The sequence below is a fragment of the Canis lupus genome, chromosome 7 (assembly GCF_003254725.2).
Source record: "Canis lupus dingo isolate Sandy chromosome 7, ASM325472v2, whole genome shotgun sequence".
In the NCBI taxonomy this organism is placed as follows: Eukaryota; Metazoa; Chordata; class Mammalia; order Carnivora; family Canidae; genus Canis; species Canis lupus.
The window spans coordinates 57,664,301-57,794,325 of NC_064249.1; the positions used below are offsets into that span (position 1 = coordinate 57,664,301).

Consider the following 130,025-nt stretch of genomic DNA (forward strand, 5'->3'; position numbering starts at 1 on the left):
CAGTTTTAACTGGTTCATGTGGCTAGTGCTTCGGGACGACTAGACGGTGAGTTTTCTCTGATTCTCTTACTTCATCTTCCAGATTTTTCCTTTCCAGACACCTCCCACCATTGTGTCAGGTCTAAGCCCATACAAATCTCATCCCACAGTACTCATGGCAGCTCTCCTTTCCTGAGCACAACATGACTGAGATATACTGCTGCTCAAACATATGGAAAGTTAGCCTTCCAGGAACACCTTCCTGGCTCAGTCAGTTAAGCATCTGCCTTCTGCTCAGGTCATGATTCCAGGGTCCTGGGATCGAGCCCCACATCAGGCTCCCTGCTCAGGGGGAGTCTGCTTCTTCCTCTCCCTTTGCACCACCCCTGCACATGCTTGCTCACATGCTCTCTCTTTCAAATAAATACAATCTTAAAAAAAAGTAAGCCTTCAGTATTTTCTCTAACTCCTATTTTTACCCATGATAAGAAGGGGTGGGATACTATTTAAACTTGACAAAGTAAGGAAATTCTGTCCCTTATACTTTAAAGTCATCATTTCTGGTATAACTGAAAAGGTTTGGCATTCCTCCCCCCCTTCCTCATAGGTGCAGTCTTGGGGGTGTAAGGGAATGTCAGGGGAGATGCACCCATGCTGCTGGCAGGACAGCCCTCTCCTGGCATGCCACGCTCTGCTGTGGTGCGGCTGGGCTACCCCGGATGCCCTGTGTTGCTCTCTCTCGAGATGTGGTGACTTCCATGTGGTCCTTTGAGCCCCTATGCTGTGACCTGCTGCAGAATTCCAAGACCCCTGACATTTGCCTCCACTGACCAGGCGACCACTGTCTCTGGCCTCACCTCCCGACCCCACAGTCTCCACTGGCTCACCTGTCTTCCCAGCATCTCCACATCCCTCCACTGGGGCATTCCTGGTTTCCCAAATTCCACCCCAAGGCTCCAGGGGTGGGTTGGGGGGAAAGCAGGGTGCTATGTCAGATTCACTTTGGAGGCTTTTGCAAGATTAGGGGGATCCACAAGCAGGGAGGGAAAGGTTCCTAGAAGTCTCCCGGGTGGTTGAAGAGTAGATGTAGTGGGAATGGAGATGTGCCTTGGAAAGCAGGGAATGGAGGTAGAGGTTAGGGAGGTGGAACAGTCAGTTCCAGGAACTGCCAGGCTCTGGGGCATTCCTGGGGCGTGGGAACATCACAGGGCAGAAAGGGAGTGCAGAGGAGTATGCTTGGGGGAGGGGTCAAGGACAGCAGCCTGGAATCCCTATGGTTTGGGGAAGAGCAAAAGAAAAACAGAAGAATAAAGTAAATGTGGATTTTTTTTTTTTTTTTTGGTTGTTGTTAGCCAACCTCTTGAGTTTAAACCTGCATACCTCGGCTCGAAGGTCGATCCTTTCTTGAGCCTTGCTTTCCTCAGGTGCTACTGGGGATGGTGACAGCCCTTCTGCCAGATGATTGCGAAATATTCAGCGTACAGCAGGCACTTGGTGCATGGTGTTCCCTCATGAGGCACATTTGTCATTAGCTGTCAGTTGCTAGAAAGTAAAATAGTTAAAAACGCATCACTGTATTTCCTCAAGATGCCCTGCACTTCCTCTTGGATTTCTAGAATCTGTATATCTCCCATTTTTTTGGCCTTTTTGTTCTCTTACTGAAGCAATGGTGCACCCTATAATTTATGGATGACTCCAATATATTGACTCCAGGAAATCTATTATTTGCTTCCAAGGGGATGAGATACAAGCTTCGTGTTCTTTTTTCATCTCGTTTTGCCACTAGATGGCATGTTTATTCTCCTATTGCTCCCCCTCCCCCCTTGACACTTGAGTGACAAAAATAGAACACTTTGAAATGGAACAATTAGGGTAGTTTTGAACAGGCAATCATCAAACCACCAAGTTTCAAAAATAGAGAAGTCCTGAACTTCACACATCGCACTCTGCTGCCATTATTTCTTTATATATCTGCTTTGCCCCCTGAGACCGTAGGCTCCTTGCAAGGAATGTGTCATGATGATCTTTGTATGGCCAAGGGCCTAGTCTGTCTTGTGTCGGGCCCAGTAAATATCTATCATTCTAGTGAGTGATTTAAAAATTGAACCCAGAGAAGAGAAAGGTCCACAAGAATTCCTGACACATATCAAGTTAATGAAAGATTAAGAAAAAATCTGAAGAAAGATAGATGCCTCTGTCATGAAGAGTACAAGAGGAGGTTAGCTTGAAACCCATAGCTTGAGGTATTAGGGTGAGACTCAAGGAAGAATTTTCTGGCACAGAAGCTGTGAATGGGAGTGGATCACAAAGAACCATAGTGGCCTCCCTCCTTTCATTGGTCAGTAGATGCCCCTGAATGGGAGGCTTGAGCTAGCTTGATACAGCTCTCTCTGAGACTGTCTTTTTTTAGTTGTTTTTTCACCTATTGCAAATCATTGCTGTTTTCTCTACTAGTGAAAGCTAGCCTTGACAATACTTTTTGTAGTCTTCAGAGCATTTCACAGCTGATCTTCGTTATCATGGGTTGATGTGGATGAGAGCAGGAATTCAGAGACTGAGTGACCGGCCTCATCCTAAACTCCAGAATCTGGTCATCTGGTCTCTTTGAAAGACCTATATGAGTTTTAGAAACCAAACAATGAAAACTTGTTTTGCGCTAAAGGAAAACCCCAAACCAAAGCAACAGCAACTTTGCCTGGCCTTTAAAATCCCTGTAAGCCTGAGGGCAGTTGGCTGTACCTTGTAAAAACTCTAATCTTTTGACTAAAAAAGAATGCTAATCAGCCTGGCTTTGCCAACCTCCATTTGTTAGTGGTTGCTAAGTGATAGCTAAAGAAGATTAGTGATCATAGATCATAGGTGAATGGAAATTTCTGCCCTGTGCTTTTGTTTGAAGTGATGAAAAATAGTTTAGGGTATTTGAGGGGAAAAAAATCCTCTTTTGTGTCGTTGGCTCTTGAATTGTTTTTAAAGAGTCCCTCTCTCCCTCAACAAACTCAAAGACTGGAAGAGGCAATATATGATTTTCTGCCTTCCTGAGGCACCTCTCACTCTTGGCTTTTGTCCTGCTTGTTATCATTTCTCTAGCTAGGGCTACGTGTTTGATGGTGTAGAAGACATGAGGTAGATCGTCCAGCTGTGCCTATCACATCCTGCTCTCTCCCTTAGCTTCCTCCTTCATAAAATGGGAGAAAATAATATGATGTATCTCTAAGTTTGCTGTGATAATAGTATGAGAAATGCTTCGTTAGCATAGTGCCTGCCAACAGAAAGTCCCCAGTAAATAACTTGAACCACTATTATTGCCACTACTGTTGTCATATGTCAGTATCTCTGTGTGGCTCCAGAGTATTATTATTCTAAAGTGAAAAGCACACTTAGTTTCCTCTCTTAAAGACTGCCTGCAGTTACAAGTCTAGACCCAAGTGAGAACCACTGAAGAGTGAAGGGCAGTCATCTGAAAGCTTCCTTTGCTGGGTGTGCACATGAGTCTCATGCCTGTGAGTTCCACCTTTGCTTGCTCATCTGAAAAGTGGGTCCGTAAGCCTCCTGTACTGACAACACATGGTTAGAAAGGGCTGTGTAATGGCCAGAAGGTCTGTGCCAGGTTCCCTTGTATCCTTGCAATTTCTGAAAGTAATTTAGAAACAGCTCTGTCTTGTAACTGTAAAATGCCTTCTTAATCCACATGTAGCACTGCATGGGATAGCCTTTTATTTATTTATTTTAATTTTTAAAATTCTTGAACTTTTTTTTTTTTTACATAGAATTGATTTTTAATGAACTCTGTCAGTCACCTACTGTTTACAATTTTTACACGACAAACAGCACTATGATGAGCATCCTTATACATGCGTCTTGTCATGATTGTAAGATGATGTCTTGAGGTAAAATTTTAGAAGCTGAGCTGCAGAAGCTGATTATCTTTTGATGGGTTATTGGAATTATCATAGGATGCATCTGGTAGCAGATGTTCTTCATCTCCCATTACCAGGGCCATATGAGAGTCGGGGAAAGATCGGGAGAATTTGTTTGCCTCTATGCTCAGAAAGAAAACTTGTTTTAACTTCCTGATTTTTACTGATAGCCAAATATGATTGGAGAGAGAGACTCTATTTCTTTTTATCATTATCTATCTTCATTTTTATTTCATCCTTGCTTTTGACTCTGAACTGGATAGGTAGATCGTTAAGCCATCTTTCTAATTTTTAAGACTAGATCCTGTACTAGTAGCAACATTGTGGATTACACTGCTCCTCCTGAGAATGTTCCAGGTTAGGTGAGACTTTTATTTCTCCTCATTTGCAAGGAAAACTCCTGGATGGACAAGCTCATCCCTTGGGAAAGCAAGAATCTCCACCTATCTCTCTTTAACCACCAACTTAGCAGTTCTCAAAGAAATCTGAAGAATGCTTTGTTTGCGTGTCTTGTTCCTTTTGCATTCACCTCTAACTAAATGCCTCTTTCCAGTGTCTCCATTTCAATTCTCAGAGAAAGGAATGAACCAGACCAGGTATTCACCATCATTATGTTGTGGGCAGATCTTTGAATATGTCTATTTTTTAGGCCTCTAGGCAGCCTGTAGTAGGCTATTCTTGGGCCAAGCACCCCTCTCTCTAATCCGTTGTGTATGTGTGTGTTGTCCTAGTCCATTTGGGCTGCTATAACACAATACCATAGACTAGGTGACTTATAAACAACAGAAATGTATTTCTCAGGGTTCTGGAGGCTATTCTTGAACTTCTGTCCAAGACCAAAGAGCTGGCAGATTCAATGTCTGGTCAGGACTTGCTTCCTGCTTGACAAGGCACTGAGTCTTCACATGGTGTAGAGATGAAGAGCTCTCTAGGGTCTCTTTTGTAAGAGCACCAATCCCATTTTTGAGTGCTTCATCCTCATAACCTAATCACCTCCCAAAAGCTCCCACTTCCTAACATTATCATATTGAAAGCTACGTTTCAGCATGTAGATTTTGTGATGACACATTTAGTCTATAGCAGGTATGCATTGCTTGGAGTGGAAATACCCCACTGATGCTCTGGAATTTTGAGTGTGCTATATAGCATTTAATGGACCTGATGGATACTCTTACTCAAAGATTTCTCTTAGACTATCAAACAGTGCAAGATAAAGCATGGCAAGAACTGCCAAGCATCTGGTAAAAAGAAACTCCTGATAAAATCTAAGCATTTACCCTATGATGAAAGAATTACAATCCTAGTTATTTGCCCAAAGGGGAATGGAAACACATGGTCACAAAGACTTGAATAAGAATATTCATGTAGTTTTCTTCTTGGTAACACAGAATTATAAAACAGTCGAGGTGTTCATCAAAATAAAAGTGGATAAGCAACTATGACATAATTATTCTCTGGAACACTAATGCCAATGAAAAGAAATGCATTACTGATACAACACAGGTGAATCTCAAAAACATTACACTGAGTGAAAGAAGCCTTGTTCCAAAGGGCACATACTATATGACTCCATTTATATGAAGTTCTAGAAGAGGCAAAAACAAAATAGTACAAATATAATAAAAAATTTGTTGCTTCTGTGGGGTGGAAGTGGAGACTGAGCAAAAAAGGCATTAGTATTTTTGGGTGTGATAGTAATATCACCAACACATCTTGAAAGGGATTTGGGTTAGACAGGTATATGCACTTGTCAAAACTTAGCAAACATCCACTTAAAATTGGTGCATTTCATTGTATGCAATTTTTTCTCAGAGAAAAAAATGTAGACAAATCTTGAGCTCTAGTTAAAGATATGGACATGCCATATTTAGAGCAAAGTGTAATTATGGCTATTATGTAATTTGAAATTCATAAAAAATAAGATGAATTGATAGATGAATAGAGAAATGGATAGGTGGATAGATATGTGATAAAGCAAGAATAGTAAAGTGTTTAATGGTGGAATCTAGGTGATGGAATGTGGGTATTCATTAAAATTCGTTCAAATTTTTTGTGAGTGTGAAAAATTTCCTGATAGTATTTTGGGGAAAATGTGGGCCCCCTACATGTCATCTTCCAGATGACATGGTGTGAGATGTGCCTCTGATCCACCTGATTCCTGTTGATTTATCTTCACTTTTCATGAACAGCCCATCTCTCTAAGAAAGCCTCTTAGATATTCCCACCCCAACCTCATAGAGCTACTAATCTCTCCACGCAGTCTTAGAATTATCTCTCTGTCTTTGATGGCTTATTTATTACAAGTTGTCTTGGTTTTCAGAATAAGGAGTGTGTAACCACCACGTCCACTACTGCGTGGGCCCTTGGAGGGCAAGGGCTGAGCCTTACTCATCTTTGGATGAATTTAAAGCCACTAAACAGTGCTCAGCATATAGTGAGAATTCAACAAGTATTATTAAATTGAGTATCAACATTTATTCTTAAAATTATCCCACACCAGGCTGAGTATATTGTTTATAAATGCACTGGCCAGCATAGTAATTTCCTCCAAAGTGCAATCTTTCTTTCTTTCTTTCTTTCTTTCTTTCTTTCTTTCTTTCTTTCTTCTTTCTTTCTTTCTTTCTTTCTTCTTTCTTTCTTCTTCTTTCTTTTTTCTTTCTTCTTTCTTTCTTTCTTTCTTTCTTTCTTTCTTTCTTCTTTCTTTCTTTCTCTTTCTTTCTTTCTTTCTTTCTTCTTTCTTTCTTTCTTCTTTCTTTTCTTTCTTTCTTTCTTTCTTTCTTCTTCTTCTTCTTCTTCTTCTTCTTCTTCTTCTTCTTCTTCTTCTTCTTCTTCTTTTTATTTTTGATTGATTTATTTATTTTAGAAAGGTGAGGAGGGGCAGATGGAGAGGCAGAGAGAATCCCAAGTGGACTCCTTGCTGAGTGTGCAGCCAGCCCATGGGGGGCTGAATCTCATTACTCCTCAGATCCTGACCTAAGCCAAAACCAAGAGTCCAATGCTTCACCCGCACAGCCACCTAGACACCCCTAAAGTAGCCTTTCTAATAGAACCAAAGGCTCATGACTGACCTTCAGAGAGACGTTTGTATTTTACCACCAAAGGAACCATGTGAGTTCTATTGGGTTCTGTAAGTCTGGGCCTAGTTTCCCAGGCAATCCTGAAGCATATCACACTCTATCTGGGAAGAGCACTGTTAGGAAAGGCATGTATGGGCCTTTGTGAGTTTACAATGCTTATCAACTTATTAAATTGCTCAATTCTTTTTCTTCCAAGTTTTGACGCTGATAAATTTTGCTTCTTTTGCTGCGTGCAGAGTGCCATCTTGTGGCCAAGAAGCATAAACACTCATTTACTCCAAAAGTTAGTGAAGCAATGGCTTTTGGGTGTGCCTAGGCTTAGATGATTGTGTTTCTGTTATTCCATTTGTTTCCGTAGTCCAGAGGGCCTCCAGGTGGAGAAACATGTAAATTATTACTAGGCGAATGTACTCATAGTTTACGGTGAAGCCAACTCAACTTGGGCTTTACCTAGCAGAAATATATTTAGAAGAATTTGGGAAGTTTGTATTTTGTGCACTTCCTCACTTCCTTCATAGTTTTCCTCAAGGGTCATTTTCCCCTCCTCAACCTAGTGTTTTTCCTTTGAGAGAGAGCCATGTAAGACTGGGGCTACAGCACCAGTGGTTCTTGGAGGGGTAGGGAATGACAGATCTCCAGCAGGGTTCACCTTAAGAGGATTGTAAAACCAAACTTTCTGCTAGAAGGAGCAGTAGATGGGGTGAGACAGGATATGTGAGTTTCATCCTAATGTCAGCCTTGGGTGAAAGGGAAGAATAGTAAAACAAATAATACACGGAGTAAAATCTCTGACTGTTCAAGGAATCAGTGCACAGAAAGACACTCTGGAAGAAATATAAGAGTGTTTGAGCCACTGCAGTTCCATCTGTGTGCTAAAATCTACACACCAAAACCCCTCAAACCCTTCTGAGTCCACCAATTAAGACTTTACAATGAGAGCAAACTTGGGTCTGGGATGCAGCCAATTAAAAGCTTACAAATTAAATGAAGGATGGACTGATGGGACACACATCACTCATCACACACAGGCTCAGGAAATCCATTTTGAAAATTTCGTTGGCTTTTCAAAATTTACTGTTGTCCTGTTTGGGTGTATCATGAGGAGACAAAGACCAAAAGGGCCCATGCCTGCCTTCAGCGATCTCAGTTTCTAGTAGGCAGGGTGATACAAGTAAGGATGAAGCAATTAGAGAAACAGAGAAAATCATTTGTTTTTTCTTCTTTCATCAATATTTTGCTGTTTTCCAAAAAAGTACATGCAATTTGGCAAAATATTTTGATAAAATAGCACTTTAAAAAAATTGGAGCAAAATGAAAAAGGGGTTGAGCCCAGGCAGTACATCTTCCAAGAAAAATAAATAGCCTCATTGCTAATTTTCCTTAGCTATCTTACCATTAAGCAAAAAACAATTTGAAAAAATTTAAATATTGATCATTTCTGTTAGTTAGGGACAGGTAGGGGGTCATACTAGTGGTTTCTTACAAAGCAAGCCAATTCCACAAAATATATAAATATTTATGAGCAGACAGGCACAAAAAGTCAGTTAAGCAGATTTTGTAACTCAGGGCACTTCTAGTCTCTGCCCTAGTCCCTTCTGACCAGTGGTCGATGAAAGGTATGTTCTGAGTTAGATGGAATTGTGTTCAGATGACACCAGCATTGTTGGTTGATCAGATAGCAGCATTCTCCAGGAGGTGGAAGGACTCAGGATGAGACTCTAGACCACAAGTACTTCACAGAAGCTAGTAGCCACATTCTCGTGCCTCATTCATGGAAGTGCAAGGGGAGCTGTACCCAATGCCTCAACAATAGCCAGTTGCAAAACCACTAATTTCACCAAGGAAAAATCACTTCTATCCCTTCTGTTAATTAGCGAACCCTCTGATGGTTGATTTTTTAAGATTTTATTTATTTATTCATGAGAGACAGAGAGAGAGAGAGAGAGAGAGGCAGAGAAACAGGCAGAGGGAGAAGCAGGCTCCATGCAGGGAGCCCAACATGGGACTTGATCCTGGGTCTCCAAGGATCACGCCCTGGGCTAAAGGCAGCGCTAAACCGCTAAGCCACCGGGCTGCCCTGATGGTTGATTTTAGCAATATTTGAAGGACTAAGTAACCACCCCTGGAATTTCAATTTCCGATCAGGATTCTTCAAATCCCACTAGTGTTAAGTGAGAATAAATTAGAATTAATTGGTATAAATGTTTATCACATACCTGATCCTGAAGTATTTTGAAATGAATTACTTCATGGACATGGTAACAGAAGTCATAATGAAGAAGCAGATCAATATATTTTATTTTAAGGTCTTTGTATCAAAATTTTTAAAAAATTTTTTTAACGATTTATTTTGTTATTTATGATAGACATATATTTATAGAGAGAGGCAGAGACAAGGCAGAGGGAGAAGCAGGCTCCATGCAAGGAGCCCGACACGGGACTCGATCCCGGGACCTCAGGATCACGCCCTGGGCCAAAGGCAGGCGCAAAACCACTGAGCCACCCAGGGATCCCCAACATTTTTTTTTTTTTTAACTAGGAGGAAAGACAGAGAAAGAATAATTTGTACTGACTTAAATTTAGAATATAAAAGAAAACCAGGGAAGGCCACTGTGCTATGTATAGAAGCCTCAGAAGCAAGTAAGAAAAAAAAATCCTTAGAATGAGTTCCAAGGGAGAGGATCACTATGCTTCCTCTAGCTTACTGAAGAGTCATTGGTGGTACTTATACTACAAATATCTGAGGAAACTGAAAAGCAATGCAAAACACGTGGCCATTGCCACCAAGCTGGGAATGTTAGCTGCTGTCAACAATATTTAGGTCCATGGCTTAAAACAACCGGATTTGCTTTTGCTTTGATTACCTTTGAAGTATCTCTGAAGGCTCAGTAGAGACTCTGCAATCTCCTCATTCAGGCCTGCTTTCAACCCAGGTGTAAAACTTTATTACTGTGACAAGCAACTTTTATTAATAATTAACCAAATCGTGGGATGAAGAAATTTGTGCCTTTCATGGGAAAAAATAGTACAGCTTTTCAAGTTAAGCCTGTTTACCAGATCTTACCATCTGAGTTGCATTCCCTCAAAATACATATGTAACACAATACATCCTAAGCACCAATACCTCAGGATGTGACTATTTTTGTAGATAAGGTCTTTACTGAGGTAATTAAGTTAAAAAGAAGTCATCAGGATGGGCCCTAGATCAAGAAGAAGTTAGGACATACAAATGCTCAGAGGGAAGACCATGTGAAAACACAGGAAGAAGACTGCCATCTACAGGCCAAGGAGTGAGGCCTTGGAAGAAACAGACCCTGCTGACATTTTGATCCGGGACTCCTGGCCTCTAGCATTGTGAGAAAATAAATGTGGTTTAAATCCCTCGGTCTTTGGGGACTTCGTTATGGTAGTCCAAGCAGACTGATACAACAGGATTTTTACTATGTCATTGTGTGTCCCAGGGGGAAGCAGATGGAAGTGAGGAGAGTTTAATGGATTCTATGCAGGTGAGGAAAGCCTCAAGGGATAGTCCAGGGTCCTGAGTCTGACATAGTTGAGGAGGGAGCCATCACCACTAACAGGCCTTGAGGAACAAGGAGAAGGAGTGGGTCCTAGAATCCAGGAAAGGAGTTTCTGTACAGAGAGAGATGCCTGGCAGGTGTTGGCAGAGGAAAAGAAGGGAAGACATGCTCTGACCTTGTATTTTTCTTACTGGCATTTCCAGACATTGCTTCCCACTGACCACGATCAACTTGTAGCCAGAGGGCAAGGATACCCCTTGAAGCATCTAGAAAGGAGAGCTCCTGGGTCTCAGAACAAGGTGAAAATGAAGGATAGAGAGTGGGCATAAAGATGCAAATGGAAAATGTTCAGCCAGGGGCTAAATTTTGGATTTTATCTGAGGCACAACTTCCTCATCTCATTTTCTCTACTTGGTGCATGGGTTGGTGGAAGTTCTGTAATCTGTGTAATCTGTAATAAGAAGTCTATTTCCCATCACTCATGGACTTGATTTCAGAATATTCGTGCCAATAATGCACTATAGCCAATGGGGCAGGTGTATGGGGGAAAGTGTGGGAGACAGGAGACAATGAATGAAGGCCTCTTCATTAGCGTTGAATGTGAAGGTCAGAGATCTAGTGACAAAAAGATCCACAAAGTGAAATTTCAAGGTTTATGTACATTGTGAAGTAGTAGAAGAGTTGAAGGTAGCCTATGATAAATTAAAGATACACACTAAGGGTGCCTGGGTGACTCAGCAGTTGAGCATCTGCCTTCAGCTCAGGGCGTGATCCCAGTGTACTAGGATCGAGTCCCACATCGGGCTCCCCTCTAGGAGCCTGCTTCTCCCTCTTGCCTATGTCTCTTCCTCTCTCTCTGTGTCTCTCATTAGCAAATAAATAAAATCTTTTAAAAAAAGATACATACTCTAAGTTCTAGAGCTGTGCTGCCCCCCCAAAAAACCTTTCCACAGCTATAGAAATGGTCTAAATTTGTGCTATCCAATTGGTAACCAACCACTTGCCACAAGGAACAGAGCCCTAAGGTGTGGGTAAGGACAAATCTAAGTGAGAAAAATTAAATTTTTCTGGGTACAAAAGGGGACAGACTGTCCCTCCTCTCTCCTCTTTCTCAGAGCATTTACTTTAGAAAACTTATAATTACAAATTCTTTCTCTGCCCTTTTCACGCACTATAGAAATTTTTAAACTAAATGAGCTTTTTGTCAGCTTCACAAGCAGCAATGTCTTTCTCTCGGACTTTAGAGTCATCTCTTTGAACATCAAAGATGAGAACATCAAGGAAGATAACACCTCTACCTCCCCTTCTCCTTGGGTGTCTGCCTCCAGATTGTAACTAGCTCCCTATCATAGATACTACAAGTCTTATTATTTCTTTGGATAAAGGCAATCATCAACACAATGGCTACCTAATTGCCAGGTGAATTTAAGATGATTTGTGTATGACCAATGGTACTGGCAAGTCTTGCTTCAGGATGTTCTCATTATGTTGTGAGCATGCATGTAATGGGTTGTGTTTGCCTGGCTTTATAATAGTGAGATTTCTGTCTTTACAATTCTTTATGAGTTGCTTATAATGCACATGGCATCCTGGTATAGTGCTTATTCAGTAATAAAACTGCTTTCTTTCTCTTCTGCTCTCTTGGAAAGTTTTTTTGGGTTAGCAGATTTTTAAAATTGGATTTCCAAAAGAGCAACCAGTTAAAAGGTCAGTAAAGGAGCTACAGTGGAATCCTAGAACATTTAACACACAAAGGAAGGCAGGAAAGGAACAAAGATGAAAAAACAGATGGGACCAAGAGAAAACAAATACCAAGATGGCAGGTTTACACTCATCAATATAAATTGTGGCATGTAGACTAAAACCATTCATTCAAAGTCAGAAAGTGTTGAAATGGATAAGAGAGCAAGACCTATCTCAATATGTATAAGAAACACATTAGAACTATAAAGTTGAGAGTAAAAAGCACTAAGCATAATAAGCCAGTGTGGAAATATTTATGTCAGGCAGAGCAGATTTCAAGACAAAGAATATAATCACAGACAGAGATTCCATAATGATAAAAGGGTCAATTCTTTGAGGAGGCACAATAATGCTATATGTATTTGTACTCATTAACACAAGTATAACAAGTTTAAAGATAAGGTAGCAAAACTAGAAAACACTAAACAAGTAGGCAGAGCCATAATCAGATGGAGATTTGATTTGAAGATTTTATTTATTCATGAGAGACACTAGAGAGGCAGAGACCTAGGCAGAGGGAGAAGCAGGGTCCTTGTGGGGAGCCAGATGCGGGACTTGATTCCAGGACCCCGGGATCATGCCCTGAGCTGAAGGCAGACTCTCAACCACTGAGCCACCCAGGTGGCTCAGCCGGAGATTTTCATATCCCTCTCTCAGCAATTCATAGAAACAGTAGACCAAAAAAAAAAAAAAAAATCCATAATGATATAGAGGACTTGAACTCCACTATGATTGGGAAGCCAAGAAATTTGGGGAGGTTAAGGAAGTAATTATCTTAACACTGTCTTTTGAAATGCCTCATTTCTAGGTGTTAATTGATAAGCAACATCTTTACTGTATACATTTTGATGTGGCGGTGATTGGAACATGGTCTGTAGAGACCAACCAAAAATTGCTCCCATCTGCCACTTGGGGTGGGAACCCTGAAGTCACACAATACTACATGGTCTTTATGCTTTGGGACGTCTTGATGTGCCAGTGTTGTGAAATATTTACTAACGTGACATTATACTGTAGGCAGAAACTCTGATCTTTTCTCTCGTAAATGTAACAAGTAACTAAAACAGCTTTTTGACACTGATTGAGTGATTTCATCTCTCTGGGCTAGATGTGCAAGCTTTCTTTAGCTGAACCCAACAGCTTCCTCTAATGTGGGCAGAGAGCAAATTCCAGTCCTTTAGGAACAGGGTTGCTAGCTTGGCAAAGTATGGAGTGCCCAGCTAAATTTGAATTTCAGATAAACAACAGATAATTTTTTACTATGGAACATATTTACCCTAAAATATATCTGAAATTAAAATTTAACCAGGACTTTGGGAAAATGAGGCTCTTCCAAGGAGTCTGGCTGAGCCCGATATAAGCAGTTCTAATTTAAATGCCAAAGTCAAGCAAAAACGCCTGCTTTCAGAGAGCTCTCTCCTCTGATGCAAAACGATAGTCCTTGTAAAATATGACAGAGCAATAAAAAGATTATGGAAAGGGGTTGCTCTAAAGGTCATCTTTTTATTTAAATATTTTATGATGATGCATATACAAATATCATTTCCCAAGGAACAAATGTAAAACCTAATACAAATCATCATTTCAGGTACAAAAAAACATTTAAAAAACATGACTCTGCTACATACAAGAGACAGGTTAGGTTTTCTCCAACTGTCCAAGGAGGACAGTTAAAACCAAGTTTGGATTTTTGGAGTATACAGGTCCTATTCACATTTCACACAGTAGTGAAATTCCTGTTTCATACATAGCAAAATATAACTACTACGTATAAAAGAGAAAAGAAAAAGCAACAATTACTAAGTAGAGAGTAAAAAATTTAGATCACGGAAAGGAAGATTGACCTTCATCTTGGCTACACACTTACAATATTTAAAGATACTTGCCTTTTACTCATAGATAGTAAACGCAAAACATACCAATCTCTTGTATAACGTAACTCAAGTCAAAAACATGTCTAAAAAAAGAACTTTTCAAGATTCATTTCCCTAGCAAAATACCTTGAAAAAAAATCACAAAATTACAGTCTTTAAAATTTATGAAAATTATTTTGTTGTGGGAAATATTCACATAAGCTATATCCACATACTGATATGCACATATATTTCAAAACCTTATATGCACTATTTTTTTCAAGGAGTCATAAAAGTACAATATACTTAGAAGCCGAAATATCCAAGTAAGTTTTCAAAATGAAAGGCAAGGATGTTGTACAAATTCAGGTCAATTGTTCAACTGAATATTTAATATTCACAAAGTAAGTCATGACTGGACAGTCAGGGACTTTGGGACATAGAATAAAAATCATAATTTCAAAATCACAATTACTGATATTATACGATTTTCTAGTATTCTCTGCAATTGTAAATAAAAGAGGATGATTTCTAAAATTTGGTTTAATTCCACAAATATTTATTTGGCACTCATGTTATGTGCTGAGGATATATAGTGTTGAAACAGGCAAGTTCTTATCACAGTGGAGAATCCAGTCTAGTGGTTAATTAGCTGTACAAAATTAGAGGATGATGTATCCTGAGTTTTAAAAAATACTATATTATTATAAAAAGTAAAGTGATTTTATATTTGTGAATTTTTCCCTGGATTATTCAACTGAATTTGAAGTGTTCCATATCTTCACAACTTTGCAGAGACACAGGGAAGCAATAATGCTATTTTTAAAGTTATACAACACACAAGCTCAGAGAAATACAATGTGTATTCTTTACCATGTCAATGTTCCAAAACTCAATCAACCTAAGACAGATTCAAAAGGCCAGGCTTCTCATCTTAAAGAAAATGAACAAAACAGTTGTCTAGACTGCACGCTTATTTTTGGATAAATGAGGTGTCAGTAATCTGCCAGGCCCAGTATGGTCTAGAATATAGAACGGCAATGGGAAACACCACTGCAGGATGCAAAGGGCCCACTCAGCTTTATGGGTGACTCTACTGGAGAGCTAAGGCGCTGGATACTCTGTGTCCATTTGGTATAAACTCTTACAAGTTGGACTGATTCTCTACTTAACTTGCTTTGTGAATATTGTTTGGTCATAACTCACTAAAAGGCACTTAAGGCACAGCATCGTGACGCAGCCATCAGGGAGCACTGAGCATCTCTGCAGTGCAATCTAGGGCTGGCACAGGGCAACCTGTTGGGCATTAGTGATTGAGAGGAGTTTCAAGCCCAGGGTGTACATCTCTCATGTCTACAGGCTCATCAAAAGACAGGCTCGTTGAAAACACGAAAACCAGGCACTGCCAGCTAAACTCTGGGTCGGGCTGTGGTATGCTGTGGTTTAGGAGTAAGAATGCTGCACGATGCTGTGCTTGGAGACCCTGGTGGAGGATGCGGTTAGCGTAGAATTAGAATGACCGGTTAGCATAGAATTAGAATGACCAGACTCCTCTAAACTGCAATTTGGCAGGGGGCCACGGACTCCAGCTCCAGAAACCTCTGTCTTTCTGGCCATCACAGAGGTTTGGGCAGGAATCCAGTAACTGGAGGCAGGGGTTTGCACCCTTTCTGTCACTGTCATGTTCTGTCCTACAGCTACACCGGGCATGGCCAGGGTGGGCTGTGCACCTGATCTGGGGGCAAGAAAGCTCTCTCTCTCCCTCACCACAACATAACGTCCATCTGGCAGATGCTGCGTACCTTCCAGAGGACCAGGGAAGCCTCCGTTAGGCTGTATTATTGTCTCGGTAACCATGACATTGGTGTCGTTAGCATAGCGCTGCTCTACCAAGGGAGGGGCTGGAGCATACACACGCTCTGTCACAATTAGGGCCTGGGACTGGCCAGGGCCTAGGACCACAGTGCTCGGTGGCATAGTGGAGCCTGTACCATAGGAAGTTTCTGTCACTACAACGTTACCAGAAGCCAGTGGATCAGGGAGCAGCGTAGCTACCTTGTGACCCTGTCTAGAAGATACAGAGCTTTCAGTGACTATTTCCTGAGTTACTTTCTCTGCATTTGCTTCATCCAGAGGTTTTGGAACTTGAAAGCTACTACCAGAGAAGTAAGCATTCTCCGAATTAATATTAGTTTGCTCGCTGAATGAATGTGAAGCTGCTTTCATACTTGACTCTCCCGCATGTTTTTGTCTCTGCTCCATTTCCACATCCATATCTATTTTTTGACCCAAGCAAATTTCAGCTAGTGTCCTGAATTTAAACCCTAAATCATCTAGAAAGCCATCATCAAGTTCTCCTTCAATAAAACTGCAGCAGCCAATGGAACCATGGAGAGATGCAGTGTCTTCCTGAGAATAAACCAGAAGGCAATCTTTGCCTGTGTGAATGTCATCTTCATCAGTGTAAGAGGCAGCTTTCTAAGATAGAAAACAGAGGCACAGAATTAGTGACACAACTTCACTTAAGAGTAAGACTATATTTCTGGCCCAAATGTATAACCCGAGTCTCCTTATAAGAAAACATCAGAGATCTACAAATGGAAGGACATCCTACAACACGGCTGGCCTGGATTCTTAAAAAAATATTAGTATTGTAAGAGATAAGAAAGACAGGACTCAGGATTGGTTCTGGGATGGGAAAAACAATGGCTACAGAAGATATTACTGCAATAATTGGCAAAATTGAAATATGGAATATGGCACTGTTAAATCTGTTCACTGTATTATGTAAGAAAATATGCGTGTGTATACGCATGTGCACACGCATGTATGTGTGTGTGTGAAAGAAAGAGGGCCAGGGGGAGGGAGAGATTAGGAAACCAAATAGCAAATGTGGCAAAGGGTTAATAATTGGGTAATCTGGGTAAAGAATATACAGGTGTTCAAAATTTCTATTGTTCTTGGAAATTCTCTGGTAAGTTTGAAATGATTTCCGAATACAAAATTTCTCACATACACACAACCAAGTCTGACTCAAGCAGGATTAGAGTGGAGAGGGAGAACTATCAAGATGAAACTAATAGGGCACCCCAGGGTAGAGCCTGGCTGTAAGGCAGAAAGGGGATGAGGAGAAATGCTTTTCCTGATACTGATGGCATCATCATCTTCCCCTCACGCAAACTTGGTTGGGCAGATGGTCTCAAAGAAGCGAGGGGGTAGGAGACAGGAAGTGGAAAAGCACTCCAGTAATTTGCTACCATGTAGACAGGAGACAGAAATAAACTGACTTCCTTCTAGGAGCTCATCCCTTCACTGGTCTCAAGGGTCCTTCAGATGCCCAACACTCTGCCCATCCCAGGTGGGCCATGTGGGCCTTGTTCTCAAGAAAGTTAACCAGCCCTGTTTCTTTTTCTTTTCTTTTCTTTTTTTTTTTAAAGGTTTTATTTATTTATTCATGAGAGACACAGAGAGAGAGGCAGAGACATAGGCAGAGAGAGAAGCAGACTCCCTATGGAGCCTGATGTGGGACTTGATCCCAGGACCCCAGGATCATGACCTGAGCCAAAGGCAGACGCTCAACCATTGAGCCACCCAGGCGTCCCTCCAGTCGTCTTCTAATTCCTCATTCCAGGCATGAGCTTTCTGAATGCATCCCATCATCCTTCCTACAACCTTCCTCCTGATTTTTTATGAATCGCCTCAATAGTGAAGCCAAGGAGACAAAATTTAAACAGACATCACAGATTGTGATTTTTAGGTCACATATTCTCTCCACTCCTAGCAGGCTCATCCCTAGCAAGTCTGCTCCCACAGATGGACTGGACTTTCTGACCCACTGACATATGGCTTTGACATGTTACTTGTTCTGACCAATGAAATATGAGCACAGAAAAGGCAGCTGCTTTAGGAGTGTGTCATTGGCTGGTTCTGTGTGGCTCTGTTCCCCATTCTCCAGGGATGGCACCTGCCCAGTACCGTCTGCTTTCTCGGCATGTATCTTCGCATGAAGACAACATGGGGAAAAGCAGAGTTGTGTCAACTGACAGAAACAAGAATGTGAGAAGTCAGCTTCTGCAAGAAGTAGGATGGTGGGGTCATTCATTATCACCATGTAATTGGGCTGACCCATCAAATGGGCCACATCTGTCTTTCCTCACTGCCTATATACATTCTCTTAAAAAATGACAAAGTTCTATTTAGGTCCAAGGCAACGATTACCTTAATAATACTACATTCACATATAAATGTCCACCATCACCCCAGCATATATAAATGAATATAAATGAATCCTCACCTCAGTGAAATAACTTTTTAAGAATTCTTCGTTCACTGCCGCAGCAGCCGCTTGAGCTCCAGCCAAGTCTCTGGAAGACCCTGTGGCTTTTGTGATCCTTAGAGCTTCAGCACCTATGTTGGCTCCTGTTGTTCCTGTCACTTGGGTAACTCCACCAGAAATAAGGCTTCTGTGTTCTTCCCATCTTCCATCAATCTCAGACATCTCATGATGGTCTTTGATGAGGGCAGAGCTACTTTCTTTTGTGGTTTCCTTGGTAGTTACCACTCCCAGTCTGATGTCTGCTGCTACACTCTCTCCATGATCTGCTGTTAGGTGCAATGGTACCACCTGAAGGAAAATACAGTTAGAACTGAGAAGGATGGAGGGTCAGTACAGTTGGCAAAGCGATCTGAGCTAAGTGGACATGCGAAAGCAATGAGCTATTTCTGCAGAGGCAAATTAGGAGAAATATTTTGGGTTAAATAACTTGTATTTGAGTCTTCTGAAATCTCCATTCCACTTCTTGTTTTGTGAGCTGATCAGAACCGAAGGAGAAAACAAAAATTATTTAAATATGGTCTCAGCTCATTGTCATTACTGTATTGTCATCAACTTTCCTCTAGGGTTTAATGCCTCCTTCTATATTAAACCATTTTTCTTTTTTTCCTAGCTGGACACATGCTGCTCTAAATAAAGACTATCTATCCAGGCTTCCACTGTTCCTTGGAATAGCTACCTAAGTTCTGGTTAATGTGATTTCAAGCAGAAATGAGGTATGCAGCTTTTGGGAAGTGTTCTTTAAGAGCAGTTCTCCTATCTGCTTGTTGGAATGTGGGCACAGCAACTAGTGTCTGGAGCATTTAGACAGTATGGGAATGGAACTCATCCATGGAGGAACAACGAGAAAGGAGGGGAATCATCATGCTGGTCTTCAATGGCCCACATTCATATTTAGGCCTCTGTTATTCTGAGTTCTCTGACACTTGATGCTAAATAGTATCCTGTTGAACATAGTGCTTATTGTAGATAGTGATGAGAGACCAGGGGTGAAGTTGCAATAGAGAGATAATGGGATCTCCCCCTGTCTATTAAATAGGGAGGAGAGGAGGTTTTGCAGCATTTTACAACTCTCATGGAGGTGGTGGGTTTACCTCTCCTAACCCTATGTATTGAGGTTCGAAACAGAAATGGCGAAACACATCTTTCATTCCCTGTATCATTCTTAACATTTTTAACATTCTCTGTAACATAGAAATTATCACAGGACCTATCACAGCAGAACAAGACCACTTCAACTTGCCCTGGCAGCAAACACAAAATATATTGTCATTTGAACCCTCTGTTTAACAAAGATACGTAAGTGAAATCTATAATGATGACTTTACTCTCTCATGACTTAAAATGCTAAAAACTCTTTCTAAAGGCCCTTTAATGTCAGGAAAGAATTATAAATACCACTGACATCTGATTATCTGACCTTGTCTTCAGGTGGCGCCCCTTCGTTATTCCAAGGATGCAGCATCTCTATAGTGCCAGGAATGGGGGTGAAGCCCTTGGCGCCTTCTCCACAGTGGCACATCAGCAGTAAGAGTGGTACAACTGGACAGAAACAAAATTGAGTCCAGAGAAGGTAAGCCTCAACATATTTCTAAACTTATACTGCATAATTTTAGAATTTGCATTTTGCTTTTTAGAGTTTAATCTTCACTTATTTACAGCCCTATTTTTGCATTTTCTTTTCTTCACTCTGGTTCAACCTCACCAAACTTGTTTTGGTGAATTACACCAAAGCCTAAAGGCAGCATGAGGCAGTCTGCATTCATCACAAAAAGGCTGTATGTGGCTGCCGGATGGAACACGAAGGCTGGATTCGATAGCATACAAATCATCAAAACCAGTTTAAAGACTTAAATCTTTTGTGGTTCTTTTAAGTCACTTTTTTAATATGACAAAATTCACTATCCAAGAAAATACATATATATTTATATATATGCTAAAAAGATCAAAAGCTCCTAGGGGTAGATAAATTTTAATATGTTAAAATATTCTAGACCATTGGAACTTCTAAAATACTTCACCACTTCATCCTGGAGTAGAATTTGGCAAAGGCATGGCAAACTGAAGTTCAAATTAACATCTGAATTACCTGAGTATTATTTTCTAAAATGACTCTACATTAAAAGCCTTTATAATGGGGGATCCCTGGGTGGCTCAGCGGTTAAGCCTCTGCCTTTGGCTCAGGGCGTGATCCTGGAGTCCCAGGATGGAGTCCCACATTGGGCTCCCTGCAGGGAGCCTGCCGCCTCTCTCTCTGCCTGTGTCTCTGCCTCTCTCTCTCTCTCTCTCTCTGTCTTTCATGAATAAATAAATTAAATCTTAAAAAAAAAGCCTTTAAAATATATGTAATATTTCATCACAAATTTAATAAAATTTCAGAGCTCCCTCCTTAAATTTTATTCTACCTCAGGGAGGAGGGGAAAGCCAATGTTCATCTTCTTGATCAATGCAGTAAAGAATTCACCTGCAAGCTGCCCTTCTCAAATTAGTTTTTATTGCCATTTCTGTTTCACAGCTTCCAATGATCAGTTGACTACTTCCTACAGTCTCTTTTGTGTTAAATAGTTGACAGTTCAGTAAATATAGCCACTGTGGGTAGCTACACTGTGGGTAAAAAGCTGAAATTAGCCAGTGGCAACTCAACAATTTCAACAAATTTAACAAATGCTTATCTAGTGTCTACCATGCGCCAAGCACCATGCTGGGCCCCAGATAGTCTGAGATGAGAAGGTAAGGCGAGTAGTCTCTGGGTAAAAGATAGAGTCCCCGTTCCAGTCCATACCTACAGACTTGGTGAGCTGAAACTAGTCATTTCTCCATGTATGTCTGTATTTTTACCCATAAAACAGAGACAGTGGTATAAAAGTACACCATAAACTGTTGAGTGCTGTGCATTCAATTGTACATTTACTAGCACCTCCTTCATCACTGAAATCACTGAAGGTGCCTCAGAGGTGGTCCTCCACCCTTGTTCAGTGGCCAAGTGGAGTGGTATTCCATAGCTGCAGTACTTTGTTCTTTCATGAAAGGAAACCTGAGGTGTTTGGAGGTCATGCAGGGAAGGCAAGACTGGTTGTCACTCAGAGGGTCGAGCTGTTGTTGCCCAGGTAAAGGGCCAAGCAAAGCAGAGGGCAGGAGGAGGTTAAGCCCTGACAAGCTGAATGTGCAAAAGCAAGAATTGATGGGAACAAGATGAATCTGTAAAAACAACTTTGTATCCAGAATCCAAATTCATGCAACAAATCTTTTCTGAGAGCCTACTCTGTGCAAGACATATTCTAAGCACTGGCATGAAATAGGCAACATCCCTTCCTCACAGAGCTTATCACCAACAAGGTTGTCTAGTAACCTTGGTTACTTAATTCGGGAAATTATGTATTTCTCCAAGACAAAAATTCATTTTTCTAAAACAAAATTCTCAAGAGGGCTAGAATCATCTTTGGTGAATTTATCAATGATCACTTATTGTTTCCCTAATCACCCTCAAAGTGTTCTAGTGCGGTTAAAGAATCACTGTACAGAAATCAGTGACTACTAACTACCATAACCAAACACTGGTAGTGCATGGAAATTACTAGATGAGCTAAAGAGTGGCTTTTAAAATACTTACGTAGCAACAGCAGAAGGGCAAAAATTATTAGTGCAATTGCGGCGGGTCCCAGGCCAACATATGTGCCACGCAGAGGTTCTACACAACCACTGCCATCCAGACACTTACAAACTGTGAGCTGAAGCACCTGCTTTTCAGAGCAACTGAAGCCCTGACTATCTGAAATCAGAAACTGAATTTCACTTCGCCCAAGCTTTTGCTCTTTTTGTTGCAGTAGCACACTGGTACCTGCAAGGGTAGGGGGCAAAAGGAAATAAAAATAGGTGATTACCAAGGAAGAGGTGAAGAGAAACATTCTTTAATTGCTGATAGTAGTTAGCTCCAGTTAGAAGCTTTATTATTGCTTAACTTCTCTATTGAATTCACACCGTGTGCTTGCTAAACTTAGTCCAGACTACCCCCAAAAGGCAGGTTAACAGCAAAGGATCAGATTTGGACACATTTTCCTTTTATGATGATTAATTTTAACAAGTATGTGTGATGTCCACCAAATGCTAGGAAATGTTCTATGTATGGGGAATATAGTAACAAATACGTGGTAACTTAAGTGACATTTCCATTAAAAGACCTTTATTTTACCATTTCTTAAAAAACTCTGTTAAAGCCATCTTCAAAAAGACAATAATAGAAGGCTGTAGTTAACCCTCATGGTACCTGTCCCCAGTTTTGACAACTTTCAGTATTAGGCCAATCTCATTTCATTTTGTCCCTCCCATTTTGTTCCTGACATTATATCACAATACATTCAAAATTTTGAAAAATTTCAAATCTACAGAAAAACTGTAAGAATATTACAATAAGGGACGCCTGGGTGGCTCAGTGGTTGAGTGTCTGCCTTCAGCTCAGGGTGTGATTCTGGAGTTCTGGGATCAAGTCCTACACTGGGCTCCCTGAGAGAAGCCTGCTTCGCCCTCTGCCTGTCTCTGTCTCTCTCTCTCTGTGTCTCTCATGAATAAATAAATAAAATATTTTTTAAAAAAGAATATTACAATAAATATCAATATACCCTTTATGACTTGTTTACATTTTATTACAATACTTTCTATCCACACACTTTTTTCTGAGATATTTGAAAGTTGTGGATATTATGATACCCATCAGCATATATCTAAGACCAAGGGACATTAGCCCTCTCAAAAAAAATTTAGTATTGATATAACCCATAGTCAAACTTTTCAATTGTTGCAAAAATGCCCTTGATAGTTCTTTGTTTTTTTCTCTTGATCCTGAAGTCTATCAAGAATTATGCATTGCCTTTAGTTGTCACCCTAATCTCTATGGATGATCTAGATCAGTCCCACCTTTTTTTTTTTTTTTCAGCCTTCATGCCCTTGCCATTTTTGAAGGCCGCTTATTTTAAAGGATGCTCCGCAGTTTGAATTTGTCTGATGACTTCCTCATGATTGGATTCAGGTTATACATTTTGGCAAGAACATGACACAAAGCGTTGTATGAATGACCTTTTATCTTATTTTTTTTAAACGTGACTGACGATTATTTTCAAATTTTTCCTTTACTTTAATAAAAATAATGACCAGTTATACATGAGTAAAAATAACAATCAGTTATTTATCTAAGAGCTTAAAAATTATTCTTACATATTCATAGCATTTATATAAAAATAATAAACTTGCAAGATATGTAAACCTGGATGGATACAAAAATTAAAAGTGAGTGTTTGGGTTTTGTTTTGTTGTTTTATTTATTTTTGGAAGTAGGAAACAGCTTCTTTTCATCTTAAGGTCCAAATTTTATGAGTTTGATCTGCATGGGTAGAATCTACTTATTAAATCATCCTTAAAGCTTTGGAGAAGTGAGAAAAAAGCATCTAATCATTTAAAGGAGTATGAATTCACGAAAAAAAAAAATCCATGAAAACATAACCGGGAAGAAGAACTAATTAAATTCATGATTGGCTCAGAGAGGGCAAGTGGAGGAGAGAAAAGGCAAAAAGAGGACTTTTATATTATCTATTATAAAAAAAAAAAAAAAGAGGTCTCATTCAAATATGAGAACCAGTTAATATTCCTTTAATTCTAAGTGGCAGGTACAAAGATGTCTGCCATATTAGACACTGGGATTTTCTGTGCTTTAAAATTTTCCCAAATAAAAATAGATAGGAGCTATTTATTATCATGACAGTTGACTGATCACCTAATTATGTAACCAAGGAGAAGAGAGCACAGTTTATGGAATCCTCTCTCTTTAAAATGTCTAGATTAAAAAAAAAAAAAGTGTCTAGATATATAGAGTATAAATCTCAGTGACTTTCTCTAATAACACTCAACATGCATGTCCTTAAGAGTTTCACGTTCCTAAGACTACAAAAAATTCAGAGACCCATCAAATCCAAACATCTTGATCTTAAGCTAGAAAACTTATCTACATATCTGGAAAGATGCCTGAGCCAGACTAATTGGGGTCAAATCCTAGTCCCAACTTTTAGCTAGATGTGACCTTGAGAATGTTAAGAGACTCTCTGTACCTTTCTTTCTTCATCTGTAAAATGCTGGTGACAGTAGGGCTAAACTTCTAAGGGGGTAACCATGAGCAAAGTGCTTAGGACAGTGCCTGGCATCTCCCAAACATCATATATTTCTTAGATAGAAAGAAGAGTTGGAAATTCAGTAAGTTCAATGCAAAACACGTTTACACATCTTAGTCAAAGAAAGGCCAGCTCCAATCAAGTATTCAGCCTAGATGGGAATTCCTAGAGTTCTGTGAATACGGAATTAGACACTGAACAAGGAGACCAACCACTTTTCAAGTTTTGAGGCCTGTGACTTAATTATCCTAAGAGGAATTACCTGGATGTCTACCAGCCAGGGCTCATGCTAGCTAAAACTTGATTGAAAGTAGCCTCCATGAATCAGGTTGGTGACTGTCGTCCTCAGAGCGAGGCAACTTTAGTTAATTGAGAGAATAACTGTCTTCTGCCAGTGAGTACATAAACCCTTAAGAAGATTTAAAATTAGTTTCTTTAAAGCAAATTAAAGACATGGTTTTAATATTTTTGTATCATACAGAAATTGTGTTGTTACTGTGTTTTTATACATGCATCACTTTTAGGAAAATTAGCCCTATTAACATGACAGCTTTGTAACTCCGATTTAAAATGTGTGATTATGTTACTGATTTGGCCTTATAGCTATAGACTGGAATATCAATGATTTGTTCGGTAGTGGACCACTGAGGAGGATTTCAGGTTCAGTATATTTATGAGTCACATTTATTGGAATTTTAGAGTATAGGGATCATAAGAAGTGAGGTAATGCATTTGACCTGTTAATTCAGATCACTGAAATACATTGGCAAAAACCAAAATATACTAAATTTATAAATGTATTTTGAGATGTTGACAGTATTTGTTTGCTCTGTAGACTGGACCAAATGTGTTATTTAATGCTTCTTAAAATGGCTATAAAAATTTCTTAGATTTAAAAATAACAATAAACTTGTTAACCAAAAAAAGCTGGGTATTATATTTGAAACTTTTCTAAAATGAACACTAATTGTTTAAAACAAAAGAGTCTCCTGGATAGTCTGTGGTATTCAGAACCACCCTGAAGAACACCCAAAACCTACATTGACAAAGAGAGTACATCTAAAACATGGATATATGCACATGGCCACCTGGGATGGGTGGGGGCTAGAGAGACCTTTCTTCATACTGTGTCCATCACTTACCCACTTTATGACTTTGAACAGCTACTTAATTCTGGTTAAGCTAAGATTCCGCAGCTATAATCAGGACATAATGTTATAGATGAAAGGATTAAATGAGATAATGCCTACAAAGGGCCAGCAGTATGCCTCGTACAGACTAAGTGATCCACAGACATTATTTCAATGGAATTGTTATCATAGCTTAAAATTTTAGAAGCCATCTATTCTGATTGCTGTGCTTAGACAGGAAAGGTACACCTCAGCTAACAAGACAAAACAACTATTTCAAGAGCGATTTAGGGAATACTCAGCTATCTTTACAACATTGGGTTATTTTTCTTCTCTCTTTGGTTACTCCAAATGGGGTATTTACTATAGGCTGATGAAAGACACCATACCTGAGCTTCAGAACCCTATTTTAGAAACTTCCATACAAAATTGTATCAGAAATATAACTTATGGAAAAAAAAAAGCACAGCCATTGATTTTAGATTTCTCTCATGTTTAGTATTGAAAAATGTAGTCCAATGATTTTGCTTACTTTCTTGGTGCACTATTTGCCATTTTTCTGCCATTCCAGCTGGTTTGTCAATGATGGAGAAACTGAAAGGCCCACTGTTTTGGGGTCCATCCAGATCCTCTGCGGTCACATTCACATACTGCTCGTCATCGCAGATATTTTGCACAGGGTCGACCAGTGTGGGACAATTGTCATTGATGTCTTCCACTGTGATAACAACAGTGCCAGTGATGGTTTTTCTTGGATAACCTTAAAAATAAGAAAGAAAAAATATGTATGTATTGCCTCTATTGCTGACAACAGACATCATTTGAATTCTTTTTCCAGTTTGGAAAGGAGAAGGTCCTAACAAACTGTGGCACTTCCTATCCTAGATACGTTTTAATATTCAGATCAAGTCATGTTTTTTAATCTGCTAAATGAGTAGAAATGTGAAGGTTTGCCCATTGGAGAGACTTGGTTTTCCTACAAGAACAAAATGAAGGTCTTGGATGTTACAAAGTAATATTTAGATACATATATCAGCCAAGAAAAAATTATATTTAATAACTTACTTTCGGATATTGCCAAAATCTTTGCAGTGTATGTACCATTTTGGACATATCTGGATTCAAAATCAGGAATTTTTACAAGTCTAATTTCAGATGTAACAGAATCCACAGAGATCCAGTTGTCTATATCTTCCAATTTGGCATATCTGTTATAAAATAAACATAAAATTAATTTTCATTTATGGATAAGGTGATAATCTCTCATCATCTACAACTCTTTCAAGCTTAATTAATGGTTCATTATCTGTGTTCTTGTTTTAGGCATTAGTTTGAAATGTCTTTAATTTCTTGAAGCTGTCCTAAAAGTTCCCTCTCTTTACTCTTTCTTGCATATCACACTTTTTGGGAACCTTCTGTGTTTCTATAACATACCCAAGATATATGCCAGGGTGACCGTTTCTTGCCTACAAACCCAGAAAGTTTGCAAGTTGCTCTGTTGTCTAGTCTCCCATTTTAAATCTGGGGTAAACCATTGAAGAGGAATTTAATTACCTAACAACTGGTATATGGAAAATTTATTTGCCACTTTCTTACTTCTAATACTCTTTCAGGAAGTAAGACAGGTGTAGACAGAATAAGACAGTAAGTTTCTTTCTGAACTTTATCTTTCTTGTTTTTTTGCTTTCCCTAGCCAGAATTACTTTGAGGTGAAGCACCCCGCCTCTGCCTCACACTCAACTGGTGGAGAGAAGATGGTCTGGGAGGAAATTTCTCCCTGCCTCTCAGTTGCAGGTACAACTCTAGAAAATTTAATCTCCAGACCTTTGGGGGATTACAATGCTGGGAGGAAAGGAATGAAGTATGGAAATTTCATTATGATTTTTTGAAGACAGGCATTTCAAGTAATTTAAAGTAAGGAAATATTTTCACAACTATCTCTTACTTTACACGGGCTTGTTGTCCAGTGTCTTCGTCAAAAACTTGAAATTTTCCAATTATTTGGCTTTGGCTTGATTTATCCATGCTCTCGCTAACATGAACGGAGACAGTGCTACTTTTAAAATGAATACCTTCTTTCACATTTTTCACCTTTATTTTGAAGGGGATGGATGTAGGCTTATATTTATTCTTGACTGATTTGTGAAAAGCTGCTTTGTTAGTGACAACAATGCTGAAATCAAGATTTTTCACTTCTTCATAATCTACTTCCTAGGAAGACAAAAATCAACGGGAATTCTTTCAAAAGAGAAAACAACTAGAACATACATAGAACATACATACACACTCACATTTAGTTTTAATGTTAGATATAACAGTTTAACATATGGGGAAGAGAGTAGCACTCAGTATTCTAACTCCTATCGATACCAAGAAATTAAAAAGTCTGTCAATTTGGATATTCATAAATGTTAAGGATGATTTAGGGAGTATCCCCAATTTTATTTTTTTAAGTCCAAATTATTTAAAATATATTTTATATATACACACACACAAACATATATATTTAATAATCTGAAGTGATTTTTTTTAACTTTACTGGAAAAAGTTAATGGACATACAATATAATATTCCTTAAAATGTGTTCTATGGGTTTGTTCCAGTGAAAAGGGTCACATGCCTAGTGGTAGCACTGCCAGCTGTTTCCCTAGTATTGACTTATACTGCACATTAGCATACCAAAAAGCTGGCTTCCTGGCTTAACTTTCCTAAACCCAGGGTTTGCAAATGTATTTAAACAAAGAACCTACTTCCCACCCTTTTTTAGCATAATGTCTATTAATATCTGGTTTGCTATTAATTCCATAAAATAATAACCTTCCTCCAAATAATCTGTTCTTTGTGAAACTTATAAAGTACATTTGATATAGTCAGTTTATCACTGAATACATACTTTATCTTCCAAGTTGTCCTTTCTTTTTTAAATATTTTATTTATTTATTCATGAGAGACAGACAGAGAGAGAGAGAGAGAGAGATAGGCAGAGGGAGAAGCAAGCTCCCTTTGGGGAGCCTGATGCAGGACTCAATCCCAACCCTGGGATCATAACCTGAGATGAAGGCAGATGCTTAACCACTAAGCCACCCAGGCATCCCAGAAAAAATTCTTTATACAAATCAGTCAATTTATAACATTCTCAATCTGCTGTTGTCACTTTAATGCTAATTTTACTATTTTTTGCTATGCTCCCTTTGGTAGAAATAACTATATCCCTTTTTGTGCTACCATGGTACAGTGAGAATACTTTCAGTACTTCTATGCTATGGTTCATCACTAAGTAACTTTCTCCTGGTGTGTTACTGGCTTTTTGTTGTAAGCATCTATCAAGGTTGTAACTTCTATGAGTAAGAGGATCCCTTACTTCTATATAAGCAGGCAAATCTATTTGTCTCTGATGCCATTATCCACTTCTTGCATAATAATAAATTGTGTCTTCCCTTTAAACTTGAGGTGATCTTATTCTATATTCCTCTGCTTTACAAAGTGGTAGTCTAAGCGCATATAATAGTCTATTAATGCATGGTGCACATAATTATTATCATGAAAGTTCAGGTTAATATTTCTCTATTCTGTTATATATTTATATTATCATTATTCCTCTTCCTATGTTTAGACTTTACCTACTTTGTCATATTTAAGTTTTTGTAAAAGTTTAGAAACTTCTGGAATCAATTTTTGACTGTATATGACTTAATGGGATAGTATTTTGAAAGCTGTAGCTTTAAAAAAAAAGAAAGCTGTAGCTTTGCATTTTATTTCAAAATCTGATAAGGCAATTCTATCATAAGCCATTTATCTATCTATCTATCTATCTATCTATTTATTTATTTATTTATTTATTTATGATTTTATTTATTTATTCATGAGAGACACAGAGAGAGACAGAAAGAGAGAGGCAGAGACACAGGCAGAGGGAGAAGCAGGCTCCATGCAGGGAGCCCGACATAGGACTAGATCCTGGGTCTCCAGGATCAGGCCCTAGGCTGAAGGCAGCGCTAAATCGCTGAGCCACCAGGCTGCCCTATCATACACCATTTAAAAACACATTGATATTTTTCCTTCTTATAATGTTAGATAAAAATTCATCCTATATTTTTGTTTAAAAAATTCTGTGAGGGTAATACATTTCAAATGTATAAGACCCAGATACTTAATAAGATTATTTTCCTTCCATTGGTTCAATTAAGCACAAGAAGTTAGAACACTATGTTTTATTTATTTTTATTTTTTTTTAATTTTTATTATTATTTTTTTATTTATGATAGTCACACAGAGAGAGAGAGAGAGAGGCAGAGACACAGGCAGAGGGAGAAGCAGGCTCCATGCACCGGGAGCCCGACGTGGGACTCAATCCCGGGTCTCCAGGATTGTGTCCTGGGCCAAAGGCAGGCGCTAAACCACTGCGCCACCCAGGGATCCCAGAACACTATGTTTTAAATGTGATCCTCATACTACTTATATTACAGTCACAAGTGGATTTCTGTTATAAAGGCAAGTTCCTGAGCTCTACCCCATTGGATTTGAGGACAGGGCCCAGGAATCTGCATTTGGGACATGTAACTTTACAAAGCGACTCTTATTTAAGTATGAGGACAACTGGATTCAAGCTTTGTCGAGTTATTACAGCTTTTGTTTTTAGATGCTATTAGTGAGGTCTGGCTTTATGTTAAGTTGATCAAATAAGAGATAGTAAATTGGGGATACTTAGTAGATGCAAGAGGTCATGATGTAAGGATGTTTGTCAGGCACAGGATGCAAGAAAGACAGAAAGTATGCTGAACAATAATGTTGCTGGTATCATGTTATCAGATCAGGATTCGAGTCCCCTGATCTGAAGTTGGACTGTAGTGTGACCATTTACTAACTACAGAACTTGGGCAAATAGGGAAGTCTGCAATCTCAAATAGTTGTGTAGGTTGAGTATGTAAAGCACTTTTAAGCATTTGACGCTCCAAATACAATCACTTCTTCTTCACCAACTTTTCCCATGCCAATTTTGAACATTAAGTACTTACTTTAATAAGGGTGACGATTCCTTCATTAGTTTGAGTATCAGTTTCTATGTGGAAATAACCCATTTCATTTCCTGATACGAATGTAAAATTTGCTAACCAATTATCAGAGCCAATTTCATCTGCATCGAACACCTTTATGCGCATAACTTCTACATTGGCTTGGTTTTCTTCAACCACCCCTTCATTCTGTAAAACATGAAAACCAGATTTCTATTTTAATGTAGCACAAACAAGTGATATTATTTTTAGTTAGTACTAAAATGTGAGTAAATAGATATGTTTGTTATAAAAATAATAGTTACCATTTCATTTTTGACTACAGGTATATTGTCATTGACATCCAAAATACGAATCTGAACTTGAGCTTGTTTTACTGGTTTATCTGTTATTTGTCCATTGCCGTCCCTTGCTTCCACTGTCAAAGTATAGCTGCTGTGTTCCTGCAAGGCAATGAAAAATATCCGTCCTGGGGTGAAAATGAGCCACTCCCAAATCTTCTTTTTAGTTCTCTCGATCATCAAGAGAATGAACCACAGGGTATCTTATTCATAAGTAAGTTTTATGATCTGTTATTCATGTGAAGATGCTGTTTATTTGCTGTCTGAGCATTTCTAGAAGGCCAGGAAGGCCTAGAGAAGTTGTTGGTAGTCAAATTCTTAAATATGTCATTGGTAACATTATCAGGAAATGAGTCTCTCATTAAAATAGTCTGTGCACAAAGAAGTGCCCTTCAAAATGTAGTTTGCTCTATATGGAAGTGATGGGGAAGGAGGAGACTATAGGAATTGGTTCTTTCTTCATTTTCAGCTAGAAATTAAGCAAGAAAAACCTAGTCCCCAAGAAAACTTGGCCAGTGAAGACAAAATGTGGTTGATTTTGTCTAGACATTCTGAGAGAGACAATTCTTAAAGAATCTGTCCTAGAGAATGAGGTCTTACATGCTACTCCAAAGTGAGTCCTTATCTTCCACGTGGTCCCCTTATTATGGCTCCATTCGATATAGTTGGAGTTTAAGAAAAAATGGGGGTCAGCCAGTGCCAATGCATGGGGGTCCTATGTGGGACAGAACTGCTCAGTAATAGGTAACTGAGGCTCTGGAGCCAGTTGCTTGGCTTCCAATTCTGTCTTTGTAACTTATTAGCTGTGTTAGATATACACTTAATCCTTTTGACCCTTGTTTTACTTCTGTGTAAAATGGGGATAATAACTAGATCTGCCTCATATAGTTTTTAGTTGGATTAAATGGATTAATCTATGTAAAAGGCTTCCAGTAGCACTTGGCACATGGTAAATGCCAATAAGTGCCAGACATTGTTTATTATTGGCTAAACTTGCCATACTTCATTAGATAGCAGCTTATAAAAAATCAGGATAATTAAAAATAATACTTTTCCATTCTAATTTTATGTGAAAAGGTGGAGTAGAATATTAGGAATAATAATATTCTTTAATTTTACAGAGATCTTGTTAGCAATGTTGGGCACAATCTTCTCCCTTTCTGGGGAAAATGAAATCATTTTCCTAAGTAATACAAAATATAGTCACTGTACCTAGACCATGACTTATGTTTGATGACAATACAGTGTTAAGATCATCAACATTCTACTGGCATTCTACTGTTAAGACCTTCACATATGTAGCATTTAAAAAGTCTTCTATTTCCTGTTTTCATCCAAAATTTTCCCTTTGAGTTAGAAATTAAAAAGTGAATAGCCTTTTGAGAATAGCCTGCCCAGGAAACCTACTGAGATTTTCCTCCAGTTTGGGATTTACAACAATCTTTTATGAACATTTCTATTATCCTAAGTAGGACTCCTACCTCAGTCTTTGTTCTTCCCTATATATCTGTATTAGCAGTCGAGGAGACTCCTGAAGTTTCATTACAGGAGCACAAATCACAGGACATTGCTTTAGGACACTCTAGGAAACAGAATCCTGATTGGAGAGGCCCTAGAACAGTGCTGTCCTTATGTAATTTTAATTTTTCTAACAGTCAACTTCTGAAGTTAAAAAAAAAAGAGAGGTGATGCTACTAATTTTAAATGAATTTTATTTAACCCATGGTATCTAAAATATTACTGTGTCAACATGCAATCAACAGAATATTACTAAGGTGGTATGTTACATTTTTTATTCATGCTAAATCTCTTCAATCTGGGTGACTTTTTTAGATTTATAGCATGTCTCAATTTGGATGAATCACATTTCAAGTGTTCAATGGCTACATATGGCTAATGGCTGCCATATTGGACTGCACATCATTAGAAGAGGGCATTTTTAGGAGTTATCCTATACATGAGGAATATAAAAGAAAGCAAGAAAATTAGAAAAGAAATAAAGAGAAAGGAAAAGCTAAAAAGATAGAGTTTAAAAAATAAACAACATAAAACACTAATTTACCTCTCTGTCCAATGTGAAACTGGTTGTATAAATCTCGCCTGTGTCTTTATTTAGGTAGAACACTGGTGGATAAGTAGGCTCCTGAGACACAATTCTGTAGGAAATTTTAGAATTCAGGGTATTGGGCTCATCTGCATCTGTGGCACTGATTTTCATCACAAGGGTATCTGGCATTAGAAACAAATATGTCCAAGATGAAACTCAACTTTAAGCACGGTTATGTAAGTTATTATTCTCTCTATAATTTCAGCCTGTTCCCAAAAGGATTTATTTCAAAGGCTTATCAAAATCAGAGTTTATCAAGACCAAAAACTTTAATTGGATTAGAATGTAAGTGTGAATGGAGTGCAGAAATGGGAAAGATAAGAAGAGGGCAAGGCTGACATTAGTACAGATAAGTCTTAGGGTGAAGTCCTGAACGCTTCCTACAGGAAGGCTACAAATTTCATTTAGAATAGGTCTAATAATCAACACAAAGAAAGAAGAAGGAACAAATACATGCTTATTAAAATACAAACAATTCAGGAGAAGCAATAGCTGTATAATATAAAGCAATAGCTCTATAATATAAAGGTATATTATTATCAAAGAAAAATCTTTCCTGTAAGTCTTCACATAGACCACTGCATTGGACCATGTCATCAATAAGCCTGACTACAGAAATAACGTAAATCAAAGGTCAGCAAAGTACTGCCAGTAGGCCAAAGCCAGCCAGCCACCTATTTCTGATAATATTTTATGGGCACACAGCTACACAATCATTTGTTTATATGTTGTCTATGGTTGCTTTCTAGCAACAAGGCAGGATAGTTGCTATGGAGACCTAACCCATCACATTGATCTGCCATATTTGTTCTGTAGATAAAAAAAGATATCAGGTAAAGTCTTTTGAACTTATCACAGAAAAAGCAGTTCCAAACCTAGAGTGATAAGTTTATTACCATTTGTCCTGCAGGTAGTACTTAACGTCCATCAAGATACAGGATTTAGCGTTCAGTTACACAATGGGGTTTACATGACTAGGGGTACTCATTCATAAAATTAAACAACTCTGACCTGCTGCACTCAGTTCTTCAATAGACCCAGCAAAGACATCCTGTGTGAACACTGGCTCATTGTCATTGATATCAAGAACCTTAATGCGGAGTTCTAATGGTTTCTCGAGGTTGTTTCCTTTTTCATCCAAAGCATAACCAATTAGCTGAAATCATGACATAAATAATAGATTAAATGTAAGCTAAGGTAATTAAATTATCACAATATAAAAGCAAAACAATCATAACTATTACCAAAGAAGAACTGCAAACTAATTAACGTAAAACTGTTCTTACCAGAAAACTTGGTGTTTCTTCTCGATCAAGAATCTTGGTAACATTCAATTCTCCTGTGTCTTTATTAAAGACAAACACACCAAAAGGTGGCTCTGTGATCCCTTTTCCAGTGTATTTGTATGTAATCTTTAGTCCTCTTTCTTCTGCCACATCAGAATGTATCTAACATAAAAATAACAGAAGAATGCCCCACATTAAACTCTCTGTAACACATATTTTTAATGGGAGGGTAGGGAGGACACTCAAGAGAAGATGTGCTGATGTTAGCCAACCTGGATTCAAATCTTATCTCAGCCACTTACTGGCTTTACTAAGAGGTACTTAACCACTCTGTGCCTCAGTGTTCCTATCTGTAAAGTAGAGAACTACTACTGCCTACCTCTTAGGGTTGCTATGAAACAAAGATATCATTAGGGGTATATTTTAGGAGGACAGATTTTAAATTTAGCAACCTGAGGAGGGGCACCTGGCTGGCTTAGTCAGTTAAGCATCAGACTCTTGATTCCGGCTCAAGACATGATCTCAGAGTCATGAGATAAAGCCCAATGTCAGGCTCTGTGATGGGTGTGGAGTCTGCTTGAGATTCTTTTCTTCATCTTCCTTGATCTCTGTCCCTCCCCACCAAACCTCTCTCTAAAAAAATTTTTTTAAAGTTTATAGTTAGCATATGAGGTAAAAATTGGAGAGTCAAAACCACCTTTATAAATCCATTTGATCATTTGGAAAGTAAGACTAAGGCATACTTCTACAGAAGGATTAAAAAAGTCAAGCACCTTCCTTGGTTGGAATGCCTCAGGAAATTCATGCATCTAACCCATTTCTACTGTCTTTTGTAGTTGTCATCTTTTTCTATAAACAATTTCATTTTGTGTCTGTAATTCTTCATTAGTAAATGTGTTTTTGTGGCCCCCTATTGGTTCCTTAATTTTCTTCAACAGACCTCATAGAAGCCCTCAGGGAGCTGACACTCTACTAAGGGAGCCATACAAGTAAGCAATGTATGGCATGTCACACAGTGGAATGCACTATAACCATGCTGAAACAGGAGTAAAGGGATGGGGTGAGGCAGAAAAGGGAATTCTTTTGGGGGATGACACTTGGACAGAGGCTTGATGCCATGAGATATTGCAAGTATCTATGGAGAGGGGATTCTAGGCACAGGGAGCAGCAAGGGCAAAGGGTGAGGAGCTGGAAAGAGTTTGTGTTGACTTAGGGATGTACGAAATGGGAGATGGGGGGTGATAGGAGCTGATGTTAGGGAGGAGGTCTTGTATAAGAGCTCTTATAGGTCAGAGTAAAGAATATTCCTTCCACTGTAGCAGGACACCATTGAAATAATTTCACTAAAGGGATGAATATGCTTTGATTTGTCTTTTTAAAAGATCACTCTGGCTGCTCTCTGGAGAATGGACTGTGGCAGGGTGAGGGATGGCAAGAGCGAAGCAGGCAGACAAGGCAGGCCAGAGATCACGTTGACCTGGATGATACGGGAGAGAAGTGAGCAGATCTGGAATATATTCCGGAGGTAGAACTGATAGTGTCTGCTACATTTTTGAAAAACTGGATAGAATTATAGTGCCATTGACTGAAATGGGTAGAACTGATGGAGGACAGCTTTAGGGGAACAATCAAGGGCTCAGGTTGGCACATGCTAAGTCTGAGGTATATACTAGTAGGATTACCATTGAATTTATCAAAAAATATGACACTTTGAGGGTGAAAGGGAGTTATTAATTATTAGGCCAGGACAATGGGTATAAACCAAGGATATATGGTCATCTTCCCTATTAGATACCAGTTCTTTTCACTTTGAAAATTACTTTTTATATATAGGGTGGTAGGATATGCCATCCTCAAATATGTGACGTTGGGGTAGGATTATTTTGAGCTGAAGGCAATTGAAAAGCAGATTTAAGAAAAGTTCTCTGTGCTTCCCCTATGTGTCTAAAAGCAGGACATAAATTTGACTTCCTTCTCTATCAGGCAGGATAGAATTTAATTTAATTTAATAAAGACTTCCTTCTCTATAAGGCAGGATAGAATTTAATCATCAGAGATAACTTTAGACCCTTAGAGATTGCACCAGGCATCCACAAAACAAACTGTATTAACTAGCCTTTTTCTACCACTGGTTTCCCATATATTTGCCTTCCCACAACCTACCATCTCTCGAGATTCAAGGACCTTTTCCTCCATCTTGGCACTTCTCTAAAAGTTTATTATTGCTTTGCTAAGATGCTTTATAAGCCCCAATTCTACTCAAATCTTTGAGTTATTCATCTCTGTGTATTCCCATATGTTATAGGGGCAATACACACATTAATAAACTTGTTTGGTGTTCTCCTGTGGATCTTTTGTCAGTCCAATTTATAGGGCACCAGTCAGTGAACCTAGGGGAGGTATCAAGAAAAATAGTCTTTGGTCCCCTACGTATGATACCTCTTTTGAGTGTTAAAACCCTCTCTTAAACAAAGACTCAACTGATGCTAGATCCCTAACTCTTAGTTGAATTAAAGCCCCAAATTATATAATACACACAGAATACTGGGAAAGACTCACTAAGTACGTTATATTATTTTCCCTAAATTTAAAAATGAACATAAAAGTCTTCTCCTATTATATCTCAATAATATACATGTATTTCCTATTTCTCTGTAGAAGGTACCTTGGCAATTGGATTCCTTTTGGACAGATCCTCTCCTTCCCGAAGAGCCACAGGGGCGGTGATCCAGGCACGCTTTTGCCGCACTAAGTGTCTGTGTTTAGGAAGCAGAGTATTTCCATTTCTTGCGTTTAAGACCTACAACAATAAAATATTGTCAAAAAATTATTAAGTATCCTAAAACATTAGTATGGTAATCTGTAATTTATTAAAACTTTAAAAATAGTTATGCAAATCTTAAGGTATAAAGTTCATTTTTTTTAAAAGATTTTATTTATGTATTCATTCATGAGAGACACACAGAGAGAGGCAGAGAGATAGACAGAGGGAGGCAGGCTCTCATGGGGAGCCTGGTATGGGACTTGACCCCTGGACTGGGATCACACCCTGAGCCAAGGCAGACACTCAACCGGGGAGCCACTCAGGCATCCCAGATTTCATATTTTTAAACAGATGTCATTTTCAAAGAGGAAATACATACACTCTAACAAACTCCATAGGCATTCAAGAAATTGTCTCTAAACCAGCAGAACAGTATAGTTTTGTTTATCAGTAAGAAAAGACTTCCAAGAGTGAAGAGTTACAAAGGCTTATTAAAGTTTCCAGATGAAGACTCAGGATGGAGTCTACTATGCTAAGCCCTGCATCAATAAATTGGAACATAACTAAATTTCTGTTCTTGGCTCTCCCAGAAAAGGAAGGCCTAGGTCAAGCAGTCAGGCATTGCCTGCTCAGGACCTTATCTTATCTGCCCCGGTTCCAAAGTGACTCTGCTTTAACCAATCAGCAAATACTCAGGGTAATTTCCTATTCTTGCTTTGGTCTATTAAACCCTCTTGCTTTGATCAATTGTTAAAGATTCTATTTGAAAAAAAAAAAAGATTTTATTTGCTAGACTGGATGCTTCCCTATTCATTAATCATTGAATAAAGCCAACCAGATCTTTTCAAGACTTGTGATCAGTGGATTTGATTGTTCCTTTAGCAGGCTAGGGTAATAGAGTGACCATACAAATTGGCAAATTAAAAAATAATACAGCATGTAAAAAATTATTTTCTTACTGAAAATGAAGTTTCATTTTTCTGTAGTGATATGTAGGTTAAAAATGAATTATTAAATGTTTTAAAACTAAATCTTAGTAACTAACTTGTGGTATCAATTTAACTAAAACCTAGTGAAACTGTCAGTTAATGGATTTATTGTTTTTTTTTTAAGATTTTTATCTATTTATTTATCCATGATAGACACACAGAGAGAGAAGCAGAGACACAGGAGGAGGGAGAAGCAGGCTCCACGCCAGGAGCCCGACGTGGGACTCGATCCCAGGACCCCAGGATTGCGCCCCGGGCCAAAGGCAGGCGCCAAACCGCTGAGCCACCCAGGGATCCTGGATTTATTGTTTAAAGGATGAGGTAAAGGATTAAATTGTCCATCTTTTGTTTTTAGAACCTCAAGTAGAAAGATTTATTCTATATATTTTCAGTTGGGCTTTAATAAACATTTTATGCAAGGAAAACTTCAATACAGTTGACCTAGTATACCAAGATCAGAAATGATTATTGTGCTAGGTTTATCATCTTACTTATTTTGTTGCTCTATATAGCATGTATTTTTTTCATAATACTGGTTATCACTAGGTCACTGATTTTTTTTTTCTAATTGAAAAATATTTCTAGAACTTAAAAAATTAAATTACACAACAAAACAGCAAAATAACATTATAGTTTATAACGTAAAATATAAAACTTTATTCTACTTTTTGTCTTGTACTTCAGAGTCTTCACTGTTAACTGCTTAATAATCTTGTCTTATGTTCATACACATGTTTAAAGCTCTTTTTCCTATAAAAATAGAATTATCCTATACATCTTATTCTGCCCCTTGATTTTTCACTCACTACCTCATCAGGGACATTTTCATGTACCATAAATTGTTTTATCACTCTATCAATGAACATTTAGATTGTCACAAAATGCTGCATTGAACATCTCTGGATTTATGTTCTATGCACTTGGCTGAGTGGGAATGGCTAGGTCTAAGGGAATGTGCATTTTTAATCTGGGAAGGCATAGTCAAAATGCTGTCCATGAAATTAAGCCTCTGAGTCCAAAAGACAGAAATAATCCCCTTGATTCCTTACCTCCAAATGGAGTCCATTTCCAAAGTAAAAGCAGATCTGGAAAATAAAATTATTTATTTGTTGTTTAATATAATTTATCACTCAATTCAGTTTAAATACTTGTTAATAACTTGCCACCTAAAATAGTATAGACATTAAGAAAAAGTTAACCACCACCATTACTTGAATAAATAAATAAAATCTTTAAAAAAAAAAAAAAAGGGCAGCCCGGTGGCTCAGTGGTTTAGCGCTGCCTTCAGCCCAGGGCGTGATCCTGGAGACCTGGGATCGAGTCCCATGTCAGGCTCCCTGCGTGGAGCCTGCTTCTCCCTCTGCCTGAGTCTCTCTCTCTCTCTCTCTCTCTCTCTCTCTCTGTGTCTCTCATGAATAAATTTAAAAAATCTTAAAAAAAACAAAAACAAAAACACCACCATTACTATTATCCTCTTTTCTCAAAAATAAGCAAATTTAAATTTTCCCCTTTATCCCCCTGTCATGACCAGGGCCAGAGACAGGAATCTACATTCTCCTGGATTCACACTGTCTCCTCCAGGTAACTCAGAACACAAGCTAATATCTGAAAAACAAAAACTCTCCATCTCATGTTCTCAGGGACCCACATAACTTTCCTCAAGGCTTTGATGTGAAATGCACCCTTCATCCCTGACTCTGCTAACTCCCATCATTCCCAGGGCCACCCACACAACTACTGATATTTAGACATTACACATAAGTCCCACCAACTCTTTTCTTTGGTTCTTATCAAGGACTGTCACACTTTGGGCTTCATCATCACACAGAACTAAATACAGTTATGTTTACTCTAAAATCTGCATAATAGGGGCGCCTGGGTGGCTCAGTGGGTTAAGTGGCTGACTCTTGATTTTGGCTCAGGTCATGATTCCACAATTGTAAGATCCAGCCCCACCCCGGCTGAGCGTGGAGCCTGCTTAAGATTCTCTTTCTCCCTCTCTCTCTGCCCCTCCTCCACCTTGTGTGCTCTCTAAAATAAATAAATAAATAATCAAACAAACAAACAAACTGCACAATATAATCTTATCCTGGTCTTTGACTTTTGCTGCCCTTTCTTTACAGTGCATTAATTGCTTCGTTTCACTTTCCCTTGGCTTAATCTAGACCAGTTTTCTTCTTCTTTCTTTCTTTCTTTCTTTCTTTCTTTCTTTCTTTCTTTCTTTCTTTCTTTCTTTCTCTTCTTTCTTCTTTCTTTCTTTCTTTCTTTCTTTCTTTCTTTCTTTCCTTCTTCTTTTCTTTTTTTTTTTTTTAAAGATTTTATTTATTTATTTGAGAGAAAGACAGAGAGCAAGAGCAGAGGGAGGGGCAGAGGGAGAGGCAGAAACAGATGCTCTGCCTGCTGAGTGGGGACCCTATTGTGGGGCCTGACCCAGGACTCCGAGATCATGACTTCAGCCCAAGTCAGATGCTTAGCCAACTCAGCCACCCAAGCGCCCCTAAACCTCTTCTTTCTAACATGGTAGCCACATGTGGCTATTTACACTTAAATTTTTTTAAATTAATAATTCATTTGCTCACTATCCACATGAGGCATGTGGCTTGAGAACACTTCCAACATTGTAGACGACTCCCTATTAGACAAAGCTAGTAGATTATTGCCAGCCATTCTAAAGACAGTGGCTCCAGGACCCCTCATTCTCTTGACTTTCTAATATTCCTGCCTCACTTTTTCCCTGTCTGTAAGCCTATTACTCTCTTTGATTCTGACCCTGTACTGGCAACACTGCTACCCAGGGCCATAGAGGCTGAATGAACCTACCATATCTATTCATTCCCTAATAGCTGCTCCCTCCACAAGGGAGTGGCTCCTTTCCTAGGGTGACCACGTTGTTTATTTTTGCCCAGGAGAATCTGGATGACGCCTGCTGTACAGACACAGCATCCTGTTATAATCTGTTCATTTGCAAAAAAGTGTGCTCATTCAGACCATAAATTATAGAGTTGTCTTATCTTTGTATAGTAGCCCTATCACACCATTCCACACTTAGGAGACTATCCCAATCACACGGACCACACCTCTGAACCCACTACTCTTAGATTACCCCACTTTTTATCTGAGATTGTATCTTCGATCCTCCTCTCCTTCCCTGCCTTCTCCAAGACAGAGGTGTCCTGATTCCCTTCCAAAGTTAACCATCATCTGTACGCTTTATCTTCATCTTTCTATTTATTGTCCTACGTTTACTTTCTCAAGAACTTTGTTCCTTCCACTAGCCTTTTATCTTCACTCACCACTGGCTAATTAAACATGTTTATTTCCTTCCCATTGGCTAACTAAATACATTTAAGATCATCCTTACCTTAAAAACAAGCAAACCTTTCTCCTGTTTCTGCTAACATTTAATCTGTTACATATTTTTTATTTTACTATGATTCTAAACTGAAATTGTCTATATTTATTGCCTTCATTTTCCCACCTTCCATTTGTATATTAATTCATTATAATTCACCTTAAATTTAGATTTTCTCAGTTTGCCTTTTATCAACATCCCAAGTTCTAAGAAGCCCTTGTTGATAAATCATGGAAAATAAGGCTTTCTCTGAAATTTCTAAGTCTCTTTCACTTATTCATATCTCTTTGAAGACTTCTTGCAGGGTGTGTTCTACATGTGGATTCTTCACCTTACTCTTTCCTCTATCTTGTACATGTTCTTCTCTCTACACCTGCAAGGAGAAACTCAAGGATAGTGGGTGTGATGTTCAGTCTTTAGTCTGAGCCTCTCTGGGGCAGACAAACGACCATGGCTAATTATCTATTGTATGGACAGATACATTATTTCTTTCGCACTTCATCCTATTATTGGCTAAAAAAGCCAGAGATATCTTCAATCAAAGTTGTGCTCCCCAGATTCATGTATTTTCAAAGATGGCATGGTATAAAAAAAAAAAGTGAAAGCAACGATGAATGGATTATTTCTCTCTGAATGTCTCTCTAGTGGGAATTTTTGAAAGGAAAGAGTATTAACTAGATCCAACATTCCTCAGTGTCACACCATCAGGATAAATACTCATAATATATTAAGTATAATTAAGTAATATATTTCTTGCCTATTTCTTTACCTTGTACTGGCCATATTGAGGAATTGGCTAGATTGAATATTTACCACTTTTATTCTTCCCTAAAATTTTACTTGGCCTAGGAAAAAAGGTATAATAATTATACAATCTTAAAAATTTTATTTTATTTATTCATGAGAGACACAGAGACACAGGCAGAGGGAGAAGCAGGGTGCATGCAGGGAGCCCGATGTGGGACTCGATCCCAGGACCGTGGGATCATGCCCTGAGCCAAAGGCAGATGCTCAACCTCTGAGCCACCCAGGCATCCCTACATGATATTTTATTAAATGTTATCATCCTGACTAAACACCATGTTTCATTAGTACATAAATAAAAGGAGGCAATTTATAGCTCCCTGTTCAAATGCAAATTCCTCATAGGAGTATCTCCATTGATTTTTTTTCCTGGAATGTCCTTTCTAGATGTTATTTGTTAGAAACGCAGACAATCATATGGTTACAAACAGTGCTTCTTAAACTTAAATGTGCATTTTGCTCATTTGGATTTTGTTAAAATGAAGATTTCAATTCAGTAGCTGTGCAGTTTAGCCTTATACTCTGCTTTCCTAAACAGCTCTTGGGTGATGCTGACATGGCCGGTTCTTAAATAGCAAGGTTGTAGAATGTGATAGGAATATCAGTTGTTCATTTAGGGTTAAAGACAATGAAGTTCACCTTATTCATTACTGTTTCAGTACTTAACGTGGAAACTTTGTCATTCTTGATTACTAATATCTTGAAAGCAGAGAATCTTGTATTTCATGAATTTAACATTAAAAAATTTTAACTACAAATTTATTCAAAAGTAGAGTAGTACAATGAACACCTACAAAAGAAGACCTAGTTTCAATGATCTAGCACACATTTTCTTTAAAAATAGATTTTTTTAGGAGTACCTGGCTGGCTCAGTAGGTTAAGTGCCCAACTCCTGATCTTAGCTCAGGTCTTATCTCAGGGTTGTGAGCTCGAGCCCCACATTGGGCTCCACACTGGGTATGGTGCTTACTTAAAAAATAAACAAACAAACCCAAATCCCCTGACAACTGTAAAAAAATTTAAAAAAAGATTTTTTGAAATTTAGGAATAACTTTAGATTTATATAAATGTTGCAAAGATAGTGCAGAGTTCCATTACCTATTTCCCCCAGTGACATCTTAAATAACTATTGTACACTTGGCAAAATTAAGATAATGATATATTTATATAATACAGAGTTAGCTAAATTCAGACTTTATTCAGATTTTATCATTTTTTCCATTAATGTCCTTTTTCTGTTCCAGCATCTATCTAGGATATTCTCTGGTCTGATTGTTTTTCAGTCTGTCCTTGTTTATGATCCTGACAGTTTTAATATTGGTCAAGTATCCTGTAAAATGTTCTTCAGTTTGGTTTTATCTGTTGGTTTATTTCATGATTACACCAGGGTTATATGTTTTTGGAAAGAACGCCATGGAGCTCTGAAGTGCCCTTTTCATGATATGGAAAGGGCACTTTTCATATTATATCAGAGGTAAATGCCTTTTCATATATTAGAGGAAAATGATATTCATATGACATTATTGATTAAGGTATCCTTTGCAGGTTTCTCCACTGTAAAGTTACTACTTTTCCCTTTCCCTACTCTATTCTCCACAAGAGAGTCACTAAGTCTAGCTCTCCCTTGAGTTAGGGACTGGGGGAGGAGACAGATTAAACTTCATTTCCTATGACAGAAGCATGTATGCATATTACTTGGAATTCTTTGGCAAGAAAGCTTCATCTCTTCATCCCTCATGTCTTTATTTATTTAATCATTTACATCAGTATGGACTCATGCATATTTATTTTATTCTGTGGGTTATAAACCAATACTATTTTATTAATTTTGTTCCAATAGTTTCAGCTTTGAGCACTGGAAGATCTTTCAGGTTAGATTCTGTTCCTATGTTCCCATTTTTGTTTTTTGAGCTCCTCCTTACTGTCTAGCATAACGAGATGCTCCAGGGTCATCTTATACTTCTCCCATCCCAGCTTTATAATGAGCCATTTCTCCAAGAAGTCCTGATTTCTAATATTGGAGGATGGTATTAAGAAGCCAAGATCTGGATATAGATGTAGCACATACACTACAACATTGTTCCCAGTCTCCTCTGCCACTTTTTCAGGGTAAGCACAAAGATACAGCTTTTCTTAAATTTGTTATTACAAAAGAGACTCTGTTTTGATTATCTTTGAGAAGCAGTATCACCTGGTGGAAAGTGCATGACTTTGGAAATAGTCTTACCTAGATTAAAATCCTGATTCTGCTCAATAAACTGCTTTAATTTTTTCCTTATCTGTAACATAATATATCTGTGGCACACATATTCAATTGTATAGCTAATTGCCATTTCTCTCATTTTAGAGAACAGAACCCCATTTTGTTCAGATAGCGAGTAGACCCTGCCTAGCTGATGGAGCTGAGTAATGATTGATATATGCCAGCATCACAGTCTCATTCACTTTGATGGTTACTAGTTTAGGCATAAATGTGTGTATTAGTCAGCTAAGGTTGCCATATATAGATTGGGTGGCTTAAACAACAGAAATTTGTATCTTATAGTAATGCAGGCTGGGAACTCCAAGAGGGTTCCCTTTTGGCTTGCAGACAGCAGCCTCCCTTCTATGTCCTCACACAAGGAGAACAGCTTGTACTTGAGCCCTCTGGTGTCTTCTTATAAGGGCACTAGTCCCATCACCTTGGGAGTTAGGGCATCAACATGAGAATCTGGGTGGGGTGGAGAGGGGAGGCAAGCATTCAACCTATAACAATGTATAATAAAATTTTGGCCAATGAGATATCTATAAAGAGTCTGGAAGAAGACTTTATTCATCAATAGGAAGAAGTATATGAACATTCTCTCTTTTTGCCTGCTTCTGGAGATTGTTGAGCAATCTCATGACATTTGGAGTGGAGCCATCTGTGACCACATGGAGAGAGCTAATAAAATGACAGAGAAACCAAACTGAAACCATAACATCTTTGAGGTACAAAATTGTTCAAAACTGAAACTGCCCCATCTCTGGACCATTTTCTTTGAGATATTAAATATTCTTTTTGTTTAATCTACTTTCAGTTGGGTTTTGTTACTTGAATCGGAGAGCAACATGATATACCCAGGTTGCAGGGTTACAGTGCATATTAAAAGAAATAATACATAACTGTAATTATTGCAGTGACTGGCACATAGCAGGCACTCAACTAGAACTATAATGGTATTTCCTTAATTCTTTTTTTAAGATTTTATTTATTTATTCATGAGAGAGGCAGAGTATTTCTGTAATTTTATAACTTGCATTTTCCTCATCTAAAGATTTCTGAAATTTGGATTCATTTATGCCTTCAACTTCCTGAGCTCCTGCAATAGGCTAATAGAATTCTTATCCTCTTGGATTCTTACGTGTTGGAGAGAGAGACAAAAATAGGTTGTGATAGCTGAAAAGAAAATTAAAGCAGGGACAGGGTGGTGGAGAGTGGTTTAGGACTGTGAGGAAGCTCTCAGAAGAGGTTTTATCTTCATAGAGACTGGAATGGAATGGGAGAGCAAATCAGGCAGACTTTCCTGCAAAGGAAAGAAACAGCCAGGCATGAGGTGGAAATGGTATCAGAGATCAAGGTTGGTGCTGTAAGAGGAGAGTGAGTCAGTGGATATAATGTCAAGGCTTTTGGGGGTGCTGGTAATCTTGTTTCTTGATCTGGTTGCTAGTCACATGCTGTGTTCAGTTTATGAAAATTCAGCAATTAGTACACTTGTGATATGCACACTTTTCCACGTGTTACACTAAAAAGTTATAAAAATTGATGTACTTCTTAAAGCCAAGGGTATCATGGTCTAGCTCTACAAATATCTGTGCTATCTGCATTTTTATAACACCTACAGCAGCAGTGGCCCGTTCTTAGACACTTAAAGTATGATGGACCAAATATGTGCTCCACACTTGTACAAAAAACCCCAAGAGAACTGTACAAACATTTAACAAGTGTGGAACTATTTGTTTATTTGATTATAGAAATAGTTAAGATCTTAACTATTCCTTTCTACTTACTCCAAGAAAATAATCTGGATGTTTCCTTGGGACTCTGTATCTCACAGAGCACTTTCTTAATTTATATTTAATTTATATGGGGGAGATTTCATGTACAACTTCCTTCTCCACCCTTGGGCCCGTTGGGATATTTGGTAACGTTTAGAGACATTTTTGGTTTTGAAACCTGTGTGGAGGGCAGGGAGGTTGTCAAACTGGGGTGAGGTGCTACTGGCATTTAGTGGGTAGAGACCAGAGATGTAGCTAAACATTCTATATGCACAGGACAGCCTCCCACAACAAAGCATTATCTAGCTTCAAAGGACAAAGTGCTGAGGTTGAGAAATCCTGACTTAGATGTGTATCTTTGGTTGGAAGCTACCATAATAACTAGAGTCAAGAAAGTCATACGAATTTCAGAGGACCATGGATTTACGTAAACTTCCAAATTAGAGCATGTTGCAGACAATGTAAGTGGAATAACGGACTCTGAATTCTGTCTTCCATTCCCACTCCTTCCCACTTCCCTTCAAACATATCCAGCTCTGTAAGTATGAGTGACGTCCTGTGGGGATGTTGTAAAAGGGTTTCAAATACTGGAAGAATGTCTGGACAAGATGAGCTATTAGTTTCTCCCGACTGAAATCTATGGCTTTTTTTCCTCATAGGAACTTGGTGAGAGAAAAGTGTCATGTGCAATATGCCTTTAAGACTGACAAGGAAAAATAAACTTCTAGTCTCTCTACCCCAAAAGTAGTGTTTTTAGACGAAACAGAAAAATCCTTTAAAAGCTTTCCAATTTACTGAAGTTAAAAAGCAAGTTTTCATTTTTACCATTGAATCCTATGCATCTTGTCAAAACTGGCCTTCCTGGTAACTGGCAAGAAAATAATTTTTCTTTTGGCAGAGGCATTAGGGAAAGTCAAACATCACCGCAAAAATACTACCAATCAATGTACTGTTTGTTCTCAAGGTCAGCACTTTTAGCAAAGATTTCCTGTTCTGAAGTCACCTTGATGATTTAATAAGCAGAATCCAGGAGAACTTATGAGTCACTGGATGACAGCTCCTCCTGACTGATATGTTTTTGATCTGGAGTAGATAATCTTGAAGCTTTCTCCCACGTTTCTAAGTCCATGGTGAGGTGATCACTTAAACTTTAATAACTCAGACTTATAAATATCTTATTACAAATGAAATGTGGAGGGATATAAAGTAGTCTAAAAACTGTTTCAACTTTGAGGCATACTAATGGCTTATTATTTCCACTCAGCCAGAATTAACTTTACAGAGGTCAGTAGCGTGGTCAACAGACAATCTTTAGGACTCAAATATAGATGATCTAGCACGCACCCGCTGTTGTTCTTTAAACTCATGTCCACCCTGGGATAATCCCAGAAATACCTCTGTTATTTCCTTTTCTTACCCACCCTTCCAAAGAAGCAGAATGTTTTAAAATTCTTTGTTTCTCCATTTTACTGTGTGGAAGGCAAAATCAGAAACTGCCCTAAGGATCCTTGGTTTATTCCCAATCCATTCCTAAAGTGTTTTTAGTTTTGACTAAAATAATCCAGAGATAAAAATGAGGTAAGGGCCATGGATGCCACTTGTTTATTTCCATGGATCATATATCCTGACTTTTCTATTTGTATAAACTAGAGCTAGAGGTCTAGTTCATAGTAGCCAATGTAGCCGCAAGAAAGTCGTGGAAGAACCTCTGTAATGGCAGAAACGTATACATTCAGAAGAGTTCAAGTGATGCAGTGCAGTAAGAGTGGGCCAGTGATTTTGGTGAGCTTCTCTGAACAACCTGATGCTGGTTAGATTTAGGTTAGAATTTCACCTATCATATTCTTTCTCTTAATATTCTTTTTCTAAATTTTTTTTTTCTTAAGGGAGGAGAGGTAGTCTTTATAAAATTTCTTTTTTTATGGCTAAACATTATAACTTATTTTGAAAATCCCAGCTTGAAAATTTATGTAATATATATTTGATGATATTTTATCCATATTATGACCCGTACATAAGTACAATTCCTAAAGTGCTTTTGCCTCAAAAACTAACTTAAATATACAATTATATCTGTTTTCACATTTGGTACTTAAAAAAACCTCAATAGCCAAGAATAGCAGTATTTTGAACTTAACTTTTCAATGCTGAATTTGAATTTTAGATAGTAAAGCTACATACTTTTTTTTTTTTTTTTTAAAGCTACATACTTTAAGTCTGGAAGTAATAAATTCTATCATTTGTCATAACCTTTCACCTGGTTTTCCAATGTTTGGGCTAATCTTAATGTAATTAATAGGGTTTAGAGTGAGTCATATTGAAGCTACCTTTAAAGAGGAAGATATTTTCTTTGGCAACATTTAATGCCTCAAAAAATTTTAAGACATGGATTTGGCAATGCTATACTACCCTTGAGTTGTTAGATCACATTGTGAGTTCTTATTTCAAGCTGAGTTTTGTGTAATCATAGATAGCTATTTCTTCCTTAATTCAGACAAATAAAATCAAGGTCCAGAAAAATCAATGTTATTTTATTTAGTATAAATTTCTTTGGCCTTTAAATATATATATAAATAAAAGATCAAGACTCTAGCTGAGATTAGAGTTGGACGCTTCACTGACTGAGGCACCCATGTACCCTGGCCCTTAAAATATTTTTTAAAAAGTCAGAGTTGCTAACAAGTGATCAAATATAACCTTTTAAAATATTTAATCTTTTCTTTTCTTGATTATTTTCTAATAGGGATGTTAGCAGTGCTTCTCAAGCTCGAGTGGCATCAGAATCACCTTATTAAAACACAGACTGCTGGGCTCCACCAGTTTCCAGTCTGGGAGTCAGGGGGCATAAGAATTTGTATTCTAACAAGTTTCCTGGTTATGCTGATGCTGCAGGTCTGGGATCATACTTTTGAAAACTACTGTATAAAAGCAGAGCAGTAAAAGAAAAGGAAGAAGAGAGCTTGGATAATTCATAAACTAGATAATAAATCCTCAATTACAAAGATGTGTGAAACAACAAGTTCTAATTTAAGAAATTCAGTAACTGAATGATTTCTATCATAAGATTTGTCACTTTAGAAGTAATAACCAATATAATAGGATTACTTGAAACAGGGTTTTCCCCTACTTTACACCTTTTGTAATTTAAGTTTTACTGATGCTGAACATTTATTATTTTTGAAATATTTTACCATTTTATTGATATGTGTTTTCTACAACTGCTATGAGTGCTGCTTTTGGAATCAAGCAAAATATTAGTAAATAATAATGCATCTCACATAATTTGATATACAAAAATTACAGGTTGCTTCCACCTTTTCCTGCAATATAGTCCTGCAAATTATACTAAAAAAATGAAGAAAATCAGATTCCCACCCACTCTCCTCAGAAGTTTAAGAAAACCAAGAGCTTCAGGTTGTCCCTTTTCACCATTGGATGGCACTGGTCTGTCAGTAAGGCAACAGTTGACTCCAAGGTTCAAAGTGGAAAGTAGGCATTTTCAATTTGCCTCAAATAAGTGGAGGCAAAATTTTAGAAAGTGAAAATCAAGTGCTTTGGAAAGTTGTATGAATCTTTTTGGAGGATTATTATCTGTGAAATTAGGGAAATCTTAACTTGCATTTCCACTCTCTCTTTTCTTCCCTTTTTAAAAATAATTCTAAACTTGTAATGAAACTAAATCAATTATCTAGACATTCAGGCCAGACTAATGACTAACTGGACAGTAAATATTTATTTTAAACAAATGAAATTCAGGTTATTATTCCAGCTTTCCCAAACATAGGAAGAACTTTGACTCTTGGGTTTTTAAAGAATACTTCTGTGTCCCAGACAATTAGCTAGTATATAGACAAGGGTCATATAGATCCTACTCTGAAGCTTAGGTTAGTAGAAGAGATAAAGAGTATATAAATTACTATAACGTAAGGTAGAAAAATTTAATTGTGGGAATGACAGCTGCAAAAAAGGCTCTGGGGACCTGGGCAGCTCAGAAAAGACAGAAATCACTTTCTGCTAGGGAAATCAGGAGAGATTTAGGGCAGGAAGTGGCACTGGGCCTTCTCTGGCCTTGAGAGGGAGAAGAATCTCTGTGCAGATTGGAAACAGAAGGAAATGACCCATATCAAAGGCATCATGTGCCAGAACATGGACATTGAAGGCAATGAACAAGAAGTTTGGCAGTTTAGTACCTAGACTATATTATGGTGGCAAGGAGGAAAAAAGGACAAAAAGTTGTGCTAAAATTCTGACAGCTTCTGATCAGGGATGCTCTAACACTAGAGCTCCAGGAAAGTTTTCTGCAATATTGTGTAAGATGAAAGGCAGGTGATGGTTTGAACATTAAAGTAATAAGCCAGAGGAGATGGAATGAGGACCAGCACAGGGTAACGGCATGAGGATACATGGGTGAAGGAGGTCTATGAGGACACAACTAATCACTGGCAATGTCCTGTGTGGGGAGGACAGGAGAAGGGGTCAGAAGATACTGAAGTTCTAAGTCCGAATGGCTAGAGGTATGCAATTCTCAAAGCACAGCTTGTAGACATGTTAGGCTTGGATCCTGGGGAGAGATATTAGACAATAAAGAGTAGGGTGCTGTGGCTCAAAGGGAGGCAGGGGTTACACACACTCTGTCCTAAAGGCAGTACTCTCCCAGCCACAGCTGTCACCAACCACTTGTACTGCCTCTGCCTCCCACTCATATCCAGTATGTCTCCCGGTGATGTGTGTACAGCATAGGCCCCTACTGTGCTAGATCAGAAAAAGGAGATGAGAACTCTTGTAGATTCCTAGAGGTGAAAGAACTCCTAGTAGAGTACTATGGAAGCACAGGAAAGAGATATTTGAAAGGAGAGATGATTAACAGTATTAAAATATGATGATTGACCTGGATGTCTTGCCCATTTTCTCAGCTAGCACTTTTGGGGTGTAAGGAGAGTAGATCTCTGAGACAGTGGGTAAGAGCAATTTAATTTAATGTGATATTTTTAAGTTTTTAACTAATTTATTTTTCATTGAAGAATAATGGATATATAATATTGCATTAGTTTCAGGTGTACAACACAGTTATTTGATATTTATATATATTATGAAATGGTCATCACAAATCTAGACAGTAGGAGCTCTCATACAAGTTGTTACAGTATTATTGACTATATTCTCTATGTACAACATAGTCTTATATATTTTATAACTGGGAGATTGTATCTCTTAATCCCCTTTGCCTATTTCATCTAACCTCCCAGCCCCCTCTGGCAACCATCAGTCTTTGTCTATATCTAAGAGGTGCTTCTGTTTTGTGTTTTAGATTCCACATATAAAGGAGACTGTATGGTATTTGTCTTTATCTGTCTAACTTATTCGACTTAGCATTATATCCTCTAGGTCCACCCATGTTGTTGCAAATGGCAAGATTTCATTCTTTTTTGTGGCTGAGTAATATTTCATTACACACACACATACACACACACCACATCCATTTATTGATGGATATTTAGGTTGCCTTCATACCTTGGCTTGCAATAAACACAGGGGTGCCTATGTATTCTTGGATAAATACCTAGAAGAGGAATTGAAGGATTATATGGTAATTCTATTTTTAATTTTTTGAGGAAACTCCATACTGTTTTCCATAGTGGCTGCACCAATTTATGTTGTCTTGGAAGACTGTACGTTTCCAGGAATTTATCCATTTCCCCTAGGTTGTCAATTTGTTAGCATATGAATTGTTCATAGTAGTCTCATGATGATTTGTATTTCTGTGGTATTTTTTTTTTGTGGTATTGGTTTTTTTTTTTTAAAAAGATTTATTTATTTATTTATGATAGACAGAGAGAGAGAGAGAGAGAGAGAGAGAGAAGCAGAGACACAGGAGGAGGGAGAAGCAGGCTCCATGCTGGGAGCCCTGACGCGGGACTCGATCCCAGGACTCCAGGATCACGCCCTGGGCCAAAGGCAGGCGCTAAACCACTGAGCCACCCAGGGATCCCCTGTGGTATTGGTTTTAACTTCTCTTTCATTTCTGATTCTATTTGAGCCCTTTTTCTATTTTTCTTGATGAGTCTGGCTGAAACTTATAAGAATTTTATCTTTTTAAAGAATCAGCTCTTAGTTTCTTTTCTATTTTTTTTTTTAATCTCTATTTCATTTGTTTCTGCTCTGATCTTTATTTCCTTCCTTCTATTAACTTTGGGCCCTGTTCTTTATCTAGCTCCTTTTTCTTATTTTTTTTTTTAGATTTATTTATTTATTTGAGGAGGGGGCAGACGAAGAGAGAGAATCTCAAGCTGACTCCATGCCCAGCTCGGAGCCTGACGTGAGGCTCAATCTCTCGACCCTGAGATCATGAGCTGAGTGGAAATCAAGAGTCACATGCTTATCCAACTGAGCCACCCAGGTGCCCCTCTTTTTCTGCTTCCTTTAGGTATATGGTTAAATTGTCTATTTGAAATTTCTCTTGTTTCTTGAGATGGGTCTCTATTGTTATAAAACTCACTCTTAGAACTGCTTTTGTTGCATCTCATCTCATAGATTTTGGAACATTGTGTTTTCATTTTCTTTTGCTTTCCTCTTTGATTTCTTCATTGGCCCAATGGTTGTTTAGTAACATGTTTTAGTCTCTGTATTTGCATTTTTTCCCAGTTTTCTTGCAGTTGATTTCTAGTTCCATCCCACTGTGGTAAGAAAAAAATGCCTGATATGATTTCAACCTTAAATTTACTGAGAATTGTTTTGTGGCCTAACATGTGAGCTACCCTGGAGAATATACCATGTGCACTTGAGAAGAATGTGTATTCTACTGTTTCTGGATGGAATGATCTGTAAAAATCTATTAAGCCCATCTGATCTAATGTGTCATTCAAGGTCAATGTTTCCTTACTAATTTTGGGTCTAGATATCTATCCATTGATGTAACTGGGGTGTTAAAGTCCCCTACAATTATTGAATTACTGTCAGTTTCTCCCTTTGTGTCTGCTAATATTTGCGTTATATATTTAGGTTGGGTGCATAAATATTTACAAGTGGTATATCTTCTTGTTGAATCAACCTGTTTATCATTATGTAATGCTCTTGTCTCTTGTTATACCATTTGTTTTAAAGTACTTTTGTTGGTATAAGTACCCCAGCCTTCTTTCTTCTTCCATTTACATGGAATATGTTTTTCTATCTCTTCACTTTCAGTCTGTGTGTCTTTAGATCTGAAGTGAGTCACTTGTAGGCAGCATATAGGCAGATCTTGGTACTTTTTATCCATTTAGCCATTCCATGTCTTTGGATTGGAGCAGTTAGTCTATTTACATTTAAAGTAATTATTGATAGTATGTATTTATTTTATTGCCATTTTATTCATTGTTTTCTCATTGTTTTTGTAGTTCTTTGTTCCTTTCTACTTTTCTTGCTCTCTTGTGATTTGTGACTTTCTTTAGTGTTATTTGGAATCCTTTCACTTTTTTATTTTTTTAAGCATTTTTTAATAAATTTATTTTTTATTGGTGTTCAATTTGCCAACATATAGAATAACACCCAGTGCTCATCCCATCAAATGCCCCCTCAGTGCCCGCCACCCAGTAACCCCCACCCCCCGCCAACCTCCCCTAGTTCATTTCCCAGAGTTAGGAGTCTTCCATGTTCTGTCTCCCTTTCTGATATTTCCCACTCATTTTTTCTCCTTTCCCCTTTATTCCCTTTCACTATTTTTTATATTCCCCAAATGAATGAGGCCGTATAATGTTTGTCCTTCTCCGATTGACTTTTTTCACTCAACATAATTCCCTCCAGGTCCATCAACGTCAAGGCAAATGGTGGGTATTTGTCGTTTCCAATGGCTGAGTAATATTCCATTGTATACATAAACCACATCCTCTTTATCCATTCATCTTTTGATGGACACCGAGGCTCCTTCCAGTTTGGCTATTGTGGACATTGCTGCTATAAACATCGGGGTGCAGGTGTCCCGGCATTTCATTGCTTCTGTATCTTTGGGGTAAATCCCCAGCAGTGCAATTGCTGGGTCATAGGGCAGATCTATTTTTAACTCTTTGAGGAACCTCCATACAGTTTTTCAGAGTGGCTGCACCAGTTCACATTCCCACCAACAGTGCAAGAGGGTTCCCCTTTCTACACATCCTCTCCAACATTTGTGGTTTCCTGCCTTGTTAATTTTCCCCATTCTCACTGGTGTGAGGTGGTATCTCATTGTGGTTTTGATTTGTATTTCCCTGATGGCAAGTGATGAGGAGCATTTCCTCATGTGCTTGTTGGCCATGTCTATGTCTTCCTCTGTGAGATTTCTGTTCATGTCTTTTGCCCATTTCATGATTGGATTGTTTGTTTCTTTGCTGCTGATAAGTTTAATAAGTTCTTTATAGATCTTGGAAACTAGCCCTTTATCTGATACGTCATTTGCAAATATCTTCTCCCATTCTGTAGGTTGTCTTTTAGTTTTGTTGACTGTATCTTTTGCTGTGCAAAAGCTTCACTTTATTTTTTGTGCATCTATTACATTTTTGGTTTGTGGTTACTATGAAGTTCATATATAACAACCTATGCATATAGCCATTTATTTTAACTAGGTAGTCACTTAAGTTTGAATGCTTTCTAAAAGCATTACATTTTTGACCCTGCCCCTTATGTTTAATGTTTTTGATGTGATATTTATATGTCTTATTTTGTGCCTTCTTTAACTAATTATTATAGAAATGGTTGATTTTACTACTGTTGTTCTCTTCTACCTATCTTTTGCTGTCCCTTTTTGTGGAAGCTCAGTTGACCTAATTTCTAGGTCCCCTTCACAGGGAATTATTTCATATATAGTTATAGATTTGTTGTGCCTGTGGGAGGAGGTGAGATCAGCATCTTCCTACACTGCCATTTGAACCCTCCTCCTAATTCTATTTTATTTATTTTGGTTTGCATTGTAGGGAACTTGAAAGGATAATGGGATGGAGGTAGTCTAGAAGAGAGGGAATTTGAACTCTCTTCTCATCTCATCTCTACCCAAATCTACCCTCTCATTCTCTAACCAGCCAGGCAGCATCCACTTGACTGATGAAAATAATTCCCATGAAGGGGTGAGACCTAGAAGTGTTTGGCATAGAGTAGGTGTTCAATAATATTTGTCGAATGAATGAATGAATGCATCAAGGCTCAATCAACTAGAGAGATATTTGCATTTTCAAAAGAGAATAGAGATAAGTAAGATGAATCCCTAATTAGAACTTCTCACTATTTGTCTATTACCATTTCTCAATGTGGGTGCTATTGGCATTTCCAATAAGAAAAATATTCATGAGTGGCCAATTCTTCTTGAAGGTCCTGAAGAATGCTGGAGGTTTAGCAACCCTGGATTTGAGGTATTATATATCAGTATAATCCTAGGCCTTGTGACGACCAAAATACACCTTCCAAACCCCTCAACATTTTCTTGAGACCCATTGCTCCCAGACCAACGCTCCTGCCAGGCAGCACTCTCCCTCCACTTTACTCTCTGTACTTTTCTCCCTGTCTTTGATCACAACATCCCAAATTTTGGAAGATCTCCGTTTTTTAAAAAAAATGAGGAAAAACTATTCCTAATCGGTCACCTACTATCACTTCTTTCTTGACCCTTTCTTGACCAAATCCACCAAGATTCATCTTTTTATTTTCTTAATGATTTGAACACCTCCCTAAGAATGTTTACTTGTTAATTATTAGCCTTTTGTGGCTTCCCTTGGTATCAAGAAGCCTGCACTCATCTTTCTGAATGGGTTTTGTCTCACATTGTATGTTCCAGCTACAATGAACTCCTTTACTTTTTTTCCCAAAGAACCACATACCTTTGTCTTCAGGCCTTTGCATATACTCATCTCTACTTAGAACATTCTTCTCCCTCCTTCTCTTCATATCTTCTTTTCACTAATTTATAATTATCCTCAGATCTTGGCTGGGATGTTTAGTGCTGGAGCTCCTTCTGTAGGCTCTATAGTATTATCTGTTCTTTTGTCATTACTCTTCTTACTATAACCCGGTTGGAATTTAGCCATTTACTTGTTTACTAGACTATAAGCACCATGAGGGAAGAAAATATCTGTTTTTTTCATGGTTTCCCAATGTCCAGTATGTTGTTTAAAACTGATCAAGCATTTCTAAACAGTGGTCGTATATGGTTAGTGTCTACAGTTTCTTTTCTTGTGAGCATTATCATATTACCATTAGACTATGATACAAATTCTGATGTTCTAGTTTCTTTTACTCTAATCCCTAACCTTCACATATAATAAAAATTTCAATAATTTTTAATAATTTGAAATAAACAAAAATAGTACATTATCTATGGTATACATTTGATACTTTAAGATAACCTTAACTAAGAAAGCAATCTCTTATCATATATGGACTATATGTTTGAAAAGTATTATTTAGCTCTTAAAATTTGTGGCACTTTGAAAAACAGGGGAAAAAAAAAGCTGTGATTAAAATATACTCAAATTGATCTAAAGCTCATTTATTATTTCAATAAAGGTTTTTTGACTTTTCCTACATTTGGCAGTTTAAAAAATACCAATCCCTATTCAATGTGTAATTTTTTCCCTATAAATATTTGTATGCTTCCTTCATGAATAAACTGTTTTGTAAAATATAGACCAGTAATTCTCACTCTTATACCTGTCTGATAATTAGATTAACTGCAAAGTTTCTATCATACATATATCTGGGCCTCAACAGTGGGGATTTTAATTTAGCTCATCAGGAATGTCTAGTGACTGGGGAGAATTTAGCCCAAATGAATGTGCATACCTTTTTGTATGATACTTCCTTCTAAGTGTATTATTAAAGAAACTTCTGTTAACAGTTGATATTTCCCCATAACCTATTAATTTTTAGAAATAAAAACGAATGTGAAAGCATATATTTCTAAAATCCCTGGATATAACTGATTTTTCTTATAGGCTTCAATATTTATCACCTAATTTATACTTGAATTTACTCTAAATTCTATTATCCAGTTATATATTACAACTCAAGCATAACTCCAATGTTACTGATAATTTATAGACAGTTTAACCTATTTATTATGGGTTGAACTGTGTCTCTCAAAAAAAGGCATGATGAAGTCCTAACCCTCAATGTCTCAGAATGTTACCTTATTTAGAAACAGGGTCTTTGTGGATTTAACCAAGCTGAGGTCATCAGTGTGAGCCCTAATACATTACAACCCATATCTTTATAAAAAGGGGCAATTGGGACATAGACATGTGCAGAAGTAAGATGATAAGAAGAGATATAGGAAGAATGTCATGTGAAGTTGGAGGATAGCAGCGAGGCATCTAAAAGGCAAGGAATGCCAGAGATAGTTAGCAAACCACCAAACACTAGGAAGAGGCAAGAAAGAAAATCTACAGATTTCAGAGGGAACAGGGCCTTGCTGACATCTTGATTTCAGACTACTAACATGTAGAACTGTGAGACAATAAATTTCTGCTGTTTTAAGCTACCCAATTTTCAGTACTTTGTTTCAGCAGCCCCAGCAAATACAAATACACCAGTAGATATTAACTGTTCATAATATGATTTGTTATCACTGAATCCTTAAAATGTAGTTTGATTTTTTAAAGCAAGCTTAATTAGTCAAAGGCCAAATGGAGGCAACCATCAGAAAATCTGTAACTGGAGTGCCCTCTTTAGCAGTCTGGTGAAGTCTATGGATCCCTTCTCAGAATAATATTCTGAAATCTGTAAAATTAAAAAAAACTCTGGATTTTGAATGGAATTCCATTCCAACATTGAAATGGTTGTCAGAATTTAAGAAACACCAATTTGTGACGCAGTGATATAATGCACTTCATTATCGACCCATTAATAATAAAATCTAGAAGTCTATTAGTGATGGGAACAAATGATATTTTCAGATAACTGTAGTATGATGTGACAGTATTTGTGAAAAAGTCACAAGTATTGCTAAAGCTGACGCAGTATCTTTCTTACACTCATAATTTAAAGAAATGCTAAGTTTCAGATAGAGATGAATAAACACAGATATGTAATTTATTCCCAGCTATGTCTAAGGACCCTTTGAATTCTATCTGTGGAGTACTTGGTAGCTGGTGAATCCCAGGTAAAAACAAAAAACAAAAAACCTAAAACAACAACAACAACAACAACAAACTCTTGAAGAGCAAAGACTGTCAGGAAATTGTTTCTATTTCCATTTTGATAGAATTGGCCTAGAGGACTCTGTGATAGTTGTGTGGGTGCCACTCAGTATCTCCTTTCTTGTGTGTCTCCCTGAACTGCAGAGGAAAGCTAAAGATCACAGGTCATAGACTCCCTTGCAGCTAATGTTCTAAGCATGATTTAAGTTCAATCAATCAGCATTTATATGAGATCTGAAAGAAGGAAGTGAAGTAGAAGCTGTATGTATGCTGTTTTTGCTGGCAAGCCTAGTATGTAGGATGCAGTTGGGGTTTATTACTATTCTAGTGTCTATCACTCGATAGTGGAGGCCAAGAGGCAGGGTCCTGGCACATTTAGTTGGCCATGCATCCTAGTAAATGTGGCATGGTTCTGAACCTGGCAGCAAAAGTAGCATCCAGATCATGGCACTTTCTGCACTGTGGGATTGGCTGTATGGCTTGGAAGTCCTTACTGACAACAAAATGAAGTCTGTTTCCTCAATCTTTCTTATACTTATGCCCTTTCTTTTCTTATCAAATTAATTCCCTGAAATACATCCCTTTTGCTTTAATTCTGTTATCTGAACTCCGACCCATACAGAATACAATTTACATTCCCTTCTATAAAAGACCCATTTCCTCAAGAACTCTGACAGAGGAGGTGTTTTCCATTCTTTACCAAAAAGTATACTTTCAACTTCAAACATCCTGAGGGCAAAATGCTGAATTGCCCACTTTTCTTTGACCAAAAACAATTTTTTCAAATTTATATCACAAAAGCATAATAGAAAATACAAAGAATAGTCCAGAATTTGTTCCAATTCAGCTAGTTACAATCACGTCATAAAGAACTATTGCCTAATAGAGTAAAAATACAGGATTGCTAAAACAGAAAATATACATAAATTATTAGCTATTTCTCCATAAACATACATGACTTGGCCTAATTGTCATACCATTTGAGAATTAAAGCAATTCTTTTCCTATGTGAAAGGAATTTAGGGCAGCCTGGGTGGCTCAGTGGTTTAGCACCGCCTTCAGCCCAGGGCATGATCCTTGAGTCCCCAGATAGAGTCCCATGTCAGGCTCCCTGCATGGAGCCTGCTTCTCCCTCTGCCTGTGTCTCTGCCTCTCTCTCGCTCTCTCATGAATAAATTTAAAAAATCTTAAAAAAAAAAAAAAAGAAAGGAATTTAATATTTAACCCTCAAAGTAAGCTAGGTGCTATGTTAGCTTGGTATTCTACTTAGCCAGGAGGTATCACAATGAGGTAAAATTACTCTAATTCTGGAGGCCAAAATGAAAATCCTAAATTATCATAGAGAAGTTTTATTAACAAAATGAACTTGACTAGGCAGCCAGGGTGGCTCAGCAGTTTAGCGCCGCCTTGGGCCCAGGACCTGATCCTGGAGACCCGGGATCAAGTACAGAGTCGGGCTCCCTGCGTGGAGCCTGCTTCTCCCTCTGCCTGTGTCTCTGCCTCTCTCTGTGTCTCTCATGAATATATAAATGAAAACTTTAAAAAAAATGAACTTGACTGAAAATTACCTCAATGACTTCGGCAAAATGAAATGGATGAACACAGCAGGAAAATGAATTGGTGTGCCAAAGGTCTGGAGGTCTTACATAGTATGCTATTCCAAGTGAGATTTCACTGAAATCCCTAGATTGGGTTAGTCATGTTTTTTTTTTTTTTTTTTGCTTTGTTTTTCTGTGATATACACACAGACACAAAACAGGGAAAATGCATATTAGTATAATTAACTAATATTAATAATATGTAGACATATTACTATAAAAATAAATATATTGTATTTGTCCCTCCATTACAATTCTGGGAGAAAGAGAAGGTAATCTTTTGGAAGTTAGAACTTTATTTTTTTTTTAAGATTTTATTTATTTATTTGAGAGAGAGAATAAGAAAGAGCGAGGGAGCAGGGGAAGGGGCTGGGGGGCGAGGCAGACTCCCTGCTGAGCAGGAAGCCAGATGCGGGTGGGACTGCATCCCAGGAAGCTGGGATCAGGACCTGAGCCAAAGACAGACCCTCAACGCACTGGGGCCACTCAGGCACCTGGGAAGTTAGAACTTTATTTAATATAAAGCATGAACTTGTGTGTTTCTTTTTTTAAAAAAATCTTAACCATTACGTAAGAAAACGGGAGTATGACATTTTATCTAATCTCTCATGACACAAATATTTAAGTCTCTGTAAGGTGAACCCGCACTTACACTAGGACTGTCACTTTATCAAAACCCAGTTAACAAAACCCCATAAATCAGATACATTTCTTAATCGTGTATAATTCCTTTACTAAACAGAAGGCAAATATATCTAAAATCCAATTTGAGGGCAGCCCGGGTGGCTCAGCGGTTTAGCGCCTGCCTTCGGCCCAGGGCGTGACCCTGGAGTCCCAGGATCGAGTCCACGTCGGGCTCCCTGCATGGAGCCTGCTTCTCCCTCTGCCTGTGTCTCCGCCTCTCTCTCTCTCTCTCTCTCTCTGTCTCTCATGAATAAATAAATAAAATCTTAAAAAAAAAAACAAACCAATTTGAGCACAGAAACCAAGCATAAGAAGCGTAGCTCTAGTGGGCCAACATTATCTTCCAGAGGTTCAAGCCCTTTTCGTTAAGAACTTTTGAAAAGCCAGTTTGAGGCTCGGCACTTCGATTTTGTCACCTTTTAAAAAAAAAAAAAAAAAAAAAAAGAACCTTCACGCTATTACGTAGGCCTATCATCTTTAACACCCGGAAACAGCTTCAGAACACCAAACTTTGTGAGCCTGAAGTTAAAACGGTCTTCGGGTGCGTGATTTTCACAGTAACGTGGATTCAACAGAAATCAAACCCGCTTAAGTGCATTTTTTGCGAAGCCGTATTTGGAGCCCCTGCGTTCGTTGCCCTCCAGGAATAAAGAAAGGCGTTTCTCCGGCTTCCCCGGCTCGCGGCTCCCGGCTCCCGGCTCCCGGCGGGCGCACTACCTGCCCGAGCCCGCCTCCATGTTGCCCGTGGGAGGGAGAGGACCGCGGACAAAGCCGCGGCTCGGGCAGCGCCGCTCGGAGCTCGCCGGCCCCCGCCCCCGCCCCCGCCCCCGCCCGTCACAGCCCCGAGAGCGCCAGGGCCGCAGCGAGGCAGAGCGTCCGGCAGGTTCCCACACGCCCGCGGAGACCCAGCGGCTTCCCGAGGCCTCGGGCCCGAGCTCGCCGCAGCCTGCCCGCCTCCCTGCACGCCCGGGCGCAGACAAGGAGCGCGGGGCGCCGGCTCCGCTCGGGCGGAGGGAGGCGGGCAGGTCCGGGCGCGACTCCGGCGCCCGCCCGCGCCCTCCGCCCGCGCCCTCCCGCGCACCCCGCCCGCGCCCCGGCGCCCCCGCGGGCCGCACTCACCAGGACGAGCAGCGCGGCGCCCTCCGCGCTCCGCGCCATCGCGCCCGCGCCCTCACCCTCGCCCTCGCCTCGGGCCGCTCGCGCTGCTGGCGCCGCCCGCTCCCCCGCTGCCCGCCAGCGCGCCCGCAGCACCCGCCCCGAGGGCCGCTCGCCGCCGCCCCGCCCCGCCCCGCCCCGCCCGGGGCGCGGTGCCAGGTGCGGCCGCCGCGGGAGAAGCGGAACCGGGAGGCCGCCCGAGCCGCCGGCGCTGAGGTGGGGATTCCTCGGAGGAGGGGGAGGCGCAAGGTGCACGCCCGCCCCTCGTCGCACACGCACCTGGGACCGTGACGTGCCCGGGCCGGGGACTGTGGGTGGCAGGCCCCGCCCCCTCCTCTCAGGAGAGCGGCGGGCACCGGGAGGCTCGGCCCCGGCCTGAGGGCGGCCAGACCTGGCTCGCCGCCGCCGCCGCCGCCCCGGGTCCAGCGCTTGGTGAGCGCGCGCCGGCCCGGGCGTTCGTGACCCGCTGCGCCGGAGAGGGCGGTCGGGAGCTGAGGGTCTCCAGCGGCGTTGAGGTGACTGGCTCGCTCTGGGACGGCTTCTTGCCCCTCCCCGGCGCCCCTTCAGTGCTTCCAACAGGTTTGCAGTTTATCCGGTTAAGGGAGAAACAGAAAAGTCACCGATGATCCAAACGGACACTCCTTTGACTTCTTGTTGACTGGACACAGCCGGGAAAACATGCTATAGGGGCGCTGAGGCAAAGACACACTCTTCGATATGATTCACAAAATCTCTTACACGAAGCGCAACCGGAATCCCCGCACCGGTAGTTACTGGTGGTGAGACCTGGCCTTACCTCTCTTTGTCTTGTGTACAGAGATCCCACAGCTGTGAAATGGGTTAATAGCGCCCGACACGTAGGGCCTTTGTGAAGCTTAAACCAGAAAATCCACGTGAAGCCTTCTGTGGTGTTTAGCACCTCAGGTTCCATAAATGTAGTTGTTAGTAGTATAATTATTTGCTGCAAGTGTAAATGTGAATGAAGTTGAATTTGAAAAAACAGAGACGCGGGAATCAGCACCAGGTTAGGACACCTCTAAGCAAGATTAACAGTCGTTGGAGTAGTGGAAGAGCCTGGGAGACTATGAAGGGTTGGTTGGCATGCCGCCAGGAAGGGAAGTTTGGCCTTCAAGGTGAACAAAATAGCAGAGCTCCTTCTGTGGTCAAAAGTGCCCTTTTGTTCTTCTCCGGTTTATCCTGCCCTTCTCTCCCCAGCTCTGATCTTGCCAGTTTTCCGGATCCAGTACAGTTGGCCTCTCCTCTTTAGTCACTTTCTTCCCTGGCCTCCAAGGACCACTTCCTCTTTGAATGGAGAGAACCACATTCTCCTCTGTTTGATTTAGGGCTTAACTGCTGAGTGACTTTTCTCAAAGTACTATTTACGTGTTAGCAATTAAGTTAGCAGAGGACTTAGTATCTAGGAAGGGCATCTCTTTAGTTTTCCACTGTTTCCAGTGCCTAGAACAGTGTTGAGTACCAGGGAGACTCTTTTAAGCATTGGATGCATGATTAAATCAGGAGGGAAGTATGTCTTCTAGTTTCCATTCCTTTTTCTTGAGCTTAGACGTGGGTGGTAGCACCTTGGTGATAATTCTCATTCCCCATCACTATGGGAAAACTCCTAAATAAGCAAGACAGGCTTTACCAAAAGCCTTTACTTTCACAAATCAGCCCTGGAGACTATATATAAATCCTATCTAAAATTAGTGCTCTTGCACCTGAGTCTTATAGGCAAGTATTTATGTCTCATTATTAAAAGTTTGGTTTCTGTTTAGTGATGAAGATAATTGTAGTTTCCAGAGTGAGAAATAGGCAATGCAACGTTTATTTCTGTTGGATTGTTCGTCTCCCCCGGAGGCTGACAAAGTCAGTTTCAGTACTGTAGTATTCTATAAAACACGTATTCCAAGGCTTTGAGAGAAGGTGTCAGTGCATGCGCTATCCAGTGCCATTGTATGTCATCCTTGAAGTAGTTCTCCTTTAAAATTTCTGAAGCTTATGACTCAGTGAGTTGAGGGCAGTTGTTGAAAGTCAGATGAAACACAGCTCTAGCTCCTGACTTCTTTCTCCTGGCATGAGAGTAAATCTATTTTATAAATCTCTGTACATAGGAACAAATACCATTACCAACAAAGCACTTGATTGCTTTAAAAAAAAAGATTTTATGTATTTATTCATGAGAGACAGAGAGAGAGAGAGGCAGAGAGGTAGAGGGAGAAGCAGGCTCCTTGTGGGAAGCCCGATATGGATCCCAGGACCCTGGGATCATGACTTGAGCCAAAGGCAGATGCTCAACCAGTGAACTACCCAGGTGCCCCTGATTTCTGATTTCTAAATCATAATGTATGGCCTTTATAACAACAAAAAGTGGCCATTGTGGTCAAGAGGCTTACTTATAGAATGTCTATTGATAAAGCATATGTAGATAAAAAATATGAAATACCTTTCACAATGTGAAAAGGGCAATAAAAGGAGGAATCGCTTTTCTGGTTTAGCTCCACTCATTTACTCCTTCATGTACTCCTTCACAAACGTTTAGTTTGTCCCTACTCACCAAACATTTCATTTGCATTTTATTGGAAATACAAAGATAAATATTTCTTCATCCCAAGAAACAAAAATAGATACTTATGAAATAACTACAGAACTTACAATCTATTATAAACACAGTGGTAAAAACATATGCAGGGTATAATGCAAACCTAGGGAAGAGGGTCTTAATTCACAGTGAGGACATGATATTAGAGAAGGCTTTCAGGTGGGGACTATGGGGTGGTGTGGTGAGCTGATTCTTAAAGGATGAATAATTGTGAAGGAGACACTGAATCTGGCAGGACAGAGTAACTCAAAACATAGACACTGTTAGTGGAGAGTCAGGAGCTTCAGATTTCTGTGAAGAAAGCATTCTTTTAATCACATTAACACAAACAAGGGAGTCAGAAGGTAAAAGCTTTTTTTTTCCCCAGTGAGATGTTAGAGCAATATCCAATTAGAAAAGTCTAGCAAGTAGTTTGAAATGAGAAGGAAAACATAATTTCAGGTGGATTTAGGAGGTAGAAACAGTCACCTAATTTTCTTTCTTTCTCCATCCATTTCTTATTGTCCACCACCCTGTTAAATATTTATGCCTTTTGAGTTCTCTCCTTTCCTTCTTTTCTTCTTCCTTGGTACTGAGTATGATCTATAGGCATTCTCTTTGTGCAAACCTGTTACAGCTTTCTCTCCTAAGCTTCAAACATGGGAATACTACCGTTTGGATATTTCATGGGGATCTCAAAGTACCATAATCATTTTGGATAACAAACTAACATACTGACAGAAAAGATTTCTGCAGTCCCTCTACACCTCTCCAATTCAAGCTTGCAACTTCCTCATATGCCTCTCACACACCTTGTCAATTTGGCCACCCAAGCCAAGAACATGAGAGTCATTCTCAATTCTCCTTGTTCCATGCTCTCCACCTCCAGTTAGTTACCTTTCCCTTCATTCTCTGTGGTTCTTTTTGAAATGATTCATACAACCTTTGTAGCAGCAATCACATTGTGGCTAATGGTGATTTCATCCATGTCTGCTACTCTACCCATTTCTCTCTCTTGAGACTGTTAGTACTTAGAAAGCTGAGGCCATATCATATTCATAGTGGCCCAGCCCCTCGTAGCCAGCAAATATTTGGTGATTGATAAAGAATTGTTGAACATAGCCCACATACTAGAAGGAACTAATTAGAAGTAAAAAAACAAAAAAACAAAACCCACAGTATTAAAAGGGAACATGTTTGAAATGTACACTGTGAATGAATTAATGGTGGATCTAGTCAGAAAATGTTGGTCTGTTGGTTTGTGTATGTGTGTTTTCCCCAACCATACTGCAGCTCAAGAACAGAAGGACAGCAGTTGGTGATGCGGGTTAGGGTTGCAGGGTGGCCTGGCTGATAGTTAAGAGATATGTCAGTGTATATATGAAACTGAATGTGGCACGAGGGGATGAGCAGGAACCAAGCTGGTGGAGTCTAGGGGCCAGTTGAGAAGATAGTGTATTAGATTTACATTGAGTATGGAAGAATAAGAGAGGATCACTTTTCCTTTTAATCCTGGGGAAAGAACTATGGTCCTTTTCCACAGATGCCCAGGCATGAGTGACATCACAGATACTAGAGTCAGAATGTTGAGATTCTCATGGACTTTCCAGTTAGATGGATCAAGAGCCACCTTCAACTTGGGCATTGAAAAAGGAGAACTGGCTGACTTGGGGTAGAGGATGACTTTATTGTCTTTCTGAGCTAGAATTTACAGACCAATAATCAAAGCCTACCAGACTGCAAGCCTTGTGGTCTAGCACAGAGAAGCCAGCACATTCCTAATGAACAGTCACCACGTTCTGGGGCAGGAGCAATCAGCCCTGAGACCACAGGTGAGACACCAACACCCTGAAAGAGTGAGAGAGCCCCATGCAGTGAGTCACAGTGTCTAACTGAGCTATTGCCCACAGGCTCCTCCTTGTGAGTCAATATATGAGGACTGGCTATTTGGATGCAAACTCCCTGAACCAAATGGCTGAAGGAAATCCTTATCCTTGTTCACAGGGTGGAGGAGAATTAGTGGAGGGTGCTACAATTTCAAAATAGTATTTGGCTCAGCCAAAAAACCAAAATTGTTGACTCTTGGGTCTAAGTAGTAACTGATGACATCTTAAGAGATTTTTTTTTTTAAATAAATCACACTAGTTTTAAAATGTGATAGGACTATAATAATGCTGGATCCCAGTATGCACAAAGCAGCAGTTCAGGTGTCTAGGAAACCTCAGTAAGGCTCTGGGGTCCCGTCAGATGCTCCTTCTCCCCAGTTACGGACATCTGGAATCCTTTAGCTGAATGTTCTCTTGGCTGTTCCACGCATTGTACAGGGAAGGCGGCATGTTAATCTCTTTCAGTCATTTACACCATAGCAGATACCACAGATAGACCAGGCATGCTCCACCTTGGAGCCTTTGTGCTCTCCATCCCTTTTCCCTAGAAGGTTCTGTCCTGACATGTACAATGTTTTACCCCCTCACTTTTCACTTTTTGCACATCTCAAATATTACCTAATCGGTGAGGCCTTCTCCGAACACTCATTAACAAATCAAATTACTCCCACCCCTAGAGATCCCCATGCCCCTTCCCTGCTTCATTTTTCTTCCTGGCACATCACAATCTAAAAGACTGTGCATGTATGAATTATCTGTTGCCATTTACTAGAATGTAAGCTCCATGAGGATGGGGTGTTTTCTCTGTGAACTGCTGCATATTCAGCACCTAGAATGTTGCCTGAGCCTTTGTAGATCTTCAGTAAATATTAGTTGAATGTGTAAATGAATAAATAAGTGAATACATCTTTGAGGTTATTTTGGAGGCTAGAAGGTATGTACGAACATCCGCGTGTGAGTGTGCCTTTAAAGTGAGAGTAAAGGGAAAGAACAAGAGACAACTATATTCCTGGAAGGATGTGAGTAAATGTCCTCAAACTAAGGTGGGAAGGCTGGTTCACTGTGGACGAAATCCCTCTCCCTCACCATTTTATCAAGAATGGGTCTTGCCTAAGGCTGCCTGAACAGTGTAAAGTGAAGAAGTTCAGAGGCCAATGGAGAACATTTCTGCATTCTTTAAGACTCCCTTCCTTGCCCAAGGGACAAAGTGCAAAACCATAAACAATATGGAAAATCTCTTTCCTTCTGGAGGTGAAAAAAGCAAGCGTTCATTAACAGAAGCCTGACACTTGAGAACGTTGATTTTATCTACCCAACTATGTTTTCTTTTCTTTTCTTTATTTTTTTTATCTAAGTTTTTTGTTTTAAGATTTTATTTATTTATTCATGAGAGACAGAGAGAGAGAGAGAGAGATGAGGCAGAGACACAGGCAGAGGGAGAAGCAGGCTCCATGCAGGGAGCCCAACATGGGACTCGATCCTGGGTCTCCAGAATCACACCCTGGGCCGAAGGTGGCGCTAAATCACTGAGCCACTGGGGCTGCCCCTTTTCTTTATTTTTTAAATAGGCTCCACACCCAATGTGGGGCTTGAACTCAGAACCTTGAAATCAAGAGTTGCATACTCTGTTGACTGAGCTAGCCAGACACCCCCAAACTACAGTTTCTAGAAAAAAAAAAAATTTTTTTTTCCAGAATAAGTTTCTGGCTTTGGTTTTACCCCAGGATTTGTTTATGGGAATTCTTGGAAAGATAAGGGAAATAGCACTGGCTGGGGGAGATAGGGGGAAAACATTTGGTTGTTAGCAGCAGCTCTGGACTGGAATCCATCCCCAGCACGACAGGACTTGCAGGGCTTACCAGGCAGGCATGGGAGTGTTTACTGAGGGTGTCAGGCGAGAGCCATCACACTGACTCAATGTGACTAATGAGCCTATGGAGATACACAGAAAAAAAAACCCTCAGAAGACAGAAAAGAATATTGATTTCATTCATTTGCACGTAGACAAGGGATATTCATATGTGTAAAGAAAAAGTGAAAGAAGCAATTCAGTGGTTTTGGAGAGTGAACTTGGAAGTGCAACACTGATTGTTAAAGATCTTTGAAAATAATCTGGAATGATAATTATAAATACTTGAGTAGAGAGGAGCAGAATCTTAAAAATAGTTAACAATGTTCATTTTAAAGAAAAACCAGGATTTGAGGAAATGAAATCACTCATTCTAGTTACTTTTCAGAATTCATCTTGATGAGTGGTGGGGTTTTTTTTTTTTTTTCAGTACCATGCCAGTGGATGTAGTAATTTGTTAATAATCAAGCTCTGTAATTTGTGAATGATTTACTTGTTAAAATGATTAGAGCACATTTAAAGTTATTCAATAATGATGTTACTTACTTGCATTTTGACTTCCATCTCTGGTGAGAGTTGATTCCAGCTGGGAAGGCCAGCACAGCCTCAAGGTGATCTTGTGCACAGGATGATGTGAGCTTGCAAAAGTCATCTGTCACACATGTCATGGAGAAAAAAAAATATGGGGAACCACTGCTTTGGAGGACATGTTTACATGAGCTGTGCTGACTAAAAGTTATGATGGTGTTCCTGAAACCCCCGGTTAGATATTGTGAGTGGCAGATATGTCTGTGCAGTAACTTCATTTTTGTAACAAAAGTAATTGAAAATCTCTTGATATGATGAATAATAATTTAATTAACTCAGTTACATCTATATACATCAGGGAGTTGGAGATTTGAAGCAGTCTTTCAGATATAAGAAGAGAGATTCAAAATGTTTCTAGTGCCTGAGCACTTTAGGAAGATGTTTGTTTTTAAACCTGTTTTGTTTGAGTTGGACAAATTTTTTTTCTTTTTTTTTTTGCTTAACGTTTTTGTTTTGGCAGTGGACCTAATTTGAATTTCATCTCCCTCTCTAGTTCCCACTTAGAAATTTTATTAGACAGAAATATGTTCAAATGCTAAGCAAACCAGCTTAGCAAAACGTTGATACAAAAAAGGCAATGGGAAAAATTGCTCTTGATAATTTAGCTTTAAATATTGCAGTGATAGTTAGCTTCTCTAAGGACATTTGTGGTTAACGATTTTTTTTTAATTCATAATGGTCGTTATGAACATTACTATATGCCTTGAAAGTAGACCTCCTGTTTGGGCAATTGTCTGCTAATTTAGTATGACATTTTTTTTTCCAGGTGGACCGTTCTTAACTTTTACTGAAAACAATATCTGAATGATGTCATACCTTTGGGGAGAGTCACACCCATTTCATGTAGAATCAGCTACATGATTACCTTACAGAGGTAAGTCAGTTAACAAAGACTTCTTGTGACTAATTCTTCTATGGGTATGAAAGAGGAAGAGAGTGTATCATCATATTTCTTAATTTTAGGATTAGAGCATTCATCTGAAGTAATCAGGGCATTTGATGACAAGTCAACAAATTAAGCAGAGCAATATTACAGGGAAGACTTAGAGGTGAACAAAGTAAAACCCATGTGAAAGCTCATGTAAAGAATTGCTTTATGGTTCATAAAAGTGCCATTGTGAGTTTCCATTGTTTGGCACTGTGGGAGAATCAGTCTATACCTTGAAATTTTCAATTGTTGGAATCTTAAGTCTACAGAGTATGGTTTATTGTTCTTTATACCTTGGATTTCACTTCAAAAGTATGGATAATCCATCTGCAAAAAAACAGCAGAGGAAGATTGTGGCTTCTAGGTTTTCAGGAATAATAAGTTGGTGGGACTTCTATGGAATATTTTATTTACTTTTATTTCTTAGAGACTAGATACATTAGGTCAGTTGATCAGAATGTGAAACCTGAGTCCCAGGTGTGCTCTGTGGTCATATGGACAGACGTCAAATAGGTGATTTGAGGGACACTAGAAAGTGTCTGTGCTTAAAACACCTCACCTCCTGACCTATGACTTAATGATAATAGAATATCACTTTGTTTTCTAAGTGAACAGATATTCTAAGTATTAAAGATATATGCTTGAAGGAGAAATAATGAAGTGCTTCTGTGATTTATACTTTATTGTAAATTAACTTATAAAACAATTTAAAAACCTATCAACTAGTTATGGTCAGCTTTTTAAAGGAAGCAGGAGGTAGTGATTATCGAAACATTGGGCATATCATGTTCTAGAAATAAGGTAAAAAAAAAAAAACATGCCAAAGAAAAGACAAATTTCATTTCCTTCCATGTTATGTTGGGTCAACTAGCTTCTGCACATAAAACTCTTTTCCACTTGGCCAGTAACTTGGCAGCATATATTAGGTAGAGACTGAACATAAAGTGTGGTCTCCTTTGTGTGTGGAGTTATTGCTATTCTATTAGTGATACCTAACATATAAATATTACTGGAGGCTGGGTTAAGAGCACCATTCCTTTCATGCTAATTTTCAAGTAACATTTTTTCCCTCAAAGCCACCTGGCTGCCCTATTCTACTTGGTGGAAATGATGTAATTAGAACTCTTGGGGCAGCCCGGGTGGCTCAGCGGTTTAGTGCCGCCTTCCACCCCAGAGTGTGATCCTGGAGACCTGGGATTGAGTCCCATGTCAGGCTCCCTTCATGGAGCCTGCTTCTCCCTCTGCCTGTCTCTCTTTCTGTGTCTCTCATGAATAAATAAAATCTTAAAAAAAAAAAAAAAAGAACTCTTAGGGGGCGCCTGAGTGGCTCAGTTGGTTAAGTGTCCAACTCTTAATCTCATCTCGGGTTTTGAACTCAGGGTCCTGAGTTCAAGCTCCACATTGGGCTCCATGCTGGGTGTGGTGACTACTTAAAAAAAAAAAAAAAAGAACTCAAAGGGAAATAAGAGCTCTCCACTCTGCCCTTTTCCAAGGAAGCTCAACTGAAAAGTTATAATAATCTGGTGATCCTCATCATTTTGGCCATATAAGATAATAGTTTTTTTCAAATGTTTATTTATTTATTCATGAGAGACACACAGAGAGAGGCAGAGACATAGGCAGAGGGAGAAGCAGGCTCCTTGCTGGGAGGAACCTGATGCGGGACTCAATCCCAGGACCCAGGGATCATACCTTGAGCCAAAGGCAGACGCTCAACCACTGAGCCACCCAGGTGTCCCAAGATAATAATTTGATATGAATTGAATTCTTGTCTCTCTTTGCTTGTGTTCAGAGGAGTTTCCAGTGCAGAGTGGCCTAAACAGGCCAACCTTGTGAATGAGGCAAAAGATTAGTGAACAAGAAATATTACAGTGGCAGTTTGGAAGTTGCAGAAAGAGAATTAACCTGATCAATTCCTAACTCTACCTTTGATCAACAAGTTCCTTTTCAGCCAGTTTGACCATCTGTAAAACAAGGCTTTGGATCAGATAATACAAATGTTTGGAGTTTGCATGGTTTCAGAGTTTGTATGTCAGTACTCTTTGAGTGAGTTCATTTTGAAGATTTAAATTATAATAATAAAAACAATAAAAAATAACAATCTTCATGAGCACTTACTGTGTCCTAGGTGCATTCTCATAACTTCTTTACAGAAACCTTATTATGTAGGGACTGTTATTTCCAAAATAGCCCAGAGAGGTACAAAGAGGTTAAGTAACTTGCCCAAAGACACACAGCTAGTAAATGGTAAAGCTGGGTTTGAACTCAACTAGTTGTCTCCAAAGATTAAACTTTTAACTGTTAATTTAAACCACACAATTAAAAAAACAAACATTAAAAAATTCAAATTTATCTTTTCTTAATCATTAAAACATAATACAGTTATTTTGACTAATAGATGGAATGACATTTTATAATTTTCTCGTAGGCCTTTGAGTGTTAGCTTTAATTTTGTGCAAAGTTGAGCAGATTTTCTTTCCCCGACAGCTCAGTGTTTCCTATCAAAATATTCAGTAACATCTCCTGACTTGTTTTTTCAGTAGAGACATCCTTTCCTAGCAAGAATTGGCAGAAGCAGCCATAAGCATGCGTTGGCTTGTTCTGGAGGCTCTGGTGTGAAATAGGGTTGCACAGAGTAGAAGAGCTTCTATCATCTTGGCGACAAATGCCTTTGTTGTTGATTTGCCTCTTTGAAAGAATTTCCAAAGACCAGCACAAAAGAGGATGTTTCAGGATCCGAGAAAGTGTAAAGAGGAAGAGTGGCAAGTTAGAAAATCAACTTATCTTTCAACTGTAGCAGTCATAACTTGTGGAGAAAAATTCAGAGCAATTTATAACAGCTGAGAGGAAGAGGGAAGATTCAGAAAGAAATATTGTCAGAACTTATGAGACTATGTGTTTATTACATGTTAAATTTTTTGTTAAACAAGAAATCGTACATAATTAATGTGTATAACTTGATGTGTTTGGAGGTAAGTATACACCCATGAAACCATCACCACAGTCTATGCCACGAACCTATTCATCCCCTCCAAAAGTTTTCTCCCTCTTATTTATTATTATTATTATCATCATCATCATCATCATCAGTGCCAAGAACACTTAACATAAGATTTACCCTCTTAGCAAAATTTAAGTATATAATACAGTGTTGCTAACTATAGGTTCTGTGCTGTATAGTAGATCTCTAGGACTTATTCATCTTGTCTAAATGAAACTTTATGCCCTTTGACTAATACTTGCATTTCCTGTGACACAGTTTTCCACTAAAGTTGTGGATATTGGCCCTGAATGAGAATAATTAAGAGTTTGGTAAAACAAGGTCTTTTCATTATGCCTTACCTAAAGAAAATTAGGTGGAAAATCAAAGTGGTTCTTTTCTTTTTACTAGTAAATCTAGAGAGCAGACTCTGCATGTAGAAACTTTGTATCTGCAACACAAACCAGCCATGCCTGGTCCGTGGATCTGGTGATGGAAAGACACCGGTGCATGGAGCCTGCTTCTCCCTCTGCCTGTGTCTCTGCGCCTCTCTCTCTCTCTCTGTGACTATCATAAATAAATAAAAATTTTAAAAAAAAATTAAAAAAAAAAAAAAAGGAAAGACACTGCTTCAATCAGCTACACCAAGCTACTTGCTTATCTGAGGCGTGTGTGTATGGGTGTGTGTGTGTTTTACCTCCAGGTTAGGGCCACATAAATCTTACTGTCAACATAGTTCATTGGACATGGAAAGACATGACTCACATTTTGTGTTTAAATACTCATTTTTGGCTTAGTGACAATGCCTTTTTGCAGGAGTGGAAACCATGTCATTATCCCATTTATATAAATACAAGATTACCTGATTCTGTGCTACTTTATAATTAACAGAATTCTTTGCAATGCTCTCTTGATTATGAAAGAATATAAATACTTCCCTTGCCTTCTGAGGCAATGAGGACATACATATTCTTTCAATATCAGTGTTTCTCTTATATTAGAATTTGACGCTCTGTGTTTTCACACATCATTTACTGTTTGCTAATTTAATAACAAATTCAGGATGCAGAAAACATCAGACGTTGCAAGGCATAAATTTTAAAATATAATACTACTTCATGGAATAAAGGTGGAGAGGGAGATAGTGTTGAAGAGTAAAATAGTTGTAGCTGTTCAAATGTGTTTTTCACAAATCACAGAAACACTGAGGTTGAAGGACCCATTTAAAGTTATCATTTAAAAAAAGTGAAATAGAATAAAACACAAATCACGGTCTTAGATATGGAGAACAGATTGGTGATTGCCAAAGGTAGGGCACGGGATGTGTAGAAAATGGGTGAAAGGGGTCAAAAGGTAGAAACTTAGAGTTATAAATAAGTCATGGGGATATAATATACAGCAGGGTCACTATAGTTAATTTCTGAATTGCATATTTGCAAGTTGTGAAGAGGGTAGATCTTACAAGTTCTTATAACAAGAAAAAAATTTTTTGTAACTATGTATGGTGATGGATGTTACTTAGATGTACTGTGGTGGTCATTTCATAATATATATTAATACTGAATCAAAATCGGTACATGTAAAATTATTTTTATACCTAGCTATGTGTCACACATAACCTCTTCTAAATTGGGTGCTATCAAAGTAATTCTTGGGCAACCTGGGTGGCTCAGTGGTTTAGTGCTGCCTTCAGCCCAGGTGTGATCCTGGAGACCCGGGATTGAGTCCCACGTCAGGCTCCCTGCATGAAGCCTACTTCTCCTTCTGCCTGTGTCTCTGCCTCTCTCTCTCTCTGTCTCTCATGAATAAAGTCTTAAAAAAAAAAAAAAAAAAAGTAATTCTTAAGGAGTTTACCAAAAAAGAGTTTCTATGACTTTTGGATAGTTTGTTTTATTTTTTGTTTGTTTGTTTTTTTTTGTTTTTTGGGGTAGCTTGTTTTCCTTATTAAATGTGGAAGAGATGTCATTGTGTCCTGAAATATAACCCCACGTATACTTCAGTATAGCAGCAAACCATATATTTGCATTCTATCTATTCCCCTGTTTCTTCCTTTTTATCTCTCTCTGTCTCTCAGTCTTAGATATATATAGAAATATACAGATTGCTCTGTCCTGTATTCCCAAATAGATATATTTGCCCCCAGTGTACTGCTTCTTTAATCTTTAGAATTGTACCTAGATTTCTAGTCCGTTAAAAAATCATTTTGATTGTTTTCTTTGTATTCTTAACAATTTTTAATGCTCTACTCAAGTCTCAGAGCAGAAAGCAAGCAGCTTATTTTGACAGAGTAATAATTATGTATTATTATTACTGAATAACTATAGATAAACCTTTGCATTTATGTCACTTTATTGAGTGACCTTGAGGAAGTAATTTGCTTCTCTGGGTCTCTCTTTTCCTGACTATAATCAGGGTTACTGTAAGAATTAAATTAGAATATGTACCTCTTTGTCTTGGCCACCTGGTAGGGCTTATCAATGTCCTCTTTCTTCCTGCTCTGGTAACGGTATCCATTTGCACTTGTTCTTTTAGACCATCATTCTCTTGAGTTTTAACTATATCTGCATTGTGTTTAGATTTTTTCTGTTATGCATTTGTTAAAAAGAAAGTCTATGCATAAAAAAGAAATTAAGACACCAACCTAGAATGTCCCATGTTTTGTCAGAGCGCAGCAGAAGGGATCTCAGTATTTGCTATGGAAAATGTGTTGTTTCTGGCACCTGGAATTCAAACAATTATCGTCCTTTCTTAACAATTAGCCCCCTTACTTAAAAATGATTTCAGACTGTGTTGTTGAACAAATATTAAGCCATATAATCTCTGATTCAGAGTCACTCCTTGTAGACCCAGTAAAGGAGTGAGAAGATGCTGAATTGCCAATTACAAGAAGGAAGGGACCTTAACATTTACTTGTTTCTTAATTGTTAGTGGCATTGAAGCTTGTCAGTTGTGTTTTTTTCACAGTCTTACTTGATTTTTGAAAGTTAAGGTGAACTGATCTTGCTGTTTTTATTCTTCAAATTTTCTATAAATAGGAAGATCAGGGGATATTTTTGGAACTTACGTACATGGCCTTCATTTTCCTGGGGTTGATTTGGAACATCTGAGTCAAGCCATCCACTTTTCTTCACTCAATATCCATTCCCATCCAGCGTCTGCTCCTCATACACCAGATCCAAGTTGAACTGTGTGAATTAAAGAATGAGGAAGGTCAGCCAAGGCAAGATCTAAAGTTCCAAAGGGACTTACTTGTGACATCCCTTTAAAGGGAGACATAAAAATAACAAGCACTTACTGGGAAACAAACGTGGGCTGCTGAGTCTCTGATAGCTGTCACCAGAGCCATGGTACATTTTTCATCATGGTAGGTAGGTTTTCACCTGGCCTTCTCTTTAGCGTGTCAGAATTTCTGCCTGAAAGACCATTCCAAATTGCCAAACAAATACTAAATGAGTTAAAGCATCCAGTTAATAAAAGTCTGCCCTGACCTCACCCAGCACCTCATCTAGGACTATTTCCACCTGAAGAAGAGATCTTAAGTCCCCAGGTATTTCCTTCCTGCCTAGGAGGACGGAAAAAAGGTATGGGCTAGAAAAAAATGTGAAATACTGATAAAAATACATATGTAAGTCAGTTTCTTAACTTCTATTTCTTAGTAACTATTAATTACAAAGAGGAGTTCACCTTTTACGAAATGGCAAAGGAAGTACTCATAAGTGTGTTCCCAAACTATTTTATTATAACAGTGTTACACTGTTAAAGTTTTAGTATATACTGTTTAAAATTTATAATACATCAAGTAAAAAGACAGTTTTACACATTTTTTTCTTTTGCTTAAAACGATTTTTATTTCTGGTGGAAAAATACAGATATATTTTTGCTTTGAATTTACTTTTACATGGCAAATCAATCTGAGGTCCTCCTAGACAAGATTAATCTATTTTTATTTAAAAACACATTTAATTTCAATTTTGCTTTACAGAGCCTTTACTACTATGACATAGTTTCCTCTGCATTTGGCAATGTAGCAAAATTCCCATTTCATGATAAGTTGGGTTTTCAGAGGCAATGCTAAAATACTTGGAGGATCCTGAAAACACTTTTGAACTTGAAGTAAGGCCTATTATGATTATTAATTCTCATGCATAAAAGAGGCACAAATCAACCATGTGTGATCTAGACCCGAGAGCAAGTTTCCATTAACAGGTCCCAGTGGTAATAGCGAGGCAACTTCTTTGGGACCTGGCAGCTGCTTCGTAGGGTCTGGTTCCCCTCAACTCAAGATGGACACACTGCAGGTGTTGTTGAAACAGCAGGCTTGTCTTGAAAGAACAGATTGCCTGTACTTCTTGGTTATCCTGGCACATACCTTCCTTGTAGTCATGGCACCAGGGAGAGGGAAGAATGTTAGGTGTAGCGACATTTAGGAGATGTCTTTCCCCCAGGTATCCTTAGGACTGGATCCTTCTGTGTTAAAACACACTTTAGTACTCTGCATTCCATCTCAAAAAACAAATATTTTGAATATGGCAACAAAACAAAATAGAGTATTTTATATACAATTAGAGATAATGGAGCTGGACGATGATTGTGTAAAGACTCAGCTAAGACAAGAATGTTGATAAGAAGGTAGGGTATTCTCTTTATGGGCTAAAGGCTGAAGATCTTGAATGACCAGAAATGATTTGAAGAACTGCATTGCTAACATGGCAACATGTATGAAGTAATAAATTCCAAATCTTCATTGTTATGCCAGAGAATTAAGTTGCTGTAGCTGTTTGAAGGGAGTAAGGCTTAATAAAATAGAGGGTACTGATGATCCCTTTCCATATCCCTTTTTGACTTGAAATGATGTTTATAATACACATTCAAAAATTCCACTATATGTTAACCTAGTCAGAGGCCTCTTTTTTCTTATGAGCAAAACCATAAAGTCTGTAGACATTGTTAATGTCATAAACTTCATTATATATCATATGCAAGTTCCATCTACCCACTGACATTTAAAAAAATAGAGTCATTTTCAAGAACTATTAACACAGGATTTGTGCTGAGAAGTGTGTAGGAAGGAGATCAGTGTAAAATATTTTCTTTGGATAGATCCTTTCAAAGTAATGTAGAAAAACACAAAATATTTATTTATACCATACTAAACTTTCCTAAATTTTCTGTGATAGTTCTGTTTCAAAATAGTCTTATTTTGAGCATTGAGGAATATAGATACAGCAAGTTTGATGCATAAGCCAATAGCCCTTAGCTTGAGCAAAAGATGCATTTAGGGTCTCCCAACACCAAGAAGATGGCAAAAACTCAACTGCAGCTACTTCCTTTTTCCAAGCAGTTCAAAATGCTTTAGCAAAGACTTTATGACTCTTACATAATTGTTAGTGACATAACAAAAGGTGACAGACAAGAACTGAGGCTCTTGACTCCCAAGTGCTTAATCCACTAAAACACGCTGCATTTTATTTAAAGTGGCAAATACCTTCTTTGGCACTACAAAAATAGAAGTTTAAAAATTGTTAATTATCAGTTGAAAATTTCCCACTGAACATGATCTTAAAGTTTTTTTTTTTTAAAACATCAAGATTTACTACTACTTGAATGGTATTTGAGAAGTAAGAGTGACAACATGTCCAGTTTGGGGATATTTACTAGAAAATTTAATCAAGCTTAGTTTAGGAGAGTACCAAATAAGTGTCCAATTAGACCAATACTGTGAGCTTTGCTATGCTACTTTGAGCAATTTGGTCCAAATATTTATATTCGGTCAATATATTATTCTATTTCATTTTGGTCATATCAGACGGGAACAAGGATCTTCTGTACAGATCATATTACGTGACCCCCGTAGCTCCATCGGAGTTTGTAGGTTGCCAGAAACATTGGAAATGGGACAAATCACTCTTTCTGTCACTGTCACATTTTGCGTGAGTAGTGGCTCAAGGACTGTAGTGGTAGGTTGCACGAGAGAACCAGAGGCTGAGTAAGTCTCTGTTACCATATAGCTACCATGTTGCACAGGGTTGGGAATGGAAGTGGCTGATTGGAGAACAGAGCTGGAAGCAGACAAAGCGGAAGCTCCTTGACTGCCTAACAAAGTCTGGCCCCTAACAGATTCTGGCTGTTGGACTTCTAGGGAATAGCCACAGGATTCCATCCCAGAAAGGCTGGCTTTGGAAAGTGGCTGAGATTGTTTGGCTTCGTCATCGATCCCGAGGCTTATCTCTGCAAGTTTTTTGAATTTGGGGCCGAGTGAGTCCAAGAAACTGTCATCCAGCTCATCAGCAATAAAACTGCAACAACCCAAGGATCCCACGGGAGAACTGGGGGCACCCATTCCTTCATTATCATAGATCAGCAAGCAGTCATTTGCTTCCTGGACATCATCTTCCTCTGCACAGGCAAATGCTTTCTAAAGATAGAGAAAAATGGAAAAAAAATGAATTTTAAAAGAATCTTAATTGAAGAATATAATACTATTCATAGAATCCAAGGTTTGATCATGAATGCATAATTTTAGATAATCCATTGAAGTAACGACATACTCTGAATATCAACAGTCTTGTTACAGAAATTTCTGGTGTTTGAGGAACAATGTAGTTGACATTCCTTCAAAATTGAGTCTGGGGATCCCTGGGTGGCACAGCGGTTTGGCGCCTGCCTTTAGCCCAGGGCGCGATCCTGGAGACCCGGGATCAAATCCCACGTTGGGCTCCCAGTGCATGGAGCCTGCTTCTCCCTCTGCCTATGTCTCTGCCTCTCTCTCTCTGTGACTATCATAAATAAATAAAAATTGAAAAAAAATTAAAAAATAATTGAGTCTGTCCTAGGATTATGTTTTGATTCTAGGTTTAGAAGGCACTGACATGGATTTAGGTGTACAAAACTAATGTGTTCAAAACCTGGAGGTAATTCACTGGGCTTCTGTTAATGCATATCTTTGTGTTTGGGGATGGGGGATAGGCATCTTACTTGCACCATCTAAGCCAGCTCTCAGCCAGACTGGGCCTTTGCTTAGACTCCCCAACCTATGTAGGAGCCTGACCCAAAAGTAAGGCTCACATCACACCTCAGAATGTCCCAAGAGTCCTTGTCCCAAACAAGATCTCCCTGTCAGCCAGTGTCAGGCTCCATCTTCTCAGCAATAGGCTAGATCCTAGAACTTCCAGCTCTGTTACCAAAACTCTGTGTGAAATCTGTTCTAATGATGCACAAACCTGCCTCTTAAACTCTTACCTGTTCTTAAACCCTTGTTCTTTCAGTTCTATACTTCCTGATACTTCATCTGATCTTTGATCACATCCCTTTTTCTCACTTTTATTTTTGGGTCAATAATTCTTTGGTTCCTCAACTTTTTTGGGCATGGACTCCTTTGAAAATGTGGAGAATACTATAACCCTACCTCAGAAAAATACACACATGTATTCTGATGTGCTTTATGGTACAGGAAACACAAAATAAGTTGCTTTGTATTCCTCAAGAGGATGCTGCTGATCCTGACATGCAAAAGATTTTACTCTCCATTGTTATTTCAGTCAGAGGGAGGAGGTTCTACTTGCTATATTATCTCTCTTTGTGTCTATTTACTGTTTTTTCCTTTTGACTAGTAGCCTAATTTTGGCAGCCACCTTAGGTTATCTATATTATTTTGACAAAGAACCCTGTTTTCTTCTCACATTTTAACAAGCTATAAGTAAAACAACAACAAATTGCAAAACTGAAATACAGTCAAGTATGAAGATCTCTGATATAAGATAGAGTTTTCCACCAAATTACCTGAGAAAAATAGGAATCCAGGAAATTCATGCTTATTGCTCCTTCACCATAGTCTTTATTGGTTCCTCCTGTGGAATGCCTTGTTCTCATAGTTCCAGACTGTCCTGCAGAACCAATACCCAGTCCAGTGGCTGCTCCAAATCCTGCAGTTGCTCCAAATCCTGCAGCCGCTCCAGATCCTGTAGCTGCTCCAAGCTTGGTGGTCAGTTCCATTCCCGAGGCTCCTTCCACCACTGTCCCTCCAGCATATGTATTTGTACAAACTTCTAAAAAGGGGGAGAAAATTCTGTAGCATCTTATGCTGTATTTTTCTTTTCTTTTTCTTTTTCTTTCTTTTTTTTTTTTTTTTTTTTTTTTTTTTTTTTTTACTGCTTTTTGATACCCAAGGGTGGACACCAAGTAAAGCAAATAAGTGGGAGAAATTACAACTATATGACTAGAGGTGATAATATCCAATGGTCTATTTAATGTGATAGTAATAGAGTAGGTAAGGCTGTAACGAGGAAGTGAAGCTGTACAGAGGACCTTCACAGATGGAATAGCTCTGGAAGCATACTAATTAAAAAATATACACAGGAAATAGATTTTCAGTGACAACAGCCAGAAATAGAGAAGTAAAAACAGAGTATTCAGCACATGGAAAGCTTATAATGCAATGCTTATTTGTTTTCAGGAAAAAAGAAAATTAAGCTGTCGTATTGCTTCAATATGGAAACCAAAGAGGAAATGTATATAATATAATCATGCAAATTAGCAGATGCTAATTTAGTGTCTTGGTGTGTAAAGAAAATTTAAAGAGCTATGACTATTCTCCCTATTACCTTTACATTACACTTTTATGGAAAGTTATTTGTTTCCTAGAGAATTCTGATTATGGTTTTTGATATGTGATTATAATGGGAGAAGCAGATGAGGATTGGGGTAGCTGATAAAGCCAGACATTTTGAGGTGATCTTATGCAGATTTTATAGGCTAGACATTTAAAAACAATCTATTGCTAAGTATGGAGTTAAGAAAAATTTTAATATTCAGCATTAGGTCTCATTGTTCCTATAGTTTATGCCTTAATTGTGGCATTGAGATAGTATGAATAAAATAGTCATTTGGTAGACCAAAGAAATAAATAATTTCACCTAAATGAGAACAAACGATCTTGTCCCATTATGACTGAATATAAAATTGGTAATTTAACTCAAAACAGGGTATTGTTAGTTCTGGGAAAAAGAAGGGCAATAAGATCGAAGTTTAACTGCAAGTATTACCAATGTTAAGAATAGTCAATGTTGAATGGTAGATATATAGGGTTTGCTGTATCTTCCTTTACATTTTTCTACATGTGTGAAATCTTTTCTAATTAAAAAAATTAGTAATTGGCCGTTCAGTTTATTAAAGTTTGGAAAATGTATAACAAATCTTTGGACATTAAAAATGGTGACACTGGGGCTCTTGGGTGACTCAGTAGGTTAGGCATCTGCCTTTGGCTCAGGTCATGACCTTAGGGTCCTGGGATCAAGCCCCACATTGGGCTCCCTGCTCAGCCAGGAGCCTGCTTCTCTCTCTCCCTCTGCCTCTCCCCTGCTTGTATTCTCTTTCCCTCACTCTCTCAAATAAATAAATACAATCTTTAAAAAAAAATGATGATATCAGTAGACAATGAATTTCAATGAACTTATTCAAACCCAAGCTTGATCCTGAATGACTAATATACTAATAGTAAATCATTTCATTGAAACCCTGTTTCAGTGGTAACATCTCCCAGCATATGTTCATATTTGAAAATTATTAAGAAAATGATTTAGAGGGGATCCCTGGGTGGCTCGGCAGTTTAGTGCCTGCCTTTGGCCCAGGGCATGATCCTGGAGTCCCAGGATCAAGTCCCACATCAGGCTTCCTGCATGGAGCCTCTGCTACCTGTGTCTCTACCTCTCTCTCTGTCTCTCATGAATAAATAAATAAAATTAAAAAAAAGGAAATGATTTAGAACACATTATTTTTTCAATGTTTCTTATTTAACCCAGTATTGCCTTCAAAAATCAATTTGATGTTCACTTACCAGAATTTTCCATGAAATCGGCTCCACTGGTAGTTATAGGTGGCACACAAATATTTGTGATTTCCTGCAAACCATGTTCAAAAAAAATCAGTACATTTAAAAATGAACCAGATTTCATGACACAATGGGTGAAATGTGGCTCTTTGCAAAAGGTGACTTTAGAAGAAGTCCAAATTCTTGCAGGAGTAACCATTTTTGGGATTAGATATCTGAAGAGCTACAATTCTAAATGGCTCCATTCATTTCAGCACTGATTCCCAAAAGTCTTTAAAGGTCAAGGAGTGTCTTATTTTTTGTGCCCCACTATCCCTTTTCTTATCTGAATATAAATCTAATTTTGTTCTATGTGATTAAAATAAACGTTTTAGAAACTGGGTCCTTACCTTGTCTTCAGGTTGGGCTCCTTCGATTCCCCACTGATGAATTGTTCCTTCTGAACCATCAGGAACTGGGATAAATCCTCCTGTCACTCCCCCAATAGGACCCACCCCATAGTCACAGGTCAGCAGCAGAAGGGGGGCCACTAATAAAGTAAACAAAATATCAGAACATTTATATCATTTGGAAACAATGCGACATGACAATTGTCTGAAACATTAGAAAGAATATATGATATCAGTACTTGTGGAAAATTTAATAGAAAGCAAAACTAGTTTCTACAAAATAAAATGTAAACTAAGCATCCTAAAATTTCATATGATTATTAAACTGGAGGAGACAGATCTGATTGTTCTTGTAATAGGTATATTTTCCTTAAAATAGGCACTGTTTGGTGAATGGTAAAGGATTTTAGGTGCACAGGGTAATGTTTGTAATTTGGACTCTACTGATCTCTTAGTAAACTGCATTTAACCAGCAAACTCCCTCAGCAACTGGAGTGATGAGCTAATACCATTGGACTCTTAATTGTGATTTAAGAATCCCTAGCTTGGAGAGGCTTTTCTGTCAGGATAGCTTTCATTCTTTATTTGCATATCTGTCACATCTCAGCAGTAAAGATTAACATCATTCTCATGCTAATAGAGGAAAATACTAAACTCTGTCTTGAAAGCTAGGTAGTCAGTGACCCCACCTCCACCTCTGGTGGTTAAGGTCTATTGAATCCTTAAGTTTGAATTCTATCCACTTAAAGGTAGTTTAGTGAGGGGTGGTAGGGTTTGAATTCTGGCTCTCTTACCAGCTGGGTATGTTATATCATCTTTTCTTGCCTCTAGTAATTCATCCAGAGAATAGAAGAAAAAGTATCTACATCACAGATTGTTGTGAGGATTAAATGAGTTAGCAGTATAAGTAAAGGACAATAGTGAATGCTATGAGGATTTGCTAGTGTTGTCCAGATGGGCTACATCAGTTATTCAAATGAGGTCAGTCCTATATAATATTTTATATAAAATGGAAAATGTTAGGCCAAGTATATAAATAAGTTAGACATATTTGATGTATTTTCTTAAAATCTAATATAATGTTCACATAAATGATACTTCTACAGGCTTTTTTAATTTATTGCCATTTTCAATTCTATAACTTTGTTAAGTGTGTGGGAAGGATTGGATATTGTGAGCTGACAAATTAGTTTTTAAGGTGATGAATGTATACCTGTATGGTGAGTATTTTTAGGTGGGCATAAATAATCTTTTAGAGATCTTGCTTATCATTGTATCTGCATATATATTTGGTTTTTATATATGTATCCAGGAAAAGTTTTTCAAAGTGTTGAGTGCATTTCTACAGACTAAAAAATGTATGTTTTGTCCTACATAAAAATCAAAACATGGCATTTTTTTCAAATGGTAAGAACACAGGAAGTAAATATAATTGGGAATAGCACAATGTACTTTCTCTGATTGCCATCCTGAGCCACAATCCCAAATGTACAATGGCTTGCCTGAAGGATATATTTACACCCTAAAAGTCAGCATTTCAAAATTAAACTCACTAACACCATATGTATCTTTGCTTCATCTGATATTTTCTATTTCATTTAATGGTTTAAGCAACAACTGACTTCAGTGGTTCATCTGGATTTTTTTGTCCACTCTTCATATTCATTATCTCCAAATCTTCTCCAAGTAATGCCTCACACACACAACCTTTCCTTTCCAGTCTCATATCTAAATCTGGCTTCTGGCTCCATAGCTCAGTGGTTAGAGCACTGGTCTTGTAAATTGGCTTCTATCATCTCTTCTAAACTGGTAGAGTAACCTCCTGTTATTTCCTTCCTACACAGCGCTGCCAATGTTATTTTTTTAAAACACAAATATGAAATGCTAGGCTTTTATTCAGATACTTTCATCAACTCTTTTTTTCTCATAGCTTTAAGTACCATAACCTATGCACATAAGCCCTTTCACATTGGTACCAGTGGATTCTCCAGTTTCATCTGCTTTACTGTCCACAATTTCCCCATGCATTGGCCTACCAAGGTGTAATTCTTAAAACATGCAAAGCATTTTTTGGCTTTGATCCATGCTGTTACCCTTTGGGAACAATTTTCCCTCTTTTTTTTCTTTTTTAAAGATTTATTTATTTATTCATGAGAGACACAGAGAGAAACAGAGAGGCAGAGACACAGGCAGAGGGAGAGGCAGGCTCCACACAGGGAGCCTGATGTGGACTTGATCCCGGGTCTTATTATGCCCTGGGCTGAAGGCAGACGCTAAACCGCTGAGCCACCCAGGGATCCCAATTTTCCCTCTTTTTGTACTTGTTATATCCTACTCATTTTCCAACGCTCAAATAGACAATTCTCCTATTCCACAAAGCCTCTATAATACCCCTTTGTATTCATTTCTATTATAGCTACATCATAGTATAGTTTTTTTTTTTCCATAGAATTAGACATGCATAAATCCGTGAACTATATGAAAACCAGAATCAGGTACCCTTTTCAGCTGGCTGCTTGCATCAAGGCTCACATATATGTACTTGAAAAAACTTTGGTTTTGAAATTGGCTAATATGATATTGAAAAACTGAAAAAAAGTTGAAACAGTTTCAACTGTTAAATGGAACGATGCATGTTAACTGCAGAATAGTAAACACTTTTGGGGAACACAGAGGAAGAATATATGGCATGTATGGGAGGCCACTAGATGTATGGATAACAACTTCTTTCTTTTTTTATAAAAAGAGATCTGATGGGATCCCTGGGTGGCTCAGCGGTTTGACACCTGCCTTCAGCCTAGGGAGTGATTCTGGAGTCCTGGGATCGAGTCCCACATCGGGCTCCCTGCGTGGAGCCTGCTTCTCCCTCTGCCTGTGTCTCTGCCTCTCTGTCTCTCATGAATAAATAAATAAAATCTTAAAAAAAAAAAGAGAGAGATCTGAACAGATATGGCATATATTAAGATCTGTTAAATCTGAGTGATGGCTATTTGTGTGCTTTTCATGTAATTTTTCTGCACTTCTTTGTGGTTTAAACATTTCATAAATTGAAAAAATTTTAGTTGAAGGGGTTGGAGTGGACTTGATTACTTGATTATCATGAATAATTATTTTAATTCTAAAAACCTACAATTCTGTAATAAATTTGAGACATGAATGTGAATTTATCAAGGATTTTTCTTATTTATATAAGAATTTGCCATGAAGTCTTTTCAATAGAGATCTATTACATTAAAAATACTGTTTGATTCATGAAATTTTGATTTGAATGAAATTTTTTAGAAACCTATCCATTGACTGAATAAATTTTATCTTTATTTGTGGGACCCAGGAAATTTAACAAAAATCCCCTACCCCTGGACAAGCAGAGCAGGACTCACTCCATTTTGTGCTACACCTTCCACCTCCTGTATGACCCCCACATAACCTGCTTATTGCTTAAGGCGCTGCCCCACCCTAGTCAAGCCGCTGGGCACACCCTAATCGGAAATCGGCTCATAACAACGTAACCCTGCTTTGTGCCCGCCAAAACTGCGCGCCAATTCTGACCAAAGTAATAGGCCAGCTCAAATGGATACTATAGGGTAAGATGTAATTCAATTGGCCACCTGCGTGTGGACCGACATGACTGTGCAACTTTCTGTGTATCCCACTGACCACTGGTCCCTATAAAGCTGCTACGCCTCTTAGTCTCGGGGTCCAAGTCCCTGCTCCGCTGTGTCGGGTACACTTGGACCCAAGCTCAAGCTTGTATATAAACCCTCGTGTTTTTGCATCGGTGTCAGCTCCTCGGTGGTTTCTCGGATTCGCGATCTTGGGCACAACATTATTGAAAAATAAAACGTGTATAGTTTCCCTAAATGTGTTCAATAAATGTAAGCTTATTAAGTGAAAGCCTTTAAGAGGGTGTATATATATAGGTGGTAAGCTGTTTTCAGGAAGTGCTGGATTAAGAAATAACTTTTCAGAGTCTGTGATGTATTAATGCTCATTATCAAGCTCAAATATAATATCCTTTGTATTTTTCCCTAGATTTATATGGCAAGAATTCTTTTTCTATTTTGTGTCTGTGGAGAAGACATTTTAGAAAGTGCATTGTGCATAAAGGCATTATTTTGATTATGAACATTACTGGCAGTATGTAGAAAGTGTTCATGCTTTGATTTTTTCTTCTTGATTCTCTTATGCTGTTTTCTAAATGTCTGACATATATGACTTGCTTTGTTGTATTATGAATATAGATTGTTGGCAAGTGACATGTTAACTTTAAATATTTCTGGTTCTTTCTGAAAATGTTACCCCCATCTTTGCCTATAATGCAGCTGAGGAATGGTTCTGCATTTCAAAGATGGCATTGCCCATGTATCCTGAAGACCTCTGCAAAGGCTGATTCCCTATCAAAAACAGAATTTAGGTTTGGCATACTCACATAGCAACAGCAAAAGACCAAGGAGTAGCAGGCCAATGGCTGCAGACCCCAGCCTCCCTGATGGCCTCTTTCCATCTAGACGTTCATAGTCTTTGTTCCCATTAGAAGATCTACAGATGTCCCTGTTGTCACACTGGCAGACTTCCAGGGTCAGGCTCTCCGGTGTCTCACACTGTCTATCCTGACTGTCAGTAACTGTGAGGGAGATGGTGTACTCTCCAGGAGATAGCTGCTGCTGGGCATTTAGGAGTGCAGAAGTAGCTAAAGACAGACAATCACACAAATCAACAGCAGGACAAGGTGTCTTGCTCTTAAAACTAATTATTCTTGTTAACAGAACTGGGGTTGCCTTAAACATCATTATCACAAATAGGCTGAGAGTAAGGTGAGGTTTGAGCAGTTCTGAGAGTGATAAGGAGTTCAGTTGGGTAAATTAGCCTGTACTTCCTCCTTGTCCTTTTTTCTGCCCCAGATGGGCCTGTTATTTCCCATGAAGACTCAGTCCTACCTTAATTTTCCCCCTGAAAGATGATGGGAGGTAGGCAACATTTCAATATCAACCCCCCCTCTCCTGGGCTTAACCAATCTCCTGAATGTCTGTACCAACCCCCTGGACTTGCATGTGACCCTCTGGACGTATGCCTTCCCTCAGAGTCCATGTTTTTGTGCCTGACTTATCAAGACTGAGTTTCTGCTTTGGATTCCACTACCTCAGCTGTTCCTGATAGTTTTCATCCCACGTGCCCAAATGCCAGTTGTATGAGATTCTCTGAGGTGAGGGCCTGTTGCCCATCTGACTCATGAACATTGATCATTCTCCAATCTCCAGTCCTATGTTGTCCCTTTCTAAGTAGGCTCCAATAGCAGCTCTTGTAAGTTGCAGTGTTGTGTCAACTGAATCACTTGACCCTACCGTGCCCTTTGATATTATGCCTATCCAACCACTGTCACCTTGTCGATCCTCATCCAAGCAGGTATGTCTAGTGCTGGGTCTTGTCTCTCTCTGATGTTTCTTTTGGAGCCTTTTCACCGACCATGTGCTGGTAAACCCATTTGAAGCCCAAAGCTATATGAATACTTTGGAACTAGGGAATTACACTAAGATCAGTAAGGTCCTAGGAAAGAAGGCCATTGAGAACAAGATCCCTTTGGTGACTGTAGCAATGGCTGATACCTATGACTAAGAACCCGTGGAGCAATTCATAGAGGGAAGCAAGGTTGGTTCAGCAAAAGCTAGAGAAAAGTGAGAAGATTCTTATTATGTCCAATGGCTATTTCTAGGAGACTCTTAGAAAACATAGAAAATGCAAAATTAGCATGATAAAAAGTTAGAAGAAAAGGAAGGATGGATGAACTCTTTCCCACTCACTGGCTAATGGACTAATGGGAGTTTCAGTCTGCCATGCTGTCAAGATTCCTGACTAGTGACAGACTAAGTAGCACTTCCTATGAGCTTTGAACAGGCGATGCCTCCAGTGCTTCATGTCTGTTCACAGTCTGCTCATTTAGGAAAAGTTTTATATTTAGAAATTTAAACAGCTCTGCAATAAAACAGATACCCGGCTCTATTCTCTTTATGGTGTCCTATGGAAGTAGAAATAAGACATTAAAAATATAAAACAAAAAAAAATAAAAAAAATAAAAATATAAAACAATTAGATTGTACATGAAAAACAAAACATTAAAAAGCATTAACATATATCATTCCTCTTCTGAAGAGAGAAGAAATTTGCGAGACTAGGACTATATCTTCCCTGCAGAAATTTTTTTCAATTATTCTTGGAAAAGACTTGCTCCTAATTTAGCTCTTTTATCCCTCTTGAAATATAAAGAAGTGGCAACTTTCATTTATGGGAGCAAGTTTACTACTACTTACCATTGAGTGTTGTGATACTCCACACAACTGGCAGTTTTAGAGATTGTTCCTCCAGGGAAAATGTGTAGGGGCCAGTATATTTATTGTCTGGTACTCTAGCTGAGACAACCACAGAACGTAGTGAACTACAAATTGCTTTCTTTTCAAGGACAACTGTTGGACAATTTTCATTAAAACCAGGTACTTCAACATATATGGTGCCTGTAGCAGTTTTACCTGTGTTTTCTGTAAGAACAACATTTTAGAGTTAAAGAAATATTCAGAATAAGTTGTACCCCCAAAACCTTTTAAATGTCTCCTGCATGTAGCCAACTTAGTATGTCTTCTCATGAAGAATTATATTGGTTATTCTTACAAGTAAAAAGCCACATCTTATAAAAAGCAAATTTATCAACTTGGCTGGTGTCTCTAATTTATTAACATTGTCTCTTAATTTAATATGCTTGGAACCAAGACCTGTAAGGTGATGAATTCACTGATTACAAATGAAATCAACATAAAAACAATAGTTTTCTTAAGTGTATCCTACTGTGTGAACCCAGCACTGTGTGAAAGATTTTTACTTCTAAAGCTTGTGTTAAAGTATTTGGAATAAGCAAAGACTTATTTTTACTATACAAGATATAAAAGTTTATTGAAGAAAATTTTTTCAGTATTGGCAATCAAAAACAATAAAGTAAAAATTTCTCAGTGGTAAGACTATGAATAATTTCTGTTGTTTCCCTTAGGGTTTTCTGCTCTTTTCCTAGGTGATTTGATCTTTGGTGTTATTCTTCTGTTATATTTTCTTATGTTTGCATACTGCCTGAGCACAAATTATACTTGATGAAACACAGAACGCCCAATGAAACAATAAAACATTCCAGGGATCCCTGGGTGGCGCAGCGGTTTGGTGCCTGCCTTTGGCCCAGGGCGCGATCCTGGAGATCTGGGATCGAATCCCACGTCGGGCTCCCAGTGCATGGAGCCTGCTTCTCCCTCTGCCTATGTCCCTGCCTCTCTCTCTCTCTCTCTCTCTCTGTGACTATCATAAATAAATAAATTAATTAATTAAAAAAAAAAACATTCCAGAAGTTTTCATTGTTCAATGATCTGGTCACATGAGGTCTCTGTAAGATAACTCACTTTGTAAGTAACTCACAAAGGCACCTCACATTTGAGTTGAGCTTTCCTGACATGCCCTCTGTATCAATTTTTATCCCTCCATGTCTCAAACCCAGAAATTTCTTTGGATCTAAAAATTTCTGCCTCAACACAGCAGACCACAGGGACTGAACATAGAATTTGATGGTACTACAAACTCCACTGAGTAGTTGGAATACTCAGCCTTCTAGATTCAGGTGCCTCAGATTTGAGACCCAAGGCCCCTAAGATAAGTAACATTATTTAGTGGTAAAAGTAATATGTTAAATAATTGGAATCATCTATTCATAAAGAAATGCCAATTAGAGTGCGATTTCTTTAAAAAAAAGATTGCAGTATATATTTTTAAGATTTTTATTTATTTTTAAAGATTTTATTTATTCATGAGAGATAGAGAGAGAAAGAGAGAGAGGCAGAGACACAGGCAGAGAGAGAAGCAGGCTCTATGCAGGGAGCCCAATGTGGGACTCAATCCCAATCTCCAGGATCTGACCCTGGGCTGACAGGGGCGCTAAACTGCTGAGCCACCCGAGCTGCCCAAGATTTTTATTTTTTAAGTAAAGTCTACACCCAATGTGGGGTTCAAACTCATGGCCCCAAGATCAAAGAGTTGCATGTTCTACTGACCAAGCCAGCCAGGCGCCCCATTTTGAAATATTTTTCTTACCATCAATGGCCAGAACCTCAGCTGTGATTGTCTTGTTAACTATGAAAGTAGAATCCCGATCAATGTTTCTGACAAATTTGATTTGAGCAGTTTTTGGATCAATGAATAGTAAACCACCATCATTACGTCCCATGACATACCTGTTTTATGACAGAAAAATATAGTTTTCTTTCAAATATGAAATGTTGCCTATTTAATGAAAAGAACTCATTTTATATTTAATGTATTTATATGTAATTTAAGATACTGAAATACATTCTTCCAAACAGTGGCAGAAAATTAGTATATTAACACAAACAAGCAGTATTTCATAATCCTTAAGTATTAGCCTGGTTTTTCAATTTTCTACTCTGTGCAATAAAGTAATTGTGTTCTTGCTCTTACAGCAACTACTTTGCATGATGTTCTTATATTTGGGGCATATATGTTTTGTACATGCTGTTTCATTTGATTGCACCATGATCTTCTGGTGAACTACTCTTTTTAAAGACTCAATTGAAAGTTTCTGTGAAATATTTTCCTGATTTCTCTCCAAAGGCTAAGGTATTCTTTTCTTCATTTCCACTTTAACTTAGGCTTGTTATCTTTGCTCATAGCATGGTATGTTCCAATGATTTGGCTATATGTCTCTTCTTGAATTAGCCAGTTTCTTGAGTTGACCACTTTGTATCTCATTTTATTTTTGGCATATAATAGTTTAGGTATTTTTTTGTAGTAGCTTATAAATTAAAACTACATCAAGAAATATGTCAAAACAGTCTTACTTGACATATGAGGCAGCTTTGTTAGTGTCTTCATCAATGGCTTGATATGTTCCCAGGACATAATTGACCAGTTTTTTACTACTTATGCCTTTCCGCACAGTGAATGTCTTGGAAGCAGGATGGAATGCAATTCCTTCTTTCACATTGACTACTTGAATCGTGACTGGTGTTGACTTCACTTGATACTGAGAAATTACTGATTGGTGAAATTCAGCTTTGTTTTTGACAGCAATACTAAATTGTACACTTTGTAGTTGTTCATAATCTAGAGCCTAGAACAAAAAATAAAAATTAGAAGGAAAGAAGTATCACAGAGATACAATCCAGCAAACCCAGAAAAGGACAAGAGAACTCTATGTTCTATGTTATGAATTACTCTTTTTATTTCTATATAGCAAGATCGCTTCAGAAATCATTGTAATGTTGAAATGGAGAAATCATTAATATTCTTAACTGACAAAAAATATTCTTAACTCATAAGATCTCATAACCAATATTTGCAAAATAGGATACCTCTTTTTAGACTACTAAAACATCATTAAATTTCTTTCAGCTATGTGGTGCAATGGAAAGAATCCCAAATTTGCTGTGGTAGCATGGTTTGAGTCCTGGTTCTGCTGCCTAATAGCTGTGTGATTCATGGCACAATATTTAATTTCTCTGATTCTCAAATTTTCACTTCTGAAAAAAACCCCAAAACTTTATCTCATCAGATCGTGGTGAGGACTGCACAAATTTAGTCCCATAATACATTCCTACAAATGACACTTATAGCCATTCCCAGATTAGCTACTGAATTCATGTGTAATAGTATCTTTCCCAACTGGAAATTCCTAGGTGGCAAAGGCAAATTGTTGTAATAAATTTGGTTGACAAATATGTCTCTGCAAAGCAGTGGGGAGTGATCCACCAACTCTTTGTAGAACCATTTTCAGATGTTCTTACATGATAACTATTTGTTTGACCCTCTAATTGAGGAGGCCCAAATCAAGGCCTGAGAAATTCCAGGAGAACTCTTTTCTTTAACTAATATATTTTTTGAAAGTGATAAGGAAATGTTCATTTGGGTTATATTTATATCTTACTGAAAATAATTAAAGTAAGAGATCTGGATTTGAGTTTTAGGTTTGCAATGACTAGTTTTGTGGGCCCAAGCGTTCCTCAGTGGAGTGGAAGAGAAAGAGTAAGTGAATGAAGAAGTATAAACAAGTAATTATAATAGAAGCGGTAAGTGACAGAAGAAATTAGAGTCTACGTGCAAAAATGAGTCAATACTTGTACTGGGGACAGTTAGGACACCTGAGAGGTTTCAGGTGAGCTGAGTGTTGAAGGATGAAAAGTATGCAGGCAAAGGTGAAATATTTGCAAATGCCCAGAGTTGTAGAAGGTGACAGAGAGCTGGTTGCAGATGGTGAGTGAGGGCTTGTATATAATTCTGAGGAGTCTGGAGGTCATTTTCAAGCCCAGCAGCTGGTCATCAATCCTGGCTGCAGTTAGAGTTCTCTGCAGAACCTTTAAGACCTGCCACTGCCTGGGCTACCCCACAGTTCCTACATTTCCACTGGCAAGGAAAATTTGCCGGTGATACAAGTGAATAGTAAGAGTTGAGGGCTACTTCCACAGCTGATGGAGAACAAGGAAAAGTTTTAAAGAACAGAGTAATCCACATAGGTTTTAAGAAAAACATGGCAATAGATTGGTGGTAGTAGAAGAATGAAGCAGAGTAGAAGCAGAAGGTAAGGACATCTATCAGGAGAGATTACAGTCATCTGAGAATAAGGAGACAAGACTAGATAGATTGTAGGTCATAGGAAGGAAGACCAGGGCCAGACTTTAAGGACAATTTCTAGGGCAGAATTGGATGACTGGCTGTTGTGCCAGTGTTATGACTGAAGGGTAAGGCCCAAGTTGCTGGTTTGAACAACTAGATGACTCCAAGACAGGAGAGAGAGAAGACCCCATCTTCAGGGATTGCTGAAAGTTTATAACAAACCCTTGCAAGTGATGGTTATAGCCCTCTTTCTGAAAAGCAGAGTAATAGGAACTGTTTGCATAGCTTCCAGTACTCAGGGACTCCAGCAATTTCTTTGTTAAGGGGATATTATGGGCTTGTCACTCTATTCGACTCAAGGAAATAAAGAAAGAAGGTCCCCTATAGTCCAGTGCCTTGTGCCAAGGAATGTCTTTAAATAGTGGTTATTTTTTCTAGTCTATACAGTGTCCAGGCAGAAATATCCTTACGTTATTCCAGATTGGGTTCTGTGTGTGTGTGTGTGTGTGTGGGGGGGGGGGTGTCTGTTAATAGGCAGGCATGTTAAGTGGAAAGTTTACTCAATTTTTATTTTTTATCTTGCAGATTTAATTATACATTCCCATTTCCCCAAAAGTTGCCCTTTCCCCCACCTTATGACTGTAATAATCTACTTAAAGCAATTTGACAAATTCACAAACCACAATATCATGTATTCTTATGTTTTCCTAACTTCAGTTGTAGAGATTAATGAGATTAAGTCAAGAAATGTGTTTTGTGTTCTTGTGCTTAAAGCAACCACATCTATAAATATATGCATATTAGTGTATTTGTGTTTATTATAGAAAGTATGGTGGCTTGGAAGGAAATAAATCAACATGTTTTTAAAAAGCTGTCCTTAAGTAGTAGGGCTATGTGTGTGTCTTTAAAAAATTCTATCTACTTTTATGTGTTTTCTAAGTTTTCTATAAAGTAGTGGTATTACTATTAATATGTGAATAAAGTTTGTTTGTAGAAATGATAGTTTGGACTAATATGGAATATTTTTTACCACTGAAGGGAAACAGATGTTATTACCTTAACCACCTTCAGAATGCCTTCATTAGTTCTGGGATCAGTTTGTATTTCAAACCAATTCCCTTCATTTCCAGAAGTAAAGAAATACACTGCAAGCCAATTATCTGTGAATTCTTCATCCCAATCTATAACTTGAAATCGAAGCAACTCAGAAGTTAAAGTATTTTCCTTAATATGTGCTGAATACTAAAAATGAGAGAAGCAGAATTTAAGAGTTAGTGTCAGGTTTTACCTAAAAATGTTATATTTATTCTGAATAGCATTAATCATTAATTCTCAAATTATGTGTTGTCTCTTGCTGGTTACTAAATTCTTGTATTTTACATAAGCTTATTTTTTAAGAAAAGTGCAGAGAACTTAAATAGAAGCCAGTAAGCAAATACCGAATTAGAATGGCAAAACATGAAATAAAAAGATGCATTTAAATTATTCTTTAAGGAGGGCAAGGTATACCTGAGATTCTTTGAACATTGGGAAATTATCATTAACATCTTTCACTTTGATACTACATTCACATTGAGTTGATAGTCCTTCTCCATCTTTGTCTGCACCACTCACAACCAGACGATAGCTGCTAACTTGCTAAATTTGGAGAAAAATAAAGAAAAATAATTAATCTCCAGTGCCAAGAATACAAATAACTATCTGCTTGTTGTGTGTAAAGAGGTGGAAGTATTCGAGCTCATGGTTTTATTCTCTACAATAATCACATGAGTTGTTCATTGTCCATCATAGAGGAGGCATATGGGGCTCTGGATAGTTGTTTTTTATGGGGCCAGAACAGGTTTCTCTTTTGTGAGCTTCTTAGGGCAAGAAAGTACACTTGAAGCAAAATGGGCAGCTTATTTGAGAGAAGTTCACTTATGGAACTTTCCTATTGGTCTATTTGGAGAATCATTTGCATAGAAGTAATATAAAGTCTGACGGTATTGTGTGGTGATAAAGATGATGGTGGTGGTGATGGTAATTATGGTGGTAGGGCGATGGGAAAGAGAGAAAGAGGATTCTTTAGTGTTCTGGGAGCAGGGTCAAATTAAATCTAGTCAGAAGAAAAAGTGTAATATCAGAGAAGGCTTTATTCCAGAAAGAAATTTCTTCTGTCATCTGAAAAATTTATTTTTCCTCCACCATATAAGGAATCTGTCAATGTATGCCAACACGTGATGCCTCCTTTTACTCTCCAGTTTACCTCCCACTGATATGCTAATACTTGTTTGTTTAGTGTACAATTGATTATACGGTTCTGAGGTTCACATCTCACCCCATCAGAATCCTATTGAAATGCAAACAGTTTCCCTAGACTGGCCCGGGTGAATTTAGAGAAACTCTTTTCCTTTATCCTTTCATTTGCAGGTAAAATGGGGTCAACTTTCTGGGCTTTCTTACAATCACTTTTTTTTTTTTTTTTTTTTTTTAACTATTGAATGTTCCCAAATGCCTTGCTTTACCTCTCTATCAAGAGAATTGGTCAAAGTACGGACTTCCCCAGTGTGTCTGCTTAGGAGGAACATGGGTGTGCCTGCAGGTTCCTGAGAGACAATTTTGAAGGCAATTTTAGAATTCAGGTGGTTTGGTTCATCTGCGTCTGTGGCATTTAATATCATCACCAGTGAGTCTAGAAATTCAGAAAAAGCTCATTAAAACATATGTAAGAATTGACATTCTTTTCACATTAAATATTCAACACAATTTCAAATTGACCTTTGTTTTTTAAAATCTTAAATATATCTGTGTGCTCAAAAATGAATTACATGTATTTGCAATATCTCTTATTGTCTCTCTTGATCAGATGGAACTGTTCTGCCTTCCATAGAATCTTCCTGCTGCCCTTAAGCCATGGTTGTGTTGGAGTGGAGACTATTTTCTCTTTATTTCTTCCTTGGATGGATGGCATTGTCATTCTCCCCTTTCCACAAATAATCTAAGTAATTGTATCTCTGTCCTTTATAATCTAAAAAAATCTAGCTGATGCATCCAGGCTGCTTAAGGCCACCCCCTTTAGCTTTATGACAACCAGGTACACATGTGATACACACACACACACACACAATAAGATACTATTGACTCGATAACAGGGCCGCAACCTAGAAATATGGTGGCAGTGGATAATGGATAATTATCTCAGGAAGGAAGGAAGACCCAGGTTATTTTGATGAATTTTAGAAAAGAAGACCCAAGTTATATTGATGAATTTTTTCTGCAAAGCTACTGAGGAAACTAAGAGAATAAATTAGCTTATAAAAATGATATACTAGAGTGAGTCCCATATTTTAAAATAAAAAAATAGAAGTCGTAGATACTGTAAAAAGACTTACTTGAAGCACTATTTTCTTCAATTTCACCCATGAATATACTTTGTGAAAATACTGGAGCATTGTCATTGACATCTAAAATTTTAACTGTTAATATAAGTGGTTTCTCTACATCTTGTCCTAGGACATTTAGAGCATGACACGTAATCTAGAAAAAAGAGGAAAATGTTACTTATTTACTCTATAAACTCAGTTTGCATACTACTAAAATTTGTAGAAATGAGGCCTCTACTGGCATGTATAGACCTTTTGTGCACAGAAGAAAATGGTTCCCCAAAAAGTAGACAAAAGGAAGAAAAGATGGCCACACTGGGCAGGCCAGTTAGGCAAGCTGTCCTTTCTTCCAGACTGGTACTGTCTTATGGCAAGGTGAAGATCTTTTGCAGGATGCATGTTGGATTTTAGTACCTACCCATGCACCCTCCTGATATAGTCATTCGGGGCACAACCATAAGTGAAGTCTCTTTATAAAAGGGATGAACATTGTTATTTGTTGGTGGATTGATTCATGCACTGATCTCTCTTCTAAATTAACCAGTAGATGAGTATCACATTCTAAAGTCACCAGCCATGAAGGTAAGGGTGCTGAATATTGAGGACACAAACTTACCTGGAAGCTTGGAGTTTCCTCACGATCAACTATGGCTGTTATGTTTATTTCTCCAGTGTTTTTGTCAACAACAAAGATTCCAAAAGGGGGTTGATCAATTCCCATTCCAGAAATTCGATAGGTAATTTTCTGAGTTGCTTGGAAATCTGAAGTAATCTGCAGCCCCAAATACCCAAAATGTGAATGTGATCATTAATCAGACCTTTTCCTTCCCCTTTTCTCCACCTTCATAGTCTTTTTTTTTTTTTAAAGATCTTATTTATTTATTCATGAGAGGCACAGAGAGAGAGAGAGAGGCAAAGACACAGGCAGGGGGAGAAGCAGGCTCCCTGTGGGGAGCCTGATACAGGACTAGATCTCAGAACCCCGGGATTAGACTTGAGCCGAAGGCAGACGCTCAACCACTGAGCCACCAAGGTGCCCCTCCACCTTCACAGTCTTAAGTTTTCTGTTTATTTTATGTACTGTTTCTGACACTATGGTGCTTACTCTTTGCTTTGAGGAATACTAGGAATGTGAAATATTTCAAACTGTATTGACCAACCAGTATGGACCAATATGCATTAATCATTTTGGCTTTGGAATGTTTGCTCAGATTGTGGCCACCATGGTGATGTGAAAAGGTGGAGAGAAAGTCATGGATACTTAATATTGACAAGACTACTTCTAAATGCTCCTTTCTTTAACAAAGAATATTTTTTTAAAAAAGACATTTATTTTAGTTTAAATAGGGGGAGCTGGAGAGAAATAGAAAGAGGGATTATACAGTAAGTGTTAAAATATGTATTAAAATAAATTGCTTATTATTAATTATTTTATTATTATAATTTTAAGCTTTTTAATATGGACAATTTCAAATATATGTAAAGTTAGAATAGTATAATGAACCTGATATATCTCATCACCCAGTTTTAATAATTATGAATACATGGACCCCTGCAACCGTTTATCTTATTGTCTTATCCATATATTTTTTTCTATTTGTTTGCTAGAATCCAAATCTAAATAAGGATTGAAATTGGTCCACATATCTCTTAATTATTTTTTATTACTCTGGAAGCCATAGTGCCTTCATTTCACTCTATATTATTATTATTGTATTTTTTTGGTTGAACATATCAGGTCATTTGTTCTATGGACTCCCCAGGATACATTTTGATAAATGGAGTTACCATATCATTTTAATTTACATTTATTATGTTTATTCCAAAACCTCACATTGCCCTTGTGATTTGACTTACTTTGGCAATTGGATTTCTTCTGGAATTGTCTTCCCTTTCTCTGCAGGGTTTCGCAAATTTCACCCATTCACGTTTGTATCTCCTTCTGCCTTGTATTGCAGTCTCATCTTCTCCATGTTGACCCTTTGTCTTATGTAAAAGGGCATCTCATTTTATTATGCACATTGTTGGAAATTTTTGCTTCAAGTATTGCTTATCAACACCTAGGTTGAGGAGCCCCCTGTGTTTCATGGTATCTAGGACTATTGAATGTCTATTTTGATTGGCCTCATACTTCATCAAGCAAAGAAGAAAAACATTAAATATCTAAAACAATTACAGAATCATCTGATATTTAATATTGGCATTTAATTGTATTTTATATTTCCTTTATATATTCCTACAATATCTCACTGCCCTGGGCCCTAGGACCTGCTTACTTAAAACTTGTTGATTTGTTTAAAATAAGAAGAAAGAATGCATGAGATAAAGTACAATAATGATATTTATACATTCTTGGTATTTAAAATTGGGTTAATTTTAATTTTATTTTCACAATTACTTAATAGTTTTAAACATTAAATATTTATTTTTCCCCAATACAATTTTAATTTTTTGAACTTAACTATTATTTTAGTTACAGAAAACTTTTTCATACTTTACCTCTATTCTCAATTCTCCATGAACCAGTATGAGCACCTGTAGACATTTAAATAAGTCAAGTTAAGTGTGAATTCTTCAAATAAGTAACTGTATAAGATAATTCTGTTCATACTGTAGTTTGTTTCTATTTAAAAAGAAGTGGATTTGGAGAAGTATTCAAAGGGTAAAATCTTCCCAGGAAAAAAAAAATACTCTCAATATAAGCAAGTTCTTTCAATTTTTAAATCTGACTCAGAATTTTAATGATATACAAAAGAATCTATTGAATTCTGCAAAACTGTACCTAACAGCCAATTGCAGCTGCTAGATATTTCTTACCTGGCTATTCTATAAAGACTTCCCAGAAACTACGGGAGATAACTACTTTCAGAAACAGTGGTGAGCTTCATTGTGATAAGCTATTAGTTAGCTGCACTTTCTTAGTTGTTTGACACTGGAGAGGATGAAACAGAACTAGTGAGATTTAGAGAGTGGAACACAAATGATGGGGAGATGCTATTCCAATCACAAGTACTGTTTACTGTGGGATGCGGACCTGCTAATCTCTGCCCTATTTTTTTTTAAGATTTTATTTATTTATTCATGACAGAGGGGGAGAGAGAGAGAGAGAGAGAGAGAGGCAGAGACACAGGCAGAGGGAGGGAGAAGCAGGCTCCATGCAGGGAGCCCGAAATGAGACTTGATCCCGGGTCTCCAGGATCACACCCTGGGCTGAAGGCGGCGCTAAACCGGGGAACCACCCAGGCTGCCCTATTATTTCAACTTACATGTTGAGCTTAATTTTTACACTGATCTGAAAAAATTAAATCAGGATAAAATGAAGTTAGGCCATCTACGGTCTTTACTTTCTCAAGAACATATGGGACCTTCATTTGTGTTGCTTTCCACCTTGTTTTCTACCTGGAGTACATTTTTTTTTTTTTTTTTTTTTACTATAGTTGACATACAGTGTTATATTAGCTTCAACTGAGTGATTTGACAAGTGTATACATTATGCTATGTTCGCCACAAGCACAGCTGCCATCTGTCTTGTTATATTGCTTTTACGATATTATTGACTATTGACTATTATTGACTATTCTTTATGCTGTGCCTTTTATGTCTGTAACTGATTCATTCCATACCTGGAAGCCTATATTATCTCCCACCCACTTTCACTCATTTTGCTTAACCCCTTACTATTCTCCCCTCTGGCAACCATCAGTCTGTATTGATAGGTCTGATTCCACTTTTTGTTCTTTTCTTTTTTTTCTTTTTTTCTTTTCTTTTCTTTTCTTTTCTTTTCTTTTCTTTTCTTTTCTTTTTTTCTTTTCTTTTCTTTCTTTTCTTTTCTTTTCTTTCTTTTCTTTTCTTTTTCTTTTGGATTCCACTTATGAGTGGAATTGTAAGGTATTGGGCTTTCTCAGTCTGACTTATTTCACTTAGCATAATACCCTCTAGGTCCATCTGTGTTGTCTCAGATAGCATGAGCCCATCCTTTTTCATGGATGTGTAATATTCCATTACATTGTCCTTATCCATTCATCTATTGATGGACACTTAAGTTGACTCGATATGTTGGTTATTATAAATGATGCTGAAATAAGCATGGGGATGCATATATCTTTATGACTAAGTGTTTTTGAGTAGATATCCAATAGTGGAATTATCGGATCATATGGTAATTCTATTTTTAATTTTTTGAGGAACCTCCATGCTGTTTTCCACAGAGGCTGTACCGATTTCAACTCACACCACCAGTATACAAGGGTTTTTTCCCCACACATCCTTGTAAACACTTTTTATTTCTTGTCATTTTGAGTTTAGCCATTCAAACTGGTAAGTTGATACCTCCCTTTTACCCACTTAAATATTTCTCATTTTTTAAGATCAGTTCAAGTTCCAACAATTGCCATGAAGCTGTCCTTACTCGTCTTTTTTTTTCCATTTTTTTTTATTTTTTAAAGATTTTATTTTTTAAAATTTATTCATGAGAGACACAGAGGGAGAGAGAGAGAGGCAGAGACACAGGCAGAGGGAGAAGCAGGCCCCATGCAGGGAGCCCGATGTGGGACTCGATCCCAGGTCTCCAGGATCATGCCCTGGGCTGCAGGCAGTGCTAAACCACTGTGCCACCGGGGCTGCCCCTTACTCGTCTTCTTTTCTGAGTTTTTTCAACACATATTTTGTACCATGCAGTTTAACCCATAAAGGTTTGCCACAGTTTACTATTTCTTATTGTTTTATATGCATTATGATGTTAAGCCAAGAGAATTGTAAGCTTTCCAAATCAGTATGTCTATGTTATTTGTTTCTTGTAATTGATATAACCTTTTCCTCAGCAGATATTTAACCAATATTTGCTGACCTACTGATTATCTGATGTGAGGAGAATCTGGTAGGGAAAAGATTGTGAAAAATAAATCAGAAGAAAAAGAATTAGAGTAATATTAGTAGCTAAAGTTTATTATGATTTTTGTATCAGTTGCTGTTTATAGACCTTTAAATTTATTATCTCATTTAATACTTATAGTACCTATCTGTTGGAGATACTACTATTATAGACTATTCTATGGATGAAGAAATGGAAGCCAGGGATAGACTCTAAGATTATGCATGAGATCCACGGAAGTAGTGCTAGCTAGTCTAGGGTAGCTCTTTTTCATCTCTAGAATGGGATAGGAGTAGATCACATCCACTCCCTTCTGGGAAATTTGTAAAGTGAATTAGGTGATTCAAAGATATCATTATAAGTTTTAAAGATGATTTTTATTAACTATTTTTGGAAAACAATATATATAAAAATGAGTGATTTGTCTGTTATGGTATCTCATAGCATATATGTATGTATATGTAGTTTCTCTCTCTATATATATACATACACATATATATAACAGGCTTTTTAAAATTAAAATGTAAAATCCCCAAAACATTCTAATAAGCTTTATATTTCAGGACAAATTCCTTTATTGAACCAAAATGATATATATTTAATTACTTAGAAATTACTATTTAATTTTGGACAATCCAATTTTCAATAACTGATTTAAGAGTAAACTCAATTAATTCAGAAAGTTAAGCCTCATATCATGATAGAAATGCTAAGGAAAACAAATACTAGATATTCTCAACAAATTGGGTATTCTGAAATGTAAATGCCTATTTTAAATTTAAATGCTGTGTAGGATATAGTCAAATGTAGTAATTCAGAATTGGATACCAGATCTTAAATCCCAGTCCCACCACTTACTGGTTGTATAATTTAGGAACATTACTTAATCTTTCAATTTCCCAATCTGTAAAACAGGGATAATAATTCTACTTACCTTATAGGTTTGTTGTGAAGACTAAATGAATTAATAGGTCTAAAGCACATAGATGAACACTAGTTCACAGTAAGTGCTTAATAAGTGTTAATCACTTCTGTCACGAAACTTTCGTGTATGTGCTTCCAAAGTGAGCCCTGTCACCAAACTTTAAAAAAAGATATGAGAGTCACTTTAATATGAAGTGACCTTTTATTATTATTATTCACATCAAGGCACATCAGAAAGAGTCAAGAACCAGCATTCTACTGTACAGTTGTGTGGGTTCCTCCGTGCACAACTTAAGGGGGGTACTGTTGACATTGTAGTTTATGTGAATGTATCTTCTGGAGTTTTGCAGTATTTAACAGCCTCATCAGCTGTGCAGTGGCCGTGTAAGAAAAATGTGCATATTAGGTGGGTTCAATTATTCATAGTATAATTATGGACAATAACCAGTTATCCATATAATTTTCTTGTGATGAACTTCCCAAAACAAGTCCTTACCTTAGGCTATCAGCCTGACTCTTAACTGGAAATGAAGAGCCAAAGGCTAGGAGGTTTATGAGAAACCACATGGGACACTAAATGTTCTGGCTCCAAATGAAAACCGGTTTCAGGTATTAAGCAATTGGGAGTGGTAATTGGAAGATGTAATTATATCTTTCCTGACATTTGCCCAATCAGGCAAGACTGGCCAGAATTGCTTGTCAAGTTTATTCTGAATTTAGAATCTTAACATTTGGAGAAATTCAGGAGCACGTTTATTTTCACATATTTATTAGCCCTGGAAACTGAATTGTTTCATCAATCAAGAGAAGGAAAGATACTGCAAAGATTTTCCTTCTATTAATAATTTGGGCCATTTACATTTTTCACAGAACTAGAACAAAGAATCTTGAAATTTTTGTGAAACCTCACAAGACCCCAAATAGCCAAAGCAATCTTGAAAAAGAACAAACCTGGAGGTATCACATTCCCTGACTTCAAACTGTACTACCAAACTATAGTAAACAGTATAGTAATGGCATAAAAATAGACACATAAATCAATCGAATAGAGCCCAGAAACAAACCCACACATATATGGTCAGTGAATCCATAATGAAGGAGGCAAGAAAGACAGTCTCTTTCACAAATGGTATGGGAAAAATTGGACAGCTACATGAAAAATAATGAAACTGGACCACCAACTTACACCATATGCAAAAATAAATTCGAATGGATTAAAGACTTGAATGTGAGAACTGAAAACGCAAAACTCCCAGAAGAAAACATAGGCAGTGAGCTCTTGACATTTATCTCAGCAATATTTTTTTGGAGCAGTCTCCTCAGGCCAAGGGAACAAAAACTAAAAAAAACAGATGGGACTACATCAAACTAAAAAGCTTATGCACAGTGAAGGAAACCACCAATGAAATAAAAAGTCAGCCTATTGAATGGAGGAAGATATTTGCAAGTCATGTGTCTGATAAGGGATTAATACCCAATACATTATAAAGAACCTACACAACTTTGTATAAACAAAACCCCAATTAAAAAACAGGCAGAAGATTTGAATAGGCATTTCCAGAGAAGACATCCAGATAGCCAACAGGCATGAAAAGATGCTCAGTATCACTAATCATCAGGGAAATGCAGGCGATATCATCTCACACCTCACACATATCACATTGGCTATAACCAAAAAGATAAAAAATGACACGAGTTGGCAGGATGTGGGGAAAAGGAAACCCCCAGTTTGGCGGGAATATAAATTGATATGGCCACTATGGAAAACAGTATAGACGTTTCTCAAAAAATTAAAAATAGAAGTACTATATAATTCAGCAATTCCATTTCTGTGTATTTATCTAAGGAAAATGAAAACATCAATTCAAAGAGATAAATGTACCCCTATATTCACTGCAGCATTATTTGCAATAGCCAAGATATAGAATCAACCTAAGTGTCCATCAATAGATGAATGGATATAGAAGGTGTAATATATACATATATATTACATATACATTACACACACATACATGCATGCTCATGCAATGAAATATTACTCAGCCATAAAAAGGAATGAAATCTTGCTATTTGTGACAACATAGATGGACCTAGAAGGTATTATGCTAAGTGAAATAAGTCAAACAGAGAAAAACAAGTACCATGTGATTTACTTATATATGGAATCTAAAAAGCAAAACAAATAAACAGACAAAATAAAACAGACAGAGACTTATAGATACAGAAAATAACCTTTTGGTTACCAGCGAGAGGAGGGATTAGGGGACAGGTAATATAGGCAAAGGATATTTAGAGGTATAGGCTTCTGGTTATAAAATGAGTAAGTTATGGGAATGTAATGTACAGCATAAGGAATATAGTCAATGATATTGTAGCAACTGTATGGTATTGGACTAATCATGAGGATAATTTTGTAATGCATAAAAATATCGAATCACTATGAGGTACACCTGAAACTAATAGGATATCATACATCAATTACACTTCAGTTAAAAAAATTGGACCATTTACTTACAATTCTTTATCAAAAATTTTCCTTTTTGTATGTTCTATAGAAGAAGGTGGTTGGAAATAGTTCTACTATGTTTAGAAAACATTCTAACACAGAACTTGATATTTAAACTACTCTTTTTTTCCCCAGCACTAAACCAACACTACTAATTTCCTTAAAACTTTGTGCTTTAAAAATCTTTGGATTTCAAGTATCACTATTAGTTTTGTAGTAAGTAAACTTTTACATAATATAGTAACATGAAATGAAATAGCTCATTGTCCATATGCTAATAGAAGTGTTATATGACAAACTTGTGGATTTTGTGGACTGTAAAACATTGAACAATGATCTCCTTTGAGGATAGACATTTTTAAAAGGTTAAACCTCCGAAGATAAATATTTTTCCTTTTTTAAGATTTTATTTATTTGAGAGAGAGAGAGAGCGCACAAGCAGAAGGAACAGAACAGGGGAGAAGGAGAAGCAGGCCCCCTGCTGAGCAGGGAGCACCACATGAGTCTCGATCCTAAGACCTTGGGATCATGACCTGAGCTGGAGACAAACTCTGCCCAGATGCCCTGATAAGTATTTTTCAATCACAAATTTTTCCCCAAAATGTTTATTTTTTAATGTGTGAAATGGATCAAATATGCACAGGACACTGGTCACTATTACATTTTTTTTAATTTTTTTTTACTATATGTAGGTGTTCCCCATGACTTCATCTTTCAAGTAATTGGACAAAACAGTTGAAATTTTGAGTAATGCTCCAAGTTTGAAAGTGTTATTTTCTCACACCCACTATTATGCAAATGTAAGATATAGTTTGATATGCTCTTTCACTCAAGAAAAAATATAGATCCTCTCTTGACTTATTGAAACTGGTGGTGGTGGTTACTTAAAATAGTAAGGTAGAATTTTAAGAAGTTACCAAGAATAACCTGTATTACTAATGTAAATACTGCAAATGATAGGAGTCTTAGAAAACACTTTATATTTTCCAGAGCACTTGTTTGCACATGTTGCTGCTTTTTTTTTTTTTTTAAAGATGTATTTATTTCTTTATTTGAGAGAGAGAGAGAAAGAGAATGTAAGCAGGAGGAGAGGGAGAAGGAGAGAAGCAGACTCCTCACTGAGTGGAGATCCCAATGTAAGGCTTGATTTCAGGTACCTGAGCTGAAACCAAGAGTCAGCTCAAGTTGGCTTAACCAACTGAGCCACCCAGGCGTCTCAACACACATGTTGCTTCTTTATTCTTACTGTGGCAGAAGGCTGTGATTATTGTCATTTGATAGTTCAGAAAATAAGGCCTGGAGTCAGTCATACAGGCATAGATTGAAGCCTGTGACTTTGCTGTCATAACTAGCTTCTCTAGGCAACCCTTCTATGGTCATAGGATGATGGAATTCCAATTCAGCACCTCTAAATATGTCTTCCAACTTTCAGACCTCACCCTTCGACAACAAAAGATGTACATTCCCACTCCACAATGCTTTTAAAAACATTGATTTTTTTCCCCTTACCACACTATTTCAAAACTTGGGGTGAATCCCCACTTCTAAAGGAATTTCATTAGCCTTCACAGAATGTACTTTTCAATCTGTCATCTACCTTTCCAACTCATGTCCAATGCAAACTGTCATTCTAGCCAAACCAGTATGTCCGTTGCCCCTAGGCAAATGCTGTAATTGTGCTTTCCTTTGCTCATGCTGGTCTGACAACTGAGGATATCCCCCTTTGGCCCATTCATGCTAATCAAAAAACAGCTAAAATCTCACCTAGTCCATGGAGCCTTGTTTGTCAACCTCACTCTTAACTGATACTACATTACACAAACAGCATTAATGATAGACAAGCACTGTCCCATAGAAATAACAATAAGAACTATACATGTGAGCCAAATACGTAATTTTAAATGTTCTAGTATTCATCTATTTAAAAAGCTTAAAGAGGTGAAATTAATTTTAACAACATATCTTTTATCCAATATATTCAAAATACTATCATTTTGTAGTCAACATAACTACATTGTAGTCAACATAACTACACTGACATTTTACATTCTTTTTTTCATACAAAGTCTTCAAAATATGATGTATATTTTACATTTAACAACACATTTCATCTCAGACCAACCACATTTTAAGTGGCTATTAGCCACATGTGGCCTGTGGCTGCCATACTGGACAGAACGGGTCTAGACCATTCAGTTTAATTAATTATGTATGAAGTTATATTGTTGTTTAAATAGCTTGTGTGTGTGTAAAATTTTTCCAAGGGGAGGAAAATGTCTTCCTTTTCATACTTTCCTTCATGAGTAGCATTATAGAGACACTATGGGAGGTTATAGTATAGAGAGGCTTCATCTATCTATTTTTTAAACAATTGTGTGTCCACTGTAAGAGAGAGAGATCATAGGAAGCATTAGGGATATGAAGATGGATGAAACAGCCCTTAGTAAAATGATGTAATGGTCACTCTAGAACCAGAGAGGTTCTTGAGAATGATCTGTGTCGAAGCAGAGAAGAGAGCTCCCCTAAGCTTGTGGTGGTCCAATTCTGTGTTCTTTTTTTTTTTTAATTTTTATTTATTTATTTATGATAGTCACACAGAGAGAGAGAAAGAGAGAGGTAGAGACACAGACAGAGGGAGAAGCAGGCTCCATGCACCGGGAGCCCGACGTGGGACTCAATCTCGGGTCTCCAGGATCGCGCCCTGGGCCAAAGGCAGGCGCCAAACCTCTGCGCCACCCAGGGATCCCCAATTCTGTGTTCTTATGACACCTTCTGATACCCCCGCCACCCTTGCCATAGCTTTCCAAGTTGGTCATTGGTTTGGACATGTGGATTATCAGGTTCTCTGAGATTTAGTCCTAGAAATTACCATCTGGAAAGGTGGGAATGTCATACAACTGTCTCATTTCTCTTTGGAATGTTTTTAGCTCAAATAAAGTCATTAGACAACCAAAACAATTAGTTACATTGTTATGATGAAAATAGACTCTAACAGAAGGGAAGATAACAATTTTCTGCTTAAATGTTGTCCTGAGAGGGCAACCTGGGAAACTCTGGCTCATGAGGCAGCCTATTCTAATTTTAGACACCTTTAATTTTTAGAAAGTTCTCTCTGAAGATCTATCTCCCTGCAACTTCTTGAAGTCCAATTATCATTTCAACTTTTTAGATGAGGAGATGAGGGAAACTGGTGCCTAGGTCAACTCAGTTTATTATGAAGTGGGAATTAGTATTAGGATTTTAAAAAAATTCACTTATGGTATATATCACTATTTTATATCCTAATGTAACTGATAAAGTTGTGGCTTTTTTTTTTCTTCACAAAACAACATAGTTAAGGAACAAACCAGTCAGCTCCTCAGATTTCACTTCTCTTTTAGATAACAGTATGTAATTTTCTCCTTTTTAGAAAAGATTTTATTTATTTATTTGTGAGAGAGAGAGAGAACACAAGTAGGGATAGTGGCAGGCACGGGGAAAGGATAAAGCAGGCTCTCCGCTGAGCAGGGGAGTCAGATGTGGGACTTGATCCCAGGACTCTGGGATCATGACCTGAGCTGAAGGCAGACGCTTAACCCACTGAACCACGCAGGTGCCCCTCAATGAACAGAAGTGTTATTCTCCTGAAAATAAAATGGCCTCTAAAATGTTGTATGTCTTTTTTCCCCCAAAGTTGGGATATTTTTTAACGTAATGGCTGACCATAGTTTTCCTAATAATCCTGTCAACTTCCCTACAGTCAAACATTGCTTTGATTTTAATTCAATGGTCTATTTTAAAAACATGTCCGGTATCAAGACCAGGCATGTACACTTCTTAGCCACATGCTTAAGAGATATGTAACCTTGGAAAATAGACCTGGTTCTCTTTCATGTGTTTTAGTTCGTGTTTTGGAAAGATGAATAAAAGCATTATGTTGAAGAAAGTGAAGGCCTTGTGGAAAATAGATCTAAGACCAGGATTATTTAGTTCATTAACTAAAGAAATGCTAAATACTGACTTTCAAATTCTACTTCTCTCTGGTTTATTTTTCTGTGTAAAATACAACATTAAAAAAACAGCAAAAGGAGGAGGTTGATAATCTTTATGATTTTATTCTAATATTTATTTCCACTGCAGTCCTTTTAGAACATATAATACGGATTCAGCAATCAAATATAGTATGATCAAACAAGGAAGGAAACAGAGAAAGTTGTGATGATTTGAAAAAAAAAAAAATTGGACTTACCATTAAAATGGCCAGAGCCCCTGATGTTCTGAACAGGAGCCAAGTCATTTTCTCTGATTTCCCTGCTGGACGAATCCAAGGAAGCTGCTGCTTGGATCCTTCCAACTGTCTGCATATGTCTAAGAAAAGCCCTTTGCTAGAGACTCTGCCTCTTGGAGTCTATAGATGGTCTGTTATGCGACTCCTCCCCACCCTAAACCAAGGATTGGTCTCACCAGAAACGCTTGCATCACTTTTGCTCCCAGGTAAAAACTTAGACACACCTCAATTCCAAAAGCAATGAAATCCTTTGTTGGAGGCTGAAAGAAAAGTTCACAGGCTGAAGACAAAGTTTAATAGGAAGGTCCCAGATGAATAATAAATTAATCATGGTATGGAAGTACAAAAGCCAGTCCTGACCACACTGAAAAAGAATCCAGTTGGCTTTTCTTCAGGGTTGCAATTAAAACTGAAAAGCAAAATGAAACACAAAAATCCCCTGAAAACTAACTTCTAGAAGAGCATTTATTTTTAGCCTGCATATATGTGGGTAGATTGAACTAAGTGAAATGTTGGTGTTAAGTAATAATATATTTTATTGAAAGTAATACACATCTAAAGAAGAAAACCATCAAGATAAGCAACTATTAAGAATAGTTAAGAATACAGTTAAAAATAATTGAAATACAATCAAAAAAATAATTAGAAATAATTGAAAATAATTAGGAATAAAATTAACGTAAACAGTTATAGGGTGCCTTGGATATTTGAAATATATAAATAATGCATTGCAAGACCACATCCCTGATAATAATCAGACGACATTGTTCCTCTTGTATTCCTTTTCATTTATAAGTTTTTGAAAAGGTAGGTTGCTTAGTGAAGAAGATAAACTTTGTGCGCTTTTAATTACTCAAAACATTTCCTCTGGAGTAGTCAACTTTCTTGCTGCTGTGTATTTATGCACTTCTAAATATGTGCACACCACCCAAGTTAGGGGATAGGGGAAAAAATCTACTAAACCACTTTAGTTTGCTTATAACATTCAAGTTAAAAGCACTTTAAACATTTCAAAACGTTTAAAGAAAGTTTCAGTAGAACAATTTTATCTTTGTAAATATCTATGCACCAGATTGTAGAAGCTTTTTAGTTTCAGGAAAACCATTTCATCAGAGTATTGTAGGCAAAAAGGATTTTCTTTGTCGAAAAGTCAGGGAAGGGGGCAGCCCTGGTGGCGCAGCGGTTTGGCGCCGCCTGCAGCCCGGGGTGTGATCCTGGGGACTCGGGATCGAGTCCCACATCGGGCTCCCTGCATGGAGCCTGCTTTTCCCTCTGCCTGTGTCTCTGCCTCTCTCTCTCTCTGAATAAATAAATAAATAAAAATATTTAAAAAAAATAAATAAAAGTTAGGGAAGGGGCACCTGGGTGGCACAGTGGTTGAGCATCTGCCTGCCTTTGGCTCAGGTTGTGATCCCAGGGTCCTGGAATTGAGTCCCGCATTGGGCTCCCCACAGGGAACCTACTTCTCCCTCCGCCTACGTCTCTGCCTCTCTTTCTCTGTGTCTCTCATGAATAAAGAAACAAAATCTTTAAAAAATGTTAGGAAAAAAAAGCACCTTGTGGACAACATCTTGTGGGTTTTTTAAAAAATTGTGGCAAAATACGCATAACAAAATTTATTATTTAAAAATTTTTAAGTGTAAAGCTGAGTGGCATTAAGTATACTCACATTGCTGTGCAATCATCACCACCATCCATATCCAGAAAAATGTTGTTTTTGTAATAAAACTTTTGTAAATAAAGTTTCATTGGAACATAGACATGGCCATTTGTTTATATATTATGAATGACTGCCTTTGTAGTATAGTTGAGCAGAGCCTTTTTTAATAACATTCTAAGCTTTGGGGCAAGAAAGAAGAGAAAAATATAGTTAACTTTCAATTCTTTCCTGTCCCATGATTTAATATCTTGTAATTCTTCAAAGTCTGTACTAAAGACAAAAGAGATGATAGCAGTGAATTATGATATTTCTAGGCATATCTGCAGGTTGCACTGAATCTAAATTCTAGATATGGCTTACTTGTTCTCATTTACCTTTTCTAAAATTCCAGTTCCTTGACAACTTTAGGGCTTAAATATGTAAATTATCATTCCACACTTTCCTTACCTGAATATAGGTAAAGAAGTATTTTATTTTTGTATTTAAAAATACTAGTTACAGATTCTTAACCAAGTGGTATATAAAAGCTGTGGGCACCCATGTAGGAAAATAACACACCAGACTTGGCCTACTGCAGCCTGGCTCCATCTACATGTCCCTCAAGGAGGATTGTAGAAATCCATTACAAATCCCGTTGTGCATTCTACAGGCAGGCAGTGCTCTCTGATCTTCTATGTGCTATTGACAGTGCTTTAAGCCAACACTTCCTCTTATTTGAAGGATTTGGGACCTCAGTAAGGTTGCGACCTGATTTGCATGGTGACAGGAAGGTAGGTAGTGGAGGTTACTTCAGCTGAGGAGTGCATTTGCATAACATCTTTGGACTAAGCAATGTTTTCACTTGCCATTTCATTTGTTAGTGATAAGAAAGAAGGGAGCATTTTCCAGTGGTTTCTATTGAATACTTAGGTTATTACTCTCTGAATAATGGCTTTGGAAACCTAAGCCCAACTTGAAACTGGCTCTGACTCAGGAGGCTGAAATAAAAATGAGGATCATAACAATAATAATTATAATCATTAGAAGGGAGCTTCATTGCATGTGTATATTGTGGTTCAACTGATGCACAATATTGACTATATAACAGTTGGACAGTAGGACACATCTTAGGTTTGAAAAGCTAAAGAAACCATTCATCAATTTGCTAAAAATTGAACCATGGCATAAGGAGTGAAGTAATAAGGATGAATATTTATTCAAGTGGGCAGCAGTTCTGAAGTGTCCATGATGTTTCTAACACTTGTTATCTATACTAGTTCTATTATTCACAAAGTAGAGACTGTTAATGAGACTTTGCCTTCACTGGCAAGTCTTCGCCAGTTTTTGGTTTTTTTGACTGGAAACATGTATGTTATATATTTTATATGCCAGATGTTACTAGTTTTTGATATTTAATTGTTCTTGAATATCCACAAAATAATGAATTAAGGTATTAATTTCACGAATCATATGTTAACAGAATTATACATACATCTTGAAGTGGCCTGCAAAAGTTGTGATCCGTCATCCTTGGTCTTTGAAGGTGATAGAAATCAGATGACTTCCATTATAATCATACCTGAAGGCATGCAGAAATGTCAGAGAATACAATAACTGTGCATCAGCAGAAAATAGTCTACACTTTAATCATTAGTGAAAATAGAGCTGTTAATCTAATTTTCTATTAGATGGTGTATAACATGGTTCACCGTGTTTCTGTGATTCCTGGAATTACGTCTTTAAAAAGATTTGTATAATTTTTATGATATATTGACTGTAGTCCAAACTTCAGAAGGGTAATTATGGGTGACTCCATATCTAAAAAATTTTTACATAAGGTATGGACCGGGGTCAACATCTTTTTGCTTTGATTTAAACTGATTAATCAAGTGCTTATTTGTGAGAGTATTTTTGTCAGGTAATTAGCATGAAGGAGGAATATTTAAAATGCACGTCATGCTCACTCAAACAAAGAGTTTCCTTAGGAATAGCTTTTATTTGGTTCTGTGGTTTACTGGAGATCAAATTGTATAGGTGGGATCTCTTTGCAAAATGTATTCAGAATTCATATAGTTCCATCTTCTATGGGCTTCTGCACTAGCCAGATTCTTAACATCTCTCATGTAGCCCAGGCAGTGGGAGGATGACAAGCTCTTGTTCCTATCTTCTCTCTCGCCCACTCCACCACTCACTCTGCTCCCTGACTGCTGCTTGTAAAAGGATCATGACTTCCAGCGTACTTGGAACAGAAGCAACACTGCCTGGCAAGGCCTACAAGGAGCTGCCCCATGGACTCTGACTTCCTTTCCAACCACATCCCACACTTCATCCCCTCACATGTGTCTTTTGTTCTCCAAAAACCCTCAGCTCTTTTCCTGCCTTAGGCCGTTACTTAGTTTCTTTCTCTCCTGACTAGCTTCTTCTCACTCATCAGGTAGTAGCTAATATGACCTTCTCGGAGAGGTCTTTACTTCCTACTCCCTACACTTGGACACTCTTTTTGTCATTATCTTTATATCAGTCATCACGGTCAGGCTTAGTACCATGTGTAAACTGCTTTTTCTTAGTCAAATTGCTTATATTGTCTTTCTCCACCACTTGACTATGAGCTCTATCAGGGACCAATCATGTCTGTTTCATTTAAGAGCATATTCCCAGGACTTTGCAGGGTGAACAAATGAACATATCTTTAAAAATTTTGTGCAAGTGTATCTGCTAGATCAAAGGACACAGAAAGTTTCAATTCTTAATAGATGGTCATCCAAAAGGTTGTACCAATTTGCACTCCCAGGTATAGTGTAAGAAAATGCCAGTTTTTCCTCCCTGCCAGGCATAAAGTTTGTCACAGGTAATTCCTTTCTGGTTCTTTTATGAGAAAATAGTACTCCTGTGGGGGAAAAAAATTTTTTAGCTCTGTTAAGAGATTTAAATATTGTTTGTTTAGATGTTAATACTTTATTAGATTATAATAAATTAAAGTTAAGATTTTGAGCATAGCAATATAATGTATTGGACCTAGACCTAAGTAAGTTCTGGATTTTGATTAGATCCTAAGGGCCTAGCATCCTTCCTGGATCTAACATCATCCTGGCCTTTTCACCGTTTCAGGTGATATAATGATAGGATAGAAAAAATATGAGAAAACAAATACACAATCAAATAGTAATTTCCTATATTCTGTTGCTATTGTTATGATCCCTTTATTTATACATTTTAATCTTCATTTTGATGATATGTAGTACATTTCACATATGTCCTCAAGTATTTTTAGGTTTAATGGGAGCTATATGTTCTGTTTTTCTAGTAATCAAATTGTACTGGTATTGTTGGTAATGCCTAAGGAGGAAAAAAAAATTGTGATTGTTTTAATTTAAATTTCAACCCACTACTCCACCCATGGGAAGAAATATGTGGAATGATCCACCAGCTTCTTAAACCACATGCCACACACAGGGTGTGACTGCCAGTGGTAACAGATACACTGCATCTATGCTCCCAGTCATGCCAAAGACACCAATCTGCAGAAAGATGGAATCTTAAAACACCAGGGACACTTAAAAAAAATAATCTCCAAGGATTTCAGAGAAGATTGCTAGCTGTCCTATGGTAAGGAAGGCGGATGCTTCTAAAAATAAGCAGCTTGTCGTTTTTTACTCTTCAGGGGCTGTGCATTTCTCTACCAGGCTCACGTGTTTTACCCTAGTGAGGCATCATGTATCTATCCTTTTATGATTAATAAGTTCCAAGTAAGTTTGGTAAGCCTTAAAACTTGTACAACTCTGTGCATTTTATAATTTGTGTGCTGATGAGGGGCCACAAAACCTCTGAAAAGATTAATTAAAGAGAATAGAAATTTCAAGATTATTTTCTTGCTGCCACTTTTCTGGGGCAGAGTAGCTTTCATATCATGTGGATCAGATTTGTATTCAGTACTTTGGGAAGCACTGAACTTTCAGTTCAAACACATGAACATGTTTTTCCTTCAGTTTTGGGCATGTCTAATTGGCCTTCCTTTGGATAAACACCATTATTCTATTCACTGACATTAAGAAGAGGATCAGAATCCATTACCTACCTGAATTAGTCATAAATACATGCCTTCCAGAAAAACGTTTAGCCTATAGAATTTTTTCTATTTTTTTAAAATTGTATATCACATTAACTTTTTTGAACATCATTTCAATTTACTTTCCTTTAGTGAAACTTCTGAATATTCCTATGGGTTCATTTAGGCTGAATGTTTCTCAAAGCACAATCTTTGCAGTGTGAATTTATGTTCTTTGATCCAGTGCTGGCACAGCCGCAACATATTTGGCTTATTTCTAGAAGGCTACACCTAAAGAGAGATTAAAGGCAGAGAAGCTATTCTCCTTGTTAGCACAGCACATTCATGAGTCACTTTGGGCTTCATTTTTGATGTGTGAAACACAAGGCCAATTTCATGGATATTTGTGCATGCCGATTAACTTGTGCAACATGGTGATTTAACGTTAATCTCCAATTCTCCATGTGAAGGCAGGATTGACAGATTCTTGAAACACCTTTTTCATTCCTTTAGACTTTGAAGTGGTGCAATTTCTAATAAGTTGTGTTGTTTAGCCTACACTTGAAGGAAATTATTTGAGTTTATGAAATTTGTCTTCAGTTACTCCACATTTTATTCTACTAAAGCGCCTCAATATTGAGTTGGTCTGTTGAGGTTTTCCATTTTGGGGGAGGTATGTTTTATTAATTTACGTTTTGAGAGGAAATTATATCATCCGGTGTTTTCAAATTTATTACCACACATTTTCACATGGTTCTTTCTTTCTTTCTTTCTTTCTTTCTTTCTTTCTTTCTTTCTTTCTTTCTTTCTTTCTTTCTTTTTTTTTAGAAACTTTAAGGTGGATTTTTTTAGAATAAATCAGTAACTATTCTTTACCTTAATGATAAGGATCTACAAAGTGAAATGAGATAAGAATCCATTCAGTCTCAGTTAAAAACTCCAAAATATGTGGAAATCACTTTCTTAAGAATGCACAGAATATTAATGAAGGACATAAAATAACATCTAAGAAAATAAAAAGATATTATTATGTTCCTGGATGAAAAGACTTACTAGTATAAAATGTAGCTTTCTCGAAGAAAAAAATCTGAATGTAGTTCTCAAACTTGACCCTTGGTTTCTGCAAGGGATAGAAACAGAGGAGGTTACAAAAAATATTAAAGTCTATATATGGAAGAAAATATGCCCTCAACAGCCAATAAAAGAATGATTAAGAAGGATATTGTAGGGTCTTTCTTGTCTTACTAGATATCAAAAATCACTCTAATGCTGCTTTTATTACAAGAGCAACTCAGCTACAGCTGTTGCTTCTGGATTCATGTTTTTATGTGAGGGAGATTCAGCTACAAGAAACCTGACATTATTCCCTATCTCTTCTGTGCTCCTTTTTGTGGATGGAGGACAAACAGTCTGATTAATGAACTTGGGAAAAGGAATTATAGACAGTGGGTTCAGCGTACTGCTCCCTCCTACCACTAACTTTCCAGGCAGGATTTTTCTCTTTCGGAGCCAGCCTGCTGACAAGACACATTTTCCATTTCTTCTAGCTGTAAGCTCACAGGAGCAGGCTCCATTCTTTGGTCCTGGTGGAGGGGAGTTGTTTGTGACTGAGTGAATAAGTTTAATTCTGGAATGAATCTTAGGATGCTCATCATGACTGCCCATCTCAACCACATCATCCACATACATTTTGTCACTAATAGTAAAACTGATATTTATTTATTTCTCCTATGCCTTATTTCTCAATTATTTCGGATATGAGGAAGTGACAATATAAGGTACTGATCTAGGAATAGATAAAGTACAAAAAGTAGAATATTCTGCTGATGATAAAAATAATTAATTAAAGATATACCAATTGACTTAGAGATATTTGTATGAGGTACTATTGAGTAAAAGAGAAAGATATAGAATAGTATGTATAACATTCACGTATGTGTGTGTGTCTGTGTGGATGTGTATGTATATATGTATTACTGTAAATGAATACTTGAACATAGAGAAAAGCCTGAAGGACAATGCTACACTGTGAGAATCGGTTTTCAGGAAAGAGAATACTATTACTATGTGTTCAGGAGTAGGAGGGGTAGGAGTAGGAGGGGTAATTAAGCTGAGGAGGAAATGTGAAAACCAATTAATTGCACTGAAAATGTATCCTGATAGCACATTTGTTAATTTATGTCAAATTAAACATATATATAACTTACAAGTTAAAAATATTTTAATTATATGTTTAATATTTTTCCTTTCAAAGCCTTAGCTATTAAGAAAATAGAGATTTTACAATTCTATGTTTAAAAACATTTAGAAAAAGATAAACCTGGCCAGAAACATGAGGAATTATGTATAATTATTATTTTAGGGCTTTGTCTAGTAACAAAATAAGCATAAAATACTGAGGTATCGAATTCCCTTGAGTCATGTGTTTTGCTCTAAATGAGAATAATGTGATCTGAAAACACATGGATCAGGTGTGTACATGCTGCTGAAGGTTTTGACATAGTGATCAATTGTATGCATTATTTTCTGGTATGACTGGTAAAAAATGTACACTGAATTAAGAGGACAAAAATCAGGAAAAACATTATTTTTCATAACAATTTGAAATGAAAATCCCGAAGAGAATATTTTACTATTTTATATATAACATTCTTAATGCTGAAGATAGAGGCAGACAATTGCTGTTCTGGCAATGAGGATTAATCAAAAAGTGATGTTACTAGGTACACTTGGATTTATTGGCAATTTCTAGAAGCATGAAAGATTTAAAAAAGTGATCCCTGTTGTCCTGGTGGGAGGGCCTTGCCTGTAGTAGGTAGATGACTTCAGCATGTGAGAGTGGGATGAGTTGCCCTCATCACCAAGTCCAAGGGGACTCTCTTGGAGAGTCTAGTCAGCTGTGAGGTAGCATCTCCATTCAGTGGTTCATGAGGGCAGATGGTGGGGCCCCTAGGCAGTTACTTCAGGTTAGTGACTCCATTATAAATCAAGGCAGTCCTGAATTAATACAAGCAATGCAGGAAACAACACATAGCTCACCTGCTTCATAAGATCTAGACCACAAGCTTTGAGAGAGCAGGGGCCATTTCTCATCTGGTGTACCATTTGGCTCCCAACAGCCACTTGTTGAGTAAATAAGTGAATGGATGAATGATTGGACGGGGAGTTAGAGATGAAGAGAACTGGACTATGGTTTTTAGTTGGGTTCCAGACTGAGCTGGAAAGGCAAATAATAGTTTGGAGCAAGATGTAGAACAGAGGACCTGGTAGGTGAATGAATGGCACAGAGCTTCCCTAAGGAAGCTGGAGCCCCAAGCTCATTAAACTCTTGAACACACTTTCATTTCAGGCAGCAGCAAACTGATATTTATTGAGTACTCCCTATGTACTTAATTGTGGCACAAAGTCTTTTCTTTACATCATTTATTTAATTATTTATTTTCCCCCAAACACTCTGCAAGGAAGATGTTATTAACCCCATTTTACAGATGAGACAACCAAGGTTCAGTAGTTTTTTTCAAGATCATCATACTGGTAAGTGCTATAGGTGGGATTTGAACCAGATCTGTGTGACTCAAAGTTTATGCTCTTCACTCAACCCCAGTGACTCTAAAAAGAGGGACATAGAAGATATGGCTTTGCAGAAATTGAAAAATACTGTACTTGCCTATTTTGTCTTCATTTTCTTCTTAATTAAGGAAAAAACACCCTAGGTTTTGATTATTACATAAGTAGTAAACATATATTGTAGAAAGTTAGAGAATACAAGCAAGCAAAAGGAAAATAAAGCCATCAAATTTCAACCACCCAGAGATTAATTCCATTAACACCTTTCAAATACATGTCTCTGGAAAATGAGGCTAATATCATTTTCTTTGCAGGGTATTTGGGAGAATTAAATACATGATGTAAAGAAAATTCCCAGCATAACATATAAGTACCTAGAAGGTAAATATAATTTTCTTTTCCTGCTTGAAATTCTTCAACTCATTTTTTAAATTATTTTATTTATTTATTCATGAGAGACAGAGAGAGAGGCAGAGACATAGGCAGAGAGAGAAATAGGCTCCATTCAGGGAGCCTGATCCTGGGACTCTAGGATCACACCCTGGGCCTAAGGCAGACATTCAACCGCTGAGCCACCCATGTGTCCCTTCAACTCATTTTTCTATTTAGATATATGTGATTTTTTGGTTTAGCTAAATGGAGATTCTGCTGTATGTGCTCTCTTGTCACTTACTTTTCTCCTATGTGTTCTCTCCTTGTCCATGAAAGTAAACATTTATCTCTTCTAATATTCAATCCACATTCAAATTTCCTCAGGTGATCCAAAAAATGGCTTTTGCAGGTGAGATTTCCAAATTAGGATCTAACTCAGGACTGTACCTCCACCTTAAATTTATTTTGCTCACACAGCCCCTGCTCCTTTTCAAAATGACACTGACTTGTTGAAGAGCCTGAGCCAGTTATTTTATAAAACATCCCACTTTTGGATTGGTCTTGTGTTAAACTTGTCCCCTATCCTTGTATTTCTAATCCCTTGTATTCTGTATTTAAAGGTTTGTCAGATTCAAGTCAAACATTTTTGTCCAGAATCCATTCTATGTACTTCAAGTACCATCTCTGATCTCCCAGACTAGGTGGGGCATGTCTGCAAGCCTGTACGTAGCATCTTGGGTTGAGCTTTCTGAAAGATTATACTGAAGTATTTGCTTCAAGAGTTGATCCCTCTTACTATTCTGTAATGTCCCCAAGGGTGGAACTGTGTCTTATTCCTCTTTGTTCACGTCAGATACTCATCACATATTTGTTGAAATAAAATGAAATTAGTGGATTGAAGTCAGCAAAATGTGGATTGGGAATCATGCCTCTGTTACATTGAAAGAATGGATCAGAGAGTCCTGGGGGGAATCCAGGATTGGGTTCAGAGTTTCCAGACCAGGCTGTAGGTTGCAGGCAAGCTTAAGTGTCTGGAAAAGTTCTTGTTATGTTAGCAGTCAGAAATCCAAGTTAGGTATGAGGGAGAAGCAGTCTGATAAAAGTTGAGTTTGGCATTTAGGATTAGCATGAGGACAACAACAACAACGAGAATGGGATACAAATTAGGAATAAGAATCAGAATAGGCAACTAGTCCGTTCACCCAGGTCCAAACCAGGAAATGACTGTCTATCCTAGAACAAGAACTGTCTCTGCTCTGCCTTATGCCGGCTTCCTGGTGAGGTCAGAGATCAGGTTGGGCAGGTGTGGCTGGTTCCAGAGTGCAGCAGGCATTTTAGGACTAGTGAGTCCAGTACAGGCTCTGAACTCCTTTTCTGCTATGGCCCTCCTCCAGCCTGTTTCTATGGGTGCAACTCACTCTCTCCATTCCTGTTCCTCTCCTTACCTCTCATCGTTCTCCTTCTTGCTTCTTCAGGCCCCCTTCCCATCCATTCTTTCTTTTCTTTCTATTGTTTTTTCCTTTTTTCTTTTCCCTCTTTCTCATGACCTCTGGATAGAGTATAGATCTGAAATTTGTATTAGTCTGTTTATCAGATAAAATTTTATTTTGTTTTTTTTTCCCACTGGAAAACATAAGTCCCCCCATTGTTTTTTTACTCTTAAAGGAAAATCCAACTAAACAAAAAGATCCAACTAATAAAGCTGCTCACTGTTCATTTAAATTTAATTAAAACCCACTCTGCTGGAGCATGTATGTCTGGTGAGGGTGAGAGCAGTGAATGCACTGAGCGTAGCCCCCAGGAACCCCCTGCCCATAAAGAAGGACAACATGGGGAGAGGGAAATAAAATCTCAAGAAATCCTGGAGGTTCTTTAGGAAGATTTATTGCTCAGGGAACAGTAGTTCACTGTCCTCTAAGGGCTTTATCTTGACTCTGTCACTTGACCATAAAACATCCTGGGGATTACATACCTGGAGTTTTACTCACAGAAGATCCTCCAAAACTGGTTTCTTTTTGAACAAAATGCCTGGAATCCTCAGGTCACTCTTATTTTAGGAAAGATTTAATGTCTAATAGGGATCACTTTGTTAAGCAGGAGCAGTTCATATAATTCGATACTCAAGGACATATGTTGTTCCAGAAACTTCTATTTGGAAGGTGGTAACTGGGAAGTCCAGATGGGTAAAGGACTTGCCTACCATTGCATGGCTCATCAGTGATAAAGCATAGGTGAGAATCCCATCCTCTGTCCAGGTTAGGATGACAAATTGCCATGGAGGAATCATGGGCACATTTCTCAGCATCTACAATATGCCATCGATTTCATACTCTAAAAGTTGAAGATCAAAGCAAAGATGGGTCAAAAATGGGTTTACTAGGTTCAATTTAAATGAATATCTGATGCACCTACGTGAACTCAATGTACGTGAACTACCTTTCTTTATGAACAATTACAATTGGTCTATGGTAGGTGAGGATCACTAAGTGCTTATTTTCATGTGATCTGAATAATGTTAAGCACACTCTGATACTCTTACCTCCACTGCTTTTGCTGTGCTTCAAGATGCAGTGCCCATTGTCTGTTGTTCTAGCTTCCCCATTTCTAGCACTAAAACCCTGCTTACTTCTTTTCTGACTTACTAAAAAAATTCAGGCATTTGAGAACCTGAGGAAACTTAAGATGATCTTAGTGGTTTTCAAACTTCTTTTAACCATAGTCAAAAATACAGTTTATATCACCAACCAATGCACATGTACAGAAACATACTCTTGCTGAGTGTGATGTACTCCTCTATTTCCTTTTCTTTTATACTCTATTTAATTCCATTAAAAATGTTCATCTAGATAGGTATACTAAATTGACTTAAAGACCCATTATTAAGGAGTATGACTCACAGTGTGAAAAACACTGGTATAATCCAATTCTCTAGTTTTACAAATAAACAAAGTAAGGTGAACAGATTTAAGTGACTCATGCAAGACTCATGTATTGATCCCAAATATGAATACAATTCTCAGTCCAGTTATGTAGAGCTGCAAGCCTTGAGAGGCAGAAGATGAATATCTAATTGTTTTTCCCTCCTGGTAAGTTTTTGATAACTCTTAATGATTTCTCTTTTAGAAAGATAGATTCTCCCATAATCTACAGCTATAGCTAGTAGAAGAGGTAATTTTTAAAACAATATTAAGAATTGATCAAAGATGGGTAGTTCAATCAACAAGTACTTATTCCACTGACATTTACTGTCTACTATGTATCAGACACAGTTTGGGCCTAGAGACACAAAAATGAGTAAGATAGTGATAAAATCTTGAATCAAGGTGTGCCCATTTGCATAGAAAGAAAGTGACTAATTCGATTCATACTGTGAAGGATTTTACATGACTAACTCATCATGTGAAATTGACAAATATTAAATGAATGCTTACAGTGGTGACTGTATTTTCTAAAACTCAACTTGTCTAACAAGAATGAGTATGTAATGGATAACAGATAGATGATTTAAAGTTAAGACTGAAAGGGATGGTGATCATTGTGAACCTGTCCTGGAAATCCAGGAAGTATGATGCTATTAATTATGCACTCAACCCTAAGAATCACCAACTGCTCCAAATTTCAAAACCCATTATAAAGCATCTTTTTATTTTAGCCAGATTTTCCAGTTGACAAAGTGATGGTTGTTTTCTCTTTTATGTATTCACTGCTAATCAGTCTGAATGTCATGGAGCTTAGTGGTTCCAACTTCAGATTTCACTTCTCAGCCTTTTTCCTGTTGAGCTACATGCTATTCTGTCTTAGCTGAGGGCACGTAACAAGTACTCCGCCAAAACATGCAATGAACTGAACACACCCTTATTTCAGAGAAAAGACACCCTCTTTGATTCCACAGAAACTGTAATTCCCAAACCAGTGGGATTTTCTGTAGTCTTTTCTCCCCTCCCTTTCTTTTGCTCTCTAGAGAAGAGAGGAATCCAAGAGGAGTGTGCAGCCTTCTTGACCTGCTGGGTTTTCCTTACTGAGTCAGCCTGTGGTGTAGGGCAGAAAGGCACAGTTGGCTTATTGAGAGACTGGGACAGGCTTGAATTACAGGAGGGGAGGTGCCCCTGTTCCCTCCTGTTCCAATAAAGAACTGTTCCCTCTTTCAGAGTTTCCTGCTTGCTTCCTCCCAGTAGAAAGAAAGGCTACCCAGGGTCTCTCATCAGAAAATCTGAAGATTGAGAGAGGAAGGCACTAAATACTTAGTCAGTTACCAGAATACGGTAATGGATTTTCCTTTTCATTTCTTTAGGTAATCAATTATTTTTCACTGACATATTTTATGAAATTGGGGTGGGTGACAAAGTGTTAAGGCTCCCTTTGACTTTGAAGTGTTAAGGCTTGCTGTGTGATACAGTCCTAAAGTACTACTCAATTTTGGTAGCTGGTGGAAGCTCTAGGCTCTAGCCACACTGTGAAGAGTATGGTGCTATTGAATAGATGATACTCATCAGCAAGAGCTAATGCATCTTATTTGCTTGTGATATTTGTTTTGGGGGAAATTTGCTTGTAATTGTTATGAAAGTGGTTACTGTATAAGCCAGATGTTCCATCAGGTGTCCAGGTCTTCCATTCTCGCTGTTCAAGGGTAAAACAAAACATTTATGGTAGTTTTTAAACATCGTTTGTCACAGTCACTTCTCTCCTGCCAATATCTCAGTGCAGGTGAAACAGAGCATGTAAATTCCCTAAGTTAAGGAAGGCAGATGAGAAACATTGATTTGAAATTGTGGAAATGTAAAACATGAGGAACAGGTTAGTACTTGAAATCCACACATTGTGGAAGATTAGTCATAGTTAAATATATTCTGGACAGTGTAAGAAAATCTCATTTTTTTGAAATTAAGAACAAATATAAGTAGTAAGTGTCATTTCAGGATGGGATCTACAATCATCATGTCAGATCATGTTCTATCTTTACTGGGTGTAATTTTTTTCCTCTAAAGCATGTATTTAAATTTAAAGATCTTTCTTGGTGGATGGTGAACTTAGTTCTAGCAACCAGCCTATAGGCTATACTTGGGAGATGCCAGCCAGTGTGGCATTGTGGTTTAGGTTTTCTCATACTTTTTGGGGGAAGAGATTTTTTTCAGGGTTCAAATTGTTAGACAATATTGGGTTCTTTTTAGAAAAAATTATAGCCCTTAACTTTGGTTCTAGGATCATACTATACATCGATCAGGGCTGAACACATAGATATGTTGTCTTCACTTGAGAAAAAAGAGTAGGTTTTAGGACCACCAAAAATAACTTGGGATAATTTTTTTAAAAGATTTTATTTGTTATTCATGAGACACACAGAGAGAGGCACAGACACAGGCAGAGAGAGAAGCAGGCTCCGTTCCATGCAGGAAGCCTGACGTGGGATTCGATCCTGGGTCCCCAGGACCACATCCTGGACTGAAGGCGGTGCTCAACCACTGAGCCACCTGGGCTGCCCTGAGATAATTTTTTTTTTCAGGATAATTTTTTTTTAAGTAGGCTCCGTGCCCAGTGTGGAGCCCAACACAGGGCGTGAACTCATGACACTGAGATCAAGAGCTGAGCTGAAATCAAGAGTCGGATGCTTAACCGATTGAGCCACCCAGGTGCCCCTCACCTAGGATAATTTAAGCCTTGAGAACAGGGGATATCTATCCAAATATTTCTGTATAATGCTGGCATCCTTACAGATTAAAATATAAGCTTCATAACTCTATGATAAATCTATTAGGCACATGGTCTCCATCAGAGTACTGGAAGGGAAACTGGAACCCTAGAAGTAAACAAATATACACTACTGCTTTGGTTATTGCACTTTGGGGTATAGGGTGTTTTCAGGAATATCTAGGGCTATCTTGTTAATAATGTGTTGTATGTAATATACAAATTCTTAAATACATGCATAGTTTTGGCCCAGAAATTTCAATTTCAATGGAAATAATGTAAAGTGCATGTAAAGTCCCACATCATTATTTATAATATAAAAAGAATGAAGGAAACCTCAGTGTTCATTCATGGCATGAATATCCCTTAAAATACTTTTATAAAGAATTTCAAATAGGGGCACCTGAGTGTTGCAGTGGGTTGAGCACCTAACTGTTGGTTTCAGCTCAGCTCATGATCTTAGGATTGTGAGATCAAGCCCTGCATTAGGCTCTGCACTCAGTGGGGAGTTTGCTTGAGATTCTCTCCTTCTGCCCTTCCCTCCATGTGCTATCTATCTCAAATAGATACATAAAATCTTTAAAAAAAAAAAAAAAGGCTCTTCCTCTCCCCTTGTCCCTCCCTCTCTTTAAAAATAAATAAATAAATAAACTTTAAATATAAAAAATAGGCACAAACCTTTATATATAATAATCTCAAGTTTAAAATGATATGCAACAAATAAGCGTGTTAGAAAAGGATATAGAAACAATGTTTAACAGTCATGAACTTGGGTTTCTTGGGCGGTAATCTATCAGCTAAAGGGTAACTGGGAAAGCGTTAATTGAAAGGAAAATTATAAAAAAAAATAAAAAAAAAAAAGAAAGGAAAATTATCATGGTGTTAACAGTAGTTGTTTCTGGGTAATGGTATATGATTCCCATTACCTTTCTATATTTTCACAATAACTACATACCAGTTTTACACTAGAAAAATAATGAAAGCTGCATGAATAGCAAAGGTAAAAAGCAAAAACCCTTAAAATCTTAACACTGACTTGTTTCAAAATTTTTCGTTCCTCACCTTTGTAAATGTAGAAAGCATATTATTCTTGAGGTGAAAGATTGGGTCTTAGCATCCATATTCTGCTCCTTTAGCAGATAGTCCTTCAGGGAGAGTACTACTATTTCAAGGGCATTTACTGGGCTTGGTGGCTTTAGGTTACAGTGCCATCTCTGGGACATGGCTGGTATAACTGGTTGCCACCATTTATTGATGATGTAAAATACACTTTTTTTTTTTTTTTAAAGATTTTATTCATTTCTTAGAAAGTGAGTGAGTGAGAGCGAGAGAGGGAGAGAAAGCAAGCACCAGTCAGGGGAGAGGCAGAGGGAGAGGGAGAAGCAGACTCCCTGATGAGCAGGGAGCCCGATGTGGACCCTGGGATCATGACCTGAAGCTGAAGGCAGTTGCTTAACTGACTGAGCCACCCAGGTTCCCCACAATTTTTTTTAAAGATTTATTTATTTTAGGAAGAGAGAAGTAGGGGGACGGATAGAGGGAGAGGGAGAGAGAGAGAAAGAGAGAGAGAGATCTTCAGCAGACTCTCCACTGAGCATGGAGCCTGATGGGAGCTCAATCCCAAGACCTTAAGATCATGACCTGAGCCAAAATCAAGAGATGGATAATTGACGGACTGGGCCACTCAGGTGTCACATGAAATACACAATTATAATATTTTGTGACATGGGCAGTTAATCTGTCCAATATCCCAAAGATCATGATGAATTGATGAAACTCAAATCATTCCCTCACTGCCTTGGTTCATTGGAACAGCTTCCTGGCTGGCTGATCTCCTTATCAATAGCCTCATGCCCCATCTGTACCAGAGCAAACGTTACAAGTGATTTAAAATTCACTATTCTTTAAATATTTCAGTGGTTCTCTTTAAATTTTAGATTAAAATGAGAATTCCTTAGCATGTCATTATATTTAGGCTTCTGACTTCTTATCTATACTACCATCTTCCTTCATTCCCCAGCCTTACCAAACTACTTCTAGTTTTCAGAGGAGCTAATCTCTTTTTCCATGTCCCCTGTTTCTCTGCTTCTTTCCTATTCTTTCCAGTTTTGAGGGCCCTTCCCATTTCTTCATCTGGCATTTTCTCCTGGGTTCTTCCAGGCTCAGCTGAAAGGTCATTTTGCCTCAGAAGCACTTCCCACTTGCCTGGATGCCCCCAGTCTTCCCCCATAGTACTCACTTATTCTCTTGGGTAATGGTTGTCAAATCATTTTAACTCTACTTCTTCCTGCATTGGACTGTGAGACAAGGACCTTAGTTTACCTCTCTACTCCTAGCAATGAGCTCACAGGTAAATAGTGAAATGATCAAAAACCATTTAATTCATGAATGAATGAATGAGCTTTGGAACTAGGTCACAGTAGTTCCCATAATTTTTCTTTTTCTCAGTTTTATCCATCTAGGAAGACAGATCATAAGTGGATTAAAGGAGAACATGTTTGAAAAGCAATTAGTGTAATCCTTTGCATAATAATAAATAAATATTTGGTTTTTTATTCTTCTCTCTTTAAATGCCTATCTAGTTTCATATTCCCCACACCTGGTGGCTCATGTCTCCCTGATACCAAAGTCCCCACCCAGTCAGTGCCTCCATACATTCTACTACATAATGAAGAATTCCCAGGCAACCGGTGTTTATGCTGATTGCATGTGTGTTCTGTGACTTTTGTACCAACACCTCACCATCACTCACTACACATATTCACTATCTCCTTATTAAGCACACAGTCAGCATCTCTCTTACATTTAGCTTAGTCATCTTACTAATCACAGAGAAACTCAACTCTATGGATTTCTAACTCATAACCAGGATTTCTAACCCAGGTCCTCTTTTTTTTTTTTAATTTTTATTTATTTATGATAGTCACACAGAGAGAGAGAGAGAGGCAGAGACACAGGCAGAGGGAGAAGCAGGCTCCATGCACCGGGAGCCCGACGTGGGACTCGATCCCGGGTCTCCAGGATCGCGCCCTGGGCCAAAGGCAGGCGCCAAACCGCTGCGCCACCCAGGGATCCCCTCTTTTTAACAAAGTATTTTCAATACTATGAGTTGATCTTTTATGCCAACAACAATAAATACAGGTAGTCTTCAACTTTCACTTGTTTCACTTTTATTCAACTAACTTTATCTACATTACGTATTGGCACCCTTACCTTGCACAATTCTGCTTGCATGTGAGCTAATGAACAAGCACTTTGCACTAGCACATGATGCCTGCCTTCCGGCAGTTCTGTTCCAGACAATTGCTATCTTAATCTATAAAAGAGAATTTATTTTTGTAATTATTAGAAGGGTTTTATTGCCTTTTCCTTTATTATTTTTTAAAATGATAAGATACCTCACAGTCTTGTTTATTCAGTTTCTTAGCAGTTCACAAAAGTGCTGGCAAACCCCACCAGGGATTCCTTCCCAGTGTGAACTCTGTCTTCAGTTTTACAGTTATTTCAAGTCAGCTGAAATAGAATTTATTTATTTATTTAAGATTTATTTTACTTTTTAGAGAGAGAGAGACAGAGCATGCATGTGTGTACGTGCAAGGTTAAGGGGGAAGCAGAGAGAGAAGCAGTGAAAAACCCAAGCAGACTCTGCAGTGAGTGCTGAGCCCCACAAGGGACTTGATCTTGTGACTCTGAGATCATGACCTAGGGTGAAACTGAGAGTTGGAGGCTTAACTGACTGAGCAACCCAGGGACCCCTTAAATAAGCTGAAATAGAATTTAAAGAAGCTGTCTTAGCAACTTAATTTTCATTATTTGCATTTAATAATTAGTCCTTGCTTAAAAAATTCTAACAACCATTTAGATATTGTAACATTCAAGAAATTATACCATTTGACAATAAGTGACAATAAGTGTTGGCTTTCTGGGAATTTTTCCCATGAAAATGTAAGCGTAATTTTTAGGTTTCATTTATTTGGTTTTCATGGTTGTTTTGATAAAAAGTAAAGAATCTTTACCTTAATACTGAGACCTCTATTTTTCCTGCTGTCAGGCTTTATCTCTCTCTCACACACACACACACACACACACACACACACACACATTTTGTTACCAACCTTATATAGAAGAAATGGTATTTTTTTTTTAGAAGAAATGGTATTAAAAGAGAAAAAGCCCACAATCAATGGCTCTAATGAAAGGTAATCTTATTATCAACTGTCTCTCAAATTCACAGAAATTTTAACTGTCTTCTGAAGTGTTTATCTTGCATAAAAATCACTTTCTCTGTGACATTTTAAAATTTATTTTATTCAGCTATAACATAATTTCTTTCAAAGACACATGAGATTTTCTTCTTTCTTTTCTTTCTTTCTTTCTTTCTTTCTTTCTTTCTTTCTTTCTTTCTTTCTTTTCTTTTCTTTCTTTCTTCTTTCTTTTTTTTTTATTTTGTTTGTTTATTTATGAAAGACCCAGAGGGAGAGGCAGAGGCATAGGCAGAGGGAGAAGCAGGCTCCCTGGGGGGAGCCTGATGTGGGACTCGATCCCAGGACCCAAAAGATAGATTTCTCCTGGAATTGTCTTTGTGAATTATATACTTCCATTTTCTTGCTAAAGGCAGCATTTATACAAGCTTTTCAAAAGTCATTCAAAGGGCTGCTACCTAGAGGTAATGCTATTAAACTGCAGATACTTCCTTTTGAGTCCCTGAGATAATTGTACTATATTCTTCACTTCTAAAATTAATGAGTGGGTGCTATGTGCTAGATATTCTTTTAATACTGGAGAAAAGCAGTGTCCTTTCTCAAGTAACTCATAGGCTGGCAGGCATAGGAAAAATAGTGTGTTAACAGAAGTAAAGGAGAGCTAGCTAAGCCAGCAGCTTGAGGGCAGTGAAAGAGATATCAGGAAATGCTCTCAAGAAGTGGCAATGCTTGAAGTGAGTGTTGAAGGGTAAGTAGGAAAAAGCTAAGTAGATGAGAAGAGCAAAGAGTGTTCCAGGTTAAGGAACCAGGGAGGGGCAGAGTGATGGAGGTATGAGAAAGCATTCCCTATTCTAGGAACTGCAAATAGTCCATACATCTGACTTAAAGTGAAAAAAAAAAAAAAAAAGGAAGAAGAAGGTTAAAGTCATTCAAAATGTAGAAAAACTTTTATTGACTTATT

At 38.0% G+C, this 130,025-nt stretch overlaps 2 protein-coding genes and 1 long non-coding RNA gene across 5 annotated transcripts; 1 reads left to right on the forward strand and 2 right to left on the reverse strand.

Annotated features, from left to right (window-relative positions):
* Positions 1 to 13,720: 13,720 nt before the first annotated feature.
* On the reverse strand, positions 13,721 to 62,212 carry DSG2 (desmoglein 2). Its single transcript, XM_025429235.3, has 15 exons — positions 61,916 to 62,212; positions 39,257 to 39,292; positions 37,120 to 37,254; positions 34,455 to 34,616; positions 34,180 to 34,324; positions 33,124 to 33,290; positions 31,026 to 31,163; positions 30,724 to 30,909; positions 27,654 to 27,919; positions 26,774 to 26,916; positions 26,241 to 26,468; positions 22,034 to 22,261; positions 19,844 to 19,965; positions 18,385 to 18,714; positions 13,721 to 16,568 (listed from the first exon to the last, which is right to left on the reverse strand). The coding sequence occupies exons 1-15, from the start codon at positions 61,952 to 61,954 to the stop codon at positions 15,534 to 15,536; spliced, it is 3,360 nt and encodes a 1,119-aa protein (XP_025285020.3). The 5' UTR covers positions 61,955 to 62,212; the 3' UTR covers positions 13,721 to 15,533.
* A 16-nt stretch (positions 62,213 to 62,228) lies between these two features.
* Positions 62,229 to 75,400, forward strand: LOC112647914 (uncharacterized). 2 transcript variants are annotated; one of them, XR_007412092.1, is made up of 3 exons: positions 62,229 to 62,730; positions 69,619 to 69,726; positions 72,321 to 75,400. It is a non-coding gene; the product is annotated as an uncharacterized LOC112647914 (long non-coding RNA). The 2 variants fall into 2 exon arrangements; XR_003128566.3 differs by lacking the exon at positions 62,229 to 62,730 and adding an exon at positions 62,737 to 66,361.
* A 1,180-nt stretch (positions 75,401 to 76,580) lies between these two features.
* DSG3 (desmoglein 3) lies at positions 76,581 to 109,751 on the reverse strand. 2 transcript variants are annotated; one of them, XM_025429237.3, is made up of 16 exons: positions 109,516 to 109,750; positions 99,487 to 99,522; positions 98,845 to 98,973; positions 97,604 to 97,759; positions 96,997 to 97,141; positions 96,130 to 96,296; positions 95,135 to 95,263; positions 94,682 to 94,867; positions 91,855 to 92,126; positions 91,091 to 91,230; positions 89,281 to 89,505; positions 87,405 to 87,665; positions 82,976 to 83,115; positions 82,593 to 82,656; positions 80,540 to 80,805; positions 76,581 to 79,175 (listed from the first exon to the last, which is right to left on the reverse strand). In XM_025429237.3, exons 1-16 carry the CDS (start codon positions 109,561 to 109,563, stop codon positions 78,558 to 78,560), a joined length of 2,982 nt encoding a protein of 993 aa, XP_025285022.1. In that variant the 5' UTR covers positions 109,564 to 109,750; the 3' UTR covers positions 76,581 to 78,557. The 2 variants fall into 2 exon arrangements, with proteins under 2 accessions (XP_025285022.1, XP_048968764.1); XM_049112807.1 differs by lacking the exon at positions 87,405 to 87,665 and having other exon boundaries at positions 109,516 to 109,751.
* Positions 109,752 to 130,025: the final 20,274 nt, after the last annotated feature.

Coding starts and splice junctions, on each gene's coding strand:
- DSG3 (XM_025429237.3), bottom strand. CDS start 109,563: ATGACTTGGCTCCTGTTCAGAACATCAGGGGCTCTGGCCATTTTAATG. Junction 99,523..109,515: donor GGGCTCTGGCCATTTTAATG/GTAAGTCCAATT, acceptor AAATGTCTACAG/GTGCTCATACTGGTTCATGG. Junction 94,868..95,134: donor CAATGTTCAAAGAATCTCAG/GTATACCTTGCC, acceptor TCTCATTTTTAG/TATTCAGCACATATTAAGGA.
- DSG2 (XM_025429235.3), bottom strand. CDS start 61,954: ATGGCGCGGAGCGCGGAGGGCGCCGCGCTGCTCGTCCTG. Junction 33,291..34,179: donor TGAAGAACTGAGTGCAGCAG/GTCAGAGTTGTT, acceptor TTCTAATGCCAG/ATACCCTTGTGATGAAAATC. Junction 31,164..33,123: donor GTTTCACATTGGACAGAGAG/GTAAATTAGTGT, acceptor ATTGCCTTGCAG/GAACACAGCAGCTATACTTT.